This window comes from Schistocerca americana, chromosome 3 (genome assembly GCF_021461395.2).
Source record: "Schistocerca americana isolate TAMUIC-IGC-003095 chromosome 3, iqSchAmer2.1, whole genome shotgun sequence".
NCBI lineage: Eukaryota > Metazoa > Arthropoda > Insecta > Orthoptera > Acrididae > Schistocerca > Schistocerca americana.
In genome coordinates this window covers 573,088,999-573,194,872 of record NC_060121.1, presented here as the reverse complement: position 1 = coordinate 573,194,872, position 105,874 = coordinate 573,088,999, and the positions used below count along the sequence as shown (strand labels likewise).

General features: G+C 42.5%; 1 protein-coding gene across 1 annotated transcript; it reads left to right on the top strand.

The window, feature by feature from the left end:
* The first annotated feature begins 3,478 nt into the window (after nucleotides 1-3,478).
* On the top strand, nucleotides 3,479-66,775 carry LOC124607254 (cholinesterase-like). Its single transcript, XM_047139528.1, has 10 exons — nucleotides 3,479-3,607; nucleotides 8,972-9,106; nucleotides 19,122-19,398; nucleotides 25,886-26,071; nucleotides 39,336-39,538; nucleotides 41,077-41,227; nucleotides 42,958-43,139; nucleotides 49,433-49,562; nucleotides 55,190-55,322; nucleotides 66,477-66,775. The coding sequence occupies exons 1-10, from the start codon at nucleotides 3,545-3,547 to the stop codon at nucleotides 66,643-66,645; spliced, it is 1,629 nt and encodes a 542-aa protein (XP_046995484.1). The 5' UTR covers nucleotides 3,479-3,544; the 3' UTR covers nucleotides 66,646-66,775.
* The last annotated feature ends 39,099 nt before the right edge of the window (nucleotides 66,776-105,874 follow it).

Below are 105,874 nucleotides of genomic sequence, written 5' to 3'. Positions count from 1 at the left end.
TGAACCATTCGACCACGGCATAACAGCACAGAATATTTTATTAAGAGTGACGTTTTGTTTGAATAACTGAGCCTACAGCCTCTGACACCATCCTCCTCCTCCCTCCCTCCCCCCCCCCCCGAACCACCCCTAACTCCACCCCCTACACTAACCTTCAAGCTGATGATTCATCAGCCATTAGAGGGGATTCAGTGTGCTCCAGCAAAGTACATCAGAACGGAATGGAACGTAACATGCTTCTTATGCTCTTGTCTTGCGCTGTTGTAGCAGATCACCATCACTGTAAGGAAAATTAACGCAGCACACCTCTTGAAGCACTATCCAGGGTGAAATGGGTATAGGAGCAGGGAATTCTACTGGTGATTGAGAACAGTGTACTGAACAACATTACATCAGTATTTACGCCATTTGCGGAAATAATTATAGCTACTACAGGACGTATGTTTTTAGATTGGTTGGTAACTCCAAGTACATTCGGCAAGAGCAAACCATAAATGTCTGTCTTCCCCTGGCAGCAGATAAAGTGCTTAAGAGTGGTCGTGTGAACGCAAAACAGGTAGTCTGTACTAATAGTCTTAGTGCACTTAGTTGTGCAGTGCGACCGTGGAGAATAAACTCTTGTCTCAAAGTCTGTTACGTTTTTGTGAGAAGACTGTTGGGTGCAGAGAGAAAAGAACTGATACACTGATGTGTGCACATATTAACGTACCACATACAAAAATATCGACATGTATACCCATTCCACACTTTATGATGTAACTCAGCCCTCCAGGGACGCCCTTTGGCGCCCATTGCACTCTGGGGCGTTCGGGATTTCCTAGAAAAGGCCGGCTAACACTGCGATATGCTTTCCAACACTCCATCCTGCTACAGAACAAACTGTCGATGCATAAAGTTGCACATCAGTTGCAGCGTTAAACTTTGAGCAGAACATGTGATATGGACAATATGTCGCTGGTACTTCGCTGTTGGCATATTGTGTAGCGAACTGCACGCTCGTTGCTGTGTACGACTGTTTCCTTCATCTGGAGTCCACAGACATCACTTTAGTGTCATCGTACCCGTATGAACTGGACTGTCACCAAACCATGTCTGGGAGATCGAGCATTGTGGCCTGATCGAAGTCCATAATACACAAAAAATGCATCTTTTGCAAGCGATTGCTTTTAAGCTTACACTTCGTTTGAGCAAGATCTAACAATAAACTTTGTGTTCAATGACAAGAGGTCACTGGTGGACCTGCTGGTACCCCTCCACTTTACAGCACTAGTTTATATTTACTGAAACCAACGCTGCAAGGTTTGGACCCCTCATTCGTGTTTGAAACAACTGTCACAAACGCTAGTATATAAAAACATCTAAATTCGCAGATTTTGCTTGTGCAGTAACTGAAACTAAGGGAATGGATAATACGTTTGGTGCTCTGTAAAGCAGAACATAGAATAGGGAACTGTTGTCAATGGATTACAATGTCGGTGAACTCATAAGTTTCAAAACGTTTTGTTATCTCACAGACACTGTCGTTACTGAGCTGACGGACCGCCATGCGTAAGACATCGTTTGTTACACGCTATAGAAAATTAAGCTTACACGGAACCCACATATATCTTTATTGGTGTACGGAACAATGGGAATGAGTTATCTGGCCCCATTATTCATGCATTCCGCATCAAAGATTCAAGATTTGTACCTACATTCACGGAAACAAAATCACCGCATACAGATAATGGGACGCATACAATGCTGCGGTGGCGCTGCAACGGTGAGGAAACATTTATCTTATTCCAACTCTTTGACTTCTTCTGTGCATAATGATAATACTGGCGATCCTGAACAAAAAACTTCAAATGAATATATGCCCTTTTCTTAATCATATCTGACATACAGCTGATTTAAAATCACAGGCGTCAGTCGCATGTCCTTCTTCACCAGCGCTTACATGCAAATGCAACCAAAACGACCATTTCAATGTGCAAGTGAGACAGTACCTCACTGATACGTATTCTCAGTACTGAATCGGGCACCGTTAGGTCATTTATTGGCCACCGACATCACCCAAAGTAAAAAAAGAAGATTGGGTTTAACGTCCCGTCGACATGAAGGTCATTAAAGACGGAGCACAAACTCGGATTGTGTGCCAGGACGGGGAAGGATCTGACGCGCCCTTTCAAAGTAACCGTTACGGAATTTGCTGGAGCGGTTCAGGGAACTCACAGAAAACCTATATCTGGATGGCCGGACGCTAGTTTGATCTCCCGATCTCATTCCATTAGATTAATTTTTTGGGTTTGCCTAAGGACAAGAGTGGACACAAAGGAGGAAATGCTCGCTCGAATTTTCCATGCGTGTGCATAAATAAAGGACCGTGCGAATGAGCTCATATCAGCAACACAGCAGCTGTCTACAAGAGATGAAAAATGCATTGCGGCTGATGGTAGACTTTGTGAACACCTTTTTTGAGGAAATGTACACGTTAAACGAAGTATTAGATCACAATGTTTCATTTACTATCTTCTGCATTTGCCCGTTCCCCCACTGATTTCATTAGTTTCCTCGGATACTGTTAACGACAGGACATATGTGCATATGACGATTTTTGTTCCGAATCACTATTACAATCACATCTGAAAGCATGTACCTTTCCTCCTGACTCACCCTGTATATTGTGGCTGATTGCTGGTTTGACAAGTGGCCAATGTATCTGTACTTCTGAAGACAGAAACAAATGTAATTTGTCTGTAAAGTAGCATATTTCAAATATTTTATCAACAATTCGAAACTTATCCTTTTTGTTTAGAGTGAAAGAGCTTAAGGTAACTGCTAATATTTCTGTAAGGGGCATTTTGACGAACATCAGTGACTCGTGAATATTATTTTGTTTGAAAAGTTATTTTCGTGGCTTAAACACTCTTGCTGCGTCGTCTTACTTTTTGAATGTGAAGGAGGCAGCCCATACGAAACGAATCTTCCTTAAATGTTATATCCGAAATCAGTTTCCTAATTAAATTCTGATATAATATCAGAGGACTGCAAGAAATTATTCCCTTACCTCTTGTTTGCTAGTTGGAAAACTTTGAAGGAACGTTTGCGCTGTACAGTGATAGCAGATAAAACGTCTGACATATATTATTGAAGTTACGATTTATGCCTATATTAAGCATCCTTTTGCTCTGCTTTGGCTAAAGAACGAATCTTCCGGAACCGCACGACTGCTACGGTCGCAGGTGCGAATCCTGCCTCGGACATAGATGTGTGTGATGTTCTTAGGTTACTTGGGTTTCAGTAGTTCTAAGTTCTAGGGGACTGATGACCTCAGATGTTAAGTCCCATAGTGATCAGAGCCATTTTTTGAACGAATCTTCATCTGTTGTTACATATCAGCTGATTAGCACGCAGCGGATGGCTATCTAATCGAGACATAACAGCTCCAAAACTGATGTCCAGATAAAAGCCGTTGCTTTTCACTCGGCATCGCTGATTGCTGTCTGACGGCTCTCTGTTTCGCATCACCAGTAGTCCACTCCCGTGGGAGGTATCCACTGCTATGAAGCCGAGCCGTTCATCGTTTGCATCGTTAATGCTCCTCGCTTTTGCAGTCTTCGCCAAGGTAAAACATTATTCAATCCAATGCATCCATCGAAACGCTAGTAAAATTAAAAAGTATGCCGTTATCATACGGACATACAGAAATACGCAAGTTGACAGGCCAAAATGTTAATCACCCTATAAAGGGACATGCTGTGCCCTTTGGAGCGCTGTAGATGTAGACCTGGAACCAGGATGTAATGTGACTCTGCATCGCTGATGTAAGTTCTGGCAGGGGACGTGTTCATGTGTCATTCGAGTTTGTATAATGAACGCATTAGGAATCGTTGACGTTCAGGCGTGACAATATGTCCGCGAGCAGCCGTCGTGTTTGGGTGAGTCCATGACGACACCGTGAGTGAAGTGGCCCAGTATGCTGCTATGTCAAAGCCGACTATCCAATGTATCTACATGGAATAGAGTAGCACTCGCAGCCACGTAACACGGTGGAAGAACAGTAGCCGCAAAACGGCTCTAATCGTAAGGGACTGAAAGCGAGTATCACTCTTCGTCAGTGACAATTAGTTTCTCACCAGACAGGAATAATTTCCGCTGGCAGTGGGTGCAGGGTCATCTCGGCCAGCGGCCGAGCGAGCATTACGAAGTGATCCACATGTTACATTTGGAGTCGTGCATCCCGCAATTTGCCATTCCTTATAGCGACAGATTAAGCTTCACTTCTTCAGTGGGGAAAACAATAAGACAGTAGCTGACCGCAGATGTGTGGGGTGGTCAGAAAAGTAGCATTTTTATCTTTTTTGAAAGGACATAACGTGCTGAGAGCACCGAAGGTCCAATGAGGTGTTTATCTCGCATTGGGTGGAGGATGTATTTTATATTGGAGGTTGGTCAGTGAGGTTTTAGAAGTGCTTTTCGTACCATGACATGTGCTCGGTCATTCATGATACCGTGAACATGAGACGGAATATTTATTTCAACATGTTCTGTAACCAGCTGCTGCCATTTCGTTCATAGATTCATGAGGAGTATACTTTGGTGCTTACTACAGCCGTCTTCTAGGATGATAACAGCTATGTAAATAGGACCGCACATATACGTCCCTCGTTTGACGAAAATTCAGACACCCTGCCGCAGTTTCATTGGTCCGGTAAGTCACCCGACCTTGATCCCACAAAAAATTTCTGGGACCATTTGGAGCAGGGACTGAAACGTAGCAGTCAACAGACAATCTGGCAGCTCTACGGGACATGGTATAACCAGCAGCCAATGGCTTCTGCTGTATGTGGGAAGCTTTACAAAAACTTGTTGACTCTCTTCCTTGCCCTAAGTCTTAAGTGAGGTCGTTATCACGGTATTGGTTTTACAGGGTATTAGTGTGATGTCTCCTGGGTGTGGGCGGGGGGTGCCTAATGTATGGTAGTGTGCAAGCATTCTCTGAAATGCTGCTCTGAAGCTGAATACTGAGACAAGCCGAGTTGTCCATTTCTACTATGATGAATATTTATTGCTACGTATACCGGTATTTATTAAGCACTTACGTTGTCCACTCACAGTGATGTGCCCACCTCTCAAAAACCTGAATAACTACGTTCTGCAGCACCGTTCGCAGCAATACATACTGGAAGAGAGTCTACATCTACATCCATACTCCGCAAGCCACCTGACGTTGTGTGGCGGAAGGTACCTTCAGTCTCTTCCAATCTCATATCGTTCGTGGAAAGAAAGAACGTCGGTATGCCTCTGTGTAGGCTCTAATCTCTCTGATTTTATCCTCATGGTCTCTTCGCGAGATATACGTGGGAGGGAGCAATATACTGGTTGACTCCTCGGTGAAGGTATGTTCTCTAAACTTCAACAAAAGCCCGTACCGAGCTACTGAGCATCTCTCTTACAGAGTATTCCACTGGAGTGTATCTATCATCCCCATTACGCTTTCGCGATTACTAAATGATCCTGTAACGAAGCGCGCTGCTCTCCGTTGGATCTTCTCTATCTCATCTATGAACCCTATCTAGTACGGATCCCACACCGGTGAGCAGTATTCAAGCAGTGGGCGAACAAATGTACTGCAACCTACTTCCTTTGTTTATGAATTGCATTTCCTTAGAATTCTTCTAATGAATCTCAGTCTGGCATCTGCTTTGCCGACTATTAATTTTACATGGTCATTCCATTTTAAATCGCTCCTAATGCCTACTCCCAGATAATTTATGGAATTAACTGCTTCCAGTTCCTGACTTGCTATATTGTAGCTAAATGATAAAGGATCTTTCTTTCTGTCTACATTGAGATTCAATTGTCATTCCCTGCACCATGCGTCAATTTGTTGCAGATCCTCCTGCATTTCAATATAATTTTCCATTGTTACAACCTCTCGATAAACCACAACATCATCCGCAAAAAGCCTCAGTGAACTTCCGATGTCATCCACAAGGTTATTTATGTATATTGTGAATAGCAATGGTCCTACGACACTCCCCTGCGGCACACCTGAAATCACTCTTACTTCGGAAGACTTCTCTACATTGAGAATGACATGCTGCGATCTGTTATCTAGGAACTCTTCAATCCAATCACACTATTGGTCTGATAGTCCACATGCTCTTACTTTGTTCATTAAACGACTGTGGGGAACTGTATCAAACGCCTTGCGGAAGTTAAGAAACACGGCGTCTAACTGGGAACCCGTGTCTATGGCCCTCTGAGTCTCGTGGATGAATAGCGCGAGCTGGGTTTCACACTATCGTCTTTTTCGAAACCCATGCTTGTTCCTACAGAGCAGATTTCTAGTCTCCAGAAAAGTCATTATACTCGAACATAATACGTGTTCCAAAATTGTACAACTGATCGACGTTAGAGATATAGGTCTATAGTTCTGCACATCTTTTCGACGTCCATTCTTGAAAACAGGGATGACCTGTGCCATTTTCCAATCCTTTAGAACGCTACGCTCTTCTAGAGAGCTACGGTACACCGCTGCAAAAAGGGGGGCAAGTTCCTTCGCGTACTCTGTGTAAAATCGAACTGGTATCCCATCAGGTCCAGAGGCCTTTCCTCTTTTGAGGGATTTTAATTGTTTTTGTATCCCTCTCTCATATATTTCTATATCTAACATTTTGTCATCTGTGCGACAGTCTAGAGAAGGAACTACAGTGCAGTCTTCCTCTGTGAAACAGCTTTGGAAAAAGACATACAGTATTTCGGCCTTTAGTCTGTCATCCTCTGTTTCAGTACCATTTTGGTGACAGAGTGTCTGGACATTTTGTTTTGATCCACCTACCACTGTGACATAAGACGAACATTGCTTAGGATTTTCTGCCAAGTTAGTACATAGAACTTTACTTTGGAATTCATTGAACGCCTCTCGCATAGCCCTCCTCACACTAGATTTCGCTTCGTGTAATTTCTGTTTGTCTGCAAGGCTTTGGCTATGTTTATGTTTACTCTGGAGTTCCCTTTGCTTCCGTAGCAGTTTTCTAGCTCGGTTGTTGTACCATCTCTTACGATCTTGCTTGGCACATACTCATCTAATGCATACTGTACGACGATTTTGAACTTTGTCCACTGATCCTCAACACTATCTGTACTTGAGACAACACTTTTGCGTTGAGCCGTCAAGTACTGTGAAACCTGCTTTTTGTCACTTTTGCTAAACAGAAAAATTTTCCGACCTTTTTTAATATTTCTGTTTACGGCTGAAATCATCGATGCAGTAACCGCTTTGCGGTTCAAATGGTGCAAATGGCTCTGAGCACTATGCGACGTAACTAATTAAACCTAACTAACCTAAGAACATCACACACATCCATGCCCGAGGCAGGATTCGAACCTGCGACCGTAGCGGTCGCTCGGTTCCAGACTGTAGCGCCTAGAACCGCACGGCCACTCCGGCCGGCAACCGCTTTATGATCGCTGATTCCCTGTTCTGCGTTAACTGTTTCAAATAGTTCGGATCTGTTTATCACCACAAGGTCTAATATGTTATCGCCACGAGTCGGTTCTCTGTTTAACTGCTCAAGGTAGTTTTCAGGTAATGCACTTAAAAAAATTTCACTGGATTCTTGGTCCCTGCCACGCGTTATAAACGTTTGAGTTTCCCAATCTATATCTGGCACATTAAAATCTCCACCCAGAACCATAACATGATAGGGAAATCTAATCGAAATATTTTTCAAATTTTTCTTCAGGTGCTCTCCCACAACAGCTGCTGAGGCAGGGGGCATATAGAGACATCCAATTACCATGTTTGAGCCTGCTTTAACCGTGACCTTAACCCATATTATTTCACATTTCGGATCTCCGTCAATTTCCTTCGATACTATTGCACTTTGTATCGCTATAAACACGCCTCCCCTTCACTGTCCAGCCTGCCTCTTTGGAGGTTCTGGAAGGTGCCGACGGGGACCTGCTGCCATGTCTACTCCAGCAACGTGGCCAGCCGTGCTAAGTTTTTCCGTTGAGGATCCACGGTGCGAACAGCCAGATAGAGATGGCCCCACATAGTCTCGATTGGCTTTTAATCCGGGGAGTTTGGTGGCCAGGGCAGTAGGTTAAACTCATCCTGATGCTTTCTAACCACACGGATACAAGGAAACCTGTGTGACACAGCTCCTCGTACCGAGTAAAATCAAACAGCATGTCAGGCTGGACATGACCCATACTTGTGCTGAATCACTGTGCTACCCACAATGACGATATCATCTAGAGAATGCCATGAAAACATTCCCAGACCATTACTGGTTGCAGCGTGTTTGCTTTCAGATGGTTCATGCCCTACGAGCCAACGATAATCTGTCGATGGAACACAAGACATAATTCATTCGAAAACGCCACTAGTCGCTACTCAGTGCACGTCCTGTTACGGTACCGGCCTGCAAACTCCATCTTTGTCGCCGTGAACAGCAGTCGGCATGGGTGCAACAACCATTAGCTGTTTTTTCAAGTTATAGAGGTCATCGGTTTGTACTGACGCAGTTGACAACAGTATTTTAAACCGTAACATCTCATTCTCTCTGTATGGCGTATAACAGCTGTTTCTTCTTCTCCACACAGAACTTCATATGCAAACAGAAAACTCCCTTGAAATTAACTAGGAATGATATATGAATATGACTCGAAGCACTTGGTAGTACCTCACAATACATCAGACATGTAACTGATTCATTATGATAAAGTTACTAGCTCTGTATCATCTCACGGTATATTCACGAAATCCTGTTCCTGTTGCACGGTTTACTACATATTCGTTTTAAATGCTGGTTGTTGAAATATTCTACTCTTAGCGATTTGAAGAGCGAGTTTCCTCGTTTCTTGTCAATATCTTTTGCTGTTGCAGATATTTATCTAGCTATAAAACTGTAAAGAAAAAGCATCTTCATCTCATTATCTTAATCATGGCATTCAATTGAACTTCATCTTTGTCCAGGGAGAGGATGTGCTGGTGACCGTTGAGCAGGGTGGTCTGCGAGGAACCACAGCCACGAGCGTCTACAACACCTCTTACACGGCCTTTCTGGGCATCCCGTACGCTGTGCCGCCACTGGGGAAACTGCGTTTCCAGGTAAGAGTTCAGCTGACTAGAAGTGTGGTTGGATATTTGTGAGAAACCGTCTCGTTATACAGTCCACACTGGTCTCAACACACCATGGAATCCAGAGAGTCTCAAAAAAAAGAATGTTTCGAAGCTCTGCAAACGTGTAATGAAGTGGTGAAAATGAAACAGGGAAATCCAGTTACAGGCAAATAATACATGCTGGATCTTGGAAAGTATCTGAAATATTCAAATCGTTTTTGTCAGTTTATCACAGTACAAGTAAAATTAATACAATGTGTGACTATTTTGTACAGCAATACTGCACATTCAGTGGTGTAAGATGTTGTTAAGGGTGGACTGCAAGAACTCAGTACAACCATATTGATCCTCTTCTTTTAACAATTTGCAATCATGGAAGAGAGATGCGGTAACTCGCCTCCCCAAAAGCGATCGAACCATACCCTACAACCAGTCATAATAGGTTTTATCGCCCTAAGGTTAGTGTAATGAAAGAGTATTTTCATGAGACGAGTTCCACTTTTATTTGTAAAGTGTCTTCCGTAGTAACACGGGATACATATGTTTCGACACTTTGCTATTTATGGATTAAGAACAATATTTTCTTATACGGTTGGTGTGTGTGATTGTGAGTGTGTGTGTGTGTGTGTGTGTGTGTGTGTGTATGAATGTAAGAGAGTGGTTGGTGGTGTGAGAGTGATAGATTTGCAGCATAAATGTGAGTAGGAGGGGAAGGAAGATGGACAGTAATGGTTTGAGGTTTTTTGGGAGGGGTAGTGACTACAGTGAACGTAAGTGGGATGAAACTGTAATGCTGAATGGGAACTAGTCGTTGGAGATGAGAGCGGAAGAGATGGTATTGAGCAGGCGATCCATGAAGTGATGTGATCATTTATCTATATAGTCCATCCTAAACTATCAAACCTTACTGCCACTGCGTTATTTACGAAAGAAATAAAACGCCTTGGTTCAAATGGTTCAATTGGCTCTGAGCACTATGGGACTTAACATATATGGTCGTCAGTCCCCTAGAACTTAGAACTACTTAAACCTAACTAACCTAAGGACAGCACACAACACCCAGTCATCACCAGGCAGAGAAAATCCCTGACCCCGCCGGGAATCCAACCCGGGACCCCGGGCGTGGGAAGCGAGAACGCTACCGCACGACCACGAGCTGCAGACTAAAACGTTTTGGATAAGCTCAGAGGTACAATGTCAGAACACATACAGGCGAAATATACACTGGAAACCGCATAGCTGAGTTAGAAAGCATTCTCGTAAGGGAAAATAGAAACAAAACATGCGAAGCAAACATTGCTCTAGCAAGAGAGTTTGTAAGCAATGATGTCATAAATGTAAAATGCAGTTGAAAGAAAACACTGGAAACCAAATCAACATAGACTCCATAACACTGACAAGTCTCAATACAGAAACACGTTTGTCACCAAAAGTATAATTATGAAACAAAAATAAGATTTAACTAAAAGGTGCCATAAGAAATGGACAAACGCTGTGGATGAGACTGAACACACGTTATAAGACAATGAAGAAAGAAAACTGTTCCCATCGATTCCCAGGTTATCTTCCTTCTAATGCAACCGAAGTTTCACGAGAAAGATCTCCCAGCCAGACCTACAATGAACTATAAATGCTCTCAAATATTCACTTGCAAGACAAGTGTTGAAAACTTTATCGCAAATCTATATATTGCAACAGGGCAGGATAATAAGAAACACTAGACAACACATTCAATACGTAAAAGATGTGTAAATTTCAGATGTAGCCACCTACCTGACATGTGACATAGAAAATATTTATCTCAATATACCAAAACACAAAATACCTGAAATGAAATATTGGACTGCCAGTTGAATACATGTGAGAATGAATCGATCTGCTTCAGCTAGTATCAGTACAGAACTATCTCAGTCCAATAATGAATTCTTTTTGCAAAGTGGCGGATTACCAGTTGAGTGCTCATTGTCTCAGACGATAGTAAACATTTATGAAACATGTAGAGTAGGTCATATTTAATAAAATAGTGCTGAGTAGTTACAATATTCTACACTGTCTTAAGTATATAGAAAACATATTGTTAATAACAGATGCACCAAGTAGTAAACCTGAACAGTTGCACTAAGAAAGAAGTTCTGTTCATGATTAGATAAATTTTGCAGTAGAAAAAGAGCAAAATTAATGGTTATATTTTTGGACATCCCATACAGGTTCAAAACAACGGACGGAGATTCTTTTACCAAAAACCCACACTAATAAATACAACAATACACCAAACATCAAATCACCAAACACACAAAAGTAAGCAGAATTCTGGTGCGTTCTGCACCGAAAAAACACTGTACCATGAGACACAGACATTTATCAAAAGTCATGAATACCATATTACAAAAAGCCAGAAACAGTATATACAAAGAAAACATAGTAACAAAGGTGAAGAATAAAACTACCGAACATAAAAGAGCAAACACCCAGCTAACACCAACACAGGAGCAAACTCCCACACAAACCAATATACAAGACACTAGAACAGGAATAGAACAGGAACAACACAGAGTGGGAAAAAAAGGAAACAAAAGATGATGTACAATGCCATAGAATCAAAAGAACACACACTGAATATTTAAGACTATCAGAAAACAAAACGTAAAAAGAGCTCACCAAGGCAAAAATTCAATAAAAAAATACTCTCCATAAGCAGTATAACATCAGCTCTTTATCAGGAACCAGGAGTACATCATGTAAAATGTAATACATGTAAAGGAAGATGTACTGTATAGGTCAGACCATGCGAACATTTGACACCAGATGCAAAAAGCATGTAAGATCGTGGAAGTACAAGACAAATCATCAAGATACAATTATCACCAGAGACAAAGACATGGAAATCATTAGAATAAAAAACGATAAACACTTTGTCCTAAAAAAAAATTACCATATTCACAAACGCACAAAAAACGCATTGTAGGTAGGCTGTTTGCTAGGTGTTTATTATCGAAAGAATTTGACGTAAATATGCAGAACATGCCATACATATATACGTGGAATTAAGTGGGTTTTCTGTGCAAGAGTAGGCATAGTTAATATAGTTGCTAAGAGAAATATCGAAGAAAGGTGATATTTAGCCATTATATATTTTAAGACTATAACAACATTATGTATAGATGGTGTGAAATATTTCGTTTTGAATCTGGAAAGAAAGTGAGAAGTAAAATAAAAATAAGTCGCCTTTATTTACGTCAGTACATCTGATGATACAGAAAGACAGACAGACACAATATATTCTTATATATACATATAGTTGTATGGAATCTTGGAAACAATATAGAGCCAGACTTCCACACATGTTTACAATCATAAAGCAAGGGGAAATCAATCGAAACACTTCTTTAGAGGCGAGGTCATATTTACATGTTGTATTTCTATAGACTGTCTAATTCTTTATTACTGATTCTGAGCAAAATGATCTGTGTGAAAGAAAGAAGAATGAAACTAACAAATGAACAGGTAGAAGAGGCAACAAACACGATAAACCTCGAAGGAGTGCGTCTACACACTCACATGCCAAACCAAAGACTAAAGTCACTGATGTCTAGCTTTTGGAATGTGTAATATGTAATCATGAACAGTGAATGTTGAAATCAATCAATGCACTTCGTAACGGTACCATCAGTCGCGTTAAACGGTAATCGATGATAACGTTATACCTCTGCTAGGAATTTTTGAAAAGTTGGTCGTGAGATAACCTAATGGAAACGGAGCAGTCAAACTGAGATTCGTTTCTGAAATACTCCAGCAGACTGTAAATAATAGTAAACGGTGGGTCAGGAACAGACGTTCTCCCAGCTCAAAAGCAAGTTGCAACATTACATATTAAAACAGGTCGCCAGCCTAATTAGGCATTCTTGTGTCAAGCAAAATGATAAAGCAGAATGCAGTGCTAAGGCTAACCTAACATTCCTTGTCACACACACTAAACTCTTTCCTTAGATCTGTTCACACTATAACACAGTAGTCTAATCTTGCAGATAAATGTGCTACTAACTCGTAAGTCAGAAAGGCAAATGGCCAATGACATAGTAAACAGCAACATATGCCTCTCAACAACACGTACCTTAATTGAAGAAGGTGCAACAGTTTATAAAACAAAATACCGAGACACATGGAAGTAGTAGTAATACTGAACAGGGAAAAGCTTGAATTGATTCTGAGTTTAAATCAGGGGGTCTGCTAATGATCATAATCTATTACTTCATTGATTAGTATAGGGTCTCTATTGTTGTGCATTAACCAACTTCCATTAGAATAGATAAGACAGTAAATAGTTTTTCCTAAACTCGGATTGAAGCAACTAACCATAAAGCAAATCTAACTCATTCAGAGCCTTTGCATTGCTTCATTAACTAACTAGCCTAGTACATAAGGATCATTAAAGGTTCATGGTTCGAAGAACCGTGCTCATTAACAATACTACACCAGTATATATGAGAAAAGATAAATATTCTTATCATTAATTATTAATTAGTTAAAGCACAGTAAACTATAAACTCTTTAAATAACTAACGTGTTTTCATAAGCAGTTTTTTGATTTACTCAAAATTATAATTGGCTGAGCAAATGACAACACAACATTAAATTCAAGTTCAACCACTTTCTCATAACAAATTAGGACACTCAGAATTAAATTTACTAGGATAGGATTCCCGCCGAGGTTTGTGATTTGGGATATTCACGGGTGTAAGACAGTGCTTTCAGTAACACTACGATTATTATTATATATTCAACCAAATTTCATAATTTGCTGGTCCATTTACAAAGTGCCAAATATAAATAGTTTAGTGGGATAATGGTGCCACTGGTGGCGCAATTTGCAGTAGCTGTTACCCTGGCAGCGACTCAATCATACCAATATCGTTGCGCTCGCCCTGTTACATATATTATGGCGATGGAATTATATTTTTATAAGGCCAAAATCAGCGCGATGATAATGCAGCATCCGAGGCCCATAAATATTGCCCTTACGCTCTTCTCGTCTCAAAACTTCAGGAATATGAGCGACAATGACCCGCTTCTGCTATCGAGGAACACTGCTCAGCCTAGACTCCTTACCTTCACAAATCACGAGTTGCCATTTGCGTGCCAACCACAGCTTTTTCACTCCGCCAGGCTACTTTCGTAGCTGTGGGGCTTCGCCCATCTTTTACATTTAACCTTATGTTTCCTAATTAAGGACCAAGTCATTTATAGTCCATGACGTAACAATTATTTCAGTAGTTATTTAAATTCACAACCATAATTTAAACAAAACTGATCAAAAGTTTCACATAACTGAAACATGTATACATAGTCAAAGAATTTCAATCACAGATACATCTTATATAAGTAACAATTCAAACTGACATAGAAATATCGATACACATACAAAATAGGTCAAAATTACACTCCTGGAAATTGAAATAAGAACACCGTGAATTCATTGTCCCAGGAAGGGGAAACTTTATTGACACATTCCTGGGGTCAGATACATCACATGATCACACTGACAGAACCACAGGCACATAGACACAGGCAACAGAGCATGCACAATGTCGGCACTAGTACAGTGTATATCCACCTTTCGCAGCAATGCAGGCTGCTATTCTCCCATGGAGACGATCGTAGAGATGCTGGATGTAGTCCTGTGGAACGGCTTGCCATGCCATTTCCACCTGGCGCCTCAGTTGGACCAGCGTTCGTGGTGGACGTGCAGACCGCGTGAGACGACGCTTCATCCAGTCCCAAACATGCTCAATGGGGGACAGATCCGGAGATCTTGCTGGCCAGGGTAGTTGACTTACACCTTCTAGAGCACGTTGGGTGGCACGGGATACATGCGGACGTGCATTGTCCTGTTGGAACAGCAAGTTCCCTTGCCGGTCTAGGAATGGTAGAACGATGAGTTCGATGACGGTTTGGATGTACCGTGCACTATTCAGTGTCCCCTCGACGATCACCAGTGCTGTACGGCCAGTGTAGGAGATCGCTCTCCACACCATGATGCCGGGTGTTGGCCCTGTGTGCCTCGGTCGTATGCAGTCCTGATTGTGGCGCTCACCTGCATGGCGCCCAACACGCATACGACCATCATTGGCACCAAGGCAGAAGCGACTCTCATCGCTGAAGACGACACGTCTCCATTCGTCCCTCCATTCACGCCTGTCGCGACACCACTGGAGGCGGGCTGCACGATGTTGGGGCGTGAGCGGAAGACGGCCTAACGGTGTGCGGGACCGTGGCCCAGCTTCATGGAGACGGTTGCGAATGGTCCTCGCCGATACCCCAGGAGCAACAGTGTCCCTAATTTGCTGGGAAGTGGCGTTGCGGTCCCCTACGGCACTGCGTAGGATCCTACGGTCTTGGCGTGCATCCGTGCGTCGCTGCGGTCCGGTCCCAGGTCGACGGGCACGTGCACCTTCCGCCGACCACTGGCGACAACATCGATGTACTGTGGAGACCTCACGCCCCACGTGTTGAGCAATTCGGCGGTACGTCCACCCGGCCTCCCGCATGCCCACTATACGCCCTCGCTCAAAGTCCGTCAACTGCACATACGGTTCACGTCCACGCTGTCGCGGCATGCTACCAGTGTTAAAGACTGCGATGGAGCTCCGTATGCCACGGCAAACTGGCTGACACTGACGGCGGCGGTGCACAAATGCTGCGCAGCTAGCGCCATTCGACGGCCAACACCGCGGTTCCTGGTGTGTCCGCTGTGCCGTGCGTGTGATCATTGCTTGTACACCCCTCTCGCAGTGTCCAGAGCAGGTATGGTGGGTCTGACACACCGGTGTCAATGTGTTCTTTTTTCCATTTCCAGGAGTGTAGATGTTACAGTTGTATTTCTATAGAGTGTCGAATCCCTTATTAATGATTCGGAGCAAAATTATTCATGTAGAAACAATAACAATAGAATTAGCAAATGAGATGGTAGAAGAGACAACAACGACGATGAGCCTCGAAGGAGTGCGTCTATACATAGTCACATGCCAAACCAAAGACTAAAGCCCCTATCGTAAAGCTTTTGGAAAGTGTAATATTTAATCATGGGCAGTGAATGTCTAAACCAATGAATGCGCTTGATTCAAATTGAGTGTAATTGCTCATGTGTTTCGTAATCGTACAGTGCATTCTATATCCGTAATGTGACGCAGTAAATGGTATGGCCCCCTGTCAAGACATATTCAAAACACGATGATTTTCACATAAGACTTAGAGGCCCAAATACTTCCATTAGCTAACATGAACACACCAAAAAAGGTTTGCATCACCTCGGTTCCGGGAGTTCCGTAGACTTTTTACTGATCATGAAAACCACACATTGCATGTTGTACCACCATACATCGAGAACTTCATAGGTGGTGGTCCAGATTGCTGTACACACTGGTACCTCTAATACCCAGTGGCACTTCCTCTTGAATTTATGCATTCCTGTATTCGTCGTGGCATACTATCCACAAGTTCCTCAAGGCACTGTTGGTCCAGATTGTCCCACTCCTCAACGGCGATTCGGTGTAGATCCCTCAGAGTGGTTGGTGGGTCACGTGGTCCGTAAACAGCCCTTTTAAATCAATCCCATTGCATGTTCGATAGGGTTCATATCTGGAGAACATGCTGGCCACTCTAGTCGAGCGATGTGGTTGTCCTGAAGGAAGTCATTCACAAGGTGAGCACGACGAGGGCCCAAATTGTCGTCCATGAAGACGAATGCCTCGCCAATATGCTGCCGATTTGGTTGCACTATCGTACAGCCCATACAGCGCCTTACATGATCACCAGCGGCGTATGTCGGCCCCACATAATACCGCTTCATCATCTCCGACGATTGTCTGGTTGCCGCCCGAAGTGGCCGTGCGGTTAAAGGCGCTGCAGTCTGGAACCGCAAGACCGCTACGGTCGCAGGTTCGAATCCTGCCTCGGGCGTGGATGTTTGTGATGTCCTTAGGTTAGTTAGGTTTAACTAGTTCTAAGTTCTAGGGGACTAATGACCTCAGCAGTTGCGTCCCATAGTGCTCAGAGCCATTTTGCTGATTATGATTATGTCTACCAGTCGCATTAACGACACGCAGGTGCATCGATAAGCCCTTGGGCGGCCCGGTAACATGACGCAACGGTATCTCTCCCAGCGCATAGGGTCAAAACTACTGCGCCCGTGACATTAATGTTTATGGGTAACGCACTGGTACGAATGCCGTCCGTTTCCAGACACACTGCAACGTTCAGTACTCTTCTACTCTTCTATTCCAGTCCAGTCCAATCCGTGGGTCATAAGTTTCCGTTCTGCTGATTATGATTATGTCTACCGGTCGCATTAACGACACGCAGGTGCATAGATAAGCCCTTGGGCAGCCCGGTAACATGACGCAACGGTATCTCTCCCAGCGCAAAGGGTCAAAACTACTGCGCCCACGACATTAATGTTTATGGGTAACGCACTGGTACGAATGCCGTCCGTTTCCGGACACAATGCAACGTTCAGTACTCTTCTATTCCAGTCCAGTCCAATCCGCGGGTCATAAGTTTCCGTTCTGCTGATTATGATTATGTCTACCGGTCGCATTAACGACGCGCAGGTGAATCGATATATGTATGTTAATTTGAAAGTCAATCAGGAAATTTTAGTTTGAATATGATGATGATTCGGATGATGTTGGTTGTAAGTTCTAACATTTAATTACAGGTAACAAACTTCTTAATTATTGCCTCCTTCGTTAAGCCATCGGAAAGACATAATTCCAATATACCTTAGTATTCCCCTCTCTTTTGGCCACAAAACCCAATTTTTCAACTCGTAGATGTAGAAACTTGGTCCAGTGCGACAGCCATACACTACGTTACTGGGAGGGCTTTCTTCCCGGTAGGTACTGCACTACTGATAGACGGCGGAGGCCACGTCTTGCTTGCATCAATGACCTCCCCATCATCGACGTACTGCCTCCCGCGGAGTGCATGCTTCATTGGGCAAACCACACAGAAGTTGGAAGCTGATAGATCCGTGTTGTAAGTGGGTCTGGGAGAACAGTTCAATTAAGTATTTTGAGCTCCTCTCGGGTTGCAGACTTGTGCGAAGCCTTGCGTTGCTATAAAGATGTTCGTTTGCATTTTTGTGGCTACAAGCACGCTGAAGTCGTTTCTTCAGTTTCACAGCTTTGTGCGTCTGGCCGGCACGCAGGAGATCGAACAGGTTTGCATGACCTTCTAGCGACGACGACAAACGCTTCACCCAACGACTCACCATGCTTTTGGTCACTTCCAGTCTCCGTTGACATTCTGCAAGCGCCTATGAATATCTGCGATGTTCTGATTTCCCGCCAAAGCAACTCAGCGATATCTCCGCCTGGAACGTCTCTCTGTTACAGACACCATTTTGAAGTCTACATGTAAACACTCCACCGATCGGAACTTTATGAAACTATAGAGGCTGAAGAGGAAATGATCCACAATGTCTCACAACAAATGCTGCAATTTTTTTTTTCAGACGAAATTGCTAGAGAAAAAAGGGGGATGAATTATGTATTGAAAGCACTTCGTAATACCAAACACTCTGTCTGAAACAATTATTAATGCGACAAGGTTCCACGATACAGATATCGACGTGCCTACATTTCAAGAATGCTATCTGTCAACTGTAAGCACCAAGTGAAAGTTACTCACTTCACGCACGATGCGAACGATAACCTTAAACAACGAATCACTGGGACAGGCGAAGATTATTTTCTTTACCACTGGATACAGCCCAATCAGCTGTTGCTGCATGACTACAAGCAGCCGTAGGCAAGAATGAGATTCCTGCAAAAAATGCGTAAAGGTAGGACATGCAGCTACCTCACAAAGACAATCGGACTTTATGTGACATTCAGCACTTATGGTTATTATATCTGTATCTGTTTCAGTTGAATGAAAAGGTTGATTAACGCATATCTGAAGAAGCACTACGCGATTTGAAATTTACTCCAACAATTTGTCGCAGGCTCCGCAGCCGGCAGGAAACTGGGATGGAGTGCGTAATGCCACCCAGTACGGCAGCGACTGCGTCCAACAGGACGGCAGCGGCTCGGAGGACTGCCTCTACCTGAACGTGTACGTGCCGGGCGTTCCAGAAGAGGGCGCGCAGCTGCCCGTCATGTTCTGGGTGTACGGCGGATCGTACGTACGCGGCAGCGGCTCTGACCGCGAGTACGGTCCCGACTTCTTCATCTCCTACGGCGTCATTTTGGTCACTGTTAATTACCGCCTGGGGCAGCTTGGTAAGTGATCATTCCCTCTTATAATCAGCTCTCCTAAACTATTAAAACAGTTCTTCGCAGCTCACCTCTGCTGACGAGGTTGTGTGGCACTACACAATTTTTAAGGTCACAACGCTAACCGTAAACTACACGCTTTGTCCATGAAGAACACACAGTACTGCATTTCAATACGAAAGTAATAAAGGTAAACAATATCGTAGCGGGAATAACGGTAACCTATATATCTGTATCCGAAATTACTGATGTGTCCCGTTTAATAAAAATCAAACTGAAGAAGTATAATAATAATAAAGATATTGAGGTGAAACAATAAAACAGAGTAACAAAATCGGGTGCATATACTTGGAACAAGACGTTTTCTAGGATACCAGTTTGATGATTAAGAGGAAACGCTTTCTCTCCACAAATCTTCAAAATGAACGTTCATGTTCAAACAACCTTCATCTCCATCGTCACCTAACGCGAAACAAAAACTTTAATTATTGTCCACCAGAAAAGTGTGTGGATCTGAGTTTTAAGAAACAAGCAGCTGGTACACTCTTCCACGCAACTGTTACGGAATCTTATATCACCAGTGGCGCAATAAAGTAGATCAATAAACATTATATACAGTGCCAAAAAAAGAATTAGTACCCCCTTGTAGATCTTCCCAATTCATTCAGTATTTATTGTTGCAACATTGCATATGGACTACATGAAATGGTTACATTTACCGATGAATAGTACAAGCGTTTCTGAGTAACAGGTATCGACCCAAGCTGAAAGACACATACTAGTTTGTGGTTATGTCCTCCGAGAGTGGAAATGCAGGCGTTACTTTTGGCATCCAGTCTATCGTACAGCTGGCGATCACTGTGTAAGTTGCGTGAATAAAAGGTCGCTATGTGTAAGAAGCGTGAAGCGCACTTTCAATGTATCCTGATGGCTAAAAGAGCCACGCGCACTTTGAATAAGAAAATCCGATCTGACATTGAAATCAACGTAAAAGATTGGGTCGCCACCAATTCTAGCCACCGGACAAGTAAGAGGTTGCGCTGAGTAAGAAAATTACTTAATTTATTCATAAGACAAACTCACAAAAGAGCATCCTTAGTAAAGTCACTGATAAATAATGGGGTGTAGTTATTAATATGATCCAGGCATTGTTACCGTGCATCAAATATTGAATAAAGTAAAGAGTGCATGAACACTGTGCATAACTGCAGCTTGCAGCAACATTCTTGAAAACAGGATCTATTCCAGAGCATCTGTATTAAATAAAAAAAAGGACACTAATTATTGGACCTGTGCACATGGAAACGCTATGGATGGGCTGATAAGGAAAGCTACAAGGTAAATGACACAGGTAATGGAGACGTAACATCGGTACACTGGATAAGATTGTAGGCAAAATTATTTATTCCTTAAAACATTGATGTAATGCATCTATAGAATTGCTGTTGCCTGTTAACTAAGTACAATTGCTTGTGAAACGCTATACGTTTCACAACAGACTCGTGTGCGCACGTGGTTCACGGAGACTCTATTTCTACCTGCCGTCGCGAAATTTTAGTGACATCAAACCACACAATTGCGAACAATTAACATTTTACAGAGGACCCATTTGAACAGACAAAGGATAATGGCACAGGGCCATCAAACTCTAATATTAACCAATGTGGATATGTTTTCAACGGACATAAAGAAATGAGACAAAGAAAATTCACAAAGAACCAAAGATTACTAAGATTCTGGAAAGATAATAAAGTATACACACGCAGTTGCAGGCACACAAACATTCACCCTGAACCGAGGGCGCTTCAACATATGCAACGCCTTTGTGGTACGTTCCTCTTACGGATCAAAGTCAAGTCTGTATTAGGAATCAAATTGAAAGTCTGCAAAAGCCTTGCAGTCCTGTCTGCGACCCAGCAAATCAATCTTTATAAGACGAAACGCGAGACCAAAAGCTAAAAGCTCCCGTCTCGCCATGAGACAACGCGAAACGCGTTTAAGTCAACTCACCCTTCATCAAAGAGACTTAGGCTGCAGACCCTCGGCGAGCTGGAAGCAGACTGCCCATCTTACACACTCCAACGTGTCCCACTCGACACCGTGGCCAAAAAAAACGAAAGATGAGGCTTCCGCCATCAACCGAACGAGGGTAACTTCCACAATATGTGAGCAAACCACTTTGCCTACCTGAAAACTACAAGGTTTGGCCATTCTGTACGACCACCTCTGATTCTCTGCAGCAGACGAAACTACTGTATAGCGAAATGAAACACACCCACATTCATTCACTCACGCATGTAAGAGAGTTCTGTATCATTGGAAAGGAATAAAGTGGTAATGAAAGGGGACTACAAAACCCTTTCAACTTTCCTGGGATACGTTAGGGCCTGCACGAACTGTTCACGTAGTTCTGAACGAGTTCTTGGTTGGCGAGTCGCACGAGTCACTTCTCGTTCCATCACATCCCACAAGTTTAGAGATCGTGCTGCCCACGGAAGTTGCTGTACGTCTTGCAGAGCACGGTGAATTTCACGGGCAGTGTGTGGGTGAGCATTATTCCATTAGAACAACACATCACCTTCCTATTGCAAGAACGGAGGAAGAATGGGTGCAACAACATTCCGAACATACCCAGCGCAGATTACCGTCCCATTAAGAAGCACCAGAGATGAACAAGAGTTATAGCATACCGCTCCCCAGACCATAGTGCATGAGGTGGGCCCAATGTGTCTTGGATGAATGCGCTCTATGAGAAAGTGCTCACCAGGTGTACGTCGTGCTCGCAGCCGACCACCTCTCTCGTGCGGGCAGAATTTGCTCTCATCGCTGAAGACCACGGCACGCCATTCCATCTTCCAAGTGTTCCTCCGACAGCACCAGTCGCACCGCGCAGGTCGATGCTGTGGCGTGAGTGGAAGATGGGCTGTGCGTTACTATAGTCCCGTTGCTAATAACAGGTTCACATCAGTGCCTGTTGACACGTCTGGGGTCACAAGCCCTAATATTTGTGCTGTGGTAGCGACGCGATCTACCACTGCTGCCGGTAATAATACAACGAACCTGCCTGCCGTTTGTGCTGCGTGAGCACCTAGGACCTCGTCTACGGATGTAAGATGTTGGCGTTACCACTGATACCAGCAGCGTTGAACGACTGACGCAGTACGTCGAAGGTGTGTGGCAATTCTTCAAAAGGACCACCCTGCCACTGTGAAGGCCACAATTTGGCCGCTTTCAAACTCGCTCATTTGGCAGAAGGTAGCACGAGTGCATCTTCATATCATTGTTGCCTGTTTGCTTCACGCGTTTGCACCACACTGAGCCTTCTGGCTGTAGGCATTCCCTATTGAAGCGTATATGCAAATGGCGCTCGGATAGCTATGCCACTGCGCTATCTGTTGGCGGGTGACGTAGAAACCATTATCAGTACATCTACTATTCCTCAGATGAGATACGCTGTCATGGGATCCAAATCGAAACTGTCTTTGCCGGTGTACCATTTTTTTCCGGTCGTGTATACGCATACTAGCTTAGACTTTTTGGTCGGCACAGATTTTTTTAAATCGAATTTTTGTGTTGTTCAGAAATTGCGGTGCCTTCTAAGTCTTTCAAGCTAATTATGGCCATCGAATGTACTTCTGACTGAAAAGCGATTCTGGTAATTAGAGTCCAAGGTTTTTATTAACCATGCCTTTTACGTTCTTATGGTCATATTTTCGTACAAACTTTCATCTCGTAAAGTGTGTTAGGGTTATAGTAAGAGATATTGTGGTCATTGGTAGCTTAACATGTACCTGCTTCAGTGTGGAAGTTGTTTTATGTCTATGTCTAACGGTCTTCCCGCAAACACATCACATAATTTAGTGCCCGACGCTGTCGCAATTGCACAATAATGTGGACAATCCATTTTACATTCACACATCCATACTTCAATACCTGATTTGCTGTCAGGGGAAAATGACCATTAGTAGTTAACTTACTGCCTTATTCGTACTTGGATGTACTCACCAACCTAAGAACATACTACTCGTAATGGCAATAATCATTAGTCTGCCAAAGAAAAGTATGCTGACTTAATGTTGTTCGGTACACTGTTCTCATACAATAGAAATATTTGCATTTATACCACTAACATCCTATGTATAATCTTCTTCTTCGTAAGTGCATTTCCAACAGTTATGTGATGTCTGGAGCTTCTTCTTAGCCATCGTTAGTATTTGTCCTCTGGTTAGTTCAGATTACTCGATGATAAGGGGTATGCTTAGCGCATAATTACTAGTCGGGTACTAAGTTTTATGCTATTCAGGTTTATTATTTCCTCCCCCACTAGCTAATTCTGTGCAGTCCCTCACATGATAATACAAGGACTATAAGGGTTGCTACGGAAAACCTTTTCTTTGGTAGTAAGACGATATTTCAGATATTTTCATTAATGGCTCATAGTATATCTTAACATTACGCTTTATATGAAAGATTGTGGTCTTCATTCTATAATTAGGATTGTTTTTTCCGTATGACTTGAATGTGTGTTACGGTCTCTATTTAAAAAGTTAAAATGAACCCCTCTACTAATATGTGCTCTGATTCCCGATCATTTCATGTATTTGATTGGTTATGTAACATCTCACATTCCATTTTTTTTTTGTAGTTTTTATTAGAGGTCTTTTACATGTCACGTGGTAGTTTACTGATATCAACCAATACTTGAACATGTTTTATTATGGTGTGATGTGTGCACATTTAACTCTGCATATCTCTTTACCTTACGTTTTGTGTAGTTAACAACCTTTTCTGGTATTGCTTTGTAACTTACAAGGCGAGGAAATACGATCAACGATGCAAATAATGCTTTAAAAACAACAAAAAGTGAATATTCAAAAGATAACAAAAATTCAGGAATGAGTACTGTATGTCAATGAAGAAGATTGTGGACAAAAGCACATATTAAGCGACAGTCTTTAACTAGTGATGTGGGTGAATAATTTTGCGTCAGAGGAATTCATGTTATGTCCAAAAGAGGAGCTGTCAAAAATGAACGGTGAATAATGCATCCATATTTTAGGAAGAAGTAATGTTATTTACGTAGAATTCAAAGTTTTAGTTGAAAAGTTCAAAACATACAAATAAATCAGAGATACGGCACGACAAGTATCCGAAACCGAATAGCTTCTTCTTCCTTTTCTTTTCCTTGTGACCTTACCCCGCGTTGGCACAAGATCGGCATAGTTACTGATGGATTTTGCTGTGGTTACTTTAAGGTGTGGACAGCTGTGCTTTTCCTCGACATCCCGTAACTCCCAAAGACGGAACATGTGTACCCCAATTGCCTGCGAATGGTGTTATCCACATAAAAGTGGGCGAAAGACCCGTAAGTGAGACGGAATCGGATAGCAGACCCGTAATAACTTAGTGGAATATGGAAAACCGCCTAAGACTGCATCCAGGCTGGTCTGCTCATCGAACCTTCTCGTTAATCCCCCGGGTGGATTAGATCCAAGGGGGGCGGATCTCTCCGACTGGGAAGCGGAGACATAACACGAGACGGTATCCGAAACTGAATATCGTCATGATTATAAATCCCCAGTAGCAGCCAAACACGATGGAATTCCTAAATTTTCTTCCACCAACTGCAAAACTTCAATTTTAGCATGTGAACTACAAGTAGTTATAAATGACACACTAAAAACCAAAGTAAAACGCTCCTGGCAGCCTTCACGTGGACGTAATCCTATATAGACGAGGAAAATCGATATCGAGGATTCTTGGCATTTAAATATCGTTTAAGAAGTTAGGAATGTAGGAAAAGGCTGGAAACAGGCCCTTCTACAAAAAATTCGCACTGTATGGTCCATCAAGTCAGTACAGCCCCTATGCTCAAACACCAACTAACAGGCGGACAATAAATATGAAGAATGGAAGGAGAACAGAGACCACCTCAGTAGCAATCCCTCTATTGGCAATCAGTTGTCATGTTAAATATTTTGTGAACACACCATTTCTAGCGCCCAGTCCCACGTATATTTCAGCCATTAAATCCACTACTCCAAATCCTAGTACCAGTAGAGGGATTTAGTTATCTCCAAAGAGAGTTTATATTGTTTCGTAGGGCTATGGTCCATTATCGATGACTTTTCAAAGTTCCTGATTTTGATGTGAAGTCAGTGCCCAGGGAAGCGCGTTTCTCTCCCCTATGTAAGTTTCGTCAAGTTCACATGGCATATTGAAAAAGCCACGTGCTATCGAAACTAACGAAATATTTCTTTAACTTGTATTTTCTTGAGGTTGCTTCGCAAGACGGAAGCATTGTCGCGTAACTATTTCTCCACTGACTGAATGAATCCGAGTCTTCGTCTACCGGGAAATGCCGTACTAATTTGGTGTAAATCACGTCCAAGTCATCAATGTTGGTCTCTAACAGCATGCAATGCATCAGTGAATATAAAGTGCCTTTAGTCCAAATATTGAAATCTTGGGTTAATATCATGGTTAATTGCAGGTTTCTTGAGCACGGGAGACGCTGTCGCCCCTGGCAACGCGGGTCTTAAGGACCAGCAGCTGGCGCTGACCTGGGTGCAGAGGAACATCGCGAGCTTTGGCGGCGATCCTCAGCAGGTCACAATATTCGGACAAAGCGCCGGTGGCGTGTCCATCTCTCTGCATTTTGTCTCACCGATGTCCTCAGGTAAGACTATAGTCTAAGTTTCTGAACATCTTTAGATTATTTAACTTATAGGGGCCTCAGGAAATCCCTGCAAAAGCTTCCAGTAAGTGCTCCTTTTGAGTGGTTCCAAGTGTAGATTACAAAATTCCAGAAAGCAGAGCATTAATTACAGCATATTCATTTATGTCGCATGAAGAGTGCAGAGTCTTTTAAACAGCGCAGGACGTAGCTGGGTAGATGGCCACATGTACATAACATGTCAACTGCTGGGTTGTGTATCGTTGGTCTCTGATGATCTGCTTGCTTGATGGCCTCAGATGGATTTTCCTCACTCAAAGTTTAGTGCATGTAAGCACTGTCTATATTAAACCTACTGAGATGCAGATGGAGGCGGCAGTTCACAAGGCGGTGCTACGTGTCCTGCAGAACATTTTCGACGTCGGGATAGACCACACCCAGTAATGTGGACGTGTCCAGTAGCTGCTCACAGAAAGTGAAGGTGGCTGCATCTAAGCCCACGGTTACTTCGGGAAGATACCTTCTAGCATGTTGCTCACATTCAGAACTTACAGTATGGATTCATCTACGAAATGTGCTGCACCATACCGTTCTAGTAACTCTTGGAATTTTTGCCGGACATGCTACTGAATAACTCTGTGGATGGTTTCCGAGTGTAAAGTGGACGGTACGAACTTTTACTCGCTACTGATATATGGGCTGAGCCTTGTACCAGAAGGGTTTCTGTACTGTTCGTGACTTCAGTAAAGTACGGTCTGATGCTGAGACGAAACAAAGTCAGTGCTCGATTTCACCAAATGTGATACCCTTCCCAACAGTGGGCAGTGGTATCGCAGTATAGTATCCCGTTCGAAGAAGGGTCTCTGTTTATCCCAAAGAATGTTACGTTCTAGCGGCCTTTTATCAGGTGTTACCCTGCTACAAGTGGCACCTCCACCAGTAATGCTGAATGAAACAAGACTGGCGATGGCACTCACCAGTGTTGACATTATGTTAGAAGATCTACGCAACTCAATATGTTTGGTTCTGGCAATGTGACACATTCAGTACAAAAGCACGACATATAGCAATGATTTTTGTACATGTTTCGTAATATGTGTGATGCTGGTTTCCAGCTGGTGCACGATAAAACCTAAGTGCACAGCGTAAGGATGGAGCAGGAGCACCTTTATCATGAAAATTTCATTGGCCAGCTGGCTCCGCTGCTTATATGCTATATACCACTCATGGGACGCTCTAAATTCATGATCTGGATTCTGAATTCCACAACCATAGCTTCTGTGAACAATATATAATTTCTGTTCAACACACAAGTATGTGTCGATGACGTTTCACCACTGTTATTAAATTTACGAATTTTCACAGTATTGCATATTGGTATTCATGTGACTGTCTGACATTTGCAGTACGACAAGATGGTATCTGTTTCAGTATGATGTTTTTTGTAGATTACTCTACATGTTATTCAAACTGTGCTTCCTAACAGACAATGTCACTGTTCATCAGATACTCACTTCATGCCAGGTAGTGAATACTAGATAATAAAGGGCCAGTTTACAAACCATTCAGAAGCTTGAAAAAGAGTAATAAACAATGACAAAAAAGACACACGAACAAAAATCAGCTGTACAGGGAATGTCAGACATCCGTACAAACACCAGTATGTTCACTATGAAAATAAATAAGTGACTAATGATGGTGAAACTTCACCGAAACACGTCTGGGTGTTAAACGGGAAGTGGTTGTATTCTCTCTAGGCAGAACTTCATCTCTATAATTATATCACATTATCCACAAAATCCTGCCAACTACACTCCTGGAAATTGAAATAAGAACACCGTGAATTCATTGTCCCAGGAAGGGGAAACTTTATTGACACATTCCTGGGGTCAGATACATCACATGATCACACTGACAGAACCACAGGCACATAGACACAGGCAACAGAGCATGCACAATGTCGGCACTAGTACAGTGTATATCCACCTTTCGCAGCAATGCAGGCTGCTATTCTCCCATGGAGACGATCGTAGAGATGCTGGATGTAGTCCTGTGGAACGGCTTGCCATGCCATTTCCACCTGGCGCCTCAGTTGGACCAGCGTTCGTGGTGGACGTGCAGACCGCGTGAGACGACGCTTCATCCAGTCCCAAACATGCTCAATGGGGGACAGATCCGGAGATCTTGCTGGCCAGGGTAGTTGACTTACACCTTCTAGAGCACGTTGGGTGGCACGGGATACATGCGGCCGTGCATTGTCCTGTTGGAACAGCAAGTTCCCTTGCCGGTCTAGGAATGGTAGAACGATGGGTTCGATGACGGTTTGGATGTACCGTGCACTATTCAGTGTCCCCTCGACGATCACCAGTGGTGTACGGCCAGTGTAGGAGATCGCTCCCCACACCATGATGCCGGGTGTTGGCCCTGTGTGCCTCGGTCGTATGCAGTCCTGATTGTGGCGCTCACCTGCACGGCGCCAAACACGCATACGACCATCATTGGCACCAAGGCAGAAGCGACTCTCATCGCTGAAGACGACACGTCTCCATTCGTCCCTCCATTCACGCCTGTCGCGACACCGCTGGAGGCGGGCTGCACGATGTTGGGGCGTGAGCGGAAGACGGCCAAACGGTGTGCGGGACCGTAGCCCAGCTTCATGGAGACGGTTGCGAATGGTCCTCGCCGATACCGCAGGAGCAACAGTGTCCCTAATTTGCTGAGAAGTGGCGGTGCGGTCCCCTACGGCACTGCGTAGGATCCTATGGTCTTGGCGTGCATCCGTGTGTCGCTGCGGTCCGGTCCCAGGTCGACGGGCACGTGCACCTTTCGCCGACCACTGGCGACAACATCGATGTACTGTGGAGACCTCACGCCCCACGTGTTGAGCAATTCGGCGGTACGTCCACACGGCCTCCCGCATGCCCACTATACACCCTCGCTCAAAGTCCGTCAACTGCACATACGGTTCACGTCCACGCTGTCGCGGCATGCTACCAGTGTTAAAGACTGCGATGGAGCTCCGTATGCCACGGCAAACTGGCTGACACTGACGGCGGCGGTGCACAAATGCTGCGCAGCTAGCGCCATTCGACGGCCAACACCGCGGTTCCTGGTGTGTCCGCTGTGCCGTGCGTGTGATCATTGCTTGTACAGCCCTCTCGCAGTGTCAGGAGCAAGTATGGTGGGTCTGACACACCGGTGTCAATGTGTTCTTTTTTCCATTTCCAGGAGTGTAATTTAAAACAGCGACAGTTAGGAACAAGACGTTCGACTCCCATTTGGCCCAGTTTCTCCTTCGTTTTTAATCAGGTAAGTAAGTCTTGGACATTTATTTTCTTCATTTGTGTGGCTATAATGTCCGTAGTTGCTTTAAAGTTCCTGAGGTAATTTTAGTTCCGTCTTTACAATAACCAGAAAATTCGTGCTTTTTGCCGCTAGACGCGTTTCGCTTTATTGAGGTAAGGCATCATGAATGGTATGTGGTTAAAGATGTTTATAATTTGATTCAGTTTTAAGATCGAATAATGGTTCGTTAACAGTTTGTTCGACATCACTTACAGTGATTCCTGCTTGGTTTTTTACCTATATCATTAAATACCGTCTGCTAGCACGTCTTTGGTGTCTTTCTTCATTAGACACCGAAACTTGTGGTCTAATTTTCCGTTGTTCTTATGGTTTATAAAGCACATGACAAAGAGATCTGTCAGACGGCAATTTCAGAAGTAGACGAGAAACCAAGTAGACATCACAGTAAATAAAATCGAACAAATTGTTAACGAACTGTTTCTCGATCTTAAAAACGAATCCAAATGTAAATATCTTTAGTTACTGACCACTGATGATACTTCAACCCAATAAAAAAAAAGGCGCCGGGGGGAAAGAAGCACGTATTTTCTTGTTTCTTTTTTTCTAAGGATGGAACATGAATCCCTCACAACTTGGACATTTATTTCAACTTTTCAACTTTGCTACCTTCAAGTGTACATAGAGAGTTGGAGACGAAGAATTTGGTGATGAACTTACGTCTCATTCAGCACAGAGTCTTTAGAATCTCATGCTATAAAAACTATATTCTGTAAGTAATATCTGGGAAAAGTGAGTAATAAAATAAGTAACCGTTTAGAGATCCGTCTATACATGTTATTCAAAAATTATGGTATATGTTTCCAATACAGTAAAGCGAACACTGGAACATAAAATACGCTACATTTCATATACTCTTATCTACTAGAATCGAAAGTATTTTCTCCTAATCACCAGCCAGGGCTGTCAGTTTCTCGAATGTTAAGACAGAAAGTTAGCTGATCTCTGATGGGACATTCGGATCCCTTACGGTTTAGTTGTTCCTGAAAGTTTACTGAATAACGTAGATCAATAACGATAGACACAACTGCCAAATCAGAGAAAGATCGGTTGTGATCCACGTCGTGATGAATGTGTAAATAGTAACATATATACACATCAAAAAAAGCTTTGCATCACCCCGGTTCCCAGAACTCCTAAAGATAGACGTTAACTGTGGATATTGTGTCACAGACATGGTCACTTGGACTGTTCAGAGATGTCACTAAACCCGGCCAAAGATGTAAACAACATTGCATGAGCTGTGACTATTACACGGAGGGGATCCGACAGTCGGTCAGTTCCCATCATTCCACCAGGAAGGAGGTACATGGCACGTGTTATCTGTTGTTCAACCATGCCTAGACGGTCAATACCGCGGTGCTAATTTGCACTAGAAAGGGCTCTCAACAATGGAAGGGTCCAGGCACTCGGAGTGAACCAAAGCGATGTTGTTCGGATACTGAGGAGATACAGAGAGACAGGAACCGTCGATGACATGCCTCGCTCAGGCCACCTAAGGGCTACTACTGCAGTGGATGACCGCTACATTAGACTCGTAGGAACCCTGACAGCAACGCCACCGTGATGAATAATGTTTTCCGTGCAGCCACGGGACGTCGTGTTACGACTCAAACTACGTATGATGCGCAACTTCACTCCCGACGTCCATGTCAAGCTCCATCTTTGCAACCACATCATGCAGCGCTGTACAGACGGGCACAGCAACATGCCGAATGGACTGCTCAGAATTAACATCACGTTCTCTTCACCGATGAGTGTCGCATATGCCTTCAACCAGACAATCGTCGGAGACGTGTTTTGAGGCAACCCGGTTAGGCTCAACACCTTAAACACACTGCCCAGCGAGTGGAGCAAGGTGGAGGTTCCCTGCTGTTTTGGGGTGACATTATGTGGGGTCGACGTACGCCACTGGTGGTCATGGAAGCCGCCATAACGGCTGCACGACACGTGAATGCCATCCTCCGACCGACAGTGCAACCATATCGGCAGCGTATTGGCGAGACATTCGTCTTTATGGACGGCAATTCGCGCCTCCATCGTGCAGATCCAGTGAATGACTTCCTTCAGGATAATGACATCGCTCGAATAGAGTGGCCAGCATGTTCTCCAGACATGAGCCCTATCGAACACGCCTGGGATAGGTTGAAAAGGGCTGTTTATGGACTACGTGACTCACCAACCATTCTGAGGGATCTACGCCGAATCTCCGTTGAGTAATGGGACAATCCAGAACAACAGTTCCTTGATGAACTTGTGAATAGTATGCCACGACGAATGCAGGCATGCATAAATGCAAGAGGACGTGCTACTGGGTATTAGAGGCACTGGTGTGTACAGCAATTTGACCCACCACCTCTGAAGATCTCGCTGTATGGTGGTACAACATGCAATATGTGGTTTTCATAAACAATAAAAAGGGCGGAAATTATGTTTATGTTGATCTATATTCCAGTTTTCTGTACAGTTCCGGAACTCTCGGAACCGACGTGATGCAAAACTTTTTTGATATGTACAGAATAGGGGTATCTGTGCCTCTTCACACCAAACTCGATATAATGTTTAATGTTGCAAACTGAAAGACATTTCCGGGTGGGAATAGACACTTCACCCATTTTTGCACAATAAGAATGAATTACTTGGCCTGGTGTTCCTATGAAGCACTGAATGCAAAAACTAGGCTCTAACCACTACGTCCGACCACAGTTTCAGGGAACATTCCTCAAACATAGAGGAATAAAATGTGTTGTATGTACACGGGTCCATAAACACTTTATTTTCATGTTGGAGCTCATTGTCTCCTTATCTTTAAAATTGTATTAACATGGGAAACTCACAGAAACAAAACGTACATGCTCTACCTGCTGTGTCCGTAGCAAGTACAACGTTTACAGGCTCTAGCAGCAGGTGATTTTCGTGCTAGGGCACACTTTTGCTATTGGTTCATTCAATAACTTGCCAGCCCTCACTATGGAGAAAATTTGGTTTCACGGATGCTTCGTTTCAACGTGATCAATTTGTAAATTTTCTCAATTGCCATCTATGGCCTGTCGAGAATCCCCATGAAATTATGCAGTCACTTCATCAATAAAAATTTTCTGTCGATGTCTGGGCTCTAACACGCAAGAACAAGTGTTACCGAACACATTTCTGTACAACATATTTTATTCCTCTATGTGTGAGTCATGTTTCCAGAAATTTTGGCGATACCTATTTCTTAGGGCCTCTTGTTCTACCACCCAGGCTCAATGGTGAAACTTGCTAGCTTTCTTAGAGGTTACCTGTTCTGCTACAGTACGTATCTTTACGAGTGTTCCTTCTCATTTCAGTGTTAGTGTTCTAGTCTACTTAATAAGAGATTTTTCTTCACAGATGCATAGGTACGATGCACCAATACCTTGACCTCCACCCTCACTGGTTATAATCCCACTATACTTTAATTGCGGGGGCAATTGACAGTTCTTGTACATAGAACTCAGGTACAAGATGTACAGAATCTTTGTGTCCGTATTGATGAAGGCTGCGAAGCAATACACGGTTGAACAGTGCTACATCAGGGTATCAGAGATACTCTGCTACCGCCGGTTAATGCGTGTAGCATTCTAAACGGTGGGCATTTTGAACATTTAATTTAGGGGAGTGATACCTACTGTACCGATATACTATTTTCGCTTTGTGTTTTCCATGACTAATGTGATGAAGAGTTGTATAAACAGAGTTCTGACATGGAAATAAAGCGTTTCCAGACCCATGTCCATACAACATATTTTCTTTCTCTTCGTGTGAGGAATGTTTCATGCAAAGATTGGCCATACGTTTTTGTTACATATGTTGTAAGATGATCAATTCATTCCGTTGAAAGTGCATTCATAATATTGTCAGGACGATATTTGGGTTCTGTGAAACTGTAGTAAAGAAAATCTGAATCTTCCGCTGAGGAACATCAACGTGTTGAGCGATTTTAAAGTTTTCACATCATATTCTTTTATAGGAGGGAAGAGCTTCCGGGCGCTCAGTGGCAACGTTATCAGCGTATTCTCTTACAACTGACAATAGCTTTTCGTGAAACATAACTCCCAAGGAATACCACTCTACGTTTAAAAATCTTATTCAAGCGTAAAACTCTTATGTTCAAAATATTATACCTGACTGGTTAATATTAAACCTGACATAATATTAGGATATTCTAGGTGCCTCTCCTGCCTGTGAATCGCCAATAGTCCACGTGTTGGAGGGAAAGCAAATATCCACCAATCATACAACACTTCGAACGGCACATAAAGCTTTATTAAAATTTTACCGTGACAGTATTTTTCGTTTCTAATGCATTCTATACGGACAGTACTGAAGTGCTAAGAGGACAGCAGTAAAACTGATGTGGTTTAACGTTGATTTTTTTGTTGTCACGAAAGCCTTCTTAGTGAAACTAACTGAACCGCAGAGGTGTGCTCTTTGAAGGAAGTTTACTGCATAGTTACTAACCTGCAGCATGCTGCAGGTGAAAAATAGGTCCGCAGCTTGTCTTAAAATTTGAAATAAATGGTTGTAGCTCCATTTTAAGTTGGATTGAGAACTATCTTTTTTATTTCTTGATGGTTACTAGATTCGGACAACTGTGTCCATTTTTAAAGCATCCGTAAGCGTGGCAAATACAGGCTGTAGCCTATGTACGTAAACCACCCCTAATTGAGCAATGCGATACTACCGCCGACTCAGCTAGAGTAAAATACGCCACATAGGTCAGATATTGGAGAATGTCCGGACTATTTAGTGTATTTTACTGTTGTTGAGTCGTCCATAGTATAGCTTTGATCAATGCAGGGGCAGTTTATGTACAAAGGTTATCGCCTGTATTCCTCACAATTACGGATGCTTTTAAAATGTGTACAGGTATCCGAAATTAGTCACCATTAAGGCGATTACATACATGCTACACCTACGGTGTTAATTTTTGCAATATTGGTGACCCATTATCGCAGAACCTTTGACAGATAGAGATCGGAATTTTTTAGGAAGTATACTTTCACTCCTTTCCTGATTACAGTACCAGTATCATAATATATTGACAAATAATTAGTTACTTATGATTTATTAAAAAAATTATATACAATTTTTTTAAAATCCGCTTTTGCTTCCTTAAGTAAAAAAAAAATATAGGTAGAAATATTTTGGTGGTCCAGCAGCAGCAGTATACTAAGAGGTGACATAGTGTAAAATTAGCTAAACATATCTGTAACAGTTCCCAGATAATGAGACAAATATTTTTAAAAAAAATCATTTTCAGGAAATCAGATGTAAGAATTCTATTTAATATTAACTTACAAAGCATGGCAGCTCCTAGAAACAGGCAAGCCCATAATCAGCATTATCTTGATCTTATTCTTCATCACCCTACAAACCCAGAAGCTTTCCTCTGCTGCATTCTGGGCTTTCATGATCATAAGTCGTTCCATTCGCTGGAGGGCTTGCAGTGTTTTGCCTTCTGGAGTGATACCAATACACTCTACTACCGTAATTCTTCCCTTATTACCACCATTAAACATTATCACAGCATCGCAAACACTCAAGGTTAGAGTTTTTGTTCTTACAAAGACATTTTTTGGTATGCGGCTCCAAATGACATAGTTGAAAGATTTATTCGGGTTTTGCGTTCGGCCATGGAGACATTTGCAAAGAATGTCAGGTTGAGCTAACTCTCTAAATATTGGTTTAATAGCTTTCATCATTGCTGATAGTAAGCTATATTTGTGCCTAAATTGATCCTGTGTACCCGCTGCCTTTGTGGTACTTCCACAATGAATTAGCAACAGGTGCGCAAAGACCATATATAGATGTTTCATCAGTAGATAATTTGTGGAAAAATGTAGCCCTTACTGCTCTTTTCATCCCTCAGGTCAGGTGTATTGTTTCTTATTGCCATTCCGTAATATTGCTGGAATTCACCAACGTTTTTGTCTGAAAATCTTCCTTTACCATTTAGAGTGTCAAACTGGATGTGCAATACCACCATTTCTGTTACGCACTGCATCCAACCCTTCAACACGAACATTAACACGAATTGAAGGAACAAAGAGCTGAATACTACAGCCTTCTGTAATGAGTAGTTACTGAGATAGAGATACTTAAGGAAGTCAGTGCAGAATGACTGGATTTTTTACATTTGTGCTGTTAACTTGGAAATAATAAAAACTGCACTTCCAATTGGAATTAATCAACAAATGATGCATCAAATTATTCACTAGAGATCAAATGTTATTAAGAGATAATAATCGGGAAGCTGTGCTTTTCGACCAATTTCACAATACGTACTTCCCTTAAGAAATAAAAAAAGATTTTTCTCAGTGCATCTTATGACTGAGCTACAACCATTTATTTCAATTGCTGTATAGTTGTCTCTAGTTTGCTCTGACAGAGGCCGGTTAATCACTCTTGTTCTCACGTCTACTTTACAACATTGCGGACGGATAATGAGTTTACTCGCGTTTCGCACGCCATCCGTTAAATACCGATTTCGAAATAACTCATGTTTTCTACTCTCTGTCTGTACATGGCATCTGCTGTGATGTGTTTTAACTACTTCGTCCTATTAGGTGTTGACACCAGCAATCACTGCATCTAACATGATTGCCTTCGCTCACTCTTTGCTTATTTAGCATTTTGATTGCATTATGATATTTCTAGTAGTCCCTATTTTTGTACCGAACTTCATCCTGCTTTTGTAGATGACGCTGTTCAGAAACGGAAGGAAATGAATGAATCTAAAATACTATCGGAGGCTTTTGCTGATTGGTCCGAGCACGGGGCCCACAGCCCGAACCACACGCCACTGTTAAGCACTAATGAAGGACTGGGTCCCCTACCTCGATTGCACATAATTCATTAAGGTCAATCCAACACATTTATTTCAAATAACATAATGAAGTTACATTTGAATCTGTCTGACATTAAACAGGAATAAAATAAAAACAATTTCAATATCAGCTGGATCAGTGCGTGAAGCGCGAGTTACGCCAATAACCAGATAAACTAAACAATTCACCGTAATACAAAAGAAAGAGAAAAACAAAATTGAATCAATACACCCCACTGACAAATACCCAGAAAGCTTACAATACTTCTCAAAAGAATACACGGAAGTGGGGAGCAGTCATTCACCCGACAGAACACTTCAAAATGAGTTCAAAAACACAGCTGCATGATCCAGAAAACTGCAAGACATTAAATACACTTCATTTGACGAATAACAAATACTCATTAACATTACGCCACTCCTGTTTGAACTGCAGTGTCCCAAAGAAACAGGCGCTTATTCTGAAAGAATAATATTTTTATATGTTTAAATTACAGCATTAAGGAATTCCAAAAGATGTACAATCTAAGCCCCCCCCCCCCCCCACTCCTTTCAGTTGAGGCACAAATCTTTCCCCTTTCTTGGCGGAGGCTGAGCCAGAAACATAGAATGTCACAAAAACACAGTTTTGCTGTGAAATCTTGCAGGACACCCGGAAGCAGTAACAGACAAGGGGTCGGCACCCACAAATAACACAGGCTAAGAGTCAGGCTGGGAGCACATCCTACGAGAACTTGTTCACACTATGCTCACCACAAACTGTAAACATTCCGGCCGAACATCCGCTTGCGGTGGCTGCCAGAAGGACGAAGCAACCAACAGGCCCACGCCGTGCTTCTCACACTGGCACCTCAATTTGTACAAACATCTAGGCCAACACCGACTCCGGACTCCCCTCTCACTGCGAGGCTTGGCACAGTTTATATGAAATGCCTTCAAGGCAACCAGAAACCGCCGCAGAAGTTTCACGATTAGCAAACAGCCATAGCGTAACAAACATCACACATGTGCTTACGCCCGAGCCAGAACTCCGCCAGTCTCACCGGTCGCCCCAAACCGACCGCCTCTCGTCGTCCCGCGCACCCCAGCCGAAAACCCAAAGAAGCTCATGCCCGGGGACGCGCCAAAGATAACAAGCCGATCGCTGACGATCGTTCAGCGATCTGGCTCACTCATGATTATTGGGATATTCTTAGTGAGATGAAGATACGGATTGCTGTAAATGAATGTTCTATCACTTTGTTTTACAGGTCCCTCTTCAATTAATAGAAATGTTTTATGGAGGACGATTCCAGTCCCAGTGACATCATTAGATCTGTAAAGAAGTGTGAGTTGGCAGTGTCTTTAAGTGATTCCAACAGTAACGATGAAGTAAATTCTGTTACTGTGGCTATGCCCGTACACGAGGGAGACTCGAAAGTGTTCAGTAGTATTTTACTGCCGCTAAAGCTTTTCCTACGCACATTAGATCAACGCTGCTGGAACTGCTGTGGAGGCAAAATCTTTTCTTTGTTGCGGAAAGACGCCCACACCCCCGCCCGCCCCCTTACCCGAAGAATTGGAGTATGTAATCGAATTCATTGACAAGGTTGACAAATATTTCCATAGACTATTTGTTTAAATAAGGCAAACTGCAGTACAAAGCGAAACCTGGTTTGTAGATACATCTTCAGCCACATACAACGACGACTAAGATTCCCGTATTGGGAATGCCGCTATATACTTCTTAACTCTTGGAACTGATACCCAATTGCACTTTTTTGTAGACATCTTTCTGTGCTGCTATTAGCATTACTTGCACAGTGAACATGTTTAAAGGGCTTCAGTCTTACGAACATCTTTGACTGCTGTCAGTTCGACTCCCGAAAAACTTATGATCCATATCAAGATTATTAAAAGCCCAGACTGTTTTAACTGGATACCTAATAATTCGAGTTGCTTCTTCTTTGTAACATTCAACTATGAATGAGCTTTCTCCCGCACTCTGTACTGGGATCTGATCCTGTGCTACTGGATCAGCTACTCAAATATCTTTAGAAAGTTTGAGCAGTATTGTGATACGTGATAAACGTTGAAAATGCTTTTGCGAAGGATCATTACAAGCAAAGTGAAGCGGCGATTCAGTGCCAGATTTTGTTTACAGATCAAGCGTACTCTAAAAAATAGGCAAATCCCAAATCCCTCGTCACAGTATGAATTACTGACGAGTTAAAGAAAAAAAAGAAAAAAAGAAAACATGGTAGATGAGGGAAGTGAATAAACAACGACCTTGATCTGTCAACCTGGATTGCAGGATTTTCAAGAATAATATCACCGACTCCAATTTGTATCGTTGGTAGTCTAAATAGCAACAAATATGTATAATTCCCTACAGATACTGAAAGACATGGAACTGCACAATCAGTGACAACCCATGTTTTATCATTTCGCACAGATAATTATAGAAGCTCTTATCAGAACAAGTGAATTTCGTTGGATTCGAAAAAAACACAAAAGGGGATGCGCGCTCATCAGATGTAACAGCTCTGGACTTTTAATCTGTGGGAAAAATGAAAATTACAGGTTTGCAAGAAAATAGCAAAGTCTCTGGAAGACGTAAATTACCGTACAAAACGGTCCTGTGCTACATTATGTTGAGTTGAAGTATGCAGTCTGACCTGAATCGCTTTATAACGTGTATCAGTGCTGAAGGACATCATTTCGAGAACATGGTACGACAGTCATAATAACAAACACGCGATCTATAGTTGCGCCTTGGCTTACTTTTCTATAGGCGGCAGACGATGTGGATGAAACTAAAGAAAGAAGTTTTTGCAGCTCGCAACACTTCCATTCCGTGTCTATATGTCTGCTGTAAAAAGCTTATTTCATGGTATGACAATATTAACATGTGGAAAAATACGTACGCAGAACATAACTACCAATGCAGCATAGGCGCCTTATATCGATTTCCAGTGTAGACGGTACACTCCAAAAGGAAGCCCGTATTATAATCTCTTCAGCTGTTGTATCTGTAATGAATTTCTCAGCTCTAAAACTGAGTTCACTGTGCAGGTCTGTTCTCACGAGCCATTATGCAGAGTGGGAACTTCATCGGCCGACATCCACGCTCGACTGCAGCAGCACGCACTCATTCTTTGAGACTGGGCGCAGCCCTCGGCTACGAAACAGACGATTCGCAACAGCTGCTCGACTTTCTGCAGTCTGTGAACGCTACAGACCTTCTGGTAGACGACTCACTCATCCAGACAGATGAGGTACGTAGACACACTTCTTCCTCATCCTGCAACATATCATTCCTGCAGCAACTCTCTCTGGAACTCTGCTACTTAAGAGTTGTAGAATGTCTATCTACTGGCGCAATGGCTTCTCATTCTTATCTGACACCCTGGAAAATCCTTTTGGCTGGAATATTTATAGCAGTGATCCTCGTTGTTCAGCCAATGGTCTGATACAGAGAAGAGAAATTCGTATGTAATAATAATCTTCACTTATTCTAGATTCATATTCGATGGTGCTATTTACGGTTTTTAACCTACGTTTTGAAAACTAGCTGAGGTTTCTTCGTCTTGCTTCTTTTGGTACCGGTCGATTTCTTTGGCGAAATAACGTAAAACCAAATTTTCAGGAAATGTATAGGCACCAGCATTTAATGTATGCCATTTCCTCCATAAGCGGATAACTCCAAATTGCCAATTAACATTAACTTGTGGTATTTTTCTGTAAATTGAATCACAAAGAAACGGAACCATCTCTTCTGATCGTTTGAATTTTTAATAGCTATGAATCTTCAAGAATCTTTGTAAGTCAATGTTATATCTGGAGCGTCACAGCTAGTAATCACATTTAAAGCAACACTGGCCATTCGTGCGATAAATTTATTAGGTCGTAACACCCGTTGTTGGATTCTCCATTGGACAGCTGGTTCGTTTCTTTAAAATTATATCAGACGATTTATGTATTACTTTTAACTGTGCATTTACACATAATACTAATTTTGTAATCTAGTTGTCTTAGATGACATTAACGATGTAGTGATATTCTGAACAGAGTGAAATTACTTGCCGGCCGGAGTGACCGAGCGGTTCTAGGCGCTACAGTCTGGAACAGCCTGACCACTACGATCCCAGGTTCGAATCCTGCCTCGGGCATGGATGTGTGTGATGTCCTTAGGTTAGTTAGGTTTAAGTAGTTCTAAGTTATAGGGGACTGATGGCCACAGAAGTTAAGTCCCATAGTGCTCAGAGCCATTTTAACCATTTTTGAATCCTGCTTCGGGCATGGATGTGTGTGGTGTCCTTAGTTTGGTTAGGTTTAAGTAGTTCCAAGTTCTAGGGGACTGATGACCTCAGAAGTTGTTCCATGATGCTCAGAGCCATTTGAGCCATTTTTTAAATTACTTGTTTTGTAAATAAAACCGCCTTTAGCTGCTGCCACTTAATTTATTTATCCCAGGCGCGTTTCGCTTTTGTATTTTTGTAAGGCACCATCAGTGGGATGATTTGCTAGTCTGCGTTTCCTCTCGTCTGGTCTGGAGGTCGCAGATCAGCAAATCATCCCAGTGATTATGCCTTAGAACAAGAAGAAGGCGAAACGCGTCTGGGATAAATAAATTAAGTGGCAGCAGGAAAAGGCGGTTTTATTTACAGAACAAGTATTTCTATGCTTACTAAAGAGGATGGCCACACGAACAAACTTGCTAAAGTGAAATTATTTGTGTTGCTAGGTAGAGTTTTGATACCTACATCACTTATAGTATTTAATGTGCGAACTATAGTTCCCTTTACGATTCTAGGAGAAGAAGCAGATTATAAGCGTTCTATGGGCGCCAAATATCGAGCCAGACCTGGAGGGTGCTTTCCTTTCTGACTCCCCTATCCAGATGCTCATCGACGGCCGCTTCAGCAAGGTGCCCGTCATGACAGGCACTACTTCCGCCGAGCTTGGTACGTATCGCCTGTCTGCTTCTATCTGAAACGTTCCTGCCAAAACCTGTTCTCCATTGCCAACTCTTTCTTGATAGACGTAACACTAGTACAAATTCAAGTTTAAAACAGTGCCATCTAAGATATTATTTTGCCCTTCAAAATTAGACGTCTAACGTCTCTTAAATGTTCCATCAGCTGACTTTATATGGTTCATCTTAACGTATTAGCGCTGTTAGAGGACCACTACTTTTATATTTAAAAACTAAAAGCTCGGAACCACAAATACAGATTAAAGTATAACGAACTCCCCTCAATAACACTTGATCTGTCAGGTCAGTCCTCTTAATAACCTATCGTCAATCATTTTCGTCCGCTGAAATTTTCTCTTCTCTTAACTGCGTCTGTGTTTCTTAGAACGGATATCTATATGGTGCAAAAAGTGGTTATTGACTCCAAATTACGAAAAGAGTGAAGTCATCGCCATGAGTACTATAAAGAATCCGCTAAATTTAATTTACACGATAAATCACACAAACCGAAAGACTGTAAACTCAACTAGATACTTGGGAATTACAATTATGAAGAATTAAAACTGGAACGATCACGTAGATAATGTTGCTGCGGAAGCAAACCAAATGCTGTGGTTTATTGAGAGAACAATCCAACAGGTTTACTAAAGAGACTACTTACACTACGGTTGACCGGCCACTTGTGAAGTACTGCTGTGTGGCGTGCGATCCGCATCAGATAGGACAAACGGAGGATATCGAAAAAGTCCAAAGAAGGGCAATTCGTTTTGTACTATCGCGAAGTAGGGGAGAGCGTACCACGGATATGGCACACGAATTGGGGTGGCAGACACTAAATTAAAGGCGTTTTTCACTGCGACAGGATCTTCTTATGAAATTTCAATCACCAACGTCCTCCTCAGAGTGTGAAAATTTTTCGTTGGCGCCCACCTGCATAGGAAAAAATGAGTATCATAATAAAATAAGATTCAAGGGCTCGGTTTCTCCGCGCTCTGTTCGAGAGTGGAGAGATAGAGAAATAGCTTCAAGGTGGTTCGATGAATCCTCCTCCAGGCACTTAATTGTGAATTGCAGAGTCAGAAAGTTTCATAATATCCTTTAATTGGGCGCCGACCTCGATTTTCATTTCCTTTGTTTTAAACGCAAGTAAACCACTGGTATGTATTTTACCGACGAAATATCTGGGCCAGATGTTTGTCGTCAATGCTATAAAACGAACGTAACCAGAGTTTCCTGGCTGGTACTTAAAGATGGAAAGTTATGTCATAATAAACAGAAATCTGGTAAGCTGTCTACAGTTCAAATCTTTGCTCATTAAAAATATTTGCTGATTACATAACACATTTAAACGTCAAATGATTACAGAAAATACTTTTTTTTTACTTCGCTTAGTTTTTATATGGTATTTACATCTGTTGGTGTCAAAATATTATTTCTCACAACTAATTCAGAGAGAAAATAGTCAGTTATTCATAAAGGATTTTGTTGTGTCTTCAGTCCTTTATATTAAGATCTATTTAACATAACAATTTACAACTATTGTAATCAGTTTATTAGATTTTAATGAATAGATATTTTATACGAACATATATGATAGCAACAGATTTTAGTATACATTTGTTGTACCAGAGAAGTTTGACAGTTTGATATGCCCAGCTGTGTTATCGAATATATATTGCAGTTTCTCGCTCTAGTTTATATTTCGTAGTTTCCTCACAGGATTCAGAATTCTTGAAGACTCTGAGCTGATCGCCAGTCTGAACGAAGACTCTGCAGCTGTGGTGGGTCCCAGCCTTCACCTGCCCACGGCAGAACAGCAGACAGAGGCCGCCTACAAGTTGAAGGATTTCTACTTCGGCAACAACACTCTTTCTGTCGATAATCCAGACCCTTTGGTCTATGTGAGTATTTCTGTATTGCTAATATTAGTTCCTAATTATCAAGGTAACCTACTCGACAAGTAAAATGTAAATTTAAGTATCCATTCCTCAAATGGACGCGTTTTCTGAGACGAGCAACTATGCTCCTAACATACAAAGCTGCACCATCATGACAAAAGTGTTTCGTGTAACACTGAGTCGGAGGAAGGCCACATGAACAAAGTTAGTTTCATCAAAGTTTTAAATGAAGTCTTGCACAGAAAGAGAAACTCAAATAAGCCAAACTGGGAGTAAGAAGACGAATTCGGTACACAAATAATAAATATTTAGGTGAAATTTTGACTACCGATCTGATAAGGAATAAAAGGACGTTTTGGTTGTTCCGAAGCCAGCAAGAGAAGCGTTACAATCAACTATACAGTCTACCTACAATCACATTTATTCTTGAGAGCTTCGATCTGAAGACTGGTTTGATGCAACTATACAAGCTTGTATATTTCAGCAAACTGCAAGCCTCTTTGTTTCTGCGTAACTGCATACAAATACACTACAGTTATAGATATTCAGATACACTTGTCTTAACAAAGACTTGCAAATCAAGACGGATTTTAAGTGACATTATAAAATCACTTATTGCTGTTATCCCATAAGACATTATGTCTGTTTTTGCAAACAAAGAAGTTCAATAAACTGATATGTTTATTTATCCTACTCACTGCACTCAGTCAGGAAGTGGTCTTCAGTACCCCATCCAAGATCCCCTTCTCTTCCAATTTGCCTCTATTACGAATTAATTCTTCACTCTTCCTTAATACCTCATCGCGTATACTTTGGAGTGACCTCTTCTTCTAATGTAGTTGTGGAACAAACGTCATTTCCCACCCGTACGATAAAGGACCTGTACTTACAAAAGCTACTCATCCAATCTGCAGCTTTTATGTGTAACACACTTCCAAAGTTTCTTTTCTGTCCGTACTGTTTACGACTACTTAATTTTCGTACATTACTAACTCCAGACAAATTTTTTCAGAAAAGCGTTCTTGGTATTCATATTTAAATGAGATGTTCAAATAATTATTCGTAAACAGTTTTATCGCTATTGCCAGTCTGCATTTTATATCTCTTTCACTTCGGGTATCATCAGTTATTTTGCTGCCGAAACAGCCAAACCTATCAGTTACATTTAGTGCCTCTCTTCTCAATGTATTTACCTTACCACCTCTGATTTATTTCGACTACATTCCATAGCCTTTGTTTTACTTTTGTTGATTTTCATTTTATTACTTTTTATGACCGTCTGAATTATGAAGTCTTTCGCCATCTGCCACCGGCAAATCTCAGTGTTATTTCATTTCCCTGAATATTAGCATCCTTTCCAGGTAACCATTTACTTTCCATTGCTACTTGGTAACTGCATAAGTTGTGTAACACTGTATGCAACACTGTTTCCCTTCCATCCCAACTACTGCCTCCTCTCCTATCTTTAGTCTTTTGTGACCCTGTCTGGTTTCTGCACAGGCCGTAGATCTTTTTGTTATCTGTATTTCACCACTGCTACCTGCAAAATTTTGAGGACAATGCGCCAGTGAACGTTGTCAAAGCTTCCTCTACTTCTACAGAAATTATAAACGTAGGTTTCCTCTTATTCCTTTTATCTTCTGTGTTACGTCTTATAGTCAGTATTTCGGTGCATGTTCCTACATTGCTCTGTAACTCAAGTCGACTCCTGTCAGCATTACTACTATATTCTTCTTGAAGCCTTGGGCTGCGAAGTACGACAAGCTCAACAGAGGAAAAGTGACATGATGGGCTATAAACGTAAATTAAGAAAACAAGTCTTCACTGGTTCAAGCAGCATTTATCGTAAGTGTCTTGAACTTTGAAACAATGCAAGCTACTGGAGCAAGGCGCAAGTGATTACGTTCTCCGTTAATGATTGTGATAGAGATGCAAGTATCTATACCCACAAGCCAACACCACTGAACCAAATCTGATGTAGAATTTTCGAATAACCTTTATACTCTGTTATTGTAAAGTTTTTGATGACTGATAATATCTTCTGCACGAAGCAACACAGATTTCTCGGCAGCCGTCTTATGAAACTTAACTGTTCACTTTGTCCATGAGATCTAGAAGATAGTAGATAAAAGAAACCTGGTTGATGCAATCTTACTTGATTTTCGAAAGGTATCCTATACAGTCACGCAATGTCGGCTTGTGAATACGACCTTCTAGAAGAACATTGTACACGCTTTGTAATTGGATGGATATCTCCTCAACATATACAACTACATCGATCGTTCTTAGCGGCTTGAAATACAATAGCGAGGAAAGCATCCTAAAAGAGTGTCATGGTTATTGTTCACGACATACATACACTGCTTCAGAAATGCTAAGGAACAGCTGACACTTGCTAAGGAACGTCTACGAACAGCTACGGAACAACCGACAATTGCTACGGAACACCCAGTCAACAATAACGAAAGGAAATGTAGAGGGCGGGACGTGTTCCCTGCAGTCTTCGCCCGTATGCTCTGTACGCATTTGACAGCTCATGCAGGACGGTGATGATGAATGTTGTTGTGGAACCGATCTGTGCAATATGTCTGCCAAATATCACTGAATGAATACGATCGTAGACGAGCCGTAGGACAGTTCGAAGTCGCCCAATGCGTCACTACTGTGGCCACCATAACGGGCCTGTCCAAAAGTGTCATCTCGCGATTAAATAAGGCCACTGAGAGTGGAAGTGCTATGTGAAAGCATCCCGTTGGTCTTAGACGGATCACACCACCACGAGATGATCGATAAACAGCCCTAGTTGCGGGAAGGAACAGACATCTCATTACCAGGCAGATCACTGCAGACATTGCAACCGCTACTGTTACGTGTATCTGTGCCAGAACCATTTCGCGGTGATTAAATTAAGCTGGTTTGTACGTTAGGAAGTCTGTAAAATACATACCACTTCTACTGTGCCATCGTTGAGAAAGAGTTCGTTGGCTTAGGGAGCACGTTAGTTGGTTTCAGCACCACTGGTCCAGAGTTCTCCGACGACTTCCGCTTCACTGTGGAAATGATTCTGGCCACCAGAATGTTCGTCATCGGTATGGCCCAGGCGCTACTGAGTCGGCAGGCACTGTGAGCAATGGCCGAACACTGCTGTATATCTTTGAGCGAGGTACCGTTACTGCACCACGATATTGCAGAGAGGAGGTTCTGGATCATGTCCACATGTTTAAGAGGTGCGTTGGGTCCCGGCTTCATGTTTATGAACGGCAGTACCCACCCACGTAGGTTCAAATGGTTCAAATGGCTCTGAGCACTATGGGACCTAACTTCTGAGGTCATGAGTCCCCTAGACCTTAGAAATACGTAAACCTAACTAACCTAAGGACATCACACACATCCACACTCGATGCAGGATTCGGACCTGCGACCGTAGCGGTCGCGCGGTTCCATACTGTAGAGCCGAGAACCGCTCGGCCACTCTGTCCGGCCCACCCACGTAGGACTGCTGAAGTGTCCGGCACATTGGAAAGTAAAAATATTGAACGTATGCCATGGGTTGCAATATTCTCCAAGCCTAAACACCTTAGTGCATGCCTGGGGTGGTCTTGGCAGACCTGTTTCTCAACAAAGAGCCCCTCCCAGAACCGTGCAACAACTGAAAACCACCTTGAGAGTGGAGTAGGACAATATTCCTCAAGGACTTCTCAACAGTTTGTTAAATAGGATGCAGAAAAGGTGCAAAATGTGCAGGCATATTCCTTACTGAGAGTGCGATAACGACTTTTATGTTGGGAGATTGTCCCATGTCAAACATGAACAATATCTATCTTTGTTAGCCTGCTTTCCCACGTCGTGAAATTTGTTCCATTTTTAGTTACAAATATACCACTCCACTCTAGTTACATATGTACTGTGTACATCATTGCCTGTGATTATTCCTGTGGAACTGCGTTTCGGAATCCGGAGCATTTGTCAGCCAGTGTAAATCAGAGATTTCCCAAACGTCTCCACTGACGAAACCCTCTGAGTATCCACGTACATTTATGGACCACCTTTCTAGTTTTGAGGTTAATAAAATACGTAAAATTATAACAAATGAGAAAAACTTGTTTTATTTAATGTTTACTTGGAGTTTAAGCCATAACCAATAACATAGAAATGATAAGGGTATTTTACGTCGAAAGAAAGCACCATGTTACGAATAGATTTTCCTCCGCGTAAAACTATTAATAACATGGTGTGTCCTTGCGACGTTTCGCATTATTTTTTAAAATTATGATTTCTGTGTTTAATCTGAGAAACCTTGGTGTAAGCGATCTATCGGACAATGTCTGAAAGTCGCTCGAGGCTCTTCGCCTTTCATATGCTTGTACGAAGTAAAGTGTTATAGCCAGAGAATTTTATCTACATGAAAACAGAACTGCAGGTTTTTACCAGTAGGTGCGCAAGTTAGCTACGTAATTACTTATTGCGTTATATTTGTGTAAGTCGCTGTCATGGCGAAAATGTCTGCAAACGTTATACGTAGCACACACTTCATCTGTGACAATGTGGCTACTTTTACCTCTTTATCTTATTCGATTTTTAATTTAACGCCAGTCAATACTTTAGCTTTATAAATATATGTAATCCACAAATGGGCATTACCTATTTACTAATCAATCTTGGGAAGTGTTGTTCTTCGTGACCAAGTAAGGTGATGAAAAAAAAAATGTACTCGGGATTGCAAATGTCATCAGGATGATTAACATCTCATATCCTGTATCTTAATTTCTATACTACGAAAAATGTTTTGCGAATGTATGTTGCTGAAGATCCTTATCTGCGGTTCAAGAGTTTTTCTGCAGACAATTGTGAGAGTCGTTTCTAATCTCTGTATTTCGTATGATTCGTGATTGAAAGTGCCTGTGTTTCATATTAATCAATGTTTCAGACACACAGCTACATCCCACACTTCTTTGCACTCTGTGTTAAGCTTTTGACTCCAAGCAGAAAGTAAATCACCACATCCACAGCAATCACAGCTACGTATTACAGTCTCGATCTCATCTAATAATTATCCCATCATTATTTTCACCGTAATGTTAATTACCACTCACGCCTATTTTTCTACGTGATATTTAACTTTCACTTTTAAGAGCAAAGACTGTTATTAACGTATTTTCGAATCCTCTGTCGACGAGCACGACAAATTTGTAACGATTAATATACATTGCTGATCTCTATGTGTCACTGAGGCATGTGAGACACCCCACCGACGGAGAGGTCCGTGTTTCATGAGAGGGGATTATAAATTAAGACCGTCATTTATACCAACAAATTTTTTTTAGAAGTCATTAACACATGTGTTACTATTTACCAATAGTACTAAATTTTGGCGGAATAAACATATTAATGCGATGTCATTCGTGGACGATCTAATTATTACACAAGGCATTACATAAATCAAATGAAATAAGAGCAAACTACAATCCGACTATATCCAAAAATAAAATGAAACAATGGCCTTTTCATGTATTCTTCCTATGCAAACAAAAATACTCGTCCTTGATAAACCGATGGAACACGTATCTCATTTCAAGTATTTAGGATGTTACGTATCATATGATCAAGATATAGATATGGGAAAAATCTAGTACCTACGAGGGTAAATGTGGCATTATAAGGAGAAGGGAAACAGGGAAAGAGACCAATTTAACATTTAAAAACCATAGTTGCTTCCACTTTATTACACGGGGTGAAAAGTTGTACGCTGAGAAATAATGGCTTACGGCAACTACATGCATCAGACACAATATTTTAGGGTCTCTGAAGGGCTGCACTAGGGAAGATAAGATTAGAAATGAATCGATAAGGGAAGAACAATCAGTACCCCTAAAGGCATTCCAATAACAAAAAATATGGAGAGAATATGTACTTCGTACGCCACGACAGAGACTTCTTAAACTACGAACAGACTGTAAACCAAGGGGCAGGAGACGTGTAGGAAGAAATGACGAGACCAGAACAGGGCCTAGGTCCTAGGCAGAAGAAAGAATGTATCAGCCGTGGGTGGGGTGGGGAGCTGCGGCAGGAGGGAGGGGTAGAGAAGAAACCAGGTCAGAATTTTGAGCCATTAATGTAAAAATTAAAAAATACTTTGGTAGAGACTCTGCACCTGTAACGTCTATTTTATTCCATTTTCCTCACGTTAATTACACATTACAAATATTTACATTTATTATTTTTCCTCTTTCCATCTGCCTAGTATGAAGCACACGAAGCTCATCCGTCTTCATTATTTATATTTTGCCATGTCACAGTTCAACGACGACATCGGATCGTTCGACTCCAACGATGCGTTGATTAGAAAAGTTGTCGAGGTCTCCAACCTGACGCTCTATTTCTACGTGTTCGACTACAGAGGAGATATCGTTGCCACAAACCCATGGGGTAAGTAAGATAATTGCAAAGATACAAATGCCAATAATGTAGTTAATGCCTAACATATTCTTTTCTTTCGTTTAAAATTTCTTAGCAAAAAACAGAAAACACTTCCAGCTGACTAGTGCTTCTTTGCGTTGTTGTTTGTGTATAGAGACTGTAGTAAGCTGTTTAACTCCTTTTTACATACCGATAAGGATGGATTCAGTTAGCACTGTTTGTAATTCGAGTAACATAACCTGCTCTTGATAGATTTTTTCAGCGATCCTCATGTTACTCGTATCACACGTACTTGGTTGCATGTGTCTTCTGTTGCACTACAAAAACGCAAGAAAGTCCTTTAGTTCTACGTATATTTTGACACATTTATCTTCCACAGTGGTTGTGCAGTCAGATCCCACAATGTGGCAAGCCGCTTCTTGAAACTTCTATGCTCCACATATAGTTCCTTCGTCACCTCCAAATTTGCTGAAGAATCACAGCGTTATTAAGGTGAGCCGCGGTTAACACTTCAGTAACTGCGGATGACAATTTCAGAAGACTGTGCCGTGAGTACGCAAGCGTATAAGTGTACCTTTGCCAGTTTCATAATGCTAAGTAATCTTACTGTGAATAAGTAGCGTGTGGTTACCTAGATGGACGGCTACTCGACTGCTGAAAATTTAATAGGCAGCGGAAGTTACGACTGCAAGTACCGAGAGCGCAGATTAGTGGTAGTGAACAAATCCAAAACAGCAACAGAGAAAGTGAACGTTTCTATTTACAACTCTAAATAAAAGAAACACCATGACAAATTTTTGTTAAAATCAATGATCATAGGAGAATTCTAATACATCACGCTCCTCTATTGTGTAACTTGTTTGATACCAGGTTCATTGACATAAATAATATCAATAATTCTCGTTTATGACCATAAATATCAAACTTCTCTGAAAAGTATCTTCTTCTTCACATTTCTTTTTTTTTTTTGGGGGGGGGGGAGGGGTTGCGGTGGGGGAGTGCGGGGGGGGGGGGGGGGGTATTGTCAGTCTTGTGACTTGTGACTGGCTCGTTGCCGCCCGCGACTAATTCCTATAGTGTGCCAAATTTTTCATCTCATGGTAGCACTTGCAACCTACGTCCTCAATTATTTGCTCGATGCATCTAATCTCTGTCTTCCCCGACAGCTCCCTCTGGTACCATGGAAGTCATTCCCTGATATCTTAACATATGTTCGATCATCCTGTCCCTTCTTGTTCTCAGTATTTTCCGCATATTCTTCCTCTCCCCGAATTTGCACAGAACCTCCTCTTTCCTTACATTATCAGTTCAACTAATTTTCAACATTCGTCTGTAGCACCACATTTCAATTGCTTCGAATCACTTCTGTTCCGGTTTTCCCCCAGTCCATGTTTCACTACCATTCCATGCTGTGATCCTGACGTACATTCTCAGAGATTTCTTCCTCAAATTAAGACATATGTTTGATACTACTTCACTCCTCTTGGCCAGGATTACCGTTTTTGTCACAGCTAGTCTGCTTTTGATGTTTTCCTTGCTCCGTACGTCATTCATTATTTTGCTGCCCAGGGAAAAGAATTCCTTAACTTCACCTACTTCGTGATCATCAATCCTGATGCTAAGTTTCTCGTTGTTCTCATTTCTGCTACTTCTCATTACTTTCGTCTTTCTTGGATTTAGGCTCAGTCCATAATCTGTACTCATTGGGTAGTTCATTCCATTCAGCATATCATGTAATACTTCTTCATGTTCACTCAGTATAGCAATGTCATCAGCGCATCGTATCATTGATATCCTTTTACCTTGAATTTTAATTCCACTCCTTAATCTTTCATTTATTTCCATCATTGCTTCTTCGATGTACAGGTTGAACAGTTGGGGGGCAAGACTACATGCCTGTCTTACACTCTTTTTATTCCGAGCACTTCGTTCTTGGTTGTCCGCTCTCATTATTCATTCTTTTCTCTTGTGCATATTGTATATTACCCGTCTGTCCCTATAGCTTGCCAGTATTTTTCTCAGAATTTCTAACATCTTGCACCATTTTACATTGACGAACGGTTTTTCCAACTCGACAAATTCTATGAGCGTGTCTCATTTTTCTTTAACCACACTTCCATTATCAGTTGCAACGTCAGAACTGCCTCTCTGGTGCCTGTACCTTTTCTAAAACGATACTGATCTTCATCTAGCACAGACTCAATTTTCTTTCCATCCTTCTACATATTATTCTAGTCAGCAACTAGGATGCATGAGCTGTTAAACTGATTGTGCGATAATTTTCGCACTTGTCAGCTCTTACGGTCTTCTGAATAGTGTGGATGATATTTTTTCGAAAGTCAGACGGTATAATGCCATACTCATACATTCTACACACCTTGTTACCACTTCCCCTAATGATTTAAATGATTTAAGAATATCTGATGGAATGTTATCGATCCCTTCAGCCTTATTTGATCTTAAGCCCTCCAAAGCTCTATTATATTCTGATTCTAATGCTGGATCCTCTATCTCTTCTAAATCGACTCCCGTTTCTTCTTCTATCGCATCAGACAAATCTTCCCCCTCTAAGCGTCCTTCAATGTACTCTTTCTATCAGTCCGCTCTCTCCTCTGCAATTAACAATGTAATTCGGTTGCACTCTCAATGTACCACTCTTGCTTTTATTTTCATCGAAGGTTAATTTGACTTTCCTGCATTCTGAGTCAGTCCTTTCGACAATCATGTCTTTTTCGAATTCTTCGCGTTTATCATGCAGCTATTTCGTCTTAGCTTCCCTGCTATTCCTATTTATTTCATCCCTCAGCGGCTTGTATCCCTGTATTCCTGAATTTGCCTGAACATTTTTATAATTCCTTCTTTCTTCCTTCAGCTGAAGTATTTCTTCTGTTACCCATGGTTTCTTAGCAGTTAACTTCTTTGTACATGTGTTTTTCTTACCAATTTCTGTGATTGCCCTTTTTAGAGATGTCCATTCCTCTTCAATTGCACTGCATATTGAGCTATTTCTTACTACTGTATCTATAGCCTTGGAGAACTTCAAGCGTGTCTCGTCATTCCTTAGTAACTCTGTGTGTCACTTCTTTGCGTATTGATTCTTCCTGGCTAATCTCTTAAACTTCAGCCTACTCTTCATCGTTACCAAATCGTAATCTGAGTCTACGAGTATATCTGCTCCTGGATACGCCTTACAGCCCAGTATCTTATTTCGGAATCCCTGTCTGACCATGATGTAATCTGACTGAAATCTTCTCGTAGCACGCGGTCTTTCCCAAGTGTACCTTCTCCTCTTGTGATTCTTGATTAGAGTATTCGCTATTACCACCTGAAATTTTTCGCAGAACTAAATTGATCTTTCTCCTCTCTCATTCCTTGTCGCAAGTCCATATTCTCCTGTAACCTTTTCTTCTGCTCCTTCCCTACAACTGCGTTACAGTCCCTCGTGTCTACTAGAATTTCATCTCCCTTTATATACTATATTACCCTCCTAATATCCTCATTTACTTTATCTCTTCATTTTCATCTTGCGACGCCGGCATGTATACCTGATCTGTCGTTGTCAGTGTTGGTGTGCTGTCGATTCTGATAAGATAGACCCTATCACTGAACTGTTCACTGTATCACAATCTCTGCCCTACCTCATATTCATAACGAATCCCACTCCTGTTATACCATTTTCTGATGCGCTTGATATTACCGTATACTCATCTGAGCAAAAATCCTTGCCTTCCTTCCATTTAACTTCCTTTTCAGATTTTATAGCTTCCCTTCCACAGTCAAACTTCTGACATTCCATCCCCCGACTCATAAAACGTTTCCCTCCCGTTGATTATTCAATCTTTTTCTTATGGTCACATATACGTTTGTTAAGCGGTATTGCTATGTTGGCGATTTAAATGGAAGTTTGTTTCTTTTATTTGAAATGAGCTGTTAATTACCATCATTACCATTACTTTAGAGTATAATGAAATTCAAACCGAGATAATGGTAATTAATTTCAACTCGACTGTTCTCCATTATTTCCCATGACGCCAATTTCTCGTATTTACAGGTTATTCGTCGTTAGATACGAAACTTGTAATCTTCGTATCAAATATTTCCTGAATCTAGCTTCAACAGCCCAGCTAAATTTTTGATGTTCAGTCACTTGCACTGAATACGCACAGCTTTTTCATTGTGACTTCTCCATGCGCTTAATTAAAACCAGAAGGCAATACTCTTCCAATAATTTCGTGGATGAAGTATCTGGAACAGTTCTTGTCAAAACACGTCCACTTCCAACCAAACCCTAGGCCAACCTTATATAGTAGTAATTACTGAAACACAAAACAAACTGTAGTCGATATAATAGAATTTGCAACGTCATCTGGTAGTGCGTCGCTGTACTGCCATGTAGCCAAAAAAGATACCAAAATCTACCGCTCTCTACTCCTCGGATGCGCAAATTACACTGCACACATGCAGAAGAAAAACTAATGTCCATTTGCATGAAGTGTAATGCCGGTTAACTCGAATCGAAAGACTAATTTAGATCATTAATCCTACCAAGAAGTATTGGCATCTGAAAGCTTCGTAACACTTTCAAAAGCACTGTTCAAGAAGTCCCTTATTTTGAGTCGTATAACGTGATGCGAAGACGTGGGCAACTTTACGAGTGAACGTAATGTGAGATCAGGTCAGTATTAGTGTAGAAAGTCAGAATCGTCCCAAACAACAGCACCAACACTGTTATCTTGTCTCTTCTCTTGCTGCACCAATCTGCATTGTGATCGCTATGTTTCGGAAGGTCTGTTCACTTCTTTCCTCTTCTGGGGAAGTGCTATAGTCACTCTCTCTCCCTCTTTTACTTTGTTGTTATTTCATTCTCTCGTCCCAGAAGAGCAATAATGGGCTGGCAGCGGATTAATATTCCACTCCTCAGACACAAGAGTTCAAATGAAACAAAGATGGGCAAAGTTTTTGACGAAAGATGATCTATATATATAAGTTTCTAAAATACATTAAAATATGTTTTTCACTGACGGTATTTCAAATAACATACTGGAAAAAAGTTTTCGGTCATAGAAAGCAGTGGTAATGAGTCATCAAATTCTGCACTCCATTACACTTTACGATCTCTGAGGGTAAAGTAATTGTCGCTAGTTGAGGTAATAGGGAGGCTGAAGGAAGATTTATCCTTTGAGAGAGTTAAATTTCTACGGAGATACTTGGTTTTGACGTTCAGAACGGAAAATAGCCTCTGGGCCTAGGCGAATAATACAGAAATAAAATTTCTCGCGTAGTTAATAAGTTAATGTGACCTATGAGATCCGGTTCTATGGAAGAGCGCTACTCTTTTGATCCAAATCCAGGTAATCTGAGGAGTTCCAGTTTGGGAATATCTGGAGAGGACTACCAGTTGCCTTAAACGTGGGAAACATCGCAAAACCGTTTGTCAGAACAGGGGGACTGCAATATTGTTTCATTTGTTTCCGGATCTCTATGTCCCTCACAAAAATGTTTGTATTCAGCAAGTGTTTGTGTCGTTGTCTGTGTAAAAGAGGGAAGTCGTAGAGTTGCTCTTTAGTTCATCAGATGCTGAATAGTTAATAATAAGAAATTTTTTCTATGTCCCATTTTTTCTTGTTCTTTTTCAGGAGTGTCACATGCAGGGGAGTTACCTATTCTTTTTCTGAGAGAAGATACAGAATATAACTTAGACCCCGACTCAGAAGAAGAGAAAGTGCGCAGAAATATGCTGCGTCTCTGGACGAACTTCGCAAAATATGGGTACGTAGTTGCCTTGTTTGACACTGGGCGGGCTGAATGAAAAATTAAATTATCGAAATTACAATGAATACCTGCTGCAAGCAAATCACTAGTAAATGCATACTTGCAGTATATGAAGGGTCAATGCGTTAGAAATTAAGAGCATCACTAGGCTGCGTCTAGTTAATTTATGATTAACGTCTTTCTGTTAAGTCCCGTTGTTGACACATTTGGCCACTGGAGCTGTATACAAATATTTCGAACAAGAAATTAAATGCGTCATTGTGAGCACTCAGTATAGTATTACAAACGTAGTCAGCAACAGAAAGTGTAGTGGCAGCATTTTACAAAGGTGGAAAACTACAAATGCGGGGATACGAGTTAAAAATACAAAAACTTGAAAACTAGCACGTTGTCAAATCGAAAGACTCGACTTACCGGACTGTGTAAGGTGTTACCCCTCGGAGAAACGCTTAAACTAGTTCGAAGCTGACTCTCATGGTGAGACGTCCTCCAGAGCACTGTCATGAAGAACAGATCTTCTGTCTCTCCTTTCTTTTTGTGGTTTTTTGTTCATACAGAATGATTTCGCCAGATGATTGGTGAGGTAATTTTTTAGGCTTTTGCTAAGACTGTTTTGCGGAAGAGAACATCTATAGAAGCCAACTGGATGTTTTACTTCGCAACCTTACCATTTGGAAACATAGCAGGTCTCACCAATCCAAGAAAATCCTGCCCGTTCACGGTCTTCCCTTTCACTGGATGAAAGTCAGAAGATAGATGAATTTTCTGTCGATGCTATATTCTCCTATGAACAATGGCCTTCCCGCAGTGGTAACACGGTTCACGTCTGTCACCGATGTCAACCGTGGTCGGGTTTGGCTAGTACTTGGATGGGTGACCGTGTGAGTCTGCCGAGAGCAGTTGGCTAGCGGGGCGCACCCAGCCCTTGTGAAGCCAATTGAGGAGCTATATGACTGAGAAGTAGAAATCTGAGAACGGCCGAGAGAGGTATGTGGGGACCACATGCCCCTCCATATCCACATACAGTGACGTCTATGTGGATATGGATGGTCCTTCGAAAACTGCTATGGCGGAGTAATATTCCTCTATACGTAAAATTTAATGCGCAGTTGAGAATACCGTTGTAGTTGAATACATAAGGAATACAAAAATATCCTTAAATAGAAGCGACATCGAGAAGAACGAAGGAAAACCGAAATACACAGAGTGGTATGAGGGGGTTGGGGGGGGGGGGGGGTGGTTCAAATGGCTCTGAGCACTGTGGGACTTAACTTTTGAGGTCATCAGTCCCCTAGACTTAGAACTACTTAAACCTAACGAACTAACGACATCACACACATCCATGCCCGAGGCAGGATTCGAACCTGCGACCGTAGCGGTCGCGCCGTTCCAGGCTGCAGCGCCTAGAACCACTCGGCCACTCTAGCCGGCGGGAGGGGGGGAGGGGGATGAAGGAGCAGGGGGGAGGGGAAGAGGGGGGAGGGGGACAGCAATGAGGCCAAAATTCGAAATGAAGATATAGACTGACAGGTAAAGTGGCTATGCTGTGTAAACCACATCTAGCTCCCTCATAGTAAGTAATTATTGCATAAAACTGCAGATCTGGAGCAATATAACGTAAAAGAGTGCGGAGGAGCAGGGTAACAGAAACATGGCGTTACATACTCTTCATAAAAATAAATGGAACAAGTAAATTGGGAAATGAAAGGAATTAGGTAATTAAGGGATGGAAAGATTCATAAGCGATGCAGGCTGGTGTGACATGTGCCGGCACAGGTCGAAGTTGCCAATGTAGAGTGGTGTGACCTATGCGGTGCAGTCAGAAAGTAGACGACAATATTGTGCTGCTGTAATAGTAGTTCACCCCTAATTAACCATTATAAAGGAGTCGAGAGGAAATAGTCTCCTTCGTTGTTTAGGGTTCGTTCTGGGTAGCAGGTCACGTTCTATTATGGGTATGGTGATCTGCCAAAGTAGCAAGATTAAATGAATTCTTAAAACAAGTATATTTACTACAATCCCTCATGCTTGTGTGTGAGGTGTCTGAACAACAGATCTGTCTGAACAACAGATCAACAAACACATACACATAGGCCGGAATTCCTTTACTTATTACTTCATCGTATTACACATGTGATCAACACTGACAAGAGATACCTGGCTTCTTTCTACAAACCCTATCAGATGCACTACATGGGGTGCCTCACTCAGGCAAAGGTGTAGTCGTTGGTATTTGTTATGCTGTCTATTAAATCAATGGATAAGAGGCGTAACTACTTAATCAATGGGCACTTATTGGCCTAGTTATTATATCGCTGGCCGTTGTCCTACTTCACAGCCGGTCGGTGTGGCCATGCGGTTCTAGGCGCTTCAGTCTGCAACCGCGTGACCGCTACGGTCGCAGGTTCGAATCCTGCCTCGGGCATGGATGTGGGTGATGTCCTTAGGTTAGTTAGCATTAAGTAGTTCTAAATTCTAGGGGACTGATGACCACAGATGTTAAATCCCATAGTGCTCAGAGCCATTTGAACCTACTTCACAGGAGACAAGCAATATTCCGCTACTTCAGTGGCAACTTGGCCTGACCACTACAGTACATCAGTGGCTACCAGGTCTAAAATATTATGTCAATGGCCCTTGGCTTAGTTAAACTACACTGTTATATGAATCATAGACAGTCTTTGTTCAACACTGTTCAATGAAACATATAGGGGACACTTATAAGTTAACCATTTATGTATCAGTTCTAGCTGCACTACCCGAAGTAATATTGTCGCCTTCTGGATGAAATTCAACTGCTCCATCAGTAGCTAATTCTGTCAACAAATATCACCGGTTCCTGCCTGAACTTCAATGACTGGTTGCTGCTTGGACACTTCTTTTGTACTCCTTTGATTTTGGTTAAGGTTGTCCTTTTACACGCTTCTCGAGGATCATTTCTACTCGATTACTACTGCACCCGACGTCCTTCATTATCTTTGGGCTTTTCGCACATTCTGTTGCAGTGTATCGGCAGTTCTTTCCAATTAATACACTGGTTGCTTGGTCTAACCTTTTGTACGATGAGCCTAGCTTCAAATCTGTATCTGAATCTACATACACACTCAGCAAGCCATAGTACGGTGGGTGGCGGAGGGTAGACTACCGCTATCAGCTATTTCCTTTGCTGTTCCACTCGCAAATAAAGCGAGGATAAACGACTATCTATATGATTTCTAACGAGCTATCTTCATGATGCTTTCACAGAATGGACGTTGGTGGCAGTAGAGTCGTTCTGCTGTCAGCCTGAAATCCAATTCTCTAAATTTTCTCAATACCGTTCCTCGAAAGAATATCGCCCTCCCTCCAATGATTCCCATTTGGTTTCCGAAGCATCTCCGTAATACTAGCGTTCGAATCTACCGATAACAAAGATAGCAGCCCCCAATGCAACTCCTCCCCCACCCCCACCCCCTCTGAATTGCTTCGATGTCTTGCTGTAATCTGAGAGAATGCGGATCCCAACCACGGGAACAGTATGTAACAACGGGTCGTACTAGCGTCTTATAGAGGTCTCCTTCACACTTCCATAAAATTCTTCCAATAAACAGAAGTCGGCCATTCACATCTGATGTTTAATCGACGTAACTGTTTCAAGCAGCAAACACTAATACTGTATTCGAACATTATGGTTTTGTTTTTCGATTCATCTGCATTAACTTCCGTTTTTCTACATTCGGAGGCAGCTGCCATTATTCACACCAACCAGAAATTTTGCGTGAATCTTCTTGTATCATCCTACAGCCAGTCAATGACAGCACCCTCTCATACACCACTGCATTACCAGCAACCAGCCGTAGACTGCTGCTAACCCTGCTCGCCAGATCATTTATGTATCCTCAAATTAATAGCAGCACACTTCCCTAGGGCACTTCTGACGATACCCTTGTCTCTGATGAGCACTGGCCGTCGAGGAGAACACAATGGGTTGTGTTACTTAAATTTTAGAGCCACTCGTATCCCTAGGAACCTATTCAGTATGCTTAACAGTCGTCATTATGGCACCATGTCAAATGCTTTACAGAAATGTAGGAATATGAAATCTGCCTGTTGCCCTACATCCATCGTTCGCCGTATCCCACGTGAGAAAACGGAATGCTGAGTTTTACACGAGCGATGCTTTTTAAAACAGAGTTTTCCCTCTCAAGGAAATCTATTATATTCGAACCGAGATTATGTTCTACAGCTAATCGATGTTAAAGACACGGGTCTGTAGGTTTGCGGATCCGTTGTTTTCCCCTTTTATAAACAGGAGTTAGCTGCGCTTTTTTCCTGTCGCCTCTTCTCCTTCTGAGAAGTGATTACCTCGTACTTGCACCTTTGCTGACCTTCAAGTGATTACTCTGTGGGCAGCTGTTCCCATATGCATTATCCTTTCTAAATATTCTGTCCACCTAACTGGTGTCTACTAGCGGACATAGGCTTGCTTGCTCAAGGATTTTTGGTAACTCTCTTCTTTCTGTAATATGATTTACAACTAAAATATGCGCTGATCATGATAACTGTCAAATAACCTGAGCTTCTGTCGTAAAGTTATGGGATTAGTTGTTGTTGGGGAATGAGAACACAACGTAAATATTAGTTAGGACAGGAAATTTGGAGCAGAACATAATAATTAAAATGTTGGCATGCAGTACTCAGACAAACGAGTCGTAAGTAATGTGAATAAAATTGGGCACAAAATACGTGGGTTATACAGAAATCAAGGAGCGATCGGCCGTGAAATGGAAACCACAGTGAAACTCCGATGAAGTTTCGCACAGGTGTGTTGGGCAGTGTCTCTAGTATGCCCGTCGATCACGTTACGTCGTTCTTTTCAGTTCTGAGCACCCAGGGAGCACATAAAGATACCTAGAACAACAGTGTCTCACGCCAAGTACGAGGGCCTGGTGAGAAATTTCGCCTGAAGCTATGCAGCCAAATTACATGACTTGTGTGGTTTCTTCTCAGCCGCATTCTGCAGGGGCAATGAAGATGCTCCTGCATCGTTTCCAATTGGAAATGTTTAATTACCCACAATACAGCCCGTAATTGTCTCCCTCTGAGTTTCATCTCTGCTCACATGAACCGCTGGCTATGAAGAAATTTTGGTACAGACCTCGAGCTGTGGGCCAGCGTAGTTGGCGGAAAGCACTGGCGGCTGCCTTCTACAACGAGGGTATTGGAAAGTTGGTACAACACTACGACAAACGTCTAAGTCGGATCGGCGACTATGGAGATAAGTAGTTCGAAGTTGTAGCTAACTGTTGCAATTAAAACACTTCTGATTCTCACTGTGATTTCCATTTCGCAACCTATCGTTCCTTACTTTCCGAATAGCCCTCGTACTTTTGCAGCTGTATCCTGCATTCTTTGACCACATTGCCATTTGTAGTGATAGCGAGAAAAATTTACCGGACACACTGGAATGAACAGACTACAGAGCGCAGAATATTAATTGAGAGCACACGAAAGAAAAAAGTTATGAGGGTAGCAGAAACCAGATTAGTGAGAAAATTACCACAAATTTTGGAGACCACGAAGTAGATGAAGTGGAGGAACTGTACTATCCTGGAAACGAAATAACAGATGATGGATGAAGCAAGAAGGACAGAAAAACCAACTAGAAAGGCCAGAGAGGGCTTTCTTGCCTAAACGAAGCATATTATTATCAAATAATGTCTTAAATTTCAGGATTAAATTTCTGAAATCCTATGTCTCGGAAGCAAGACTGTATCGAATTGAGTCAAAGACTGTGGAAAAACAGAAAAAAGAGGCGTGTGGGTTGTGGTTATAAAGAAGAATATTTAAAATGAAGTAAACTGATTAAATAAGAAATGAAGAGGTTTTCCATAAAGTCATCTACAAAAAAAAGTAGAAAACAGTGGCTAAGAGAAGAGTAAGGATGATAGGACACGTGTCGAGACATGAAGTGATAAATTTTGCCAGAAGCCAGGTGAACTGCGATCGCAACCTCTAGCTCTACATGTGCTCTCATCCTCGATCGTATGAAATGATATATTACCCCCGTGTACTCACTGGAAACGCCATAAAATAAGTTCCTGAACGTTTCGGGGACCCTGACTGTTGCTTGTGGTTGGAAGACTTTGGCGCTCAAATGGATAAATTATTTTGTTAGCCACTGATTCGTAGAGCTTGAATCAGTAAATATGGAATTTAGTTAGAAAACGTAAATTTCAGCAAAGTAAATCAAATATGAGATTTAAAAAAAACTTTCTAATGACTTTACTACAACAGAATAAAGTAAAAAATAATGAATGCTTACTTAAGTCATCACGAACATGATACTGGACAATTACGATTGAAGTGGCGTTCATACGCATAACGGAAAAAATCTGTGAATTCAAATGGTGATATAAAAATCTGTAGTAATGAAAAAAATTACAAAGAACAGTATGGGTCAGAACAGAGTGTTCAACAGTTTAACAAGTAATAAGAGGATTAGCAAGATCGTCACAAGACGTATGAACACCAGCGAATGGACTCAACACAAAATCGAAAAATGAGTGGTTATTTGAATACGGAAAAGGATCCCCTTGAAAGAGCAAATTAGACTGTAGAACACATGCATACAACTTGGTGGAGTGCGTAGGGCGTATGATGCACAAACTGAGAACATAATTCGTAATGAACTCCTCCCCTCTCACTTCTCGTGACTTCAGAATTTTGGCGAGCGCACTGGAATAGCGGTCGTACCGTGGTTGTGACCGGGCTGGCTGAGGAAGGGTCTCTGTGCCATGTACTACAGTGGCTGCCAGTTGTGGTCAGTGTGTATCGGAATGTTGTGATTTCGAGGCACCTGCATTATTACCTTTCAGAGATGCAGAAAAGTCCAAATTAAGTCCAGTGTTGAACTTTGACGACCTGGCACAATGCCGAACTCAAGGAAACACGAACACACGTGGAACCATAAGTTGAGTCCAGAGTAAGAGTACTTCTCTAATTCTAGAAAGTTTTCCTTCAGACCTCGGAAATATACTCGGCGCAGTTCTTCTAGCCAATCACAGACAGGGCCTAAGAGCTCCTCCAAAAAGGGATCTGAAAGTCAGCTAACAAATTCCCACCAACAAGCTAATAATGTAGCCGACAATAAGCTCTGAGCTTTCAGAAACGAGAACAGTGTTCATCCATATTCTCATGGCCAAACTCGCTTGTAGAAATTCTGGAAATTTTGGTGTGAGCTTTGCCCTGCGTTCCCATAGAAAGGCAGAGGTAAGAAAAACCATAGACGCACGTGTGGCCGCATATCTAGCGTCCGGAATGGAGTCTGAAGACCAAACGCCGAGGGGTATCGGCAAGCGGACAGTTTAAGACTCCACCGACAGTTCGCTATCAGGCGAAATTCTCGACCCACCACTCCAGTGCTCCGTTCTGCTGCGAAAAGCGCTAGACGCTCCTTGGCCTGTCCTGTCCAATTGTCCAGGTTATCCGCAGGATTAGAGCTAAAAATATGGCTCGGCTGTTTATATGGTCTATTACCGCGAAAATAGCGCTTTCATTGATGGATGATCCCTCTACAGCATTTGAAAGCTTCACCTGCAGCCCGCCTGAAGTGGAAATAATTTCCGGTAGTCCCAGAGCTAGATGAGTTAAAGAGAAACGGCTACTGTTGGTACGGTATGTTGCATTCTGCACAGAGAGATGAGTTATCTACGTTGGTACAGTCTTAGCCACAATCACGAATGTAATCAGCTCCCGATACAAGTGCTAAGTCAGCAAATTAATCGAATCGGAAAGTATATGAAACAGAAGAATCTCATACGGAAATCAAGCATAAAATTAAGATAAAAATGTGAGGAAAAGGCCTGAAATAGACTTCTGCCTTTATACTCTCGTGGTACCAGAGGGATCTTTACAGGTTAAAAACTTTCGTCGAAGATAAAGATTCGACTACACGCAACAAATAATTTAGGCTTGGATGCAAGTACTACTCTGAGAAGGAGACGTAGTCGTGGTTGACTGCGACAAACCTAAGGACTGATGGATGACGACTGCTGATTAGACTCACAGCTTCCATCCCCCAATTGCGATGTCTCAGATTTATCTACTTTTCAACTGAGTACTTTATTTTCCGGTATTAAGCATCTCTCTTGTTCATACTCAAATTATGTAACAGAGACTGATGGTAAATTCTATAATGCACACAACGAAACCAATTTAGTTACATATAGTGCTACGTAGTAAAAAGTGACGTGGACTAGTTGATTTTAGCGCCTTTGTCATCGTAGATACGTCTCGACATCATTAATTGAGTCGATATGTCGTTATCTGACACATTCCGCTAGTTGCCACCGCTCCTTGCTGATAACGGTTCAAAAACGACCGTCATTAACGCCAAGATTGTTTCTGTTCTAACGATTAAACATTACACTAAGGTACATTCATCTAAATTAACCCACTTGAGGAGAAGTGGACGATCATGAGATATGAGATCCTGAATGGCGTTTAAGGCCTTTTCCTGTAGCCTAGGTTTCAGGTGTTTCAAACTAGCTGGCATTTTTGCTACAATATGCCTATAACTCTTCCTGTGGTCATTATCATTGTTCCTCTGTCTGTCGCCACTGACCAGGAAAGTACATGGGCTGAACAAACACAAATAAACCAAAATCGTCTGAGAAATAATCGAAAGGTCTCTTATTGCACTGATGATACTCCCGCATCTGCAAAACTCTGCACTCGTCCGTTAGAGGCCTCTGCGTATGCCATGCCGCATTGCACACTGACCTGCCGGTACGCCAGTCGAGACCAGTAGGGACGGTCCAGTGTGCCTCTGAAGTTGCGTTTTGTGACATTATTTGTGTATTGAAGCGTAGGATGGCTCGGCGATTGGTAATCAATCCTGCTAATGTATTGCGATTGGTTGAGATGAAGTTACGAAGAACCCTTCTTCGTGAAGATGGTATTGGTGTGGAAGACGAATCATGCGCATGTTTTATGGTATCTATTATAGTGAACAAATATGAGCAGAAGTTAGAAACAGATACTGTTGTAACACTGACACATAATGAAGATGATAGGGATGATAATGACGAACAACTCATTGCAAACGGTAGTGCTACGACAAGTGCGGGAAGAGGCGATGGAAGCAGTGACAGTGAATACCAACCGTCTCCCAAGAAGAAGGTTAAAGTTGCAAGTATCATCACGGCGTTTGATGACATCACACTGGAGAACATGTACGATGATTATTACGTAAGAGGTTTCGACACATACGACAAGCTTCTGAAAAGATACCCTAAACTGAAGTCTAAAGCAATATTAAATACACACTGGATTACGTGGAAAAGAAAAGAGGAGGAAATACAGTTTTCAAAGGAAATCGTACACTGCTGTTCAAGACTATCAAGGAGCGTGTAATGGCGAAATTCAATGAACCGCGAGAATGCGGTTCCGCCGTTCATTATTGGCATTTACAACATTGGGCATTGGACGTAGCCAGAAATCTCGGGTGTACAAACTATACACTATTCAGTATTTATTACCAATTTGAAAATGGAGTTTAAGATAACATCACGCCGTATCACTATGCTCCAAGCACGAAAAGATAAGAATGACGAAGAAGAGCTGATTGAAAGAGCTCAAACGTTTGTTGCTGACGTCAATGAGCATATCACGAGAGAAAACATCGATATTCGTTCTGTATGGAACTGTGATCAGAGTCAATTCAACTATGAACTTTCTTGTGTCAGAACACTATGCATGAAAGGGGAGAGAAACACTGTCGCGATGTTGCAATCATTTAACTGTGCAACACAGAGTTACACGATCGATGTTGCCATATCAATGGACGGACGATTGGCAGACAAACTCTGTATTTGCTTCCAAGAATCCAGTGGAAAGTTTGGACCCCGCGTGTCAAGGGAAATAGAAACGCGGTGCCCTCCAAATGTCATCGTCGATGCAAGTGTGAGTAGGAAGATGACGAAGCAACATCTGAAGGCGTTTTATCTGTCTGTTTTGAATCCACATTTGTCGAGAAAGTTATTAGTACTTTGTGACTCCTGGTCTGGACATAAGGATGAACGAGTACTACTGGAAGCATCTGGCGGAAAACATGTAGATTTAAAAATCATTCCGCCTAAAACTACAAAATATGCACAACGTCTGGATATGTATTTCTTCAGGCAATATAAAATATATGCCAAGAGAATAACAGACTTCATTAAACTACGTTCCAGCCGAAATTGCACGACAGATTCTTTATCATGAATATGCATTCTGTAATTTACAATCAGTTATCTACGGGAGTATACAGACCAATGCTTCGTTACGCGTGGCAGAACGCTGGCTACGATATTGGTGAACCAGTGAACAACTTCAAAAGTGTCACTGACGTGGCGTTCAACACTGATATTATAGAATGTGCAAATACGCCATGCGATCAACTTGCATTTCTTCACTGTGCGTTTCGTAGTCATTCGTATTGCTCGGAGCATTTTATTGACATTCCGCATTTACATTTATAGTTAAGATTCCTGCATTGTTTATGGCGTCTACAATTACATCTACAATGATATCTAGAGCATGACTGCAGAGTTTTGCAGAAAAACGACACCCACCAGCACATTCAGAGGTACATAATGGTCTTGTAACCAAACGTTCATACAGATCTGTTTGTTCGAGCCCAAGTACTTTCCTGGTGAGTGGTTGCATTAGAACTACCAATTGCACAACGGTGGCTCTCATTTTTCAAATGTCATTTTTATGCTACTTCTCAGTGCTTTTCCATTACACAAAAAATTAATTTTAAAGATAATCAATTTTTGAAAGAATACTGAAATCTAAATACGTTGTTTCACTTCCGAGAACTGATTCGATATACACAGTGATAAAGGAAATAGAAATATTAATAACTGCATTTGCTTCATGTTGTGACAGGTCAGATTCATCACTGAACGTAAACATATACAAGCCAGAAGTAGCCTTTAACATCAACTTGGAGCACGTACAGTGGCAGTGAATTATGCTTCCAGATTGCTTGAATATGTACAGTAATTTAGGCTTATTTACGCACGGTTGTAATGAGGAGTTTTCTGTTTTGTTCTTTAGAGTGTACTTGTGAATATCTCTACAACATCTCAAAGACGATGGATATGTTGTGTCTCCCGACAGGAACCCCACCCCTGAGGCGGACCCTGTGGTGTGGGAGCCGTACGACCTGAGCAGCCGCAGCTACCTGCTGATGCAGGCCAACTTCTCGCTCGCACACGACAGGCTTGGCGAGCGCATGGACTTCTGGCGCGAGAACGTGCCACTGCTGCCGTTTCCCGACACCGTATGATGGACAACAGAACCAAAGCGTCAGTAGTGAAGTATCTTAACCCTGGACTTCAGTTAGCAATGAGATAAAACCTTTGGGATAATTCGGAATACTTAAAAACGACGATCCTCTATGAAAAAATTATATCACATTCATGATACCACCTACAATAAAAAGACGTATGAACGTCTATGTGACAGTGGACTATTCATTGCAATTAAGTTGACTAGCAAATAATTAACATACGCGAGTATTATACATCCTACTACCATTTCCTGCTACATTCACAGATGGTGGAGCGAAGGAAACACAGTATATTGCACAAGAAGAATGCATGTTAGAGAGCAACTTACCCACTCACTGGAGTCAAATATATCCTTAGAATGGTATCCACATTAAGGGTTTCAGTGTTCTTGTACTTTTACCTCAAGAATTTCGTGTGACGCCTCTAGTGCAGCTGACTCCGTGAGCGCCCTAGTCTGCGCCGGCAAATTCGTCGCCTGGCGCTAACGTGCTACTTTGCGGCTTGATGCAGCGCGAGCTCAGCACTCATAGGCAGCGCCGGTAAAAAGACAGTGAACGGACAATTCTTGGAAATTAAATGTTTGATTATTAAGTGATGTTTGGACCCCAATGCTCCAAAGTAGTTCACCATCGCACGTCCGCTTGTTTGTGCTACACTCCCGTAGGGCCCTGCATCTGGTGGGCACCTACACTACCTAAAACTTGTTTTCATAATTGATACGGCATGTCAGTTCATTAACTCGTCTTTCCTAAGAGTTGTGAATCATTCTCTGTCTTCCCTACTTAATCTATCAGGACTGCTATGTGCTTTCTGTAAGCAAATATTATTATTAAGCTTCAGACTGAGAAGGGGAAGCAACATATACTTGCGTGGCTCCCGTTCCCGTTTAGAAGGCGCCGCGTACCATTGTGGAACAGCGAGGCTTTGTGCGAGCGATGTGCGACTTGAGAAGTAAAGTTTGCTAAGAAATTCCCGGACGTCACTAACTCTGAAAATGTACCTAAGGGCCAGTTTAAAACTCAGTTTGAAGAATAAGTAATATAAGTAGTACGTTAACGTCGGCCTCGACTGTTCTGTCTACACAATGACACCTCGGATACGGTTGTCTCTGTGAAAAAACTTGGCACATAGAAAGTAAATGATTAAGATTGTCCAACTACCAAAGCAAACACAAATTTAGAGTAATTGACACTATTATTACGAGCTTGGGTTTGAAACAAATATAACATGTTAATACTTACGTCAACAACAATGACAGAGCCTGAGTCGTTTGAAAAGTTTAGAAATCACGTAGAAATGTTCATTCATTCACCACTCTGCGTTTTTCACACATACTAGTCTCACATGCAACAAAATAACAATATATCTCTGTAGATTTGAACAAATTGCAGATCTTATATTGACGCCTATGTAATGGTGCGTCCGCATTATACAGGAGATAAAAAGAGAGTGATATCGCCCTGCAGTGGACGATGGGTTGCGCGCTGTCTTTTTTTTTTTTTTTTTTTTTTTTTTAATATTCGAATGTCTTCACAGTCTGTCTTTAATATCGATGTTCTTATATGCACGCTGAACTAGTTTGTAGTTTCTTAGGCGAGTCAGTGGCGCTGGATTCATTTCCACTTTTAAATCATCAAAATTCATAATTACAATGCGTAGTTAAATATTATACATTGCCAAATAAATGCCTCTTGGCCTCTTTCATTACTCAAATCAGAGTTTTATGAGACGAGATGTGGCGGTGTGGAAATACAACATCTCATTTCCCCGGTCGATCACTACATGGAATTAGTACTCACTTAAATGCAAAGCTCACAAGGGTAATCTGCTGCTGAGGTCTTCCAGGTCTAGAAGTCACTTCAGTGGTGCATGATCTGTTACTACAATGAATTCTCAACTGACTAGTTTATGGTGTATAGAAGACGTACCTCCTTTTCTGTCCCTTTCAGAAGGGAGGAAAACTACTGGAAATTGATGCTCTTTTCTGTTAGTTACTTATGATAAGACGTCTCAACTGCTAGCCTCATTTGCTGGGATGTAGGGTTTTGTTTAGTCTGGACAAGCCAATAATGGGTCCTTTGCCAAACCAATTTTCTGTGTTTCTATTGATTTTGAATATCTGGAACGCCAAGTAAAAAACCGCTACATTTTTGAGTAGCCATCAGGCATATTGTGCCACCATACCGCGAAATGAATCTTCAGTAATAATTAACAACGTGTACGAATGCGTGCAGTTTTCTCAGGTTTACCGGTTCCCTATAGCTCCTCTCAGCTTCTACTAGTTCTAAAGAAGGTTATGCTCGATCTGTGGTTATCCTGTTTCCTAAATATTCTATTTCAGGTACAAGGAAATGAAATTTTAACATGGACTATCAAAGATTTGCATGTGAAGTGTCTCAAATAGTGCTCACCACCTTTCAGCATGTTGTTATATGTCTTGGCTTAAAATGAGACCATAATTGAGTATGGTTGTTAATCCTCTGACGACAGTACCCTTTAGTCACTGAAATGTTGCTTGTGCAGTGTGAATACCAAAGGGAGACAGTTGTATGCACTCCTAGGCACAGTAAATGATGTTTTATCCCTGTATGCACCAGTTAAATCACAAACAGAGAAGATTTCCTATGAAGCAAGAAAACCAGAGGATTATATCATACTTGGCAACGGATGAATACGTGGTGACATTACAGCATTCAACTTCCCGTTACCAACGAAATACATGTCTTTCTGTTTTCCTGTAGATTATTTTTCCAGACAATTAGTATTAGTCATGGCCTCGGTCGATCTGATGGTTCTCTAGGTTCGAAAAACCCTGAGCCAGCTGCTCATTAATCATCTCTTGACTACAACTTGTAGACTATTTGGAGTTCTACACAGTCCTTGAATGACGGGTACTGCTTCTCCCATACCATGTTATGCGTTCCGTGACATTTTCTTTCCTAGCGGCTTGTGGGTTGTATCAGGCATGATTTGTGTTGAGTCCTTGTCGCCAAATGTGGTGTCCTGTCCACTCATCTCGTATAGGGTACCTAAGGGATGCTGCGTTCTCGGAATGCTATACAACAATTCAAGCAAATAACATTAGTAGTTTTATTTTAATAAAGCAGATAGGCAACGCTTAACTTGTATTTACAAAGGTGTGACAAGCGATGGGCGACATGCAACCAAGTCAGAGTTCTTGCAAGTTTGTCACACTGTTTGTGGATCACTAATAACTGAATTCACAGCACTCTCTTCTAGGCGGCGCTGAAGCTGTTCACTAACGCCCGGTCGAGGCTGGCAGGAGCGGCGCTTGTATTCACTTGTAGCAGAGGTCGCTCCTGTCATGGCGTTACCCTTGTCAACGGGCTATTGGATGGCGTCGCCTCACCACCCATTCTGGCCTTGGGTTCATACTCTTCGTTCCCGCGCTTGTTGTTGCGCCAGAACAATTTGTATGTGGGTCACGTACAGGTCACCTACTGCACGGCAGTAGATGGCGAGCGCTGCCACACGTGGCGCCCCAATGGAGAGGTGCTGGCATGAAGGTGGGCAGCAAGGGATCACGAGGGATGTGATTATCTAAGATGGTAGCGAGCTGGACGAGGCAGAGAAGAAGTTCGTGTAACAAAACAGCAGAGGCCATCTGGTGGAGTCTGGGAGTTGGGTTTGACGTGCTGCCTGTCCACACAGCGCATTGGTCTTGCTGTGGAAGAGCAGGCGGTGCTTGACTAGGTGGATTCAAGAAGAGTGGTGCTGGCGGAGTAGAAGTTAATATTAGCCATGGTACGTGTTGAGGTACGGTGGTTAAAGCTGGTTTTGCCTGTTATGTCAGTTGCAAATCTTTGTAGTGCTGGCTATTGTGTCTTGCTTGGTGGATCTAAATTGTGTTACTGATCATATTTCCAGTAGGGTGACGCCGTTATAGGGGATACTGTGTTAAAACTAGCCAATAGTTACATGTTGTGTTCTAAGAAATTTTTACCTGTTTTACTGTGATGTTGACTGAATTGCTCTCTTACTTACTGTGCAATGCGTTACCATAAGGATGAGACTTTACTTACTATGCTTGGGCCCCTTGTCTTTTACTTTACTTGAATAGATGGAATAAATCCCAAACTAATTAGATATGGAGGGTTACCACTGGATAAAAGACTTCTACAATTAATAAAGGAATACTGGACGAAGTGCAAGATCCCAGACCGTTGGTATGGAGCAGAAGTGATCTCTCTTTCGAGGAAAGTGAAACGTGATGAGTGTAAAAACTATTGTGGCATCAGTCTTCTAAACTGTGAAAGTAAACTATACTCAAAGATAATCAATGACCACATGAAGAATATCAAAGAAGTTATTTTTTTCTGAAGAATAAAATGGATTTAGATGAGGTCATTCATGCACAAACAATGTGCTTGTAATTAAAATGGCCGGCTGGAGTAGCCGAGCGGTTCTAGGCGCTACAGTATGGGACCGCGCGACCGCTACGCTCGCAGGTTCGAATCCTGCCTCGGGCATGGATGTGTGTGATGCCCTTAGGTTAGTTAGGTTTACGTAGTTCTAAGTTCTAGGGTACTGATGACCTCATTAGTTAAGTCCCATAGTTTTCAGAACCATTTGAACCATTTTTATCATTAAAAATATTATAGAAAAACACAGAGAATTTAATATAGAAACACGTATGGCCCTAATTGATCTTGAGAAGGCTTTTGGCCGTGTGGGCTGTGATAGCCTGGGGAAGATTGCGTCTGAATCTGGATGTCCTTATCATCTAATAGAGGTGGTGAAAAGTCTATACAAAACTAGATGCTTTGTAATAACCAGAGGTAGGAATCGACTAGAAGAAATAATTATTAACCAAGATGTCAGACAACAGTGTGGACAATCATTTTCTCATTCTTCATAAATGGAAATGTGAAGTAAACAATGGAACTAAGATAAACGAACGAGGAATACCTGGATATACTGTTGTTTGCTGATGATATCGTTATCATTCAGAAGAATGAAGATGATCTTCAAAGATCTGTATGCTTGCTGCAGGAAATTTGTAAGAAGTACAACTTTAAATTTTATAATAATAAAATGAAATCAATAGCATTCCAAGGTAAGTATTCAGTCAGATCAAAAATTGGTCTGGATAATTCAGTTTTACAACAAATGCCTCACATCTCTTGTTTAGGCTGTTCAATAACTTTTCTTTATTATTCTGATACTGAAAATAAAATACACAAATGTCGGGCAGTCTGCGCTCATATTAGCAGAACATTGGGCCATAAAGTACAAAAAGCGACCATCACAAAATTCTACAAAGTAATTGCGGTTCGTCTGTTATCGTTGGAAGCGAAATCTGGATGACTATAGAAAAATTAAAACAATTCACATGAGGTTCCTAAGAAAGGCTAAGGGCTGCACAAGAAGAGAGATGATTAGAAATGAAAATATTAGAACAGAATAAAATATTTTTAACATTTATGAAAAAATTTTGAGAGGTAGCGTGCAAGATTAGAGACAACACTTCACAAGAATGGTATGCCGCAGAATTCTCCATAAAATTCTGAACTTCAAGCCCAATGAGAAAAGAGGTATTGGAACACCTCGAAAAAGGTGGTAAAGATTTTGTTACGGGGTTCGGAACAGGCAACAGCTTAATCCTAGAAAGGAAAATGCTGCTGATGGTGATGAGTTTACGGAGTCAGATTTTGGTAAGGTATGTTTTCGGCATTGTGTTTGGGGTTAAAATTATATAACTTTTCTTGTTATCCTTTTGAAATTGTTCTGTGATTTATGATATACAGATTTAAGCTCTCTTTTTGTACTACTAGAAGTGTTCTGAGAGGCAAAAAATTTCATGATGTATTATAGTGTGCTACATAGCAGCCTGGTATTTTTAAAGTGAGCACTGCATTATTTGCTTGTCGTCACGTTCTATACACGCTAATACTGGTTTGGCTTCATTAATAAGTGCATGTAAAACTTATTAAGAATGTAATCCAATAGAACGCTCAGTCTCGACTTACTCTCACTGCTTCCTGAGCCGCGATATGTATTGTGAGTTGAACTAAGGGAGTTATGGAAGATTACCCCATTCTCGGAAATTATCAACGAGGCTATGTGTAGCGGGTGAAACTATCACCAGTTAATTTACTCGCACTGTCGTTACGGGGATTTACAACCTGCATCTCTTGCTCCTTGGTAAGTACTTCAATCACTTCTTTTGGATCTGTGTTCCACACTGTAGCAACTACAATGCTTTCTGGAATACGCAGTTCTCCACTTGGCTCTTCTTTAACGACCCTGACACTTCTCGCTACACACCAATGCCTGTGGTCTAGCAAGTCACCGTTTCCTGATGACTCTGTTTACACTGTCACTTAGGTCTACAGAGTTTCATCTGTTCTCGAGGGTGATGCACTCACATTCAATTATATACACGTCGACTGAGAACGGCGTAACTACTTTGCTATTCGGTTAGTGCGTTACCTCATCAGCACTAATACTTATTCCTGTGTCTGAATATTAAGGTTCTCATTGCAGCTACAGTTACTATGACCGAATCGGATTTCTCTTTCTGCTACATTAATCTGACAAGGAACCCATTGAGTGTGAGGGAGCAACTGTAGTCTTTAGTAATGCTCATTTGAAAGTCTTCTATTAATAATTGTACAAGGTAAAATATTAATTGCCAGTGACTGATCATGTACATCAGGAAGACGATAGTAAATGAGTGTCCGGAAGGTTCAGAGATCAATCTTCTGTGGGGTGCATGTATTATCTTCTCAAAATGGACATCGTCAACATTCAAGGATTCTTCAAATCAAACTATTAACTTGCACCATGAACAAAGAATAAAAAATTGCGCGCCAGAGTGATCACACAGGTTCGCGCCAACAAGATCGAAGGCGAACTCCATGAGATCTACAAACAATGTAGAACGTTCAAAAAATGCTTAAAATGGCTCTAGCACTATGGGACTTAACTTCTGAGGTCATCAGTCCCCTAGAACTTAGAACTACGTAAACCTAACTAACCTAAGGACGTCACACACATCCATGCCCGAGGCAGGATTCGAACTTGCGACCGAAGCGGTCGCGCGGTTCCAGACTGTAGCGCCTTGAACCGCTCGGCCACTCTGGCCGGCACAGAACGTTTAACTCAGCGGATGACCTTCCATATACGTGATTGTGTTCAGTACCCGCTGCATGGACAACGACTGTCCTCTGCTACGTTTCACTGGAGACTGAATCTGTGACTCCCTGTCCGAAGTGGATGATGAAATACATGATCTGACACCCGTTTCAATGACACATTCACTTTTTAAGCACGTATCGTCATCATTGTAGTCTTCAGGTACATTGTACGCACTGTCGACCGTAAACTACAGCACACACTCCACTGATTCATCTCGTAGAAACTCTAATGTTTCATCTGCCACTTCTTTCTCACTCTTCGAAATTACTTGGGTTTCCTTCTGGTAAAATGTCAACTTCGGGAACTATTACTGTAGATACAGTATAATATTTGATTTGTTTATCGTTGCCATTACCCTGCTTTGTATCAACACGACTAGCACTGTAGCACTTTTGTGAGTTATTCGTGCCGGCCGAAGTGGCCGTGCGGTTAAAGGCGCTGCAGTCTGGAACCGCGAGACCGCTACGGTCGCAGGTTCGAATCCTGCCTCAGGCATGGATGTTTGTGATGTCCTTAGGTTAGTTAGGTTTAACTGGTTCTAAGTTCTAGGGGACTAATGACCTCAGCAGTTGAGTCCCATAGTGCTCAGAGCCATTTGAACCATTTGAGTTATTCGTCGACTAAGCAGTTCAGCTATCCTCCGTAGCCTCTGCTGTACTCATACTGGGACACTTCCAGCCCCGCCCCCTGTTGCAATTAACAGCCAGTATTATGGCTGCATGGTAGACAATACGTCGGAGGTCGGACGCCGTAAACATCATTGGCCATTTTGCAACCTCGCACTCATGGTAATCCTTGTGAGTGTGGTAACCCATGAGAAAATCTAATCTTTCACCAATATACCTTCGTCGCGTTTACCTCGGTTACTTATTATTTGCATTCCCGATACATATTCATTTTGGCCTATCTCGAAGTCAATCACAACTTCTCTTTAACTGTGCAGCCTATTGCTATTTAACCTTTTAATTTTACAGATCGTACGCCACCAACTTTCTTTTTTGACCACATGGCACCTCATAAAATAAAATTGAGCCGCTGTGTCTATTATGAAATTTTCCCTCGATAATTTTTGTTAATGATCAGAGTTTTGGAAGTAACAGCAGTGGATCACTGAGTAACTGCGGCTACTTAGAGGCCACAGTAGTGGTGGGTGGTGGCCTTTCCGTCGCTCTATAGTTCCATGTACCCCGCCCGAAGTTCTGCACTTTTCGGGTTTTTCTTGTGCAGGTTATTTCATCCCTTCCCTCCTCTCCCCCCCCCCCCCCCCCATTTTGGGTGGGGGAGAGGGACTGGGCAGAGCTGAGGATGAGTGGTCGGGGTAGAGAACTGCAGCCCCACAGGAAGTGGAAGAACTAGTTTGGACTCTGCTCATATCCCGAGATCAGCCATCTTACATTCTGACGCCTTTAGAGATGTCATGGATCGCGGTCTTTGACTCTAAGCTTAGACCCATTCTGGTTAGTACATGTAGTATGATGCCACAGAAATACCGTTCCGCTCAGTGCTTTACTCTGTTGGAATGTCACTTGTGAATGACATGCTAGAAATTCATAGCACAAGCCTCTTCTTGTGAAGTGTCCTGATAGATATGAAATACATATATAAAATCTGCTGTGTGAAACAGCATCGAGTTGATGCAAACAACCAAAGGTCTATTATATCACTAGCACTAGCAATCTGTTCAGTTTTGGTAAACGTCCTTCGCCCTTTCTGAGCACAGATTAACAACAAGTATTTCATCCTTTTCAATCTGTCTAGATCTTGTCCAGTCTATGTAGCACAGAACCACGACACTGTATTGGGTGCGAAAAGAGGTGGACTATCACGGCAAAATTCAGTGTTGTGGGTACAACACTCGTTTCAAAAGATTGTGGAGGGGGAGATTTACGCTTCTGTAGGTACAAAGTTTCGTTGATTTTGGTACTATATTCGACGCTTCCAAAATTGTTTCGATGTTTTCCTAACTGACATGAAATGGGGGACTGCTGTATACTGTAAAGAGAACGGTATAGAAGACGTCGGTATGATCTTATTGTTTGTGTGTCCTACACTGCTGACAGACTCCACGTGAAAAGCTTAGGAGCACAATAATTACATGATCGAGACCGTCTGTGTTCGGGTAGGTGACGGGTGCCAACAAACTTCTCTACACATCGCACCGCGTGTTTCATAGCCCGTGTGCCGTGAGCAACATGCTCCTCCGTTACCCGTACGACTGTGGGATTCTGCTCACTCGCACTTGCCGGAACGTCTCTACAGGATGCGCTGTGATCTAGCATTTGATACTGGTGAGCTTTTCGTGTTGCAATAAAGTGATTAGGAAGGGTACGGGTCATTATTCTCGTAAGATGTCATTGTTTTCTCATCGTCTATATCTACTGTACCTTTGACGGTAAAGACTCGACTTGTAAGTAATTATAAGTGTTTTTCATTCCCCTATGAGCTTGATACATAACTGCTGTATACAAGAACGGTAAGTTTATGCTAAAGCTAACCAGCCACCCGCCAAACCAGAATTAATAATACCCGTCCAACCTATTGGTCATCCTGTGCATCCGAATAACTCAGACCGAATCCTACTGCCGAAGATATCTTCCGATTCCTCTGAACTCCTGTCCCTTGTTCTTGTCAGTGTTTATCGTGGAAGTTAATCCCCAATGGCTTAATAAATGTCCTATTATCCTGTCTCTTCTTCTTGTCAGTACTTTCCATACATTTCCTTCCTCGCCGATTCTGAGGGAAACCTCATCATTCCTAATCTTATCAGTCCACCATATTTCCTGTTGTGGACTGCGGGCACCTGCTTTGGTGAAAATCTCTCTGCCGCTGAATCTGGTAGGGTAGATGCTTGGGTTCTAGGGCAGCACACACTCAATAAAAGTAACACGGAAAAGTGAATATTAAAATATACTACTCAGCTTTGTTAATACTAATGCGCCCTGCGATGACCACAGTTCCATGAACACAAATTAAATAATGTTCTCTGAACTAAGAAGGAAGGAAACTAATCTTCTATCTTGATGTACAATTCGAAGAACAGTTCGAAAATGCAGTCCTCAGTTAAATCTCTGGTAGGCGGTATCCGCCGGTGCACGATAATTGTATTCATTGTTATGTTTCTACTGAAGAATAACCATTTTCTATCTACCGGCCACTGTTTCTGTCTCACTCGAGGACTTGTAGACTTGATACGACCGACACTGTGCAGGAACTTCCTAGATACACTAGGTCGAAGAATCTCTAGGAGAGCACGAATAGTTATGCGTGCGTCTCTGTTCCTGGTGGCGCTGCCGCTCCAGGTGGCGTGATTCTCGCGTGCAGCGTGATTGGTTTGAGCGCAGGTATGTTTCTCCTGCGGATGAAGGTCCACGGTATTTACGGTACCAACTGTCGCCAACTCTTCTTCTGTGGTACCATAGCACACCACATTTTTAACGTTCTTTAGTAGAACCACATCTCAAAGACATCGATTTTCTTCTGTTCCGTTTTTCGCACAGAATCCTGTGCTCCAAACGTACATCCTCAAAAATTTTGTTGCTCAAATTAAGGTCTAGCAGGAATGTTTGAGGCTTAGCCCGAATGCCGTTTTCGCCAGTGCTTATCTGTTTTTTTTAATGGTCTCCTTGTTCCATCCCTACATCTACATCTACATGATTACTCTGCAATTCACATTTAAGTGTTTGGCAGAGGGTTCATCGAACCACAATCATACTACCTCTCTACCATTCCACTCCCGATCAGCGCGCGGGAGAAACGAACACGTAAGCTTTCTGTTCGAGGTCTGATTTCTCTTATTTTATTTTGACGATCGTTCCTACCTATGTAGGCTGGGCTCAACAAAATATTTTCGCATACAGAAGAGAAAGTTGGTGACTGAAATTTCGTAAATAGATCTCGCCGCGACGAAAAACGTCTTTGCTTTAATGACTTCCATCCCAACTCGCGTATCATATCTGCCACTCTCTCCCTCCTGTTACGTGATAATACAAAACGAGCTGCTCTTTTTTGCACCCTTTCGATTTCCTCCGTCAATCCCACCTGGTAGGGATCCCACACCGCGCAGCAATATTCTAACAGAGGACGAACGAGTGTAGTGTAAGCTGTCTCTATAGTGGACTTGTTGCATCTTCTAAGTGTCCTGCCAATGAAACGCAACCTTTGGCTCGCTTTCCCCACAATATTATCTATGTGGTCATTCCAACTGAAGTTGTTCGTAAATTTAACACCCAGGTACTTAGTTGAATTGACAGCCTCGAGAATTGTACTATTTATCGAGTAATCGAATTCCAACGGATTTCTTTTGGAACTCATGTGGATCACCTCACACTTTTCGTTATTTAGCGTCAACTGCCACCTGCCACACCATACAGCAGTCTTTTCTAAATCGCTTTGCAACTGATACTGGTCTTCGGATGACCTTAATAGACGGTAAATTACAGTATCATCTGCGAACAACCTAAGAGAACTGCTCAGATTGTCACCCAGGTCATTTATATAGATCAGGAATAGCAGAGGTCCCAGGACGCTTCCTTGGGGAACGCCTGATCGTCTATTACTACGAACTGCGACCTTCCTGACAAGAAATCACGAATCCAGTCGCACAACTGATACGATACCTCGTAGGCCCGCAGCGTGATTAGAAGTCGCTTGTGAGGAACGGTGTCAAAATCTTTCCGGAAATCTAGAAATACGGAATCAACTTGAGATCCCTTGTCGATAGCGGCCATTACTTCGTGCGAATAAAGAGCTAGCTGCGTTGCACAAGAGCGATGTTTTCTGAAACCATGCTGATTCCGTATCAACAGATCGTTCCCTTCGAGGTGATTCACAATGTTTGAATACAGTATATGCTCCAAAACCCTACTGCAAACTGACGTCAATGATATAGGTCTGTAATGCGATGGATTACTCCTACTACCCTTCTTAAACACTGATACGACCTACGCAATTTTCCAATCTGTAGGTACAGATCTATAGGTCAGCGAGCGGTTGTATATGATTGCTAAGTAGGAGCTATTGTATCAGCGTAATCTGAAAGGAAACTAATCGGTATACAATCTGGACCTGAAGACTTGCCCGTATCAAGCGATTTGAGTTGCTTCGCAACCCCTAAGTTATCTACTTCTAAGAAACTCATGCTAGCAGCTGTTCGTGATTCAAATTCTGGAATTCCATTCGTCTTCCCTGGTGAAGGAATTTTGGAAAACTGCGTTCAATAACTCCGCTTTAGCGGCACAGTCGTCGGTACAGTACCATCGGCACTGCGCAGCGAAGGTGTTGACTGCGTCTTGCCGCTTATGTACTTCACATACGACCAGAATTTCTTCGGATTTTCTAACAAATTACGAGACAATGTTTCGTTGTGGAACCTATTAAAGGCATCTCGCACTGAAGCCTGTGCCTAATTTCGCGCGTCTGTAAATTTTAGCCAATCTTCGCGTTCTTCTGAACTTTGCATGCTTTTTCCGTTGCCTCTGCAACAGCGTTCGGACCTGTTTTGTGTACCATGGGGGATCGGCTCCATCTCTTACCAGTTTATGAGGTATGAATCTCTCAATTGCTGTTGCTACTACATCTTTGAATTTGAGCCACATCTCGTCTACATTTGCATAGTCAGTTCGGAAGGAAAGGTGATTGTCTCTTACGAAGGCTTCTAGTGACACTTTATCCATTTTTTTTAAATAAAATTATTTTGCGTTTGTTTCTGGTGGATTTGGAAGAAACGGTATTGAGCCGAGCTACAACGACCTTATGATCACTAATCCCTGTATCAGTCATGATGCTCTCTATTAGCTCTGGATTGTTTGTGGCAAAGAGGTCAAGTGTGTTTTCGCAACCATTTACAATTCGCGTGGGTTCGTGGACTAACTGCTGGAAATAATTTTCGGAGAAAGCATTTGGGACAATCTCGGAAGATGTTTTCTGCCTACCACTGGTTTTGAACAAGTATTTTTGCCAACATATCGAGGGAAGGTTGAAGTCCCCACCAACTATAACCGTGTGAGTGGGGTATTTATTTGTTACGAGACTCAAATTTTCTCTGAACTGAACTGGGGGTCGGTAGAAGGAGCCAATTATTAATTTAGTTCGGCTGTTAAGTATAACCTCCACCCATATCAATTCGCATGGAGTATCTACTTCGACTTCACTAGAAGATAAACCACTACTGACAGACACAGACACTCCACCACCAATTCTGCCTAATCTCTCTTTCCTTAACACCGTCTGAGACTTCGTAAAAATTTCTGCAGAACTTATTTCAGTCTTTAGCCAGCTTTCTCTACCTATAACGATTTCAGCTTCTGTGCTTTCTATTAGCGCTTGAAGCTCAGGGAATTTCCCAGCACAACTACAACAATTTACAATTCCGACTGTTCCTTGATCCAAGCACGCCCTGTATTGGCCATGCATCCTTTGAGATTGCAGCCCACCCCGTACTTTCCCGAGGCCTTCTAACCTAAAAAACCGCCCAGACCACGCCACACAGCCTCCGCTACCCGTGTAGCCGCCAGCTGAGTGTAGTGAACTCCTGGCCTAATCAGCGGAACCCGAAACCCCACCACCCTATGGCGCAAGCCAAGGAATCTGCAGCCAACACGGTCGCAAAACCGTCTGAGCCTCTGATTCAGACCCTCCACCCGGCTCTGCACCAAAGGTCCGCAGCCGTTCTGTCAACGATGCTGCAGATGGTGAGCTCTGCCTTCATCCCGTAAGCAAGACCGGCAGCCTTCACCAAATCAGATAGCCACTGGAATCCAGAGAGAATTTCCTCAGATCCAAAGCGACATACGTCATTAGTGCCGACATGTGCCACCATCTGCAGCTGGCTGCACCCTGTGCTCTTCATGGCATCCGGAAGGACCCTTTCCACGTCAGGAATGACTCCACCCGGAATGCACACGGACAGCACACTGGAGTTATTCCCCGCCTTAGCCGCCATATCCCTAAGGGCCCCATTACGCGCCTAACATTGGAGCTCCCAGCTACCCCTCATGGGTATTTTGCTGCCTTAGTTGCAGAATTCCTTAAATTCTTCTAATTCGTGATCCACAATTCTGACGTTGAACTATTTGCAGCTCTCACTTCTGCTGTTTATCATTACCGTCGTCTTTCTTCGATTTACTCCCAACCCATATTCTGTAATCAACAGACTGTTCATCCCATTCAAACCATCCTGTAATTCTTCTTCAATTTCACTAATGATAGCAATGTGTTCAGTTGATCTTATCATTGATATCCTTTCACCTGGAATTTTAATCCCACCCTTACACGTTTCTTTTATTTCCATCATTGCTTTTTCGATGTACAGATTGAACAGTAGTGGCGAAAGACTACCTCACTGCCTTACACCCGTTTCAATCCGACCACTTCGTTCTTGATTTTCCAGTCTTAATGTTACCTCATGGTTTCTGTACATACTGTATGTTACCCGTCTTCCCCTGTACCTTACTCCTACTTTTCTCTGAATTTCGATCATTTTCACATCGGACGCTTTTTCCAGGTCGACAAGTTCAATGAACGTGTCTCGATACTTCTTCGGTCTTGCTTCCATTGTCGAGCCAACGTCAGAACTGCCTCTCTGGTGCCTTCACCTCTCCTAAAGACAAACCTTCAGTCATCTAACAGATCCTCCATTTTCACAGCCAGAAATGGAGCTGCAGCCACCAATCAGAATAACACACCTCTTCTGCCACAACCCTTTTTCGATAAACTCAAGAAACGTATTAGCCTTATACTTTTTTCGAAACCCTGAATGTCACCTGTACGATCTTGGTAGAACAAATCACTGTTGCCTAATGATTTGCTCTCCCACATCGACCGTACCTGTACTGCTAATGCTGGCCTCAATATTCACAGCAGATCCTACGCAGAGCTCCAGCTATGGTGTCATTTTACCTGCTTCCTCCATGATGACATTGACCCCATCCCACATCACACCATCATGAATGCAATATCACCTCAAATGTCAACCTAGCATCTCCCTACCTCTTTGGACGCCTTGCAGGTTCTCGATCCTATTGGGAGTGACCACCTACCTGTACTCCTCACCATCTCCTGCTCACTATCTCATCCCCATTCATCCCACCGCAATCTCCGTCCAACAGTCCGGCCGTGAACACTTCCACGACAATTAAAATCCGTGGATACCCAGATTGGTAGCCACCATCTCACCTTCCAGCAGTCTGACGATATATCTCATGCCACTTCCATCCTGCAAGAGACCTTGTCAGACGCCATATCCACCCACATTCTTATCAAGACCATATATCCTCACAGTTCCATCCTTCCCTCAAAACCATACTCTTCAATCGATAATCCCGTCACATGTACCGCTCCTTCATGCGTACTCTTGACCAGGATACTCTCGCAGGCCACCGGAAAATACAGAGATAATTATGGAATTCACTACAGCACAAAAACGCAAAACAAAACACTGGGACTGGCGCCAGACAAGTACCATACTCAACACTACACTCCCCATAAAGTCTTCCAAGTACTGACAAGCATTCGATCGTCTCACTGGCAGTAACCCCGTGACTCGCTACCCGCTTATCCACTATATCCATCCCTTACGTGACAGACAGAGCAAACCAGACCACTTTGCATCCAATCTCTGCGATAGATTCTCCATTCAGTAGAGCTTCTGGCTTAAGCGTTTTCAAAAATCAGCGTTAAAGAGAAGCAACGCTACAATACGCTGAGGTACTCCTAAGACCCAATCAGAAAGAGGAGACGCTGTTTCCAAGTGAACAGTTCCACCTCAGCGCTCAACCAAGACGCCACAACAACGCAGAATGTTACACACACAATTCGACTTGTGATATACTGTACAACATTAGGACTCGCTCGGTACCAATTTGCTAGAAAAGTTACATTCTCCACACAGCGAAGTCATTTGCTTGTTGGCTTCATGTGGCACTGGTGCAGTCTCCTTACCTGTTACCGGCACGCTCTATCGAGTAGAAAAAAATTGCAGCAGCCTTCGGGCCACCTGACGAGTGGGGCGGAACTTGAACCGTGCCACACCGCATAAATTCTAAACAGTATTTACCACTATCTCTGCACTTCTGCTGCATTGGAATTCGCCCGTCTGAATTGTCAAAAAATGATCGCAGACAGTGTCTTCATACGATCCTAACTAGAATTTGTCCTTCTTTAAAATTTAGCTCAGTTTCTCCGTATAAAAGGTATAAACATATTTAACCTTCTGTGGAACTAATTTTCTGTAGTTTATGGAGATAACACCAGAGAAGGAAGTAGAATCAGATGAACATCACGAATCCAAGTGACAATGAAGCAGTCGAGGAGTAAATAAAAATTCCGGAAAGGCAACTCAACTTGCATCTAGTTGTGAATGCAAGAGCTAATAAACACCAAGATACGTTCATGATACACACATCAATAGAAGTTTTGCATCACCCTGGTTCCCAGAATTCCTGAATATAGATGTGGACGATGGATACTGTGTCAAAGACACAGTCCTTTTGACTGTTCGGAGATGTCGCTAACCCCGCCCAAAGATGTAAACAATTATGCATGGGTAGCGCCTATTAGACGGAGGGGATCCGACAGCCGATCAGTTCCAGTCATTCCACAAGGAAAGAGGTACACGTCTCGTGTTTTCTGTAGCTCAACCATGCCTAGACGGTCAATACCGCGGTGCGATCGCGTCCGCATTCTTACTTGTGCCAGGAAGGGCTATCAACAAGGGAAGAGCGCTGGCGTCTCGGAGTGAACCAAAGCGATGTTGTTCGGACATGGAGGAGATACAGAGAGACAGAAACTGTCGATGACATGCCTCGCTCAGGCCACCCAACCGCTACGTACGGATTATGACTCGGAGGAACGCTAACAGCAACGCCACCACGTTGAATAATGCTTTTCGTGCAGCCACAGGACGTCATGTTACGACTCAAACTGTGGGAAATAGGCTGCATGATGCGCAACTTCACTCCCGACGTCCATGGCGAGGTCCATCTTTGCAACCACGACACTATGCAGCGCGGCACAGATGGACCCAACAACATGTCGAATGGACTGCTCAGGATTGGCACCATGTTCTCTTCACCCATGAGTGTCGTGTATGCCTTCAACCAGACAATCCTCGGAGACGTGTTTGGAGGCAACCCGGTCAGGCTAAACACCTTAGACACAATGTCCAGCTAGTGCAGCAAGGTGGAGGTCCCTGTTGTTTTGAGGTGGCATTATGTGGGGCTGACGTACGCCGCTTGTGGTCATGGAAGGCGCTGTAACGGCTGTACGACAGGTGAATGCCATCCTCCGACCGATAGTGCAACCACATCGGCAGCATATTGGCGAGGCATTCGTCTTGACGGACGACAATTCGCGCCCCCATCGTGAACATCTTGTGAATGACTTCCTTCTGGTTAACGACATCGCTCGACTAGAGTGGCCATAATGTTCTCCAGACATGAATCCTATCGATCATGTCTGGGGTAGATTGAAAAGGGCTATTTATGGACGACGTGACTGACCAACCACTTTGAGGGATCTACACCGAAATGCCTTTGAGGAGTGGGACTATCTGGACCAACAGTGCCTTGATGAACTTGTGGATAGTATGCCACGACTAATACAGGTATGCATCAATGCAAGAGGACGTGCTACTAGGTATGAGAGGTACCGGGTGTCTAGAGCAGTCTGGACCACCACCTCTGAAGGTCTCGCTGTGTGGTGGTACAACATGCAATGTGTGGTTTTCATTAGCAATAAATAGGGCGGAAAAGATGTTTATTCTGATCCCTGTTCCAATTTTCTGTACTGGTTCCGGAACTCTCGGAACCGACATGAAGCAGACCTTTTTTTGAAGTATGTTGTGTATTTGTGGAAAAAGACAGTTTATGACAACGTAAAAGAATCTAGAGATTGCTGACGACGATAAGGTTACAATATATAAAAAAACAGTAGGAAATAGTAATAGGAAATTTCTTGTTTAGAAGACTTTTAGCTAAATAAGCAGGTTCTCGCCACTGTAGTTCAGTGAATAAGAATAGGCTGCATATAATGCAATAAATTTTCAGAACAATTAAACTGAAAGACAATAGAGACAAATACTCATCTTCGGATACGACATTGTTCTTCACGGCAAGTAGGGAAGGCGAGAAACAGCCAGACAGAGTGTAAGCCCAGTACAAAAAACCTTTATGTTAATGAAAAATAAGGTGATGACTTGACCGTCAAATCAGTCGATAAGATGATGAAATAGAAGAAACCATTGGAATGAAGTTATGAACTTGATTGCTTGTGATGTAAGAACTGTATCTTATGTAATACGTAGTTCTCGGCTTCGGAGCGAGATTCGGCAACATTATCGCACAGGAGGAGTTTATCTGGTCTCAACAGGAAACAGATGTTAACGAATGCTGCGTAACGCTGCGTCGCGAACCTTCGGGCTGTTTATAGCTGTGATATCTGTTTTTTGAGCTTCTTCTGCCGCCAGTCACATACAGAGAGTGGTGTTTGTATAAACGTTGTCAACTTTTCACGTCCAAACTTCTAAGTGTTTATCTGTACCCCTCTTTACACCAGAGTGAATGGAAATATACACATCCTAAGGCGGATTTGCAGATAGTCGCCAGTGTTCGCTACAATCGCTAGTGTTTGTGAACTTTCCACGGAGAACATCGATTCTTTTGGCAGCATCAACATTCACATTATAATCAGCCTCAACGTCTGCAACCCCAGTCCTGGGCTGCTACCAAGACAGACCAGTCTATAAATTTTTTAATTGACAAACCTATGCGTGTCCGCACTAGACGTATGTGTAAATGTCAAAAGATGACACTTTACCAATATTTATACGTGGTAGAGAGGGCCAGCGAAAGAACACGAGATAACAAACATTGCCTATTAACGTTGAGCTACGTTTCTTTTTGCGCTAAGAATAGGCACACAGAGTACAACATTTTGTATATAGTTAGGGCCACAACGCAAAACTTCGATATTCAAAGAAGATTATTATGCAATGCGAGTGCAATGATTTTGACGAAGGAAGCCAAAAGGCGGGGTATCTCAGTTTGTATGTAAACATGAGATGCACGGACGTAGTGCATCTGATACAGACGTGCAAGTCTAGTGTTCACTAATATTAGTTCTTAAGCTCTGTGCCTATATCGGTTGACGCTTTTCGTTGGCTTCTCATTAAGATAAAGAAGGAAATATGAAAGCAGACACTATAATTACCGACTAGAAACATGATCTGCAGAAATACACTCCTGGAAATTGAAATAAGAACACCGTGAATTCATTGTCCCAGGAAGGGGAAACTTTATTGACACATTCCTGGGGTCAGATACATCACATGATCACACTGACAGAACCACAGGCACATAGACACAGGCAACAGAGCATGCACAATGTCGGCACTAGTACAGTGAATATCCACCTTTCGCAGCAATGCAGGCTGCTATTCTCCCATGGAGACGATCCTAGAGATGCTGGATGTAGTCCTGTGAAACGGCTTGCCATGCCATTTCCACCTGGCGTCTCAGTTGGACCAGCATTCGTGCTGGACGTGCAGACCGCGTGAGACGACGCTTCATCCAGTCCCAAACAAGCTCAATGGGGGACAGATCCGGAGATCTTGCTGGCCAGGGTAGTTGACTTACACCTTCTAGAGCACGTTGGGTGGCACGGGATACATGCGGACGTGCATTGTCCTGTTGGAACAGCAAGTTCCCTTGCCGGCCTAGGAATGGTAGAACGATGGGTTCGATGACGGTTTGGATGTACCGTGCACTATTCAGTGTCCCCTCGACGATCACCAGTGGTGTGCGGCCAGTGTAGGAGATCGCTCCCCACACCATGATGCCGGGTGTTGGCCCTGTGTGCCTCGGTCGTATGCAGTCCTGATTTTGGGGCTCACCTGCACGGCGCCAAACACGCATACGACCATCATTGGCACCAAGGCAGAAGCGTTTCTCATCGCTGAAGACGACACGTCTCCATTCGTCCCTCCATTCACCCCTGTCGCGACACCACTGGAGGCGGGCTGCACGATGTTGGGGCGTGAGCGGAAGACGGCCTAACGGTGTGCGGGACCGTAGCCCAGCTTCATGGAGACGGTTGCGAATGGTCCTCGCCGATACCCCAGGAGCAACAGTGTCCCTAATTTGCTGGGAAGTGGCAGTGCGGTCCCCTACGGCACTGCGTAGGATCCTACGGTCTTGGCGTGCATCCGTGCGTCGCTGCGGTCCGGTCCCAGGTCGACGGGCACGTGCACCTTCCGCCGACCACTGGCGACAACATAGATGTACTGTGGAGACCTCACGCCCCACGTGTTGAGCAACTCGGCGGTACGTCCACCCGGCCTCCCGCATGCCCACTATACGCCCTCGCTCAAAGTCCGACAACTGCACATGCGGTTCACGTCCACGCTGTCGCGGCATGCTACCAGTGTTAAAGACTGCGATGGAGCTCCGTATGCCACGGCAAACTGGCTGACACTGACGGCGGCGGTGCACAAATGCTGCGCAGCTAGCGCCATTCGACGGCCAGCACCGCGGTTCCTGGTGTGTCCGCTGTGCCGTGCGTGTGATCATTGCTTGTACAGCCCTCTCGCAGTGTCCGGAGCAAGTATGGTGGGTCTGACACACCGGTGTCAATGTGTTCTTTTTTCCATTTCCAGGAGTGTATTAGCACTTATACTGTAGTTATTAGCAATATGGGACATTTCAGTTAGTGATTTTTTAGAATTGCATTAACTACTGTACGCCATATTTTCTGATGTTCACCATAACGTATGCGAAGAATTTCAAGGTTTTTGTTAAATTAAGTATCAGGACCATAATGCCAATGAAATATGATTAACATAAAGTGAAAAATACACTTTAAGGCAAAAAAGCAACGCACTACTAAGGAATTATCCAAATGGGACAGAAATCGGTATATGTGATGTACATTTACAGACAAACAAATGATTACAAGTTCGGAAGAATTGGGTGATTTATTCAAGAGAAAGAGCTTCACATGTCGAGCAAGTCAATAATGCCCTGGTCTACCTCTGGCCCTTATGTAAGCAGTTAATCACCCGGGAATTGATTGATAGAGTTGTTGGACATCCTCCGACCCATGTTATGCCAAATTCCGCTCAGTTGGCGTTTTAGATCGTCGAAATCCCGAGCTGGTTTGAGGGTCTTGTTCATAAAGACACAAACTATCTCAGGTTTGGCAGGGATCCGGCGATCTTGCTGGTCAAAATATGGTTTGGCAAATGGGAAGACAAACAGTACAACCTCACATCGCGTGCAGGGTGACTTTTTATTGTTGAACTGTAAACCTAGAGGGGCTTGCCTTGAAGGGCAACAACACAGGATGTATAGTGTTGTTGACCTGCTGCTGTGTTGTAAGTGTGCCATAAATATCCGCCAAGAAAAGAAATAACGCCCCAGATCATCACTCATGGTGGTCAGACCGTAAGGCCGACGACAGCCAGGTTGGTATTCCACCTCCGTCCAGGACGTCTTCAGACAGAGAATCTTATTGACTGGAGTAGAATTGTCTTCAGTGATAGGTTCCGCTTTGACTTAGTCCCGTTAACCAGCGATGATGTGTCTGGAAACGCCCCGGACAGCAATGGGATACCAACCTCACTATTGCCCGCGCATACGTCCCGACAAGCAGGATTGATGGTCTAGGGGGACATTTATTTCCACAGGGGGACCTCTTTGGTAGTCAGCACAGTGGTACGTCAACGATATTTCACGCCCCATATTGTTGCCCTTCAAGGCAAGCTATCCTGGACTTACATTTCAGCAGACCCTACCTTGACCTGCAAAATCACCGAATCTCTCCTCAATAGAGAATGTCTAGAGCATTATGGGCAGGATCCTCAAACCAGCTCGGCATTTTGACACTCTGACGCGCCAATTGAACAGAATTTTGCACGATATCCCTCAAGAGGACAGCCATAAACTCTGCCAATCAACGCTAAGCCAGGCAACTGCTTGCATAAAGGGTCAGAGGTGGACCACTGCCTTATTGACTAGCTCAATTTGTAAAGTTCTTCCTTCTGAAGAAGTCATCCAGTATTTCTGGAATTGTAATCATTTGTTTCACTGCACTTCATACCTATCGATATCCGTCCCACTGGACAATCCCTTCGTGGTACCTTTCTTTTGTCTTACATTGTACACATAACACATGATACGGACTGCACGATAAAATCTGCTATATAGTACGTTGGAAGACAGAGAGCATCATCCGGGCTAAGCCATTTTTATTTATTATCAACAGTCTCTAATGAAACAGAGACACAAAACAATATAATTAAAGATACATGTAACACCAATGACCAGTCTTTCGTATATTTTTAATTTTAATCAGCATAATAGATACGTATTCGCATTTGTTTACTTTAAAGGAAATTTATTGTGCTTTTTCTTTTCAATGAACAGCATTACAAAGCTGGTGCTTATTCACTCCGTTCCTGCCTAATGAATAAATCTAATAAATTTATGGTCTTTTTCAAGACCCCAATAGGATCTTTGAGTGCTTCGGTAATTTTATCTCACATTTTTCCTAACACATTTGTGGTTTTGATTCAGCAATATTAAATTCTCTTAGGGCCGTTTCATTGCTCACGTAACTCATGCAGCGACATTAAAAGCAGACAGGACAGCGGGCGGAAGCTTTTGCGCTGCTATCGCCGAAGCGGACTTGAACTTCCTTTGGTGGTTTGCTAATAGACCGAGAACCAGTGGAGCACGAACGAGCGCAAGAGAATGCGACCCGGATACGACAGAAAGCCATTTGTTCAAGCGCGAATGGCGTTTACACCAGAGAGGATTCTCATTCGTTGTTGCACATACTGTTCTATTCACTTCGATGTAAGGAAAGCTTAAGACATTACTAACGGGTCACAACAAACAGAGGATTTATGTCTAATCTCACAAAGCACTGCGACGAAAATAGTTCTTCATGTTCAAATGTTTTTGAGTATCTCTTAGCTACTAAAATGTAGACTTTCACGGCCGGAAATATCATGTCCATTATAATCATCCGGGCTGTTATGCCGTGGTCGGTTGATGAATTCTGTGCCAATGCCCAACGTTTCGCCTCCGACTGCGGGGGACATCTTCAAGGGGGTCCGTAGCTCGATGGAAGGTCCAACACACCCACTGGCTCGCTGTTGACTGCCGCTAAATTCCGTGTCCGCGCGCTCCCGCGCCGCGGCGTGATGTCACGTGTTTTGGAAACGTCAGTGCAATTGGCCGCTGTCCGTCGCCGTCGATCGCCGTTGCCATTACCCAGTAGTGGACGGGTGGTACACATCTTCTTCAACACCGGCATCCAATCTGGGTTGCTTGACGCTGAGATGGAACATCTCCACAATGCACTAATGAAGAACGGATATTTGTCCGCCGAAATAAAACGTGCGTTGAGGTAGCCACGCAGAAATCATAGTGACGTACAGGCTACTGCAAAATCTAAGGTTTTCCTGCCGTTTGTTAAAAATGTAACGGAAAGAATAGGGAGGATCTTGACGAAGCGGAATATTACCGTAATTTACAAGCCCACCAGGAAGATACGGGAATACCTTAAGCCTGCCAAGGACGCTCGCAAACCATTGGAAAAAGCTGGAGTGTATAGGATGCGATGCAGCTGTGGAGATTTTATGTGGGTGCCACTAAAAGAACTGTTTCTAAGCGTTTGGAAGAGCATAAGGGCAATTGCAGAAGAGGAGAAACAGAACGATCAGATGCTGCGGAGCATGCTTTCCACCCAGGGAACCACAATATTCGTTTCGAGGAGACGCAAGTACTAGCGGCCACAAGCGGATATCACGAATGGCTCTACAGGGAGGCAATCGAAATCGCTAAACACCCTAATGGTTTCAATCGAAAGGAGGAGGGCGTGAAATTAAACGGTATATGGATGCCGGTGTTAAAGAAGATGTGTACTGCCCGTCCACTACTGGGTGATGGCAACGACGATCGACAGCGACGGACAGGGGCCAATTCCACTGACGTTTCCAAACACATGACGTCACGCCGCGGTGCGGGACCGCGCGGACACGGAATTTAGCGGCAGTCAGTAGTGAGCCCGTGGGTGTATTGGACCTTCCATCGGGCTACGGATCCCCTTGAAGATGTCTCCTGCAGTCGGAGACGAACGTTGGGAATTGACACAGAATTCATCAACCGACCACGGCATAACAGCCCGGATAATTATAATGGACAGATCTCTCAGCTTTAATAATCTGACCTCAGTGCGTCACTAAACCGATGAGGTGCGTGTTTGAGGTACTAGTTAACGTATCGTAGTATGATCATCTGGGGCAACGCTCTCCCCTGTTGACGATATGCGACAAGCTTGTTTGCCCGGATCATATAAACTTTCATTTATGTTACAAGTTACTCTGGAGGTGTATGTCGGAAACTCCCGCTTTGGGATTCCCAATAACTCAGAATATACTGTATAATAAGTACACTTACAGTTTTAGTCATTTTCATAAGTCGTACTAACTATTCGTCTTTAGTACTACGGTTTAGAAGCTGAGTCATTAAACAAGAACTTACCGAAATCTATCACCGATTGGATCATATTGTGAAACTTTTGTTACGCTCTTATCAAAAGCGCACTTCTGCAGAGTACCATTGCTTTGAGTGTAGTTCCGTTAAGTACAAAACACTCTTAATGAGAGATAATTGCACAATGTTTTTATCTTATTATTCAGCCTCGTTATATGATCTCATTCGTAGGAGTGGCCACTGTAGCGTTAACCACCTGAACTCCATACGTTCCGAAAGAAGAATTTCTTGCTTAAAAATCACACATAAATTAATTCACCCTGTTTAGCGGCAAATTTCTCCGGCTGTTTCACATAAACTTGATTATAAACTGACAGAGGGTTATGAAGTACCCCGGTCGTTTCGTAGAATCGCTTCTTAAATTCTGCCATTAATATACCCCAGTGTATGATAAAGGTCTTGTATTTACACAATGATTTTCTTACTCACAGTAAGTCTCTCCTACGAAAAATTTGTTGAGAGGTTAATACTGTGGCGGACTGTAACTCGAAGGCAGACACCTGTGATTCGTGGGCAGTTGTAATATCGTCTGAGATATCTAGTCGTGTGTCGCAGTGCGTCTGTAGCCTGAACCACCTCTCCATTACCACATAAACGCCGTACAGGTACGCTGAAAGAGTTTACCTTCAAATACCCGGTGTTGTGCAATCTAGACCAGATGCAACAAACGATTTCAAACTCTGATGATGTTACACAGAATACTTCTGTTCACAAAGCTAAGAGACTCCGAAAAAACCATTTTGAAGGTAATTCAACCATATGGGCATGATTATCTCAGAATTGTCTATTCCTTATGATGACCTTCAATTGTGCCTGTCACGCAGCTCGCTTTTTTTTTTTAACCATGCTAAAGGGTTGGATGGGTAGTACAAATGGGCGCTATCAGAATTTTTGTCCTCAAGAACGGACGTACCACGATTGTACTATGTGAACAGACGAAAAATCTTCAAAGAAGAGTCTGTATTTTTTTCCATTCCCGCCAGCTAACAAACCCTCGACGATTAATCGTATTCACGATGTCTGTAGCGGAGCCTTGTGGTGTGCGTACTGTAAGACCTTTGGTACACACACCATCAGATTATTTGACTCGTCGCTCTAAGGAAGTAGGCGAGTGTCAGCAATATGTCTCGTGATCTTATCGTGGCGTGTTTATCTTCTGCCGTTAGGTCAGACGATAGAAATGCCACTTGCACGCTTAGAGTAGCAGATTGACGGTGACCAACTTTAAACAGAACTTGATTAATTTTCACACACATTTATTAAAATAGTAACAAGCATAAACCTTACATAACTTGATTCTGGATGTATTTACAATTCACAATCTGAAGTTCCTTTGGTCTTGGTACGTTAATCTTATTCTCACATATCTCTGATACTTGACAAAGTGTCTATACATTTCCCTTCATGGCTATATACAGGAATATGATAATCTTATTAGGTGCAGACTGAAACTTGACTATAGACTGGTACAGACTAATATTGACTGGTGCAAATAAATGCAGACTAATGTAGACTGATTGGAGGTCTGTACACTCATTATAATACCTCACGCATTCAGGTATCAATGCGTGAGTGTGATCCACAAGGAGAAAAGGTTCTACGTTAGCAGCAATCTCATTGGCTGCGTTACATATTAATACGCAGATCGGCGGAAGCAGAATTTGGTCCGTCTCTAAGGTAGCGCCATCTCGTAGTGTGGAGACGGACGAGCTCTGTGCCTGCGCTGTTGTGCTTAGTGGGACGGGCTCTAGTGAGAAAGTTGTGTACGCGCTGACTACGCAGAACTATGTACACAACAAGCCTTAAAACATCTGGCTTAATGATCATGTAAGTTATGACTTGGAGTCAATTTAAAAGTTGATTACTTCCTCAAAAACACTCCATGGAATTCACCGGTGTACATAATTATCGACATAATGTAAGCCCAGGAGTGCTGATTGCTGTTAAATTGTACAAGCAATTAACGACTATTTATAGGCTGCTGCAGATCAGTAGTAGAAAGCATTGCCGATGATTGCAATTATATGGTACATTCATGAAAAGTTAGTTTTTCACATTTGCTTATAAATATGGTTCATGATATTCGCAACAAATTTTCTATTTCTGATGGCAGTGAAAGCGGCCTAGACTTGCCTCATGCGTTCATATAATTGTGAGGTAAATGTTTTTGCATTAAAATAAAATAAATAGCTTCTATTGTATGGTGTTTCTAAATACAAAAGAATTAAAATTCAATGTAGTTAAATAACCAGTTGAGACATGCAGGACTATCTGAAGCTGAAATTAATAAAAATGGGACGCAAAAACTCGTAAATAGTCATTACTATATCCTACATAGTGACATATTCTGGTAGATATATTTAGGGTTCATATAAATAATTTCAAAATTCTGAATGATAATTCCTTTTCTTAAACATAAGTTTTAGTTTGTGAGACGTGACAGTATTATGATATTGATTCGCAAACAGCGAAATAAATTTTACGTCAGTTTTACTCTTCATTAACGACACTTGAAAATTTGTGCTGGACCAGGACTCTATCCCGGACCTCCGACCAATAGCGCCTTAACTGCTTTGGCTGCTCCCGCACGCTGCTGGGAGCGATCCTTACCACTATATGCCAACTGTCCACATTTCCTAATGGTTGCACACTATGTGATTCCCGCAATAGGGCTAGACAATGTCATCGCCGTTTAGCCGTCAGCGCATGTAATACACGTGTTTACAATTTTTGTGTTTTACAATGTTTTTATGCTATTGCACAACTTCCTTCAGACATACATGCACGGATAGGGGAAGCAGTTAAGGCGATCACTAGCGATAGGCGGCATATCCGGGATCCACTCCAAGCCCGACACAAATTTTCTTGTTTCACTAATAAATATTACAGCAGACATCAAACTGATTTCGAAATTTTCGAATCAGTATCGTAATATTTAGTACACCAGTGCAATATCAGCAGTGTTTGTTTTTTAGACATGCAAGCGTTGCCCAATAACACACAGACATTGTAAACTAAAATACACAGGAGGATCGGAAAGTAATGCACAATCATTTTTTTCTCCCCTAGTATTGCAGCCGGAATGTCAAAATTTCACAACGGTATAATTTGAACTTAATTCTACAGAGGGTATTTAGTTTTTAAGTGCAGCTCTAGCGAGAGAAGCCTGAACTACGAAACAAAAATGGCAATCGTGTTACTGTCCTGAAGTTGAGAAGAGCAGCGAAGTGATGACAAGTATTTGTGGAGCAGAGGGCATAAACCGAATGAAACTCACACGACACGCACGGCTCGTATGGGTACGACTGTATGGACCGTAGCAATGTTTCCAGGTGGTGTGCATTCTCCCAAGAGGACCGTGTGATCCTTATTGATCTTCCATTCTCTTAGCGGCCGGTAACAGCTGCCACCACGCGATACGTTGGAGCCATTGAGGCAGCAATTTTGAACGACCGGTGGGTGGAACTACGAATCTTGTAGCAGCAATGAGACATTTGTTACGGTGCGGTTTACTATATTGTTCATGACACGTTCAAATTTTAAAATTAATGGTCGCTTAGTGCCTAAGGCAGACAAAGACCAGTGAATGATTACAAGCTGGGATCACTTAACGCGTTACACTGCAGAAGGTCATGACTTACTGAAAGGAATCGTCGCTGGTGATGAGTCGTGGACTTATTACCACGCCCAGACCTAAGCAGGCCTCTATGGAGTGGAAACATGTTGGTTACCCAGTTAAAAACAATTTCAAAGGGATTCAATCTGCTAGAAAAGTGCCTGTGTCAGTGTTCTGGGACATTAGTGCTGTGTTATTGGCGAACTTTGCTGAACATGGGACCACCGTGAATGTAGTACGACAGAGCGTGAACGAGGACAATTTATATCAAACTGATATCAAATTAATTATGCAAAGTAATTAAATTGATCAATTAATTATCCAAAGAAACTTTGGATCATAATTCAGAAAAACGCAGGCACTGCAATAAAGTATTTATTCGCAGATACCAGGCAACCGACGTTCAAAATATATCAATTAGAATTATACTGATACCGTCAGCTGCTTACGGGGATTGATACATATCAATGGGGACAGGTGAAGATGTGTGCCCCGACTGGGACTTGAGCCGGGATCTCCTGCTTACATGACAGACACTGTCCATCATTTTGCTCGTTTTCGTTCTTTGTGTCTGCTCGGGGCGGACGTCGCAAGACACTCGTTTCACTTCGTCGTTGATCCATTAACTCAGTTTTTTTATTACAGAGGGCAACTAACCTTCTGACCGAACACGCTGAGTTACCGTGCCGGCAGCCTTCCGTGAGACCCCCATTCTCACCTAGTATGTCCACACACTACATTCGCATTGTCTCACTCCAGGACACTCATTACTCGTGGAAGACATTCTTACCAAGTCCCGTAAGAGTTCCGGGAAAATGTGTGTATCCGCACAGAAGAAGAAGGTCATGGCCGGTATTGCCGAAAGAACAGACACGATATCCATATAAGTAATAATTCTAGAATGGGGGTCTCACGGGAAACGTGCGCGAGATAGTTCCTGCAGTCGCGCTATCCTCTGTTCCCTCGGTGGCTCAGATGGACAGAGAGTGTGGTATGTCAGCAGGAGATACCGGGTTCGAGTCCCGGTCGGGGAACATTGATTTGTATCAATGCCCGTGAGCAGCTGAAGGTATCAGTATAATTCTAATTTCGTTCTAGACGGCTGCCGGTCATCAATGGTGTCTGTTCTGTCGGACATGTCTGAACGAACAGACACCATAACCATGTAAGTTCAAGTTATATGTCTAACCTGTATGGCAATATACAAAATGGATGTACGAGTTCATAATGAAGACGGATGGTTGACGACTTATGGACGTTTGGGTCTGGGCATGAGTTGTGCACGGGCAACCAAATGGCAGTTTGCCTCCAGTGGCGGCGCGGCTCGGTCACGTGTTAACGTCGACGCTGCAGATCCTTGCACGCTCGAAAACGTTTACCTCTTGTGCTTCTCGCAAGTAACTACGATATCTACCCATCATGGCTCATTCCTATAGAAAGTAAATCATCATAATCAGCATCACTATTTGATAGCAAGACACAAGTTCTTCAAAACCGAATGCTTTGTGTGGGAAGAGATCAGATTAGATCCACAGGACTTGACAAGCGTCCACCTCTCTATTATGAGTAGTGCAGTTTACATTGATCGACAAGATATGTAATAAAATTGTGTGACCATAATAGTGAGCTAAAATTCAAACATTCTGATATCAATGTGGGGACACTGTCAACCTATCACGTGGGCCTTGGACTCCACACTATTAGGGTTTTTGAACTTCAGGTTCTGTGGCATGTTGCAGTCAATGCTTTACAACCAAACGGACGCGTCCTTAGACATGTCGCAGAAAAATGGATCACTTTTAGGACATACCCCATTCTTAATGTGTGAGACAAGTTTGGATCGAGCTCACAAGGCAAGTCCCATCTCGCTTTCTTGTTGGTGGCTACAGAGCCATAAACGTTTACGATGGGCTGCCTAGCACCTGCTCCGGTTGTGGCAAGGACACCACTTCCTCTCAGAGTGCGACCAAAAGAGAATACAAATGTCGACGGACATCCATACCTCTTTCGTATGTTGCCGCCTTTCGAAAAGAGTCCCCCATGCCCGTTCCACAGTGCCAAATTACAAATGACTCCATGGAACAGAGATACAGGTGAATGACAATGCGTCCAAAATGTCAGGTGAGGAACACACCGCTCAGCAGCTTAGAAATCGGGTGGTTGGTGGTACTGACAGTGTGAGGTAACGGGCGAATTGTGGCATCCTGAAAGTATTCAAAGTTCGAGGTTGGCATGGCCGCACGGGCCGCTCGGCGGGTGAGGGCCGCTCAGCAGGCTGATCACGTGGTGCCGGACATTGGCCGAAGCAAGAGGAGTCCAGCCCAAACGCGTGGCTGGGAATTCCATGTTGACGCTGTGGCGAGGACTGTGCTTTGTATTGATGAAGGAGATGTCTATGCTGGGAGTGCTTAAGATGGCGGACTTTGTGAAACCATAATAGCAGACATTTCACAGTTCGTATAGAAATTAATAGTAGCCAGATGAATCATGATACCTCAATAAGAAACATGTACATTACTATTATTTGCACGACGATTCTGATGGTGTAATCAGATTTTCAATATCTTTATTAGTTTAAATGTTAGTATCTGATGGTCTGGAGCCGAGCGACCGCTACGGTCGCAGGTTCCAATCCTGCCTCGGGCATGGATGTGTGTGATGCCCTTAGGTTAGTTAGGTTTAATTAGATCTAAGTTCTAGGCGACTGATGACATCAGAAGTTAAGTCGCATAGTGCTCAGAGTCATTTGAACCATTTTAGTATCTGATGATAAATTATACAAGTAACACCCAGCAACGAACATCCAAAAATTTAAACGCTTCATCCAATTTCGTCGATGTGTCTTTAGAAAGCTATTAGTGTAAACCTAAGTTGGTATAAGTTACATCGATCGCCTCAGGCCATTAGTACTCCTCAGTTACACGAAAAAACGGTAGCAGCATGCTTATTAATATATTTTTTCGTCTATGTCTTTGTTTATATCCGATGTATACGATTCATGATGAAATTGGTTGAATATTTTCTGTGTTTTAGAAAGCACAGAGACATTAGGCTGTGGGCCTACCTTTTGTTCTACTCCTTTGATATATGTTTAATTAATTTATTTATGTATCTAATAATGTGCGTTAGAGCGTGTTTATAGTCCAGCTGTTGGAATATTTATTTAATTTCAAGTAATTTAAACGTAAATCCAGTATTTCGTATGTGTTTCAATATGTTTGTGAGTGTACTTTGGCTTGAAGACATGAAGGGAGTGCTCTAGCCAATCACAGCTCCTGTTACTAACAGAGACGTATGGAGGTTGGGAGCAGGATCGTTCCTGGAGAGGACACGAGGATTTCCGAGCAGTTCGGCGTGGGGGACAGTCGCTCAGGACACGGGGAGTCTTGGACAGGACGGGACAGGACACGGAGAGTGCTGGACGTGACGGCGCGCGGTCGCGACAGTCGCGGGAAAGACTTGGACAGTGGAGCAGTTTGCTCGTGGTCGCGAGATATGGAAATACTTCGGAGTGCCATCTTGTGAACTTGTGAGGTTTCCGAGCTTTCTACAGTGAGGACGTAGTATGCATTTAGAAATGAATAGCTCGGGAGCTATGTTGTTGTTCGTAATTAATTACGTGCAGTAGTAATCTATTGTTTCCCTGTAATTCAACTTATGTTTTATTTAATTGCAGGACCATCGACACAAGTATGTTTTGCAGAAATATACCACATTCTCAAAAGTACTTCTGTTATCGGACTCATCATTTAAAGTCATTAAAATAGTATACACAGATTTTATTTAATTGCAATTTTCATTTATAAATGTCTATATTAATTCGCAATTGCGACTCATAGGAACCTACGACCATTCGATTCATGTGTGTTTTCATATTGTAGTCCGTAGACTCAGCAGTATTTGGCTTGTAATGCGGCAACCACGTAGCCCAGCCCCTAGACAACGAAACCAACAAAAACTTTTAATATTTCAACTCTGAGTCAGAGGGTGTGTAGTTGAGGGCCACATCACACCACATCATTTAATGATTTTGAAAGCCCGCAATGGTCAGTTTTGTCCGCGACTTCCAAGACGACCTGTCATTAATGAACATAAGCAGCGCCGTAGACACCTAATACGTACCACTGACACAGACGATGGCGCACATCTGACGACGCAAAATGACGTAGTATTTTCCATCGTTGACCATTATATCCTTTTATACTGTAAAGAAGAATATAGCAGGACTGCCCTACAAGATGTTACTAACGAGCTCTTTGGGACGCCCAGCCAAGAGATGAAGGGTATACTAGTGGACCAAATTAACAAGGATGTAGTGTAGAAGCTGTAGGCTGGACGGAATACCCTTGGAGTTCTATCGGACCTTTCAATGCTTGGTGGCCCCGTGTTGGATGCTTATACATGGGAGCGAGTATTTTACAGGAAGAGGAATATGAGAAAATTTTTACATTTAAGGAGCAGGATCAAGGGAAAGAGTCATTTTTCGTTGACAGAAATAACACGGCTGGAGCAAAATGTTTGACATTAATGACCACCAAATGTGGAGTAATAAATCTATATATGTCACATCTCAAGCCTAAGTGTAACCTCAAAGTTATCGGCAACCACCTTACATATTTTTATAAAGAATCCTTAGTTATAGAGCATTGCATTACCAGCTTTAGGAGTGCAATAAACAACTACAGAATGGATCGCATGTTTGACCCTGTGTAAGACTGTTTGTGTGTTTTAAACTCTAACAGATAGTATTTACAAGTATTTACAATGAGCTTCTCTGTAGTCACTCCCAAGCACAATAATGCAGTGCCAGCTAACAAATACTTTACAGAACAATTGCTGCGTGGCATTTAACAACATTTTTCTGTGTGTCTGTTGAGGTAATACGGGTACATACGAGTTGACTGGAAAGGAAAGTCATCTGCCTCTAAATTGGAAGCGTCTGCGTAAAGGATGATAGTAATTAGTCTGGGTATTCGGTTGAAAGGAATCGTAATGAGGTAAAATATAATGGTAGACTGATGATGAATTCTAGAGAGAGACATGTTGGAGCGGGTCATTTATAACACATTTCCCTTGTTCTATCGGGGCGTACTAGTTGTGTGGTACAACCGGCATATACAACTGCATTATCTGTGTGTGCTATAGAACGGTATCGACCTGTGATCGTTAACATCAAATCTCTCCAGACCACAGTCAGCAGAGGTCTTCCAACGCTATGTGACGAATCATCTCCACCAAACCGATGGGAAATTATTTTTGGCTCCGTCTGCTAGATGAACGAAGACATATACAAAGGACTCCATTCTCTTGCTGCATCTTGGACATAAATAGAGTTTTCAGTTTCATAACTGCAGTGATTCTAATGCAGCGACAGGAATTTGTGAGGTCCTGAAATCCCTGTATATGCATTTCCTTGACAGGTGTCGTGTGTAGAAGTGACTGTGCTCTGTTCACAGAAATAGAGCAGAGTTGTGTGTAATTTGACATGTCAATCACCGCTGCTATGCGATTGTGCATTTCCTCACAGGATGTCGTTGTTTCAAGCATTTCCCGTTGCTGACGATCATTTTATATGACTGATGTGACCGTACCACAATTTCTGAACCATAATAGGACGTAAACAGTAGGTGCTCTGTACCTCCAGATAGCTATATAGTCCATGGACCACAAAGGATATCTTTTTCCCTTTATTGTAGCAAGTAGTAATTTCATCATCTTAATGTTTCTCCCTTAGTTAGTGCGATAGATATCTTGTAGTGTGAATGTATGTAATCTGTTGGAAATAAATTTCCTGCATTGAAGTATTAACATCGTTTCATTCCGTATGAATAATATATCAGAAATCACGCTACTTTCAAGTTACAGCACGCTTCAATGCAGACCTGTGTGGCGTTAGGCGTGTCTGTGTATGTTTTATAGTCATTTCTCTCATCCCAGAGTCTTCTTGATATGGAATCCAAACACTACAACTATTCTACAGAATTGATAGTACAAGTAATTTACGTAAAATGTTTTAAATATCCTCTGTATGGAGCTCCATTATGTATAAATTACACATTTCATCTTCTTCTTAATCGTGTGCTATATCATCACAATACCTTGAAATCTATCGGAATCGTATGTACTATAACCAATAAGGACTGCTCAACTCCTCAGTATGGAACAGAATGGAGAACCGATACAGGTACTCCAGGTGGCTTGCGGAGTATGGGTGTAGATGTAGATCTGGAAAGATTGTGTGTAATTGGGCAGGCGACAGTAGACTGGTGTGGAACAGTCTTTGTAGAATGGCAGTTACAGAACTGGACTAAGAATACAGATCTATATCAGTAGCGTTGATCTGCACAGGTTTGGAAAACGTGCTATACTCTTTGCAAAAGCATAATGTTGAGTTTATTGATTATACATGGCTCTGATCTTTCTGTTTCTTGACAAGCCGTCGAATGTAGCGGTAATAGTATCCTCCTACTTCTGATCAGTTCCAAATTAAAAAGGAAACAACGTTGCAGGCAGGGTTGGTTGTAGATAGAGGAGGACTTACGAGATGTGTGGAGAAAGGTCATTTGGAGTTTTGCTCAGAGTCCTTAGTCGAAAGGTTCAACGAAGTGGTAGCTCATTTTGAAACAGATGGTAGAGTACTGGATCTTTGAATCTCTGACTTTATGATACTTTGTGACTCCCAGCCACACAGGGAGAGATGGCAAATCGTAATAAATACTTATCGAATTAAGAAAGTGTTTCGGCTAAGGAATGTAGATGTAGCACCACCCCTCAGCTGATGGGAATTTACTACACTAAGAAACAATATTTTTGTCATGTGGTGTATGCAGTGTAACAGGGTTCACGATGTGCCCGCATGTATACAGCACCCGCCAAGCAATGGAGGTGTTGCTTTAACAATGATACGGAAATTGAAAAAAATCCTGCAATGTCATTGGGTGATAACATCATGAAATCAATGGAATATGACGTATTGTTGACGTCAAAAGTCGTCGAGAGTGGTGGTTTGGAAGTCGAGTAATGGGGTAAAATCCGTTTAAATTACAGGAAATCTGATAAATACAAAACGTGATGGAAAATAAGTAAAATAGAGATAAATACGACGAAAATGTGGATGAATGAGTATATTTACTAGCCCACCTAGGTGCATCAAAATCGTTCCATTCCTCCACAGGTTCAACAGACAACTGTTTGTCCATACTATCCATGCTGTATAGTCCTGCAGATTACCCCCTGGCTGCACATGCAGTTAAGAACCGTACGCCATAAAAACGAAAGATGCAGGCGTTCATGATGACCACCATCTGGGACACCGGAACACTGGTCATGTAACTTGCCTTGTCAAATTAAGGAATTGATGCTCTTGGTCTTTTCGAAAATGAACACTAGACATCTGTTACCCTGCCACCGGGGGACATGAGTGTAAATGTAGAGACTATCACCTTCAGAGAGGTGTTTGGAGATGCTCCAAAATGCTACAAACTCTTCAAGTTTACATACGTTGAGATATCTACTGCCTTTTTGTCAATAAGAAGCACTGCCTCTGCCCTTTACTTCAACCATCCTGTGTGTTGTGGGAGTTCTTTCATTGATACCATGCGATTTCTAGCATTCTGAGAGATCTGATGAATCAAAACGTGTTAATGTTAGTTTAGCGGCTGACACAGACTGCACGGTCATGGAGGAAACACTAAATGTGTGCCAGTATACAAAGCTGTAGTCATATTCTGCTTGGATGTGTTACAGCAGGAAAACAGTGTGTCAAATTGCTTCTACATCTACATCTACTTCCATACTCCGCAAGCCACCTGACGGTGTGTGGCGGAGGGTACCTTGAGAACCTCTATCGGTTCTCCCTTCTATTCCAGTCTCGTATTGTACGTGGAAAGAAGGATTGTCGCTATGCTTCTGTTGTTGTTGTTGTTGTTGTTGTGGTCTTCAGTCCTGAGACTGGTTTGATGCAGCTCTCCATGCTACTCTATCCTGTGCAAGCTTTTTCATCTCCCAGTACCTACTGCAACCTACATCCTTCTGAATCTGCTTAGTGTATTCATCTCTTGGTCTCCCCCTACGATTTTTACCCTCCACGCTGCCCTCCAATACTAAATTGGTGATCCCTTGATGCCTCAGAACATGTCCTACCAACCGTTCCCTTCTTCTGGTCAAGTTGTGCCACAAACTTCTCTTCTCCCCAATCCTATTCAATACTTCCTCATTAGTTATGTAATCTACCCATCTAATCTTCAGCATTCTTCTGTAGCACCACATTTCGAAAGCTTCTATTCTCTTCTTGTCCAAACTATTTATCGTCCATGTTTCACTTCCATACATGGCTACACTCCATACGAATACTTTCAGAAATGACTTCCTGACACTTCAATCAATACTGGATGTTAACAAATTTCTCTTCTTCAGAAACGCTTTCCTTGCCATTGCCAGCCTACATTTTATATCCTCTCTACTTCGACCATCATCAGTTATTTTGCTCCCCAAATAGCAAAACTCCTTTACTACTTTAAGTGCCTCATTTCCTAATCTAATTCCCTCAGCATCACCCGACTTAATTAGACTACATTCCATTATCCTTGTTTGGCTTTTGTTGATGTTCATCTTATATCCTCCTTTCAAGACACTGTCCATTCCATTCAACTGCTCTTCCAAGTACTTTGCTGTCTCTGACAGAATTACAATGTCATCGGCGAACCTCAAAGTTTTTATTTCTTCTCCATGAATTTTAATACCTACTCCGAATTTTTCTTTTGTTTCCTTTACTGCTTGCTCAATATACACATTGAACAACATCGGGGACAGGCTACAACCCTGTCTTACTCCCTTCCCAACCACGGCTTCCCTTTCATGTCCCTCGACTCTTATTACTGCCATCTGGTTTCTGTACAAATTGTAAATAGCCTTTCGCTTCCTGTATTTTACCCCTGCCACCTTCAGAATTTGAAAGAGAGTATTCCAGTCAACATTGTCAAAAGCTTTCTCTAAGTCTACAAATGCTAGAAACGTAGGTTTGCCTTTCCTTAATCTTTCTTCTAAGATAAGTCGTAAGGTCAGTATTGCCTCACGTGTTCCAGTGTTTCTACGGAATCCAAACTGATCTTCCCCGAGGTTGGCTTCTACTAGTTTTTCCATTCGTCTGTAAAGAATTCGCGTTAGCATTTTGCAGCTGTGACTTATTAAGCTGATAGTTCGGTAATTTTCACATCTGTCAACACCTGCTTTCTTTGGGATTGGAATTATTATATTCTTCTTGAAGTCTGAGGGTATTTCGCCTGTTTCATACATCTTGCTCACCAGATGGTAGAGTTTTGTCAGGACTGGCTCTCCCACGGCCGTCAGTAGTTCCAATGGAATATTGTCTACTCCGGGGGCCTTGTTTCGACTCAGGTCTTTCAGTGCTCTGTCAAACTCTTCACGCAGTATCGTATCTCCCATTTCATCTTCATCTACATCCTCTTCCATTTCCATAATATTGCCCTCAAGTACATCGCCCTTGTATAGACCCTCTATATACTCCTTCCACCTTTCTGCTTTCCCTTCTTTGCTTAGAGCTGGGTTTCCGTCTGATCTCTTGATATTCATACAAGTGGTTCTCTTATCTCCAAAGGTCTCTTTAATTTTCCTGTAGGCAGTATCTATCTTACCCCTAGTGAGATAGGCCTCTACATCCTTACATTTGTCCTCTAGCCATCCCTGCTTAGCCATTTTGCACTTCCTGTCGATCTCATTTTTGAGACGTTTGTATGCCTTTTTGCCTGTTTCACTTACTGCATTTTTATATTTTCTCCTTTCATCGATTAAATTCAATATTTCTTCTGTTACCCAAGGATTTCTACTAGTCCTCGTCTTTTTACCTACTTGATCCTCTGCTGCCTTCACTACTTCATCCCTCAAAGCTACCCATTCTTCTTCTACTGTATTTATTTCCCCCATTCCTGTCAATTGCTCCCTTATGCTCTCCCTGAATCTCTGTACAACCTCTGGTTCTTTTAGTTTATCCAGGTCCCATCTCCTTAAATTCCCACCTTTTTGCAATTTCTTCAGTTTTAATCTACAGGTCATAACCAATAGATTGTGGTCAGAGTCCACATCTGCCCCTGGAAATGACTTACAATTTAAAACCTGGTTCCTAAATCTCTGTCTTACCATTATATCATCTATCTGATACCTTTTAGTATCTCCAGGGTTCTTCCATGTATACAACCTTCTTTCATGATTCTTAAACCAAGTGTTAGTTATGATTATGTTGTGCTCTGTGCAAAATTCTACCAGGCGGCTTCCTCTTTCATTTCTGTCCCCCAATCCATATTCACCTACTATGTTTTCATCTCTCCCTTTTCCTACACTCGAATTCCAGTCACCCACGACTATTAAATTTTCGTCTCCCTTCACAATCTGAATAATTTCTTTTATTTCATCATACATTTCTTCAATTTCTTCGCCATCTGCAGAGCTAGTTGGCATATAAACTTGTACTACTGTAGTAGGTGTGGGCTTCGTATCTATCTTGGCCACAATAATGCGTTCACTATGCTGTTCGTAGTAGCTTACCCGCATTCCTATTTTCCTATTCATTATTAAACCTACTCCTACATTACCCTTATTTGATTTTGTGTTTACAACCCTGTAGTCACCTGACCAGAAGTCTTGTTCCTCCTGCCACCGAACTTCACTAATTCCCACTATATCTAACTTCAACCTATCCATTTCCCTTTTTAAATTTTCTAACCTACCTGCCCGATTAAGGGATCTGACATTCCACGCTCCGATCCGTAGAACGCCAGTTTTCTTTCTCCTGATAACGACATCCTCCTGAGTAGTCCCCGCCCGGAGATCCGAATGGGGGACTATTTTACCTCCGGAATATTTTACCCAAGTGGACGCCAT

What these genes read in the sequence shown, in the direction of transcription:
- LOC124607254 (XM_047139528.1), top strand. Translation starts at nt 3,545, where the DNA reads ATGAAGCCGAGCCGTTCATCGTTTGCATCGTTAATGCTCCTCGCTTTT. An exon ending in CTTTTGCAGTCTTCGCCAAG is followed by an intron (nt 3,608 to 8,971) that starts GTAAAACATTAT and finishes ATCTTTGTCCAG; the next exon opens with GGAGAGGATGTGCTGGTGAC. An exon ending in CACTACTTCCGCCGAGCTTG is followed by an intron (nt 41,228 to 42,957) that starts GTACGTATCGCC and finishes GTTTCCTCACAG; the next exon opens with GATTCAGAATTCTTGAAGAC.